The sequence below is a fragment of the Perna viridis genome, chromosome 9, assembly GCF_037379345.1.
Source record: "Perna viridis isolate PV_CMFRI_1.1 ecotype Kerala chromosome 9, ASM3737934v1, whole genome shotgun sequence".
NCBI classification, from domain to species: domain Eukaryota; kingdom Metazoa; phylum Mollusca; class Bivalvia; order Mytilida; family Mytilidae; genus Perna; species Perna viridis.
The window spans coordinates 10256042-10368396 of NC_142453.1; the positions used below are offsets into that span (position 1 = coordinate 10256042).

The window sequence follows — 112355 nt, forward strand, 5'->3', positions numbered from 1 at the left end:
TAGAGTGTATAACCATGTAAATATTTCACATATAACATTTAACATATCTACTCAGCAACTTCATTTACATTGTATTATTTTAGAGAGTCATACAATATCCAACCTCATTATAAGTTTTTGTGTTCTTTGTTGTGTTTGTCAGTTTCAATGTCTGGTCTTTGTCCCTGAATTACATTATCTTGATTTCCGCTAGAATCTTGGTTCCTTTGATTACTCTTTTTTTTACTTTTGTTGTTAGAAATGACAAACTTTATTCCGATGTGAATAATTAACGATAGTGTAGAACTTTTATCACTGATGATATGAGTTTTCCAGTTGCTATAGTCCTAACACAAAATGACAATTCGGTGAATCATCAAGTTTGATTTTGTTTTGTTTGCTTGTTTGTTTGTTTTTCCCTACACAAATAACCCCGTGCCTTTTAGATAAGGATTGAAATCAAACCAGCAACGTTAACAAGCTATTTGGCGTATATTGTGACTTCACTGTAAAGTCAGCACAATTTTTAAACTAAAGTTGTACGACAATGACACTTAAATACTGTAGAAACCGTTGGATTTTAAATGTGAATTATTTCCTAAGATCAGACAGAATGGAATGAATGATTATGCATTTCATCATAATAGAGACTTATAAAGAAACATAAAAAATGTGTAGCCTAGCCTTTTTTAAAGTGTATCACAAATTACAAAATTTACATGATTCTTGGTGGAGTACTACTTAAAACAATGTCAAGTTTATAAAACTTGTATTGAGTAAACAGTCTATAGAAATGGTAAATGGAACACGGGAAAAAGACATAGAAAATAGGGATAGTATAAGAGGAGTTGGGAATTTCAATGGAGAGGATGGTGAAATCAATGTCCAAAGTCTTCATTTATATGAAAAAAAAATGTATTACATTTAATTACAAATAAAAGTTTAAACATTGAAGAATTCAAAAATATAAAATTTACTTTGACAATGTAAATACTTAATAGAGACAACATAAAGAGGGATTTTATGGGGGATGGAGATTTGTCTTTGGAGAATAGGGTGGTTTATTGTGTGAATGTGAAGTTCATATCAATTGCTGTAAAATATAATTAATACTTGGAGCTATAAACTGCAAAAGAGTCCTTTAGCCTGTATGCATTAAAATAATGCATGGCATATATAATAATTTGATTTTTTAGTGTTTGTGGATGAATTAAATTGTTAAATTGAAAGATTTTAAATTGCGTTTTAGAGACCTGGTGTATGCCCAAAAGTACCAAAGTACGATTTGGAATATTGTTTGCAACACCCAGGCTTCCTTACAAAATGTAAAACTGACAGCGATTGCCATGGAGGTAAAATATTTAACTTGCAGATCATTAGGCAAATATGAGAAAAGTACTTTTCCTTTGAGTCATATATTAATCTCATCTCTTGTTTATTGTTTTTTACTAATCATGTCATTGAAAGCCAATGAGATAATTTTCGCAAAATTTCGCAAAACTTTGCTGTATATATAAGTACTATCTATAGGCTTCCATGCCCTTTGCACCGACATTAAATGGTTGTTCCTCAGGCTATATAGATTCTCCGGAATTAAAGGTCCACATAAATGGACCTGAATACACTTGTGACAGTCTACTTAAAATATCGGGGGCGAGCTTGAATCTCTTGCTTCACTATTTTTTAACCCCAATGTAAAACCTAAAGGTACTCCACGACATCAAATTTATCCTTGTAACTAGTACTTGGTTTACTGTTAAAAACCTCTTGAGTTTACATTTTGTTTGTTTGTTTGTTTGTTGGGGTTTAACGTCCGAGCAGCAATATTTCAGCTATATTCAGACGATGAACATGAAAATGATGATAAAATGAACATAAAATGATGATGACATGAAAATGGGATGGGACACAAGGACAATGGGATCGATAAATTTTGATTGCCACTGGAAATAGGGAGAGGTGGGCAGGGTCGGGCAATTTAGCCTCCTGTGGCGGAGCCCTATGGTTCCTACTCCGGGAGAATACCACAGTAGGGTTCTTTAACGTAGGAGGAACGTGGCATCTTTCCCAACACGGTGCACCACTATGGTTTGCGGTCAGGTTTTCCGTATTATAGCCTGACAACCCCAGCATGTGACACGCCAGGGGTTCCCTATTCCACCACCTTGGGCACACATCCCAGTTGCTATGTGGGCAGAGCGCCCTAGCCCCCGGCTAGGGTTCTGAGCACTATTTAGTCGCCTTTTACGACAAGCTTATCGCTGCTGCAGGCTTATTCTTTTAACACCCGGACCTGCACGGGGCTACATTTTGTTCTGTCCATTCTTAATGTTAAGCATTCGCAGTATTTCATGCCTTCTACTCCGTGTTATTAATTGAAATAATGTAAACATTCTTGCGCTACATCGACTACCAGTTTGGTTTTCTTGTCTATTCGGTATTCAATTCCGTCTTAACTCAATGTTCGTCGTTGGAATATTTAGCCAGAAGATTTGCATTGTGATTAGGTCACATATCCAGTTGATAAATAATAAGCTATTTGTTTATGTTGTATTATAAGGCAAAGTTGCAATGAGAGATAAAAAATCATAATAATGAATGATATAAAAAAAAGTTTTTCTTCACATTTCTACAAGAAAATACAATAAACACGGCAAAAAAGGGGGAATGTGGTTTCATTTGTTTGTTTTTCATTTTGAGATAATGTAGAAGTGTTTAATTGACCCTTGATATAAATCATGCAATGGTAGCTCATTAAAGAAGGATGTATAATATGCGAATAAAATTGACGGATTAAAGTATAAAAGTGAATAGATATTTTGAAGGGAGATTTTTTCCATCATTTTCCGTAGTTTATTTTAAAATTTGGTTTTATGTAACTATCATATTTCACCCTTGTCGATATTATCCATGTTGATTAATTTGTTTCGTTTTCTTTCTGAATGGTTTCCACTGTAGATTATTTAATTGTAGGTAAAGATTGTACATAAATCAACAGATTTCTGTTGTTGTTTCGTCGTTTAACGTTTAACTGCTAAATATCAGAGACTGATTAAATAAAAGCATAAACTACATGCAGAACAATACTTTTGTATGTTATTGAAAAAGAAGGCAGTATAAAAGAAATAATATTTTGTGCTATTATGTGTAATTTATGTAACGTAAATCTTACGAAAAAATATTCAAATAATGTTACACCATACTGCCTAAGATATATTTTAATTTGACCGGTGTTGAAAACTTTCTCAAGTATGCGTTTTCTTACCACGTCAAAGAAAGAAAACTTGATGATATATATTTTTTTACAGAGTCCATGATATGTTGTGAAACAGGACGGTGTCACATCAATGACTGTGTTCACGCAGTACGTATGAGTAATTACCAATAGACAATTAAGCAAGTATATACATATCATGTGAAAAGATAAAAATGTACAATTAGGAAACACATATCGATAGAACTAGTATGAAGTTATATAATTTGAAGTCTCACCTCCTGCCTTTGGATTTCTTTTCTACCAGTTATTTATAATTCTCAGCTAAAAATAAATATTAGATATGCATTTAGTTGTTACATTTTTGCGAGAAAAAAAACATATTGGGGTAAACATTAAAAATGATCAAAGAAGGAAAGTTTGAGATCAGTAGCTTGGCTAGATCCTTCAATCTCAGTTTCCGCTATATAGATGACGTGTTATCTTTAAACAATCCTAATTTCGGGGATTTGATACATCGCATCTACCCGAAAGAACTTGCGATAAAAGATACTACAGACATTGTGAAGTCAGGCTCATATCTTGACCTACACTTAGAAGTCGATGGTAAAGGAAAACTATTGACCAAACTTTACGACAAACGTGATGACTTTTCATTCAGAATTGTCAACTTTCCTTTCATCTGTGGCAACATCCCTTCGGCTCCTGCGTATGGAGTGTTCATATCACAACTCATACGTTATGCCAGAGCTTGCCGAAACTACGCAGACTTTTTGTATCGCGCTAGAACTCTAACAAATAGGCTTCTGTTGCTACAAGATAGAAGTCATCACTACAGCAGTTTTATGGTCGTCATCATGAGCTCGTGGATCGTTATGGTGTATCCATCAGCACCATGAAAACTGATTTATTCAACGGGTCATAGTTTTCCTTTCCTCGTTTGTCTACCCCGGACTTGACTTTTTATGAGCAACTCGGCGGGTGTTTCTAGAAAAGCGGAGGACGCTTACCCTACCGGTACACCTAGTCCATGCTCCTAGTTTTTAGTGGAGTCCGAGTTGCTCATTTACTTTTGTTATTTTGTATGTATGATTTTAATTACTTTATGTTCTTTGTTGTGTATGTCTGTTTTCCATGTCTGGTCTTTGTCCCTGGATTACATTCTTTTCATTACCGCTATAACCTTGGTTCCCCTGATTTCTTTTCCATTTAATTTGGAATTTTGGCATGAATTTCTTTTTTTCGTAAAGGGTCGCTTAAGGGGTTCGTATTAAACAATAAACTCAACAAAAATGTTTAACGGTATAATGACAATAAAATCATATACAAATACATATGTGTCTACCCCGGACATAACTTTTTATGAGCGACCCTGCGGGTGTTTCTAGAAAAGCGGAGGACGTTTACCCTACCGGTACACCTAGTCCATGCTCCTAGTTTTTAGTGGAGTCCGAGTTGCTCATTTACTTTTGTTACTTTGTATGTATGATTTTAATTACTTTATGTTCTTTGGTGTGTATGTCTGTTTTCCATGTCTGGTCTTTGTCCCTGGATTACATTCTTTTCATTACCGCTATAACCTTGGTTCCCCTGATTTCTTTTCCATTCAATTTGGATTTTTGGCATGAATTTCTTTTTTTCGTAAAGGGTCGCTTAAGGGGTTCGTATTAAACAATAAACTCAACAAAAATGTTTAACGGTATAATGACAATAAAATCATATACAAATACATATGTGTCTACCCCGGACATAACTTTTTATGAGCGACCCTGCGGGTGTTTCTAGAAAAGCAGAGGACGCTTACCCTACCGGAGCACCTGGTCCATTCTCCCAGTTTTTAGTGGAGTCCAAGTTGCTCATTTGCTTTTGTTACCTTGTATGTATGATTTTAGTTACTTTATGTTCTTTGTTGTGTATGTCTGTTTTCAAATGACCATCCCTTGATTACACTTGCACGAGTTGAGAATATCGCTCAGCGTAACCTTGCATTTTACCTTTCTTCTATGACTCATTTTATATTGTCAAGTAAATAGACTACTTGTCCATGTAAAAAATCCTCCAACAGTACATGAATCTCTGTATATAGTCCTAACTTTGTTTTGTAATTTTACAGGTCAATCCTCATGGCTGATATACAAGTTTCAGAATAATGAACCTGTTGATATACCTGAACCAGGTTTATATAATTAATAAAGTATGAAACTGAATACTCGACTGATTATTTTCATTTTCCCATCATTTCATGTTCACTCTATCATCCATTTTATGTTCATAGGCCGGATAAAGCTGAATTTTTGATGCTTGGACATTAAACACCAATCAATCAATCAGTCAATCAGTATAGATAATCAAATGATTTAAAATTAAGATTTGAGATATAATTGCAAAATGTTCCTAACAATTGATACATTAATGATGCGTTTTGCTAAATCAAATTCACTTGCGATGTACATTTTAACTCAATTCTATTCATTTGCTATATTCATTTACGTTTAACACAGCTTACAGAAGTATAACTCTTCATGTGAAAAAAAATATTTTATCGTTTATTCGTTTTGTTTGTTTGTTTTGGTTTTTATGTATTTTGTGTTTTTTTAGTCGCTTGAAGTCGGTTTACATCCCAGTTCTGCCACATAATTGAACTATAGGTCTCAATTCACCGTTTACTTTGTGTGGGATAAATGTTATGCATGTGTTTGTTTGGTAGGGAAAGTTCTCATATTTGTTATTTCAGATTTAGTTAACGGTTTTTAATTTTACTGTTTTTGTGTTAGCTACACATTCTATGATGAAATTGTCATGATAAAATGTCACCAATATAACAGTTTAGGCCTTTTTTGGACATTTTTCATTTTTTTTTTGTTTTATGTAATTTCATCTGACATCTTCTGTGAAGCAAACTACTGTACAGAATTCAATGTAATTTGGTAAAGTATTTCCTTGGGATTGATCGTAGGGATTTGTTTATTAATATAGAAACATGACGGCTGTGGTTTTCTCTGTATCATATTTAATTGGGCTACTATTTGGAAATTTCATCTAAATTTATACAGATTCTGAAATACCAACTAAGTGAAATTTTTGTCCGAGGCATCGTGGTTTTCTTTTCCCCCACTAAGATTAAGCTTCAAATATTCTATCGTGTATATATTATGTGTTTGTTTTAAGAATCCGATGTGTATGAGTACTGGGCTATTACTATGCATTATATGTTCGATATAGCAAACTTTCTAGTAAAGCGGAAGACGGCCATGATATTTAACCACACTAAATCGACCAATGAATCAAATCTGATTTTGTTTCCATTCTACACATAAATTTGAGTTGCATTAATTTGCTAAGTGTTAAATTGCATTATTGATGGCCCTGAATTTCCCTAATTATATGTAATAATTGATATTAAAACCTATAAATTATAAACAAAAACAATTTTTTCGTTTATTCATGTCAGCCGTCAGAAGAAACATTATCATTTCAAATATATCCAGTTTCTTTTCGAACATTATCGTGAAATGAACATGTTAAAACATAAAATATATCATTCTAAAATTCAATATTTAAGTACAATTCTGTAAGACTCAGGCAATGGTGTGCATACCATTTTTCTCAATTTGGTCTGTTTCGTCTAAATATAATCAATGCATCTAGAAAATAACTGCAAAGCTTTTCTAATTTATCTCGAAACACCTGTGATGTAGAATTTCTTTTTACTTCTGATACAGGGAAAAGTGTTGAAAATTTTCTCTCCATTTTCCCCTAGTGCATTTTAACTAAAATTTACCTATCAGTAACTTGAAAATACAAACTTTACAGACATTTTGATGGTTATTTATGGAGGTTATAAGGAGTAAATACTTAAATGACCTTAAATGACTCAGATAAATCCCAGTTTTTTTTCTCCGTCATTTGCCACACCTTATTACATTATTCCTTATTCTAAGACATAGAAGTATTTGATGATGACTGTAGTAAAATAAGACGTTGTGGTAGGAACCTGTATTAGGTTGAGCTGTCGATACTCGCTTATTTGCTGAAAGGATGCATTAATCTATGTGAATGCAATATTTAAATTAGCAAGTTATTCTTCTGATGTTCCTCCACATTGACAAAAGTATATGTTAGATAAAAGATGAAACGGACTTTTCACTTTATGGGCTTTTAAGTGTTAATGGATATGGTAGACGGATTTAATCAAGGATGTGAAGTAAATGAAGAATGTGTTACGGAATTAAACCAATTTAAATGTACAAACAGAGGGCCTGCAGACATTCCAAATGATGTTCCTCTGTCTATTGTTTGCTTTTATGTACTGAATAGGCGTTTCATGTTTTACAATTAAATGTTTTTTGTTTTTTTGTTTTTGTTTTTTTGTTTTTTTTTATCATTGCGTAAATGAACAGTTTAAAACGAATTTAATGTTAAATTTAGTCTTTAATCAATTAGGAATTGAATTATAATAAATGTTGTTGTTGTAAAAACTGTCTGTTTGTAATAAACTTTTGACCAGGATCTGCGAAATAACTTTATGACAGTTCATGCGTGTACATAAACAGCTTCGCTGTTTCTGCCCTTAGGTTGGTTATTCGAGCATATCTTAATAAAAAAATTAAAAACAACTATCAAAAAAAAAAAATAAAATAACTATTTGATATTTAATCAATTAAATGCAAAATTAAGATTGGTTCCATTATTTAGCCTTATTTAGTCGGGAATAATTTGAATTGTCGACGACTGCGGAGCGTTAATGACATCACAATACAAAGTTAGTTTATGGAAAATAACCTGTCGTGCCTAGACGAGAATTCAAAATTCGAATTATATTACTTGCACGTAGCTCTAGAGTTTACATAGAATTTGTAACGAAATTAAATTAATTTAAATGCATATTAGACCAAATCAAACAAGATATGAAAATGTATGAAGACAAATCATTTGCATTCCAATCTAAGTTCGGGATTAAAAATTAAAGTGTGCACAAAAACTACTCTTAACTGAAATTATCACATTCAGGTAACATTCAGTACAGAAAAGTTCTATAAGAAATGCATTTGCTTTCAAATGTTGGCCTACATCAAATTTGGTAAATGCTATGTTATATATAAATATACTATACTATATTTTCAGGGAAATCATAGTATGGGGGCTTATGGTTCATTAGCAGTGGCATGCATTGATCCAGTGATATGCAACAGAACAAATACATGTAGTATTTTGTTAATATTATTCCATGAAGGTATTATTATTATTGTTATTTTTCGAAATTAAGTTGACAGAAATGGGTTTCATTAGTGCATTTATGATTTTTCATTTAACTTTTTTCTTTTCATTCGGAATTATAGTTGACGAACAATGAAAACAAACAACAAAACTTGGTATCAAAAGAATGACAGTTATTGTGGCAGTATTTAACAAATGAATGTATTTCCTCGTCAGTCTGTTAGGGAAATTTAGCAATTTGAACGAATAAAATGCTAAAGGATTTACTTTTCGTATATATTTCAGGATTTGCGATTGAACAACCTTGATACATTTTATATATATATATATATATAAATATATATAAATATATTTTGATTTTTGGGCCCATCTTTGAATAATTGTAAAATGGGACCGAATGCAACTTTCTAATTTAAATGAAAATAAAACTCGCATAGGGCTGTCATTGGTACTTATAAATAGATTGAAGTGTTTATTTTTTATTTTTCATTTTATAATTTGTTGGACATAGAAAGGGACAAAAATCGACAAAAATCATGAAGGCATACAAATTGATGGTAAACGAGGAATCATGGAGGAGTTCCAGAAAGATCTGTTACGCTGTTATCTTGTAATTTGTTCAATGACATGAAATATGTTTGCTTCATTAATGAATGCTTCATTTTTTTGAACATGTTATATGAAGAAAAGCATGGTTTGCTGGAATTAACACTCACACTTATAAAAAAATTACATTGGCTGAAACAAGGTTATTGAGAACAATCGTTCGAAACATTCCTTATAATTTAATGTTTTATTTGAGTAAAATCCAAATGTAAAGATTTCATTCAGTATCAGAACTATATTTTGTTTGGGATTATTTGACGTCAAGTTACCAAACCAAGTTGGTTTACTCCATCAGCCAATCAGAAAACTTGTTACAAATACAAATAAAATAATTTTTGATAATTTATTCGTCTTTTGAGTCTCCTATACCGTCAAACAGTTGTTTAGAATGTTCTTAAAATATGGACATACAATAAAAACTATTTTTAAAGAAATACTACATTTTTGCGTACATAAACTTACCTTCAGCAAAATAATTGATTTTACACTACTAAAAATGAATGGAGGTCTTTTAAAATTAAAGTTTCTTCATTATGTATAACTGTGAACGCTGAATTAAGATTTTCCTCGAAGGCTTCTTGTTGTGGTTAAAACAATAAACTTGTTGTTTTTCTTGTACTTTTCACTCTCTTTGAAAATAATTAATACATGTATTCATTTAACTACATTTCAAGTTTATTTTTAGATTTTTGAATAACAACAAAATTGAGCATTTACCATCTGAGTTGTTCACTGACCTTAATTAAAAGATATTGTAAATATTGCTTGTAATAATTTTATAGAACTTTTGGGGCTAACTTCTCAATTTTTGGTTGTTTGGGATTAGTAAAGAAAAGTTGCTAAGAAATGTGTGGATAGTGTGTCGGCATTCTATTTAATTTATTGACACATCAAGTGTCTGGAACTCAAAGGTGTTGAATCTATGTTGATAATTTAATTTTTGAAACGTTAAAAATGTTTTGGAAATTGAATGGAAATTTGTTTTATCGGGAATGGGATATTTCCTATGCAGAGAGGTAATAGGAACAGTAGGAATAAAGGAGAGTATATGACATGAAAGTGAAGATGATGCCATTTAAAAAAAGAAAAAATGACAAAGAGCTTCGATGCTGGATTTGAATTTGACTTTAACAGGTGGAGAGGTCTATTATGTAAAGACAGTGTATACATCTCCTTAAACGTGTTACATTCCCATTCTTGCGTACTTCATGTGCATGTTTTATGGGATCGTTTAACGTGTGGCGTGGGATTCGCGTGCGTGTGCCTTTCGTGTGCGCATGTGCGAGAATGATGAACAAACAAGGAGGAGATAACTCTAACTGATCTTTTCGATTCGTTGGTAATATAATGCGAAGAGTGGGGTCCTATTGCTAAATTGACCATAGTTGCAGATAACATGCTAATAGTCTCACAACAGGAAATTTCAAATAAATAGATAACAATGGAGTCTAGGGTAAAACTCGTTAGCAGATAAAAGAAGGAGCATATATCGAAGAAAGCTTTGCCAATGTTCTATTAGGTTGAAGAAATGATTCTTAATTACAAAGATTATTCCTAAGATGCGTGTTGTACTGTAGATCTGGAATTAAGTTAAATTAATAATATTCAGAGAAATATTTAGGTTTATTTTACTCATGGATTGTATGAAAAAAGTATTCATTTACTAGTTTCAAAATTAATTGTAGTAGGCATTTTCATAATTTATTGTACTTTTCCCCTTTTTCAGTGATGGCATAAATTGTTACCATACAAAGATATAAATATATAAATATGCCTTTTTACTCCATATTTTTATTTAAAAAAAAGATTTTTGTTTCCCGTAGATATTTACGTAGAATATACGTATGTAGTATAAAGCCCCTGGTGCAATTTTTCTCGAGTATTTGTAATGTTGCGTATAAAGACATCAAAGGGATCATATATCCACGTTTTCTGTAGTGATGTGAAGACATCTACAACTAGTTATTATTTTACATTGTATTATAATATTAACATATTAGGGAACCTATGTTTACCTTATGGCTGCGAATCACATCCATCAATTAATGTCAGCCAGTAATGCCAGTCAAAATTATTATAAAGGATTTTTATAGTACATGTAATGTTGGGCGGATATTTAGAAATATCAATTAAAAGTCATAAACATGCAGTGACATATCTATTCATTTACCAATTACTTAGGCTTCTATTGGTTCAACTGAAGTTTCAAAAAATAAAATCTGAAATTATGTTATCCAAGATAAATAAAAAATTTAGAATATTTGTAGCTAACTTAAAAACGGTCATGAGATCAGTGTATGAGAGAGAGAGTGATCAAGGGAACCATGGTTATAGCGGTAATCAAAAGAATGTAATCCAGGGACAAAGACCAGACATGAAAAACAGACATACACAACAAAGAACATAAAGTAACTAAAATTATACATACAAAATAACAAAAGTAAATGAGCAACTCGGACTCCACTAAAAACTGGAAGCAAGGACCAGGTGCACCGGTAGGGTAAGCGTCCTCTGCTTTTCTAGAAACACCCGCCGAGTTGCTCATAAAAAGTCAAGTCCGGGGTAGACAAACGAGGAAAGGAAAACTATGGCCCGTTGAATAAATCAGTTTTCATGGTGCTGATGGATACACTATAACGATCCACGAGTTCGTGATGACGACCATAAAATTCTGTAGTGATGACTTCTATCTTGTAGCAACATAACCCTGTTCCGGAAGCCTATTTGTTAGAGTTCTAGCGCGATAAGAAAAGTCTGCGTAGTTTCGGCAAGCTCTGGCATAACGTATGAGTTGTGATATGAACACTCCATACGCACGAGCCGAAGGGATGTTGCCACAGATTAAAGGAAAGTTGACAATGCTGAATGACAAGTCATCACGTTTGTCGTAAAGTTTGGTCAATAGTTTTCCTTTACAATCGATTTCTAAGTGTAGGTCAATATATGAGGCTGACTTCACAGTGTCTGTAGTATCCTTTATCTCAAGTTCTTTCGGGTAGATGCGATGGATCAAATTCCCGAAATTAGGATAACCTTGGTTCTCTTGATTACTCTTTAAAATATGCAATAGTTTTTCAATTGTCAAGATTTTCAAAATTTAAAATTAAATCACCAATGATACATTTAACTTTAGATTTTAGGCATTTGAGAAATAATAAGATTACAGAGCTGCCAAACTATCATGGTATTCATGAATTGTGAGTATAAACCCGCACGTGTCAAACTGATTGAATATCCTATCTATTATATAGATTTTATAGATTTTCTCCCTTATTCGTTGGTATTCATAACATAACATTCAATTTTTTTAAACGGCAGATCGATATACATTATTATGATGTTTTGTGACGTTTTGGTGGGGGAAAGTTCGAGAGTAAAATGACCGAATTTATTACAGAGTGTGAATCATCGAAATTCAGGGAACATTTGGTAAATCACTGCTACTTATATAATGATATCATTTTTTCAATAAAATACCTCGTGATTGTCTCCCTTTTACCACTGAAATCAACTTCAATAAAAACACATAACGATACATATTTTAAGGCCAAACATGCACAGTTGTAAAAAAAAACGTGCGTTTTATTTCTTTCTGCTTTTACTAATTCATACTTAATGTATGTTTAATGTTGCCATGTTTGCCTGAATATTAACGTCATTCTTGTAATAATTTAATTTGATTGTTCATTCTAATCTAGGTACGGTTATTGTCCATGCACCAACTTGATTTTTGATACCATAACATTGTAACTACGTTCGGTCCACAATCTGCAATGAAAATAATTAGAAACTATAATGGACAAATCCTAATGTTGACTTTGATTGATTAGAAATTAAATTATAAGGACTGCTTTTAATTTGGTAGTAAGTCTTATTCCCATAACCTGGTCAAAAAGTAAATACAATCCTTCATTAAAATACATTTTGGGGATTTTTTGTTGTTGTTTTTGTTTACACATTTTAATTTTTTTCATTATACGAGAACATTTTTTCCAATATTAGAGAATGTTTTTCAGACTTCTGGATAACAATAAAATATATAGATATGCAAATGCAGATAGTCTAAAACAACTGGTTGGTTGAATAGATTGTAAGAAATATTTTAAACTAACTTAATTATAATAATTTCGTCTTTCTGAAATGTTGGAAAGTTAATGAGTAATCAATGAAACCAATGATTCAAGCACAAATCAAAATAATGCAATCCATGGACAAAGACCACATATAGAAAACTGACACACACAACAAAAACATTAAATAACCAAAATAATAAATACAAAGTACCGAAAGTAAATGAGCAGCCCAGTCTCTACTACAGACTGGGAGCATGCGTGACATACACTTCCCATGTGTCTTTTCGAACAACAAAAGCATTTTCACTTTTTTGAGTCACAGTAACTGGTATTTTTATTGGTTTATTTTAAATAAGTTTATCTGGAATATCCATTTGTCTTTAAAACGGAGAAAAAGATCAATGAGCAAGCTTTTGAATGTGTGTAAGGTATACAGTTTTTGTTTCAAAAGGTGAATATAAAAATATTGACTTCCCGAAACGCCCTCATTGAGCGAAGCGAAAGAGTCGCCAATATTATCTTGATTTTACAAGTTTTACAAGGTTGTGTCCTGGAATTAATCCTTCGTTCTTGATATCCTCAACCGGTAGACTCAATGTAATGATAACAACAATTATGAGTAAATTATAACCAAAACACCACTTCGTTCAGTTCAATGTAGTGTTTATATATTTTTTCATGGTTGCAACATTATTGTCACTTAATGACAAAATGTCTACTAAACTAGATAAACTTGTATATTTTGTCGATTTCATGGTCAGTTGAAAGCAAACCGATCACTTATCACCATTCATTAAAAATCCTTGAACTACCTTTTGATCTTTTTTGGTCTAGTAGGGTTGGTCTATCTTTAATAACCATATTTCTTGCAATGGGTTTTTGGTATTTTTGCCTCAAATATAATTTTACAGAAATCAACTATATAAACTTATCCTGAAGCATCTGTGACGTAGATAACATTTTATCGCATTATCCAAGTTTATACACCTCATAACCCCACGAAATTACTGTCAAATTGGATGAAAAGTTTACTTTTTTTTAAATATTGGTAGGTCAAATTTACTTGAAATGCAGTGGAAAAATGGCGGGAAAATTTTCCCCAAATTTTTTTCCTATATAAGAGCCCCGTGCAGATCCAGGTGTTAAAAGAATAGGCCTGCAGCAGCGCTAAGCTTGTCGTAAAAGGTGACTAAATAGCGCTCAGAACCCTAGTCGGGGGCTAGGCGCTCTGCCCACAGAGCACTGGGATGTGTACCCCAGGTGGTGGAATGGGGTACCCCTGGCGTGTTACATTCTGGAGTTGTCAGGCTATAATACGGAAAACCTGACTGCAAACCATAGTGGTGCACCGTGTTGGGAAAGATGTCACGTTCATTGCACGTTAAAGAACCCTGCTGTGGTATTCGATAGGAGTAGGAACCTTTGCGCTCCGCCACAGGAGGTTAAATTGCCCGACCTTACCCATCCCTCCCTTTTTCTAGTGGCAATCAAAATTTGTCGACCCTATTATCCTTGTGTCCCATCCTTTTGTTCATTTCATCATCATTCATGTTCATTTTATCATCCATTTCATGTCAGTCATCAGTAGAAACATGATCATTTCAAATATATCCAGTTTCTTTTTAAACATTATTGTGAAGTGTACATGTTAAAACATAAAATATATCATTCTTAAATTCAAGTTTTAAATACCATTATGTAAGAATCAGGCAATGGTATGAACACCGTTTGACTCAAATATAATCAATTCATTTAGAAAATAACTGGAAAGATTTTTAAATTTATCTCGAAGCACCTGTGATATATTATATCTTTTTACTTCTGATACAGGGAAAAATGCGGGAAAATTTTCCCCAATTTCCCATAGTGCATTGTAACTACAGTTTACCTATCAATAATTTGAAAATACAAACTTTACAAACATTTTGATGGTTATTCATGGAGGGTATAAGGATTAAATACTTAAATAACGCAGTTAAATCCCAGCGTTTTTCTTCTTCATATACCGCACCTTATTTACATTTTGCCTTATTCTAAGACATAGAAGTATTTGATGATGACTTTTTGTAAAACCAAACGTTGTGGTAGGAACCTGTATTAAGTTCAGCTATAGCTAATCGCTGTCTTGCTGAAATGCTACATTAGTCTATATGAATTTATAATTCAAATTATTAAATTATTCTTCTGGTGTACTTCCACATTGACAGAAGTATACGTTACATAAAAAATGAGACGGACTTTTCACTTTATGGGCATTTTAATGTTAGTGGATATGGTTGATGGATTTAATCATGGGTGTGAAGTAAATGAAGAATGTGTAACGGAATTAAACAAGTTTAAATGTACATACAGAGGACTGGCAAACATTCCAACTGATATTCCTCAGTCTATTACTTGCTTGTACGTACTGAATAGGCGTTTTGTATTTAGCAATGGGATGTTTCGTTATCAGGCTAAAAACCACTATTTCCACTTTCCATAGGCTTCTATGCTAATTTCACAATATTCAATGGCTTCTCTGGACTTTACCTTAACTTTAACCTGCAGATGACTATATATCCGCATGATTCTACATATGTCAGCTCACAATCCTCAGAATGGCATGTGGGGTTAGCAGACTTGCAGTGCAGTACTAGTCACCGGAAGTGAAGGGTCTATAAATAGCATGGGAAATCCCAGTGTTTTCACAAGATAGGGGTATATTTAAAAATCATTATGGAGATTAGGCTTCACATCACAAGAAGCAAAATGCACCTATAAAATGTACAGAAATGTTTTTCCTTTCAGAAACTGTTTAAATTTTTAAATAAGATGAGAACTTTTTTCACAGCACTATGAGGAACAGGGGTAATTTCTGCGTAGGACTATTTTTGCGTACGTTCCAAATGCTCATTGGTTGAATTGGTGGTCTGTAACCTATCATTGCGTAACCAAAAAGTATAAACAGATTCTGACGTTTAAGTTTATCTTTAATCAATAAAAAATTGAATTGTAATGATTGTTTTTAATTTTTGACCGGGATCTGTAAAATGGCCAACTCCGGGACAGTATACCCGTGTTCATAAACCGCTTCGCTGTCCAAAAATTAAATACAATCATCATAATTTAATTTTTGATTGATGAAATACAAAATTAAGAGTTTTCCCTTTATCAAAGCCTAATTTAGTTGGGAATAATTTGAATTGCTGACTGCGGAGCGATCAACGTTAATGACGTCACTGTACCAACTTATAGAAAAAGTTTATAGAAAATAACCTTACATGCTTAGACGAGAAATGAATAATCGAATTAAATTATTTAGAAATAGATGTACGGTTACAAAGAAATTGTAACTAAATAAACTTAATTAATGACAGTATTGAAACAAAGGTATTTCATACTAAATCAAACACAATATGAAAATGTATGAAGACAAATCATTTGCATTCCAATCTAAATTATGCTTGCTGAAGGGCTTATAGTTGTCCAAATTTTATTACGATAACACAACAAAACAATATAACATTTACAAAGGTCAGTAGGCAGTACATGTGTTTCAAGGAGTAATTTCACATCAGCAGTACTAGCACCAAATACTTTGTAAGTTCGGGATTCAAAAATAAATTGTATGCAAAAAGTACTCTTAGACTGAAATTATCACAACAGGATGCCACAGTCAGTACCGAGAATTTCCATATGTAATGTATGAAACTTCAGTTTTTATTTGCTTTCAAATATTTGCCTACAGCAAATTTGGTAAATGCTGTATCATATATCTCGAATCAGGGAAGTATGAGTGCTTGGCTGGGTGATACTCTCGGGAACCTATGATCCATCAGCACTGGCATGCATTGATCCAGTGATATGCAACAAAACATGTAATATTTTGTTAATATTAATTCCTGAAGGTACAATGTACTATTATTCGTGATATTTCAAAATTTAGTTGACAGAGGCTGGATTTCGTTAGTGCAATTTTATTTTTTAATTCAACTTATCGATCCATTCGGAATAATGATTGACCGAACAGTGAAAATCCCAAAAAAAAACTATACAATAATAGTTTTTGTTTCATTATTTAACATATGAATGTATTTTCTCGACAGTCTATTAGGCAAAGTAACAATTTGAACGAAAACAATTATAATAAAGGAGTTATTATTTCTATGTATTTTAGGGATTTGAGCTTTAACAACCTTGATACATCATTCCTGGCAAATTTGTGAGTAATTTTTCTCTTCATGTGTAAATCTCACATATATGTAAGACTCGGAAGTGCGATGGGGACGCCAAAGTGCGATGGTCAACGCTGAAGTACGTTGGTTGTTTAACGGAAATGCGCTGAAGTGCGTTGGTATCCAATGCAACGTTGCCACGAAATTTTATGTGCATAAGCGCGTACAATGTTACAGAGAAAACCACCAAAAATGAAAGGAAATTAAGTCACGAAAGTACCTAGTATATTGTTGCCTGTATAAACATACGTTGCATGCATCATTACTAATTTTGAGTGCTAACAGTACATGTATTGAATGCAGTATCAAAATATAAAAGATACACTACGATCCTTGGGGTAATAAGAGAAACATAAACTATAGCTACAAGTAGCAAAATATAGCGGATACCGAAAGTCGTATTGCATGCATTATGAAAATTATATCAGATATAATAAAACGTTTACCGGGACCACTTTGTCATTGTTGTATTAAAAATCTGAAAAAAAGTTATAAATTTGATATCACGGATTTTTACCTTTTGATATAGTAAAACATGCTTTCGCAACGATTCATGGAGCGTATTCTATAGTTAAAAGACGAAATAGAAAATACAATATATGAGTTCAAAGAGTGTATCAGAATGTCGAAGACACATAGTAAGTTCCGGTGGACCAGACTGGCACGTTTCTCTTCATACTAGGTACAGTCAGAAAAAAAACGAAGTAAAATTATTAATTTTATTTTTATAATTTCCTCAATAGTGGGAAGTATGAACGAAATGAAAGCAAAGTTTTTTTTTTCTGATTGCCTGTTTACTAATATCATATCTGTCGAATTTTATGATAACCGTTTGTTTACGGTTTCAACGGAAAGAATATACATGATAGTCAAAACATTTCAGCGTCAGGCACAAAAAAAAAAGAACCTCCTCGTAGTGGCCAATGCATTATTTCTGCGTTACTATTGGCAGTCAACAATCATGTCTAACCATCGCAGTTCAGTGTGACCATAAACTCACTTCGGCGTACTACTATCGCACTTCCGTGCGATCATCGTACCTCCGCGTCCGATCGCGGTTCCGAGTCACATATTATTACATATTAAAATCTAAAATTTTTATTTTCATTTAGAAATGTTATCACACCGTGTTTGCTTATGAAAAAAATCCAAACGCACAGTAGTTCCCGACTACTCTAGTATGGCATAGATATTGCATCTCAAATGTGGTAACATACGAGAGGTTGGTTCTAGTTAGGGTTTGGTATTGATTAAGAAATGAATACGGAATTTAAACTCCATGTTATCATTGCTTTACCACGAACGGCCATTTATGTCGCATAATTTTATCCCGTTAAATAACGACATTAATGGCAAGCCTGGGGTAGAACAATGATGAAATTGAGTTTTCGTGTTTTATTAATTTCGAATCTAATAGGTCTAGTTTCTTCATATTTCACCATGGCTGTAAAAGAGCCTTGAACCATGTCAAATTAGAAAAGTATTTAAACAAAGTGTAAACATTAAAGTTGTATTGTAATTATGGATAACTTTGATAAGAGATACGAAATCCCGAGCTCCTGGTATCCTCTATTAAACGTGTTTGAAGTGGTGTGCTGATTTTTCCGAGGGTGACAAGTCAAATCGAGGTTCTATTTATCTTGTCAGTTGCAAGCTTCCTTACGTTATTAATGTTCCCCAAATTTATTTTGATTTTTGGGCCTATTTTTGAATGGCTGTAAAATTGGATCGAATGCAACTTTCTAATTCAAATGAAAAAAAAAATCACCTAGGGCTTACATTGGCACTTATAAATAGATTGAAGTGTTTATTTTTTATTTTTCTTTTCATACTTTTTTAGTCATAAAAAGGGGCAAAAATCGACAAAAATCATGGATTGTTAAACGAGGAATCATGAGAGAGTTCGGGAAACATCTGTTTCGATGTCATCCTGCAATTTGTGGAATGACATGAAGTATATTTGCTTCATTAAGTAATATTTCTAATTTTTGAACATGTTATATGAAAAAAAACATGGTTTGCTGGAATAAACACTTACACCTATAAAATCTGTACACTGGCTAAAACAAGGTTATTAGGTTATTGAGAACAATCTGTTCGAACATTTCTTATAATTTAATGTTGTAATTGAGTAAAGTCCAAATATAAAATTTGATTCAGTATCAAAACTATATTTTGTTTGGGATTATTTGACGTCATGGTACCAAAGCAAGTTTCCTTACTCAATCAGCCAATCAGAAAACTTGATACAAATACAATTAAAAAATTTATGATAATTTATTCCGGTCAGGGAGTGAATGTTTGTGACACTATTAGTCAAAGTAATTAAAGACCCATCAAGGGAACCAAGGTTATAGCGGTAATCAAAAGAATGTAATCCAGGGACGAAGACCAGACATGGAAAACAAACACACACAACAAAGAACACAAAGTTACTAAAATCATACATGCAAAGCAACCAAAGTAAATGAGCAACTCGGACTCCACCAAAAACTTGGAGCATGGACCAGGTGCACCGGTAGGGTAAGCGTCCTTTGCTTTTTTAGAAACACCCGCCGAAATGCTCATAAAAAGTCAAGTCCGGGGTAGACAAACGAGGGAAGGAAAACTATGACCCGTTGAACAAATCAGTCCTCATGGTGCTGATGGATACACCATAACGATCCACGAGTTTATGATAACGATCATAAAACTTCTGTAGTGATGACTTCAATCTTGTAGCAACATAGCGCGATACGAAAAGTCTGCGTAGTTTTGGCAAGCTCTGGTATAACGTATGAGTTGTGATATGAACACTCCATACGCAGGAGCCGAAGGGAAGTTGCCACAGATGAAAGGAAAGTTGACAATTCTGCATGAAAAGTCATCACGTTTGTCATAAAGTTTGGTCAATAGTTTTCCTTTACCATCGATTTCTAAGTGTAGGTCAAGATATGAGCCTGACTTCACAATGTCTGTAGTATCCTTTATCTTAAGTTCTTTTGGGTAGATGCGATGTATCAAATCCCCGAAGGGATGAGTTACTCAATTTTGTGAAACTTTTGTCCGATTTGCATGGAAAATAAAAATCGTGATCGAAGAAAATTAGAAAAAAAAACAAATGTCGGTGATACAATCCTGTTGTATATTGAAACAAAGTATTTGTCGCAAAAATGTTTCTTTTTTCTTTTGTCTTCCATGTTTAATAGTGCATTATAAAACCAATGGGAGTCAGTTTAACAGACGATATTTTCAAATATCCGAGAATGATGATCACGGTTTCGATGTTTTGGTTTCTTTTAAATATAATGACATGTAACATATTATATACATAGTTATTGTGTCATGTTTTAATTCAAGATATGTCAGAGGGAACAGTTTATCAGAATTACCTCATAGTGTATTCACACAACATATAAATATTCTGTAAGTAATTGATTTAGTTCATTGGTCGAATAAAGGTAATAAAACAATTATAACATTGCTAAAAAACAAAAAAGACAAAAACAAAAAAACAAAAAAAACAAAAAAAAAACCAAACAAAATCAACTAGTTCTTGAACTAAGACTAAAACAATGTGAAGTGACTGATCCGAACGTTTTGTAAAATTACGGATGATTGATTGTATGATTTAATAGCTGATCTGATCCAACGTTTAGCCAGATCCTTTAATCTCAGTTTTTGCTGTATAGATGTCGTGATATCTATGGCAATCCAAGTTTTAGGAATTTTATATATCGCATTTACCCTACGAAAAAATAATCAAGGGAACAAAGGCATATGGATACACCATAACGATCCATAAAACTTCTGCGGTGATGACTTCAATCTTGTAGCAACATAACCCTGTTCCAGAGTCATGAGATAATAGATACTACAGACACTGCAAAATCAGCCTCGTGTCTTGACTTACAGATCGATTCTAAAGGAAAATTATTGACCTAACTTAACGGCAAACGCGATAACTTTTCATTCCGTATTGGCAACTTAACTTTCATCTGTAGCAATATCCCTTCAACATCTGCGTATTGAGTTTTCATACCACAACTCATGCGTTATGCAAGGGCTTTCCGTAAATACGCAAACTTTTTGTACCGCTCTAGACTGACTTCTTACAATTAGGCTTCTGGAACGGGGTGGGGTTGCTAAAAGATTGAAGTAATCCCTACAGAAGTTTTATCGCCTCCATCATTAACTCATGGATCGTTACGGTGTATCCGTATGTGTAGTAAAATTATCAGAGTTAATATCAATTAGTCAAATATCCAATAGACAAATTTGCCTAAATTTACAAACTTTAAAAATGAACATCCAAGATTAAATGCAATGAAAAAATTCTCATATTTGATTCTATCAAGTGTATACCAAAATATTTGTTTTAAAAATCATGATGTAGAAAAACTCGCTCACTGGGAAATTTTCTACAGAGAAATGTAATGATACAATGATGTCAGCTTGGTGCATGCAATATCATGTTTTATTTTTCAGGTTTTCATAAAACATAATATCGCATGCGCTCAGCTGTCATAATTGCATAATACCGCATACATGTATTATATACCAAGTGTGGTATAGTATCAATTTCTGTTTGTTCAAGCTACGTAAACATAACTTTCATGAAGTATATGAAAAATCAGAGGAACATTGATTCAAATGTAATCCAAAGGAAATCAGAATCAACGGAAAATATTTATATAACAACTAGATAAGGAAAAAGGATACACACAACGAAGAACTTCAAATACTGGGAGCACTGACCACGTGCACAGATAGGTTTAGCGTCCTCTGCTTTTCCACTAACATCCACCGAAGTATCACGTCCGGGGTAGACGACACACATATATATATATAACATCTTTTTTGTGTACTTTTTAAGTGATTTTTCCTATAATGAGATACGGGAGGTATTTCCGGCGTTTTTTAGAGGGGCTGTAAATCTTGAATATATGTAAGTATGTACAAAGATAGGCCTTTAAAAATGCTATTCATTATCACATGAGAATACAAAATTAAAACTTGCTTATTAATATAATTTACTTGTTTCGTATTGTTTGTATCAGTTCACTCATTTTAATCCCAAAACAACCTTGTTTAGTTTCAAATCAGTAGTTTTCTTGTCTTTTGAGTCTCCCCTACTGTGAAACATTTGCTCTAAAAATATAGGGCATACAATGAAAACTATCATTATTTTAATACTACATTTTTTGCGTACATAAAAATTACCTTCAGCAAAATAATTGATTTTACACTACTCAAAATGGATGGTGGTCTTTTAAATGTAAGGTTTTCCTTGAAGGCTTGTACTTGTAGTGTAAAATAAACTTGGTTTACTTGTACTTTTCACTCTCATTGAGAATAACCAATACATGTATTCATTTAACTGCAAATCAAGTTCAATTTTAGATTTTTAAATAACAACAAAATTGAGCATTTACCAGCTGAGTTGTTCACTGACCTTAATTTAAAGATATTGTAAGTATTGCTTGTAATAATTTTATGGTACTTTTGGGGCTAACTTCTCAATATTTGGTTGTTTGGGATTAGTAAAGGAAAGTCGGTAAGAAATGTGTGGATAGTGTGTTGGACATATGGGTTTTAACTTTGTTACACTGGGCATTATGCTTGTAAATATTCATTTAAAAATTGTATTTGATTTATTGACACATCAAGTGTTTGTGAACTCAAAGGTGTTGAATCTATATTGATAATGTAATTTTTGAAACGAAAATGTGTTTGAAATTAAATGGAGATTTATTTTTAAAATCGGGAATGAGATATTTCCCACGGAGAGGGGTAATAGTAACAATAGAAATAAAGAAGTGTAAATTGCATAAAAGAAAATACGATGCCAGTCAAGATAAGTAAAAGTGATAAAGAGCGTCAATGTTGGATTTGAATTTGACTTTAACAGGTCGAGAGTTCTACTATGTAAGGACAGTGTATACATCTCCTGAAACGTGTTGCATTCCCAATTCAGCGCGCTTGGTGTGGGTGTTTTGTGGGATCGTGTAAATAGCGGCGTGGGATTCGCGCGTGTGTGTGTGTGTCTTTCGTGTGTGCACTTCTTGCTTCATTCTTGGCATGTACAAGAATAATGGACAAAAAAAGGAGATAACTCAAACTGGTCTTTTTTATTGATTGGTAATATAATGCAAAGAGTGAAGTCCAATTGCTAAATTGACCATAGTTGCAGATAACATGATAATTGTCTCATAGCAGAAATTTTTAAATAAATAGATAACGATGGAGTCGAGGGTAAAAATCGTTAGTAGATAAAAGAAGGAGAAGATATCGAAGAAACCTGTATATACCCACGTTTTCTGTAGTGTTGTGGATACATCTCCAACTGGTTATGATTTTACATTGTACCGTTACATTTAATTATTGAGGAAACTATGTTTACTTTATGGCTAGCATCCAGCAATTAATTTCACCCAGTAATGTCAATTAAAATGATTATCAAGGATTTTTATAGTACATGTTATGTTGTGCGGACATGTAGAAAAGTCAATTAAAAGTCATACACATTCAGAGACATATGTATTGATTTGATTTTACTTAGGCTTCTATTGGTTCAAAAATAAAATCTGAAATTATTTTTATATATCAAAGATAAATAAGAACATAAGAATAATTACAGCTGCCTTAAAAAACGAACATGAGATAAGAGTATGAGATACACACATGCATACATTTAGTATTTTTGTATTTAGGTAAGGAAAAAACTTGATCAATATAATTGATATTTAAAAAACTAACTCTTTTTTTCCAAACATTTGCAGACTGTTTTTATCGCACTATAATTCTAACAAATAGGCTTCTGTAACAAGGTTATGTTGCTACAAGATTGAAGTCATCACTACAGAATTTTTTATGAACTCGTGGATCGTTACGGTGTATCCATCTTCGCCATGATAACTGATTTGTTCAAGTGTCATAGTTTTCCTTTCGTCTACCCCGGACTTGACTTTTTATGAGTAACTCGACGGGTGTTTAGCCCCGTGCGGGTCCGGGTGTCGAAAGAATACACCCGAAGTAGCGCTAATAGTGCTCAGAAACCTAGAGCCACTGGTTTGTGTGCCCCAGATGGTAGAATGGGGTACCCCCTGGCGTGTTACATGCTGGGGTTGTTAGGCTATAATACGGAAAACCTGACCGCAAACCATAGTAATGCACAATGTTGGAAAAGATGCCACGTTCCTCACACGTTAAATAGCCCTGTTGTGGTAATCGATAGGAGTAGGAAATTTTGCGCTCCGCCACAGGAGGCTAAATTGCCCAACCCTACACATCTTTCCCCTTTTCTTATGGCAATCAAATTTTGTCGCCCTATTGTCCTTGTGTCCCATCCAGTTTTCCATTTCATCATCACCATTACATGTTCATTTTGTCATCCCATTTCATGTTCATCGCCTAAATATAGCTGAAATATTGCTGCTCGGGCGTTAAGCCCCAATAATCAATCAGTCTAGAATCGCAGAGTACTCTTAACCTTTTGCTTTTGTTACTTTGTATGTATGATTTTAGTTACTGTATGCTCTTTGTTGCGTACGTCTGTTTTCAATGTCTGGTCTTTGTCCCTGGATTACATTTTTTAATTACCGCTATAACCTTGGTTCTCTTCATTACTCTTTAAAGGCTTAACAAAAATATGGACTTCAGGATACTTGGAAATTTATTATACTTGAGTTGCAAATGAACACAGCTGGTATTTCCTGGTATACTAGTCTAGAACAACAAGTGTTGTTTTTTACAAGTTTTTGTGGCAAATGAACAAGAGATTTAAGTATTTCTTATATTACATAAGTATGTGAAACAAATATATGATAAAAGAAAAATATTAACACAAAACGACACCCAAGAGAGATCAATTAGACACATGTGGTGAGATATGACAGGAACTCCATAATAAAGAAAAATAACGAAAATCATTAATGTTCAAACGTCCGTAGCCATCAAAATTATCAACTTTAAAATGAATATTTTTTACATAAACAAAGATTAATGGATGGGGATTTTTTTTTGTATCAGACTATATCTCGTTCAGTTTTCAGCTACCATCACTCATGTCTTAATGTTTAATGTTAGGAAAACTCTCAGATAAATCACTAATTTTCAAGATATAAGAGACAGAAAAATTCAATATTTCATTTTAATTTTGAAAACATCATTTTAAAGAAAAAATGTGCAAAATAATGAGATATCAGGTAATAAGCGTTAAATAAAATGATATTAAGGAATTGGTAAGGACACAATCACTTTCTCCATTACTGTCTATAGTAATCTACGCTCAATTAAAATTTAGCACTGCTGGTGAGAAATGATAATTGTTGTCATAATTTTGTCCATTATTCTTGAGTATGTGTATCGTGCAACGTTTTTCGTGCAACGATTCTATATTCTGATTTGATGCTAAAAATAGTTCCTTTGTAAAAAAAAACAATTACGGAATACCATTGTAATTTGGTTTTCAATGAAAATCATTGTTCCTTTTACACTGAAAAGAGAACATATTATCAGGAATTAATACATAAAGGAAAAAATCGTTTTCAAACATTCGTTCATCATTTGTACATATAACCGAATACTGTAAATTTTGAAATACCTTCCAAAATTGCCGGGGACAATTTTTCCTATCTGTACATATAGCGATTTATCTGTCGTTTGAGAACAAATATTTCCATATTTATTCGAATTGTTTTTAAAAGATTAAATTAAATACTTAAAAAGAGTAATCAAGGGAACCAAGGTTATAGCGGTAATCAAAAGAATGTAATCCAGAGACAAAGACCAGACATGGAAAACAGACATACACAACAAAGAACATAAAGTAACGAAAATCATACATACAAAGTAACGAAAGTAAATGAGCAACTCGGACTCCATTAAAACTGGGGGCATGGACCAGGTGCACCGGTAGGGTAAGCGTCCTCTGTTTTTTTAAAAACACCCGCCGAGTTGCTCATAAAAAGTCAAGTCCGGGGTAGACAAACGAGGAAAGGTAAACTATGACCCGTTGAACAAATCAGTTTTTATGGTGCTGATGGATACACCATAACGATCCACGAGTTCATGATGACGACCACAAAACTTCTGTAGTGATGACTTCAATCTTGTAGCAACATAACCTTGTCCAGAAGCCTATTTGTCATAACGTATGAGTTGTGATATGAACACTCCATACGCAGGAGCCGAAGGAATGTTGTCACAGATGAAAGGAAAGTTGACATTTCTAAATGAAAAGTCATCACGTTTGTCGTAAAATTTGGTCAATAGTTTTCTTTACCATCGATGTCTAAGTGTCGGTCAAGATATGAGGCTGACTTCACAGTGTCTGTAGTATCTTTTATCTCAAGTTCTTTTAGGTAGATGCGATGTGTCAAATTCCCGAAATTAGGATTGTTGAAAGATAACACGTCATCTATATAGCGGAAACTGAGATTGAATGATCTAGCCAAACAATATTCTTTCTTTCTGATTAGAACAGCTATAAAGTCAGCCTCATAAGAGTGAAGGAATAGGTCAGCTAGTAAAGGAGCACAATTTGTTCCGATTGGAATGCCGACCGTCTGTTGAAAAATACGTCCACCACACTGGACAAATATGTTGTCGATTAAAAATTCCAGCATTTTGTAAACATCTTTCTCTGTATATTTGGAAGATGATTTGGAATTATTTCTTACAAAGTATGAGGAATCTCTACCAAGAACTATATATTTATATCTAGGTGTACCATCTTTTTTGGAAAAAAACAACGATGTATAATGTTTTTTAAGTCGGGATTTTAACTGAGTATGTGGAATAGAAGTATACAGTGTTGAACAATCATAGGTTTTAATGCTATTATATTCAGATAATAGTCTTGAACTGATTGTCTCCAAAAGATCTTTTCAGGATCCACATTGACTTAATACCACTACGGGAGTAACAAGTGTTGTGGTAGGACTGTAGACCCTTTTTGACATTGTGAGTATAGAAATTAAAAGTTTTGAAAGAGGTTTGGTGGTACATTTTGCAGATCCAGCTATGAAACGAATTACACGATTCTGTACATTAAATTGTCAGATAAAAATCAATTCTGTCTACCATCCTTAAACATAATGTACATGTGACGTGTATGGTTCTATAACATGTTGATTCCCAAAATGTTCCCTGTAACCAGTGTATACGTACAATATTGGCATTTACATTTAAAACACATTATGTTTTATCTTTAAACCAATCAAAAGGTATTACATCCAAAATTTCATATAGTTCGTAAATACAGTTTATTTCATACCAACAGTATGAAATTTGATATTTTTATTCTCCTGGAACAAGGAAAATGTGTTCGAAATGACCCATATACAACAATATGGACATTTTTAAAAATGTAAATAGAATTCCTTTCATATTTAGAGCAATTAAATGGTATCGCATTAGTCAACACACTTTATTATTAATTAAAATTGAGTAACAAGTTCCCATCATTATGAATTTCAATATTTTCATACTAAAAGACCAGTGACATGTTTTCGCAATTTACCATGTTTATTGGAAACGGACATTTTTCTAAATATAAAAAATGCAATATTTTTTTTTCAGACAAATAATATGATATCGCATTAGATAAAATAAATATATTACATGTACTTCAAAATAGAGTATGTTTTACCAATACTTTATGAAATTTGGCCATTTTTTATTCTCCTGGAATAAGGAAAATGTGCTCCCAATTATCCATGTTGAACAAATATGCACAATTTTGCAATGTACCACGTATGATAAAAATGAATATTTGTCATATTAAATATGCAATATTTACTATTTAAGACAAATAAGATGGTATCACATTATAATTAGTTACAATAGCTTAATTACTTCAAAATGGAATTTTGATGTTTGTATTCTCCTTGAACAAGAAAAAATGCGTTCAGAATGATGCAAAGTCAATAATTGTGGACACATTTTTTTTCACATAAAAAATGCATTTATTTCATATTAAAGCTATTTGATGGTATGGTAAAATCTTTATTAACTAAACATTTGAAATTTTACCCCGATTTTATGAATTTTCAATATTTTCATACCCCAAGACTAATGAAAATATCTTCGCAATGTACCATGAATAATGAAAATGAACGTGATTTTATATCAAGACATATATTGACATTTTAAAAATGTATATATATCGAATGTGTTATTTTAAAGCACAATGCACATTAAGGTAAACACTACATGTAAAATGTTGTCAATCGACATAATACGACGAACAGACGTACACTCTATACGTATTAGATATGACTCGGGATGACCTACCAATCAGGTCAATGAGATACCTAAATACCTCATCATTGCATGTTTATTATAAATTATTCTCATGTGTTTGAAAAGAATATAAAGGTACAATTTTAATTGACATATTCCCATAAAAACTATCAATATTGTATTTTTTCCGAAATGGGGCGTTAAATGTACAATTTAAAGCGGTATTTCCATGAACTGATTGGTAGTTTGTATATTTTATAGTTAATAATAAGCATTAGAAATTAGCGTATTCCTCCACAGAAAACGCGTGATTGGATATTACATGAAGATAAAACCCAAGAATTGTGATATCAAATTTTCTCATTTTCCCTATGGGTGCATGGAATCGATCAAACATAATATAAACCATCAATAACTTTGAAAAAAGTAGGATAGGAACTAAAACATAACCAAACATTACTTATGAACTTTGACCTGAACCAGACCGAAAGGAGTCTGATCAGGCACTTTTCAAAGTATATTTAGACATATTATTCAAATCGTATCAGCAGTTTTTAGCATTTTCTTATTTGAAATTTCTGCTCAAAACTGATTGCAAAAATCTAAATGTCCTTACATTTGTTTAAGTTATTACTATATGAAGAATGTGTCTGACTGCATTTAACTATTAACTTCATGCATATTCGTTAACGGGATTCAAATGCGACCACAAAATATAGCTGATTGCCCGGGAAGTTTAGCAACTTCACATAATGATGATAGGGGCATATATTGTTGAAATATATAGTCCTTTTTCTATTGTCACGATTTTTAAAATTTAGAATTGAATCACAATGATAATACATTTAATTTTATCGATTTTAGGGATTTGAGAAATAATAAAATTGAAGTGCTGCCAAACTATCAAGTTATTCAGGCTCTTGAAATGTGAGTGTAAAAACTAAATAAGGCTTTGATAAAGGGACACTGTCTGTTATTGACTTTGATTGATTAGAAATTGAATTATAATGACGGCTTTTAATTTTTAAAAAGTTATATTCCCATAACGTGGTCAAAAATTATCAACAATCCATCAATAAAAACATTTTTTGGGTTTTTTTTGTTGTTGTTGTTTTCGTTTACACTTTTTTAATTTTTTTTTTATTATACAAGAACATTTTCTTCTAATTTTAATAGTAACGAATAGCCCCGTGCAGGTCCGGGTGTTGAAAGAATAGACTTGCAGTAGCGCTAAGCTTGTCGTAAAAGCCGACTAAATAGTGCTAAGAAACCTAGCCGGGGGCTAGGCGCTCTGCCCACAGAGCAGCTGGGTTGTGTGCCCCAGGTGGTGTAATGGGGTACACCTGGTATGTTATATGCTGGAGTTGTCAGGCTATAATACGGAATACCTGACCGCAAACCATAGTGGTGCACCGTGTTGGGAAAGATGTCACGTTCCTCGCACGTTAAAGAATCTTGCTGTGGTATTCGATAGGAGTAGGAACCTTTGCGCTCCGCCACAGGAGGCTAAATTGCCCGACCTAACCCATCCCCCTTTTTCTAGTGGCAATCAAAATTTGTCGACCCTCTTATCCTTGTTTCCCATCCTTTTTTTCATTTCATGTTCATTTTATCATCCATTGCATGGGTCATCGTCTGAATATAGCTGAAATACTGCTGCTCGGACGTTAAACCCCAACAAACAAACAAACAGACAATAGTAGCGAATATTTTTCAGACTTCTGGACAACAATAATATATATGGATCTGAAAATGCAGATTGGTCTAACCTTATCTGGAGATTGTATAGATTGTAAGAAATAATTTAAACCAACTTAAATATAATAATTTCACTTTTTGGAGTCACAGTGGCTGTACGATTTATTATGCCTTACGATTCAGCAAAATAGCGATAAACAGATTATTAAATATTTTTGCAAGTATCGCGGCACGACCAGGTATCTACCTGTTTCAATTTTTATCGGCGGTACACCGTACCGAAATTTGGAGTAAGAACTTCTATATTTACCAAGCATATTTCTTATCAAATAATTATCTTTACCATAAGTGTTTTCAAATTTTCTGTTTTGCTTGTTTGCTTGTATAATTTTACATACGTTTACAATACCATTCTTGTTTGAACGCTTCTAAAGAATTATTCTCAATATATTTTATAACAGATTTTAACATAACATATTCGTATCACACATAGTATCCATATTAATACTCTTACATTTTGTATTAACTTTATATTGTTTTTAAATTTCTCATTAAATTACCCCATTAAAAACCTTCTTATTAACACTCTCATTACCCAGTTTTATAACTGTAGACCAATTTCTTAAAACACAAGTCCATTGTTTTACATTACATGGCATCCAGCCCATATCACCACACAGAGTCAAATTTGATGTGTATGTGCCGACACCCAAGAAAGAGTAATCAAGAGAACCAAGGTTATAGCGGTAATCAAAAGAATGCAATCCAGGAACAAAGACCAGACATGGAAAACAGACATACACAACAAAGAACATAAAGTAACTAAAATCAATCATACAAAGTAACAAAAGCAAATGAGCAACACAGACTCCACTAAAACTTGGAGCGTGGACCAGGTACACCGGTAGGGTAAGCGTCCTCTGCTCTTCTAGAAACGCATGAAAAAACGCATTGCTCGGTTTTTAACATTGTTTATTCACGAAAACTCCTTTGTACCCCATATTGCAGCACCATGCTCAATTAAAGACATTACAGGAGAATCAAAAAGTGTTGTAAATACAGAGTATTGAAATCCACCATTAGCTTTACATTTAGATATCTATAACCCTAATGCTCTACTAGCTGATTTTGAAATAGCATTAGCCATATAGTCATAGCTTAGAAATTCGGTTAGCAGTAGACCAAGATAATTATAATTATAAACAGTGGCAACTATTTTATCATTAAGCATAAATTGATCAGAGGTTCTTGACACTGATCGTGTTCTGAAGTAAATAACCTTTGATACATCACAAGTAACAATAAAGGCATTTTTCAAATACCAACTATAATAAATCTTGTTCATTTTCAGCTAAAAATACAACATCATCAGCATTTAATAAAAATATAACTTTTTCATTATTTATATCAATTCCAATATTCAGCTTTTCAATGTCGTCAACAAGATCATTGATGAACATATTAAAAAGTAAGGGAGACAGTATACTCCCTTGTTTCAACCCACTATTGACATTAAACATATCTGTACAATGCCCATTAGGTTTAACCCACGACTGAACATTATAATATAAAGCCGTAATTGCTTATAACATTTTGGAGCTAATATGAAGTGACTGTAATTTACAAAATAACAAATCTCTATCCAGTCATTCGCATTCTTAAAATCAATAAAGGTAGCTAATGCACGAAGTTTTTTTAATTTCCTTGTCTCAATTATAGTTGTTGTCTTGCGTCCTTTTCTGAATCCATTTTGTTCATCAAGTAAAAGTTAATATCATCAAGTTTGTTGGTAGGCGTGCATTTAACACACTACAAATAAATTTATATGAAACAGCCAATGTTATACCATGATATTACATGTATATTGGGTCAATTTTCTCTGATGTCCAACTTTTAGGGATCGGAGCAATAATACCTTTTGACCATATACGACACACTTTTCCAGAATTAAAACAGACATAAAAAAACTTTTAGTTAATGTTATTAGCGAAGTCTGGTTTTTATACAGCTCAACCGGAACTCCATCATACCCTGGACTTTTTCTATTTTTGAAATTTTTTTAAACACTGTACACCTCTAAAATAAAAATTTCACAATCAAGCAAATTATCATCTACATGTATTGATTCATTATTATTATTATTTCGATTGAACATATTTTAATAATCAGATTTCCACTTATTTAAAACTTCTACTCTATTACGTGATACCGAGTTATCTACTAGATTAACTTCCACCGGAATACCATTTCATACAATACCCATTTCCACCAAATCTTTTTATTTTTCTCCAGAATTCTTTCGGAATTTCACATGATTTACTTAATGGACCATGTAGAAAAAAAAGTAGCGTCGTGTCAATTGTTGCACGGCTTTATCAAAATCTTTTCGCTTATTAACATATGGACGCCGAAATTCTTTTCTTTTGCCTCCGAATTGAACATTTTAACCACAATTTGTCGAATTTACATCCTTCATTCCACAATATCGTTTACTAATTATTCCACAAAGGCTTTTTACACCGTCTGTTAACACTTTAGTGTGGACAAATTCTTCATACGTGATGTCTAGATTGTTTAGTAGCTTCCGAATTTTCTAAATTTCCAATTATTCGTGTACTTTCAGAGACAGACGATTACGTGCAAAGCCAATCGTCGGGTATGACTGGTTTACGGAATATTGTTGGCCAATAAATCATACCGAAAATTTAGTGTTAAATCCTATACTAAGAAAGTATGGTCGGGAACAATTCTGGATAGGTCATATTTACCGAGAGCATTAGTGTTCTCGATTAGCACACTAGTTGTTACCACATTAAAAGTTGTCAAAATAGTCTAGTGCTTCATATGGTCTTAAACACCGCGACTATATGTAAACGTAAAATTATTGTGCACTGTATTCAGCCCATTTAAGATACAGCCATTTTTATTGCTCAAGAAGTCGCAAAAAATACTACCATAGTTATTATGGCAATTACATGTCTCTCCTGCGATATAATATGAAAAGTCAGAGCAACGGCTGTTCTAGTCCCCACATAAATAAAAGGGTGAATCTTTCGGGATCATGTAAACTTTTGTCACTAAAGTTTCAAAGAAATCGTTAATATTAACTGCTCGAGTCGAACTTTTGGGTAGTACGTATATTACACAAACAAGTGCAAATGTTTTATCCTCCAGTTTAACCTAGAAAATTCTATCTGTATCATTATCAACTATATCGATGTTAAAGTGTCTGCAAACATTATCTCGTATCAAAAGACCGACGCTACCGCACCCATACTTTGCAGGGACATGAAAATGTTTCCGGTTGAAACCCTACCAACTATACCCATGAACGTCGACAATAGTATCATTAATCAGATGACTTTCGGCAATTCCCACCACTAAGCAGACCGTAATGTTTAATACATGATACAGAAACATTAGTTTTATCACTATTTAAACTTGATTTCAACCCGTCGGCTTCCAAAATCAGCATGAAACCTAGAATCTAGAATATATGGACATAACATCATGTTGTTCAACCAAAAATGATTTCCCAACCTTACAAAATTGGCACTATGTTAGAGACAAGCGATTTTGCCTCGACACGTGACCGCAAAAGACTAGGCTAACTCCGACTCGACTTGGGATAAAAACAGACGACTGAGAACACTAGCGTCGACTCGGTCAATGTAATTGTCCTTGCCATAACGCTTGGGTTTATTTACAAAAAAGTATGGCAGACAAACGGAAAGGTACAAAAAAATCAAAATATATGCTTGTAATTTTATAAAGGTAGTATATTTTTTTTTCATTCAGCACTTGTCTTTACTGTTTTGACTGCCAATGTTTGCATCGAGATGTATATAAGGCGTTGATGTCGGCGGTCAATTCCTCTCATATGTACAAACATTCAGCAGATAATGTAAGCTTCGTGGCATTTTCATGTAAAGATGGATCTGAAATACACCACAGTCATAGGACAAATCACTGTTCAGGTATTGTATATTGTGTCTTGTCTTGTAAACTAATGCTTGGCACATTCTTCAACATGGAAGAAAAATAGTATATGTTTTCTATAATATCATCAACTGAGATTTAACAACAATTCCATTCTGATAAGAATTTTGTTTCCTTCAAATACCAAACACTAGATCTGACATTGTCTAATGATATTGACCAATGGTCCAAAAACTTCCTATTACTATACAGCCTCTTATGTGTACTTCTTAATTATTTTTAAATAGGAAAATTCACATTACTAAATACCATTAACAAGATTTTTTATATGTTGAACATTTGTTTCGGACACAAAACTAAATGAATTTAATGATACCATACAACCTGCAGAACATTCCATGTGTATCTAATTTACCACATTATTGTGGGGAAAGGCAGAATCAAATAACTTCACTATATGCGTTTTCCGATTATCACTAGCAGAATTTCTTAGGTATATTCAAAATCCTAGGACATAACCGAAGCCAACCGCTTGACAATCAGTCCATGTCGCATAAAATCATCACTTTTCCTGATATTTGCAAGACGTTTGTATTGTCTGAAAAGACTGTCTGTAAAATTTATAAAATCTACTTCAAACGTAAGCCATTGTTGAAACCTTGAAGAATCGATTTAAATATCGAAAGAAAGATACAATGTTTTGCGGAAGGTTACAAATTTTGACTTGATAATAATTGATTTTATTCGTTCATCGATATATTTTGTCATTTTGTGTCTTGATTTTTAAGATACTAATTTCTTGACGTTGGTTGCTAAAGATGAAACGAAAGACAATCTTAAATGTCTTTGTCCTGGTGATGATGCCAATACTCAAGGTACCTTTTGTTTTTCTTAAATATTATCATAACAGTAATGCTTTTACTAACTGCTTCTTTATAGTTCCATAAAATATTCAGTCTTCTGGCCGTGATCAAGGTAATTCATAATAAAGAAAAACCCACCGAGCAAACGATGCTTTATCGGTCAATAAATGCCATACTTTTAGACGAATATTTTCATTATATACTTTGGAGAATACCATTCATTTATCTCTTAAAACCAAAGGAAGAACAATAACTGTTTAAAGTGCCAATTACATACATAATATTTATCAATTCGTATCTTACAAGAGCAACAAACGAAAAGCAAACTTAGACTATAATGTATTATGTAACTGCTGCCGAATTGAAAAAAAATATTGGTTGGTTTTTGATCTTACTTGTCAGAACCATCTTTGTATATATACAAAATATCTGTCACACGTACTTTAGGACGTAGACCTAGGCTAAGGGATGTTACTTAGTGGACCGCAATATGTTTGTACAAATTCAATTTTGCAAATCATTCATTGAAAGAGAATGAAATAAATCCAAGTAAATAATGCTTATATTACATGAGATATATGTAATAGATTGCATCTTTATTTACACAAGAGATCAATGTCTTGAAAGGATTGTGAAGTAAGATTAGAACAACAATGAATTAGTGAATCTTTGACGTTGAAGTTTACTTATCGTCAATGTATATCTTTTTTTTTTCGTTTGTTGTCTGTCGAAAAAGATATTTTTCTTTATTTTTTTGTGGCATTAATGGTTTGTTAATTGATTTAAGAATTAAACTGTCAGTCTCTGTAAGAATCAGGTAGTCTATGAAAGAGTACCCAACGGAGCTTAGAGACACATAACGAAATACATAAAATAACCAAAGTGATAAGCAAAAATTAAAACAAAAGTCAATGAGGAACTCGGTCTCCACTAAAAAAATAGGAGTATGGACCAATTGCTCCGGTAGGATAAGCGTCCATTTGAAAAGTTTAATTTGACTATTTGCATTATTATAATCATGGTTAAAAGACCAGATTGTCCATTCCAATTTAGAAAAATTGAGATACACTTACATTGGAATGCACTGAAAATAAATATTTCGAGAGCAGATGACTTTGTCCGAAACCTAATTTTTCCAGTACAAATCCATTAATGTAGAGATCAAATCGAGAAAGCATCTTTAGGTGAAATTATCTTGTCAGATCGGTGGGTTTTGACATGCTAGTTTCTGATTTTTCCTATTTTGCTTGATTCTTTCTTGATATAAACTGTACATATCATTTAAAAAAAAACTTGAGATTTATCCGAACCACCTGTACGAATACCACGCATATTGGTACCCAACAATAAAAGGTCTTCTATAATATATAGATGTTTCCTCGTTTATCTACCCCGTACTTTACTTTATATGAGCATTTCGGCGGGTGTTTCTAGAAAAGTAGAGGACGCTTACCCTACCGGTGCACTTGGTTCATGCTCCCAGTTTTTAGTGGAGTCCGAGTTTGCTTTTGTTACTTATGATTTTGGTTACTTTATGTTCTTTCTTGTGTATGTCTGTTTTCCATGTCTGGTCTTTGTCCTTGGATTACATTTTTTTGATTACCGCTATAACCTTGGTTCCCTTGATTACTGTTTTAAAAATAATTAGGTATAATGATGAGACTAATTCATAATTTTACAGCCACCAATGCAAGCAACAGTCACTATAGTGTCACAAGTACAAGCCGCAGTGTTATCGTTGATAAAACAAAGAATACAGTTAAATATGGTATTAACGCCGGGCCACAAAATACAATTAGCAGTGCTTCCGAGAATGAAACGGAAGGAACAGTTACCAAAAGTACCAGTTATGAGGATAGCATCCTAGGCGATGGATATTATGAAGCCGTTACAAGTATATTAAGCAGCAATATACAATATACCAAAGAAAGTTCAAATACAAATAGTATTCACGAGGCAAAGGCGAGCATATTTGTTGATGGGACTCAAGCAGCAGCGACAAATACACTAGGAACAAACATTGCATCTAGGAGTGTACTTTCAAGTACAATTAAGATAGAAATTGTAACTATTGGATATAATGTGGAACCACGAAGTACAGTCAAAGATCGAACTGAAAATGGAGATCCAAATACCGGAAAAATAAACATTAATGGGTTTGTCACAACCATCTCCATGGCATTATGTGCCGTAATTATTGGATCGACTACGGTTGGAGTATTTTTACAGACGATTAAAAGAAATCTACATTATATCAGGGTAAGGGGTGACATTGTACCATTATTTGGCTACAAAGGTTGTTTTGAAGTATCGACAGAGGTTCACCTAAACTTTGTATAGAACAAAAAACAGCATATTGACTTGAAATAAAAACAATGTACGGATGAGGCTTAGAATCGGGGTAAAATCAAAGATCGGCTGATCGATATTTTTTTCGATTCGTGCCAAATTTGTACTTCGGTATATCGGCATTATTTAAAATCAATACACTGTTATTGTCTTTAAACTATGTTAAATATTTATACGACAACATTTTTGCCCAGAGTGGTGAACGCAATTTCAACAAACGGTCAGTATTCCAATAAGAACACATTGTGCTCCGTTACTCACTGACTTGCTCTTTTATTCTTATAACTCTGCTATTGGTTTTAGAAAATTAGATGACGGTGTAATTGGTACATGCTCCAAGTTTGGGGTGGAGTTGCTCATTTTTTTCTTCGTGTTATGTTCGATATATCATGTCCTTTGTTGCATGCGTATCTTTTTTATCTTTATATTATATTCTTTTGATTTCTGCTCGAATCTTTGTCTACTTGATTACTATTTCATATACAACAATTTGTGGCATCCTCCACGATTTTCTTTTTTCTTGAAGTATTATTTTTCAAGAATTTATAATGACTATCTGTTTCAAACATACTGAAATTACAGTTACTAAAGAATAATGGCATAAGTGAAGTTTCGATAACAAACAAAAACTTGTTTTCTTTTGTTTTGATGGAATGCGTTATGTAAACATTGTTTTTATACACTAAATACATGTATGTGTACAATGTACCTCCTGCGTTAAGACTTTGCTTAAACCATGCGATTAGCTATCATTTGAGTTTCTTTTAACATAAACATTTATTAACTTATTGTTTCGACATTTGTTCGCTATTTTTATTGCTATTAAAAATCGTCTCCTCTGACACTACCAAACTAATTAGAACCAAACATGGTATGAATGTTATCTAGGGTATCCTTAATAGAACTGATTTTGATATTTTTGATTCGCTAAAAACACGACCGCCGTTTCTAAAAATAAAAATAAAATGGGGTCGAACTGCAGAATTTTGCAAATAACTCAGTAACTTATGATCCTGAAATGGAGTTTTCCCCAGTTTTACGTTTCAAACTTTGAAAATCTTTTTTTTTTAATTACTGTAAGGATTTAAACAAAACTTAGCATAAGAATTAATAAATGCTCCTCAGAACAAACCTAACATTGTGTGCGTAATTAGGGTCTTTGATTTTGTTGTTTGGCTCAGGTTGTTCATTGAGGCTTTCCAAAGTTGCGATTGAAACCCTATGAAGAGACTTCCTTGAAGTGTATTTAATCATCAGTTAATTTTGTATGCATGTTTCAGATTTTTTTTTCATTTTGCCTGATTCCTCCAAAGACTTTTACTTAAAACAAAAATTTCTACACCAATTACCTATACTCGTAATTTGTCTAGATGACGTATAACAATATTCATTTTCAATTCCGTTTTTGTTTCAGAAACCAATAATAGACTCGAATTTGCATGACGAAATTATTGTGAAAGGCATCGATACCATTTTTGAAATGGAGATAGAAAATTTTCTAGAGACTAGACAGTATATCAACATGCCACCAAATAATCATGAAATACGAGAAGATTGTTTGGAAAGACCGACATTTCTTGAAACTGGACAATGTATCAACATACCACTAAATAAGCATGAAACCCAAGAGGGTTGTTTGTAATGACAGCGATTAAAGGCATTCATCATCGGACATAGGTAGCAACGAAGATCGTCAGTAATGGACGATTTAATGACTTTGAAGCAATAGTTATATCTTCTGTATTTAGTATAACCAAAATAATATCGATGATTCTACTTCTTCTTATGTATGGATAACTAAATATAAATGCACATTTTGATTTGTAAATTACTAATTTATTATTCCTGTGTCCAGGCAAGCAAAGAATAACTATTTTTACTTTGTATGCTAGAGATTTTATTATATTTTCATATTTTCAAGTCATTTAAAGTCTTCCGTTGAGGTTTATTTCCCCTATTTCCACTCAAGCCAATACGTCATCATTATTCCTTTTCCCTGAAAAAAATAAAATGAAATAATTTAATTTCCAGAAGTAACATGCTTTCTGATTGGATAATAAATTTCATACATCATCCCATAGACCAAATTTTGTTTTGTGACTGTTACGTCATCGGACTTTTTTTGATAATTTATCCGTTAAATTCTGATACTAAAATCAAAATATAGGGAATTTAATTTGAATAAATATTGCTATATTTACTTATTTGAACAAGAACTTAGAAAGTCTTTTTTCAGTTTGTTATAAATGATGTTTATATCTCTATTTGCCGTCGAAATTTTTTTTATTTGTGTCATACAATTTCAGTTCAGAAAGAGATAGAAAATCATTTGTTCATTATGAGTTTTACATGTTGAGATAGTTAAAGTATACTGTCAATATTACACCATTTACGCAACACCTACCGGAAATAACTCTGTAAAATCAGCAAAACGTTTTTTTTTGTGACATTCTGATATCAAATTTCATGCATCTTAGTGATTAAAAGTTTTGTTTGTTACTGAAGCTATTTTATGTTCATTGAAATTGTTGCAATGAAACATGTAATAAAAATTTCTTGAAACTGATAAAGTTTGCTTCTTTTATCTAAGTGAACCACATAATGAAATTTCAAAAAAAATTAAACTAGCCGAATAAATTTGAAAGATGTTATGCACCCGCTAAAAGACCCGTACTGAGACAGCATTACCTTTACTACAATTTCCCCCCTTGGTGATAATGACAATATTGGATCTTTTTTGAGCAATGCGGCAGTTGTACTACTTATCTGTATTCTAGAAGCTAAAATAAAAAATGACATACATCATTATGATATTGACTACATAGATATAACATTATAAAAACGATAATAATTTCAAAAACGTTTTACAAAAGAATATTTTACAGAATGTTTTATCAAAAGAACACGATGTAATTGACAAAATAAAAAAAAATCATAAAGTACCAGCTTGGAATCGAGCTTTGGAACCCTGACACTGAAAACCATTGCTCTGCCAGTTGAGCTATATATAGGAGTACTCTATTAGCCACGCTAATGTAGCGTATAATTTTAATAATCATCCTGTGAGAGCAAGCGAATGTTACACATAACTTGCATAAGTATCAGTTGTATAAATAACATGTCTGATAGAAAAGGTTACAGAACATAATATATGAATATGAAATATCACAACATATTATTCCGCATGTTTTCATCTGTGGCAACATCCCTTCAGCAACAGCGTATGGAGTGTTCTTATCACAACTCATACGTTATGCTAGACCTTGCCGAAACTACACAGACTTTTTGTATCGCACAATACTTCTAACAAATAAGCTTCTGGAACAGGGTTATGTTGCTACAAGATCATCTGAAAACTGATTTGTTCAACTTGTCATAGATTTGCTTTCCTCTTTCAACTAGCCCGGACATGACTTTTTTATGAACAACTCGGCGGGTGTTTCTAGAAAAGCAGAGAACGCTTACCCAACCGGTGCTTCTGGTCCATGCTCCCAGGTTGTAGTGGAGTCCGAGATTCTTATTTGCTTTTGTTACTTTTTATGTGTGATTTTAGTTACTTTATGTTATTTGTTGTGTTTGTCTGTTTTCCATATTTGGTCTTTGTCCCTGGATTACATTCTTTTGATTACCGCTATAATCTTGGTTCCCTTGATTACTCTTAGATATGACAACATGTAATAGTCACATGAACCGTAGTCCTTGCATTTCACATTTTGTTTCCCATTCTAATGTGGCTTGTTAACAATCAGATTTTTTTTCTACCTGTAAAATGTTTAAGTTAAGTTACGAAACCCGTTGGTGGTCATAGGGGATTTCCACTCTTAAAAAAAAACAATTTTTGCTCAATTGGTTAAAAATGAGAAAACTTATATCTTCAAAGCTTGTCTTCTTTTATACATTTTTGTATCGGAACTCACTCTCCTTAATTTTGTTTGTTTTCTGCCCCCATTGCCACTTTGGGTGATTATTACATATGCTAGTTACAATGTAACTATTATCAACATACATGTAAATTGTTGAGTACAATTAAAGTAGAGATTTATAGCTGTCACCTATATACCTTCTCCAGAGCTTTCCATTCTTGAAGCAGTATTGACGGTATCCCCAAATAAACAGTAACGGGGCATCTTAACACCAATCACACCAGCGACACAAGATCCTTACAATACAAAGGACCAATATCGTAAACAAAATAGTCAATTTTCCAAATGTCAAATTTCTGTCAATGAGAAACAAATTGATTCGAATCGAAAATAATACAATCAAGTGGTAAATTTATGTTCATCTAAGAAGTTTTTTTTTCAAGTAAACGAAACACCATATTGTTTATCACGAAAATTATAAAAGCGTTAGTGATAGATATCATTACCAAAATTTATTAACCTTAAGGAAATGGTATAATAAATAGTTTTTTTGAAATCGAAAGGCTTTACAAGTTTATTGCTAATTTGACCTTTGATACAGATTTTTAATCAGTCGAATGTGAAATTTATTGAAAAATAAAAACACATTTCATGTAGTGTATATACAGTGTAACAATAATGTAACAACAGTGTAATAAACAGTCAAAATTGTGAAGTTCTTCAATTTTTTACAGATTTGCTCAAATTTGTTTTTTTTTCTAAAAGTTGTAGTTTGGCGCCGATATGAATTACTGGACGCATATTGCATGTCCATTAAGTGGTATTATCTCTTCAGCAAATCATGAGCTTTAAAATGTAAGTATTTGTAAGGCGATATTGGAAAAATCAGAAACATGCGAGTTAATAACTTACCGGACAATGTAATATCACTTAATACTTTCTCTATTTGAAAAGATCGATTTGAATTCTGTATCACTAGCTTTGCACAGCATTTTTTTAATAGACTATATCTTAGAAAAAAGGTTATTGACAGAGTTATCTGCCCTTGAATTGTTCATTTTGCATTGAATTTCAATGAAATTGTAACTCAATGGTCCAGCATAGGAAAATATCGTCTGTTTTTGATTCTGATGATGCAAATAGTCAAATTACTTTATAAAAATGATGTTTTTTTTTATACCATATTTCTCCCTGATTCTTACAAAGACTGACATTTAAGGATGTAAACCTAGGGTAAGGGACACAACTCTTAAAAATCATTGGAACGTTTGTATTCAGCATTTTACATCAATGTCATGTGAGCATTAAACAAACTTAGACTGATTTCATTCTGTGTCAAATGAAAGCTTGATAGGCTTTGGTGAAATTGAATATGATGCAAACATATCACTGACTTCATGAGTTATGTCCCTTACCCTAGGTCTACATCCTTAAGTACATGATATGAAAAAAAATGAGATTAACCTCAGGTCACGAGTATTGTATAAAAGTTAAAAAAAGCAATTTTATACCTCTTCGAAGGAGAATGACAATAATCATGTATTGCTTCCCTATTCTGTATTTTTTCTTACCTGAGTGAACACCTGCCCTAAGTTCTAGCGTCCTGCCAGGTTTATGCTGGATTTCAAATGTACTGACGTATCGCATTATGGTAATCAACATTTTGGATATTTCTAAAGAGTGGTATGTGTTTCGTTGAGGTAACCCTGATACACACATATAGGCATCACCAATCGTTTCGACCTGGAACACCATACAGAAACAGTAAAACCTGTCTGAACAAGGTGTACATGATTTTTCTCATCAATTGAAATGAATTTGGAAACCGAATACCAGATTAAACGAACCCAATTTTAAGTAAAAAGAGAATTCGGTTTAGACAAGTGTCACTATAAAACGGAAAATTGTTATTTACCTCAATAATATACAGGTGTTACTGGACAAACAATATAAATATGTCAAATGGCTTACTATCACTTTTTTCTCTTCAAGTATTTTCATTGTTTCGGGAAGACGTGATTTCACGAACAATACATCACTACAAGAACTTCGCTTTTTTGCAAATTCACTAAAAGTCACAATAAACAATGCTATAATAAAATTATTTATAAAAATACATACACTTTTGAAACAATTCCTTTCTGTTCAATTTAGTTCTTATCTACAATATTGTATACGGTTATAAAAGCCAGAGCCAAGTTTTGTGATTTGCTCAATGAATATTGGAATTGAATTTTCACCGTCGTTATTTTTTCTCGTCTTCTTCGCAAACTTAAATTCCCGCTATACGATTTAATTTCATGTAATCTTACCTTATACACATCATATTCATTGATGATTTCATCAAATCCCGAATATAGAGTATTCAACATATCTATTATCTAGAACAAAATAAAAAAGAGTAGCTGATGTATTTCATTCAAAGCCTCCATTTTTTTTATAACTATATCTCCTTGGATTGATTTTGTTTCTTTTTCGTTTGTTTTGTTGATAAAAGAATCAATTTAAACTTACTAAAACTAATCTTCGTTTTAACCAACGAATTGTTATTAAGATTTAAAGTCTTTAAGTTTAAAAATACTCTTATTTATTATTTTATTACTAAAAATTTTATAAGATTGTGTTATTTCAAATATTGTACTTATACCAAAAACAAAACCCTTCTTGATATGATAAAATGATACGACATTCTACGACTTGTATTGTTTTGGTTTTTGTTTCGTTGTTTTTTTTTTATTTGCTTTTGTTTGTTTGTTTGTTTTTTTTTTGTTTTTGTTTGTTTATTTTTTTTGTGTGTGTGTGTAACTGTATGATAGGTGAGTAAACATTCCTTAATGTTGAAATTTTAAAGACACTTACCTCCAAAGGAGATGATTCAGCAGATAGCGTTGTGAACTGTACAATATCAGTAAACATTATGGTAACATTATCGAATAATTCTGGTTCTGCAGTACCTTGGGCTTGAATTTGATGAGCTATTGGCCTGTGTAATTTGAGAAGTGTTTGTTAATGAAGAAACACCAGATTTGTTTTCACAACATTATATGTCAACAACAATGGCTGATGAAACAATATCGCCTTTTTTATATTAGAAAGTTATAAAAGAAGCTAATAACTGAAGGAATGTGTTCTGCTGTTTTGTTTGTAATAGACGTGCAGGCACCAAAAACACTTACTGTGGTAATAACCTATACAAAAGACTTTCTGCTCTTTGTTTTTCTTGGAGATACTTTGTTGTCCTTTCTTCGACTATCCCTTCAAGATTGTTAGCGTAAAGTTCCATCCGTTTAAGCAAGTTGTCTAAAAGGTTTTTAGCCTTTAACCTAGAATTAAAAAAACAATATCTGAATTTCACAAATGAAATATACAGACAAAACTATTTCATATGATTTACACATGAGTTTCGCGTGATTTATACCGATATTTAGCAATTAAAATTTGTGACAAATATCATGTGATATTCGTATAATTTGAGTCTTCACATGCATTTCATGTAAATTTCGTAAAAAAATTATGTTAGATGAATTGCGGGTGAAAGTTACATAAGTTTCAGGTGAGTTCACGTTATTTTTAAATGACCTATATTTGTCAGCGTATCATCCTATCAGTCTTTTGTCGCTTAGTTCTGAAGAATATAAGTCAAACGCAAAGGGAATGTTTAAAATTATTTAATTCTAAACTCAAAGTTATTTTTAAAAAGAAAAATAAATTGATAGTGCAACCGCTCAGTCAAAGTGAACCAATCATGACACACAATGACCATTAGAATCGTGTGTTTTTCTTTTGACGTAAAAACATTTTATTTCTAAGTTGCCGAAATGTCATACGTTTTTAATAAAAACGTTTATCTTTTTTTAATTATAATTATAGCATAAAAAGCAGTAACAATGTACAAAAAATATCTTATACAAATTTGACACTGGTTGCTTTTTTTGCACCATTCTAAGCCTTAGGTCTCACTAACCACTTCCGGGTCAAATGGCCACCCCCCTATGTAGTACCAAAAACACACTGAACCTAGACATATGCATTGTAAGTGCATTATTTGTGTGTATTATGATTAAAAGTAGTCAAAATGAAGCTGCGAATGTGTACTTTAAAATCATATATGTAATTAACTACAAAAGTGTATGAATATTGTTTACATGTGTGAGTAATTTGCCTCCATGCTGTCAGTTAGCAGAACAGGTAAATATGTGGATTTTCAGCATTATTTATTCAAGTAAATTTTGTGAAGAATTTCTACTATCATCGTACCATTAGCATAATGATTTTGGAAGCCTTATTTTCCAAGCTTCGCAACAGTGTGCAACTTTAAGATGTCATTTGTCCTGGGAATTCACAGTGAGACTTTGAAAATTACTTTTTTAACATGTAAAGTAATGGAAACGTTAGAAGTGGTTAGTGAGATCTTATTTGTATGTTCGTTTTATTTCAAGTCAGTTAACTATTATTGTCTATATACAAATCGACAACAACGCTTATAAAAAAGAAATCAAGGGAAACCAAATTCTAGCGTAAATCAAAATAATGTAATCCAGTGACAAATCAGACATGGAAAACAGACTCACAAAATAAGCACATAAAATAACCGAAATAATACATACAAAATACAAAATAACAACAGTAAATGAGCAACTCGCACTTCACTACGAAAGGGAGCATGGACCAAGTGCACAGGTAGGGTATGCGTCATCTGCATGTCTAGAAAACACCGCTGTGGAAACGTGGAAAAGGAATAATACCAGGATAATGTACTAGAAATGAACAATTAAAAAACTGTCCATATAAGACCATGCCTTTGAAAGGTATGATTTATATGGTAAATAAACCCACCGAACAAACAAATTTGCTTTATTTCAGATCTGTACTTTTTTCAGAAGACTATACAAATAGACCGGTCCAGTCAAGAAATAGACCTAAGGTAAGGGACATAACTCATGAAATCAGTGATATGTTTGTATTCAATTTCACCAAAGCCTCTCAAGCTTTCGTTTGAGGCAGAATAAAATGAATCCAAGTTAATTAGAGGCTTACATACGATTGATGTAAAATGCTGAATACAAACGTTCCAATGATTTTTAAAAATTGTGTCCCTCAAACATCAGTTGCTTTTGTACAGTAAATATATGTTATTAACTCACTTTGAGCCAGTCATGTCATCAATGGCTTTAGAGACATCTTTTAAAGGTGGTCTCTCAAACGGATTAGAGACCCAACATTTAGTGATAACGCTTTTCAAATTAATTGGACACAATGAAGGATCAAATACTGGTCTGAATGGCGGGATCGAGTCCATTTTTATCCGTTTAACTATATCTGAAAACATAAATACGATCAATGCCTATACCTGGGGTGTTAATTGTTATATAACGAAATGAACTAATACTACCTACGTCGCATTGTTTTAATATTTATGTTATGTGGTTTTGGAGAGATTAAAAATTTTCATATTGATTACAAATATTTGTTGTGACCGAGACTGCTTTTCAAATACTGGTGTGTCTTTAGTTTGACATAGAAGCAAAATAAATTACGTAGGACAGTTAAGGACGTTTGTTTGGAATTGTTTTTGAAAGTTGTTCAAAACCATCAGAAATTGCTTTCAAATGTTTTCTATGAGGAATCGTTTGTTAATTTTTTTTAATTATTTTTATTTATTTGGGTATTCCCTTGACAGAAACGTGATCATTTGTCAGACCTATCCCCTCGATAATGAAATACAAAGTATGATTTAATATAATATATAACATAACAAGCTATTTTCAGATTAGTATTCGTCCAGGATTTCGCTAGGGAAGTTGTAAATAGTCTGAATGATATTAATAAACAAATTTTGTTGTGTCGTAAAACTTCTTCATCTGTCAAGGTCAGCATAAGATTGTTATTGTAGTACGTCTCTATGCTTTCTATATTAATCATTTTGTTCCGAATAAATTGTGACCAAGAAAATCGGTTGCTTGGAAAAGTTCGAACGATTTAAAAAAAAAAAAAAAAAGCAACGTTGGCCATATCTCCTTTGTTTACACACGATGTGATATATAATTTAAATATCCGATTTTTCGTTCACTATTTGCCTAAATGTTGTTTGTGGTTTGTTCTATCTACTGCCAATATTACACACTAAATTTTCAATAAATGAGTGTTTAATTGAAAATCGTAATCGTCCGCAAACACTGGCTTGTACTTGTACACGTTTAAACTAATAACAATAACTCTGAGTACATTTTCTTAGATTGTAAATTTCCAAAAGTATTAGTATTTATATTTTGTTTGCTTGTGTTTGAGATAGAATAGATGACAAATAACAGTATTCGTACACTTTATATTATATATAGACAGAACTTCACTGAACATATTATGTGTCACTTACCAAACGTCGACATTTCTAAACATTCAACACCAAATGGTCCATTACGGTGTAAAATTTCGTGAAATATAATGCCAACAGAATAAATATCTGCCGCCTGGTTGGCAGCTGACGACTCTAATTGGAAACCGTTTATTACCTCAGGACCTGACCATAATTTGTCTGGAACGAATACAAATCATTACCCTATAAATTATCCATTCCATTTCAAAGTCAGACAAAAGACGTGTAATTTGCAGTTCACGTCAAAATGATATCTTATGAATCAACCCGATATTCTTTCAAGAGATAAAAAATATGTTAACAGACCAATTAAGTATGTCTAGTATTGCACCATGATCGTGAGATTGTGAACAACAGTTTTGCTTCTTGATTGACAATCAGCAAAGCTGTAACTTTTTAAACAAATCAAGGATGACGGTCTAAATGGATAGGGAGTTATATAGTTTTTATATTGGTAGACTATTTTGCCGTAAAATGCAAAAGTAAACATTTCACAACCTTACACGATATCAGATGTTTTAGATGAAATATGACTATTTACTTTCTGCTTAGTTTTTACTATCTTATATGATATTAATTGATAAAATCCGTTGATTTCTATTTACTATATAACTGAAGAGCAGTTTGATATATGTTTGTCTTCTGAACTTAAGTAAAGAATTATGTATTTGTAATAAAAAAATCACTTGAACATTAAAACGTTTACAATATATTATACAAAGAACGATGCTAACCTCTGTCCGATTTTTCTTTTACTTGCAACCACCCACGTGGTCCGTAATCTCCTAACTTTAAAACAAATCTTCCATCAACTAAACAATTAGAACTTTTCAAATTTCCATGGTAACGTAAATTACTTCTAAACAAATATTCAAGACCCTGTAAATTAAGTGATAGTTTAAACCTTAAACTATAGCGAAAGTGCAATCAGATAATGTTGAAAGTATCTATTTGTTATGTATGGAACATTGTATTGTGAGCTGATTTTTATGTGATTTCCATTTTATTGCTAGAGGAAAGCTTGAATTTCTACCCTTTGTTTTGATTAGTTGGTTGCAGAGTGCAACTATCTAATAGGATTATTGCAATTAAAACATTGAATACCCGACGATATTATATTGAATTATGTTCGGAACGTACAGTAGTACTCTGTGGGTAACTGTATTAACCAATAAGAATGCAATAACATTATATGGTAATGATTGTTCCAATGCCATTTTTAAATTCAACTATTTCTAATATCGATAAAAACTTCATATTTGAGCATATATATATATACATCTCGACTTATTTTTTCCCACTAAGTCATTGATTCTATCATGTATTCTAATAAACATTAACCTCACTATCCTTTAACCCATGTAACAGTTGAAAATAAATGCATTTTGAAACACTTGGCATCCACCTTTTTGTGTTAACACTTGACGCCAAAAAAATATAAACACAGTAATTTTTAACGCTTCGATATTTCCCGAAAATCATATTTTATTTGGCTCGTGCATACAAGAATACATTGCATGGTCATTTTCGTGCGCTTCTCTATTGTATCATAAGATATACAAATATTAGCACATATGTTTCTCTATAAAATAATACACAAAAAAAAAACTTTAGAAAGGCTCTGTTATAGTTTTTATATATTCGTTCATTAATATTGTTTTGAAAGGGCCTTCCCAACAACTGTCATTATTGGAATGGAAATTGCGTCTTCAAATAGAACAATAAGATGCTCAAACGTACCTCCAATATATCCCACATTAAGCAATATTTAAAATCCCAATCCAGAGTGATGTCGTCGTTTTCAAGAATATCCTGAAATAAGGTACCATTATTTGATATACAAGATCATTTTAAACTTAATTTACTCCTACGTTTAAACATACTGTATATAACATACTGTTACAAATTCTGTCAAAGTTTGATGTATAGTAGACAGGAAGAAAATCAGTGACGAAATGGGAAATGAGAGATACGATACCAGTATACATGCAAAAAAAGCAATATTCCAAATATCTCACTTCAATAAAAGCTGAATAATCCATAAATGAAAAGTATTATGGGCGCAAGGACAAGGAAAATGCAATATAACCCAATAATTGGGGTGTAACTTGTTATCAGAATGGAAAACAAGTACTATCTTAGATAGCCAACGCTGTAAAAGTTTCTTTTCTTTATTTCTAAGTTTCTACATTTCTTTCAAGAAAATAATACATGGCACTCAATTACAAAGTTTCGATACATTTTTTTTTCAAACGCCACTACGTTATCAGTATATGGCCAATCGGGAAACAGAATTGCGATCAGGTGACTTGCGTGTCCATAGAAGAGCGTCCTTAAGGTCAAAGGGTAAAAAGCGTAATTATAACGACTGCGTCGGAAAAAAAAACATTTGTATAGGACGTTAGTTATGACATGTTTCAGATATGACGAAAATAGGCCCTAACTGTTGAAAATATTTGTTCTTGATTGAGTCGTTGCAAGAAAAAGTCCATAGGCAAAACTTAAGTACATTGTTTTGTTTTGATTTGTTTTGTTTTGTTTTGCTTTGCTTTCCTTTTCTTTTTAAATAGAAAGATTCAATGTACAACTAACCATTAGACTACCTTTGTTACAATATTCAGATACATATAAAAGTTCTGGTGGATCAATTACAAAACCAATAGTCTTAACAACGTTATTGTGATCCAGCTCCCTCATCTGCAAGAACAAATAAAATATTAGTAAATATGATCCGAGTTTCACATTTATAATTACAAATTTATTGGCTGGACAGGATAAAGTGATCGATATAGATAATGATTACAAATAAAATGACGCCAGAGTCCGGGTAAATGGGCAGACGTAACTGTTAAGGAGGTAGACCTGAGGTAAGGGACATAACTCTTGAAATCAGTGGCAAACGAACAAACAAACATATAACAATCAAATAAACAAATGGTTCATAATTTATTTTGACGTTTTTGGTGTGACATACCTAACATTCATTTTTGCCTTCACCCTGTGTATAAAATCAAGTGATTAAGGGCTGAAAGAAATACATGCCGTTTTATGCATATTTAAAGATGTATTCTTAATTCAAAATATTAACCACTTGAACTCTGAAAAGCTGCAGAAAGTTATTAAATGAACATTTTCCACGGATTTATTTATCATCTAACTACGCTTTTTACATGTATCATTTAAGGTTTTAGAACAAACACATAAAGTGCAAATTTGGAACAAAAAAAAAAAAAAAATAAAATAAAATAACACCTTCATGGTTCAGTGTATTCGTTTGCCATTATTTGTTCACTATCCTATTTTTAAGGATTTACTACTATGTAATCTTACCTGCCTGAATTCCTTTACATTGACAAGTTTCTCTGATGCTAATTTTGGAAAGATTCTAACTGCAACCAGAGCTCCCTGTGGGAAAAAGGGCTATTAGTAGATGTATATTTAAGATTTTGTAATATTCTAAGTATATGTCACTCAGTTCCTGTGTTAGAAGAATCGCGAATTTAACCAAAAACCTGATGCATTGGCTCTATATTGTGTACATAGAATTATTTTTACCCAATAAACTCATAACAGAAAATATTGATTTTGTTATACAAGCTAATCACATGAGGTTACATTTGACAGATGTCAGGTAGTTGTCAATCGACATTTTTCTAAACCCAAATTCGTAGCTTACTTTCATAGAAAGGGATCTCCAATTACCTTAAAAGTTAACAACTACCTATACAAAACCAAATCTGATACCAGTTTAAATAACCCATTCTTTTAATGTTACCTATCATTAATCAGGTGTTTTAGGTCTGTCACTTTCTTTATGAATTATCTTTTCTTTCTTACTTATTTGTCTTTATCATCAAGTTTTTTGATAAGTGGAATTAAGCAAAATTACTTTATTGTTCGTAACTTGTTGCTTTGTTGGTTTCAAAAACACGTGTCCTATTTTGTAATTCACAAAGTCCATAGCGGGTATGACCTCTGTTTACGTCAATATATGCATAAAAGTGACGTCTCGTGGATGACACCATATTGATGAGAAAGGTTTTGGGTATGTTTTTCCAAATGCTTACTAATTCCAGACGTTTTTCCGGTGCGCAACTTGTGGATTTGTACGTAGACGCAATTTACGGTTCATTTCGTCCGATAAATGTATTCTAGGATTCAAATCGGTTGATACGGCAGGCAAATCAAGCAAATTGAAATGTGTTGCTGAAGAAAGGTTCTGGCAACACATACAAGCAATATCATGTTGAAATGTCAAATGGTGCCCCTGATTCTGAATGAAGAGAATGAAAGGTCGTAAATAAATGTAGTTTTTTATAGCCAACAGCCGTTAGATTTCCATACAACTATATTTGAAATGCGGTACACACGATTACTGATATGCCTCCACACATCATTATACAACCTCTATTTAGGGTCTGACTTGACTGTCACAAAGGATTGGCGTAAGGTTCGATTGGCGTGGATAAGCGAGTCTTCGTCGTTCCCGTTGTCTAAGTAAAAACTGGACGGGACTCATCGGAAAACATAACGCTATTCAAGCCTTGTAATCGGTAACATAAATTGCGCTTAGCCCATCCAAGTATTTTTGTTGTTCTTTCACTGAGGTTACAACTAGACGTCTTGAGCAGATGTGGTGTTATCGGAGGCGGTTACGCACAGTCCAGGTACTTATTGATGTTAAACTAGGAATTGTCCTTGCGGTCAAACTTGACGTTATCAAGTTATTTAGAAAATAAATGATATGGATATGACTATATAGAAGACATTTTAATGCGCAAAGATCCATATTATGAGAGGTATGGTACTTGGTGGTTTCAACAACGAACGTTTGGTGGTTTAAAGGTGTGAGAGGTACTAAGAGGTGTGATCAACCTAAAACAGGCTAGCGTGTACAGTGTGTGAATATCAGTTTTAATTCATTAAATTACAAAATATTTCATTTAAGAACACAATTAAGCAGACGCTTTATCTACATATTAGACAGAAACCGTTCTTAACAAACTGAAATGCGTGGCAAAATGTCATCTTCAAAGTGTTTGAAACTGTCTGAAATTCTTTACTATTATAGAAAGTGTGATGCACAATTAAATTCTCAAAACATTTCATATGTTTTAACAATTGTCTCCAAAAAAAATCAGCCGAATGTGATTTTCACCGTTTTATTAGGCCTGTAATGTTAAGAAATTAACCTTATCTGTTAATACGCAAGTTTTTGTTTCATTTCTTATGGTTCTTATTACTTGTTTGTAGTAATACTGTTAATGTAACCATTTTACGAAAGATTTTAGCATGTATAAGGGAAAACAAATTGAAAAAAAAAGAGATTTCATATAGGCAGATAAGGATATTCGTTAAGTTCTTAATAAGAATATACGAATGCAAATGTCTGAAAATTCTGACCAATTAATCGCTTTCTTTGAGGTAATTTAGTGCAAATTAATACTAAAATCAAACAAAATAAGTCTTTTAATGAGATAATATCAAGTGCAAAGGTATTGGCGTCAGTGTTAAAAAGTGACCAGTCTCCAGTTTACAATAATTTTTGTTCTAATTTGTTTTGTTTTTGTTTTTGTTTTGTTTTGTTTTGTTTTGTTTTGTTTTGTTTTTTGTTTTTTGGTATTCTTCAATTAAAACCACATTTGTTTTCAAACTATTCATTGATACTGCCTGAAAGTTGGTAAAACATTAAAATGGTTGAACACAATGAATGCTGTTTTTTTATTGTAAGTTGTAAGAAAAAAATATCTCTTTAGGTTACACACCACTAATTCAACTATTGAGCTTTCAGAACACACGCAAAAAGAATCCTACGCAAATTCTAGTGCAATTATGCTTTGCAACTACGGAAAAAGTGTACATCAAATCTGCACAAGTGCGCGCGTTTTTAGCAGAGAATTATATTCACTTTATTTGTATATAAATAGTCGCTGTAACTTACTGAATTTAAATCTTTCAAATAATCTCTGTTTTAAGACCTCTTTTTGTAAAATTAAGAGGAATTCCCATTCTATGTTTAGCTCACTGACTTCTAGAAGCCGGTATTTCATTGCAGGGTAGTATACCTCCTATGATATTTCTGAGCTACTAGTGTAAACATACAGCATTTCGGTGATATATAGTTTCTTCAGGTTAAGGCTAAGATAGAAAGTTCATATAACATTGAACTAAGAGAAATTAATATTGGACCCCATGGAAAGTAAAATGAGTTTTCTGTAGTCTTAATAGTTCATCAATGAACATTTACATCGATTTGAACATTTATCTAATTACCAACCTTTAGGAACACCTGGGTAATATCAAGACTAAACAAATATTAATTCAAAATTCAATAATGTAGGAAGTATTTTACTAGTAGACATTGATAGTTATTGGTTGTTTAGATAGTATATGCCTACAAGAATCAATGCTGTTAAACAGGCACTCTAATTGATTAAACCAACCGAATAACACCCATGAAAGCTAGTATTCCTCATTACAATATTCTATGTGTATAACTGCATTTCTAAATCTGGTCTCATTTGCCGTAAGAGATACTTATTATTGAGTTAAAAGAAACAAAATGCGGTAATATCAAGTATCACTGTGTGTAAAGAGAAGAATAAACATGTTTGACAAACCAAGACCCCTGTTAATGAACTGATTGATTCATTCATTGATTGATTAATCATGGTTTAGTGTCCTATGACAGATATTCCATGCAATTCAGGACACGAATGATTGACTAATCGAAATGACCTTTGATTTGTGTTAGTCTGCCTCCTTGAGTTTGGTAGTTACTGTGTAGCTTACAGAAGCAACAACCAAATTTGATAATTATTTTCTTTTTTTTTCGATAATGAATGATTCATTTAAAGTTTGTAGCAATCAACAATGTAAAAAATACTCTCATGACAATTGAAAGTGATTTGAAATTTTTTTTCGTGATAAAGTGAGCAAAATGCATAATTATGTGCTATTATACACGAAAACTGGCGTACATGTATAACGCATCACAACTTTGTATATGTACATCTTATCTATATAATATATTGTTTGAGATAAAGTTGTAACTAGAGGCTCCATAGAGCATGATCTGTTCACCTGATACAAAATGGTACCTTTTTTCATGGGCAATAGATTGTCATACGATTTGAAATGTTAGAGACTACAGTCGATGTATTATTTCTGTTTAGATTTATAAGTTATAAGATAAATACCCTAAATATACAATTACAATCCACACACAAATTGTCATTTCCAACATTATAAACAGCTCAGCAGGTTTTTTTTTTACTTTTACTCTACCGGTGCACCTAATCCATACTCCCAAATTTCAGTGGAGTCCAGGTTGCTAATTTACTTTTGTTGCTTTGTATGTATTATTGTGGTTATTTCATATTCGTTGTTGTCTGTTTGCCATATCTGGTCTTTTTCCGGGATTACCACTAGATTTGTTCCTTGATTACTCTCAATGCAAATAATTTCCTTAAGGAGTCGTGAGATGGTAAAAGGATTGTATCATTTAAATATTGTCTAAGTTAAGGTATATTGATGGTAATGATTGTAGTACGGCTACAGCTGTAATGCTATTTATCATATGTACTAGAGAAGTAAACGTTATATAGTTTACCTTCACATATCAGAAAAATTTTATTATATTAAACACTGTTTTGTCGAGAATTTATCGATATGTGAAATCGGACTTTTCAACACAAACGCAAATAAAAGTTAGTAGAACTTTTATATCAGGTTTGTAAGTGGATGGTCGGATTTTACACATGCATAAATTCCGGGAAAACAGGGTTTAATGTCTTATAATTCCATTCCTAACTTGTAGGCTCTCATTCAGCAAAATTGACATTGCAAATGACGCCAATTTTAATATTCAGTTTTTTTTTTACGGTCTACTGATTCCGTTTTCTTTTTAAAAATAATTTTGAGTATACAATGACGAAAATAAATGGATAAAGCAGACCGTACCGTTTTAAGCCCCTACCTTGTAATAAGCCGATTGTGTGGGTTTGTTATCAAATGTTTCTATTGTATGATCTGAACGAATGGAAATCTGAAAAAAAAATGGTAAGAAAATTAAACTCTAAATGTTAATGCACTTCATACGTGTACTAAGTTTGACTCTCCTACTTAGAAGGATCAATTTGAAACTATCAAATTAACCTTAGAATAACCTTAAAACATCAATGAAATACATAACAATATTTTGTTCACATTAATAATCGTCTAATAATTAAATAATATATCAGACAAATGTTTAAACGTTTAAAACAATTATTAGGAGTAGCAATAAATGTATGGTACTTGTTGGATTTACAAATACTAAAATAAAAATAGGTTCCATTATAATCTATACAATTATTATATTTTATTTACCCGAGACATTGACCACAGCGAACGTTCATTCATTGATAAATCTGCTCGTTTTATTCTCCATAGATATTCCGACGCTCTTGCTTTTATTCTCCTGTATTAATACAAACTAGTAAGTAAATACGGAGGCATTTTGGTTAACTCAACTAAATTAGCAAACCTGTTATAACACCTTATCTTACTTGTTACACTGACTTAGCTGAATTGTTATATCAACTTAATTGTTATTATTAATATATTAGACATCTTGATAACTTAGTTTACTTGCTGTGTTAATTATTCAGCTCAACTTGGATATCAACTGTTTGGTTTAAAATAAGTCAAGAGTTCTTCTAAAGAAAGTGAAAGTGTTTCGTAGATGTATTTCAGCAATAGAACTGTCATAGCGAGTATCAATCGAATTTTGTCGGCCCATCCCGGGCTCGTTGATTCCAGGCATTGCCGGGATTGCCCGATGTAGCGAGCATTAGTTGTATCACCAACTGATTGGTTCTTGACTGGATCTGTAGTGGATATTTTACAATAATTTTATTTTAGAAGTAACATGGTTTCTGATTGGATACATTATTTCGCCCACCATCTCAAAGACCAATTTTGGAATGAATGTGACGCCATGAAACTTTTTTAATACGTTACTCGTTGAACATTGATACTTAAATTAAAGTCTAAGCAATGATTGTTATATTTTTCGGTCTATTTGAAAAAAAAACAACGTCCCTGGTGCACACTTGACAGTAACCTGTTATGCTAATCACGTAAAGACCTACCTTGCGACAAATCTCTGTATGATTACACTTATACATATAACTAGCAAGATCGCAGTGATAAAACAACCAGTAATTATCTGTATTATAGCCTCTTGAGATAGGCCTGAAATATTTGGACCAAATGTCATTAGAAGAACACTATGAAATAATTATAAAACGACTTACAATATTACGTACAAACTAGACAGATTAACACGTGTACCGTGACCGTAAATAAACTGCATTGGCTTACATGCACATGGATAACAATGCGATTGTATCTCATTAAATAAGTACTGTAATCTGTGGGAATCTGGATTGTAAGAAAAATAATTAATCATGCTCAGAAGAAATACACGAACTAAAAAATATTCGGCATATATATATATCTATTAAGTACCATTCTACCAGGAATAAGGCAATCGGTGGCACATCATAATTCTCAATTTGGTATTGCCTCAGATATTTTCAATATATCTAGAAAACAACTGAAAGAGTAATCAAGGGAACCAAGGTTATAGCGGCAATCAAAAGAATGTATTCCAGGGACAAAGACCAGACATGGAAAACAGACATACACAACAAAGAACATAAAGTAACTAAAATCATTCATACAAAATAACAAAAGTAAATGAGCAATTCGGACTCCACTAAAAACTAGGAGCATGGACCAGGTGCACCGGTAGGGTAAGCGTCCTCTGAAAAGCTATCTAAATTCATCGTGAAACACATTTGACGACGTAGATATGTTTTGATAGCTTATGTAACAAAAATGTGCGGGATAATTTTCCCGCCATTTTTCCATGGTGCATTTCAACCAAATTTGACCTATCAATATTTTAAAAAGACAAACTTTACAAAAACTTTGATGGCTATTTCTGGAGGTTATTGAGTATTAATACTTGGATAATGCAGTAACGTTTCTATGTTTTTTTTTCACTCATGTGCCACACCTTATACACATTTTGCCTGATTCTTAGATGGAGAAGTATTGAAAGGACGAACGGACACTTTATTCGTCTTAAAAGTGTCAAAAATGCGGAAAAGCGAGTTTTAATTTACAACAGAATGAAAGGGAAATTAAAGTATCTTCTATAAATCATGAAATTGCAATGTCTTCCATTTAATTTAAACCTTGAATTACTGACATCTTTCCTGCATTTCAGGTAATATTTTGAAAAATAATTCATGGATAGACTTGTGTGTGTTTTTTTTCACCCAGACTCACCCACTGCCTGTTCTTGCAAAAAAAAATAATAACATTGAAATATATATATAAAGTTAAAGTTTTGAAAGTGTGATCAATGGACCTAAGATTCTAGCGGAACTCAAAAGGATGTAATCCAGGCACAAAGGCTAGGCATGGAAAACAGACAAACACAACAAAAAACATAAACCAACCAAAAATAATACATGCAAAATAGCAAAAAAGGTAAATGAGAAACTCGGACTCCACTAAAAACTTGAAGCATGGTCCAGGTGCACCGGTAGGGTATATATATATATATATATATATATATATATATGCAAGTTCACTGATAATTCTGACCTATTATTAATGAAATTAATAACCAACATCATATGTCTCGACCATATAAAGGAAAATACATATGTACATAAATACCAGTATATTCATTCAATGCAAGACAATTAGTAGTAATTCTTCGAAATGATAAGCTGCCTAAAACGCATGCATAAATGACTCTTCTTACATGATTGATAACGGTATACTATGTCATGACGTTAGAGTCTGTACATTGATCCTCTAACTGATCGATGAAATCGATTGGTTATATTTTTTGTTAATGGCTTATTTTTATATTCTTTTTGTTTTTGTTTTTTGTTTTTGTTTGTGTTTGTTTTTGTGTTTTTTGTGTGTTTGTTTTTAATTGGTGTTTGTGATCACCGAAACTTCTTTTGTACGACAACCTATTCAAATGCATAAATTTAATGACTCAGAATAGTACAGTAAACTAGTTCTTAATATATATACCATTTCCTAGATCTTTTTGTGCTTTTTTGCATTGTTGTTTTTTTGTTTTTGTTTTTGTTTTTGTTTGTTTTGTAAATATTATTGTTATATCCTAATACATATTTTTGTCTTCTATTTTTGTTTTGTAAATAAATTAAATACGTGGGATCTATATTAGAAATAAAGCAAATGTATTGGAAATATAGTCTGTGTAACTTTGTTTTTCATCATAAAACTGAGTAATAATCATCAGGCCGGTTAACTTGTTCATTTATTTTTTCTCATTAAATATCTATAATTTCTTCGTTTATTGCAATTTATCTTCATAAAACTCTTGTATATTAGTGCAAAAACGTCAAAAGTTAATTAATTTCTAAAAGATGTGTAATGTAACAAATTACAAATAATTTAATCAAACCTTGCAACGCAAAAAAAGTTGCATTCGTAGGAAGTATGGTCATTAGGACAGACGGGTAGTAGGGTAACAGTATAGTATGGTAATACATACATGTAAATATTCATTAAATAGCAGTCTTTGTATGAATCATGCAAATTCTGTAATATGTGATACACCCCAAAGAAGGCTTTACATTTTTATTTTTTTGGAATTAGGTTGGTTTGTGGGACTATATGATGAAATATATAACTGTCCATTCTAATCTGTTTTCAGGAGATAATTCATACTGGAAATTCATTAGTTTTATTGTGTTTTATTGCCATTTACAGAGTTGTCTCCCTTACTGTTCAATTCTAAAGTACATTCCTTGTAACTTAAATCTCCTATGTACAGGGATTATATGAAAAGCAACATGTTAATTTCTGTTTATTATAACATTTTAAATAAAATATCAGTAAAAAAGATATTAAGTCTTTCCAACAATACATCACATTTGCATGATTTTAAGCTTGAGTACTGGTTAAAAGGTGAGCTTATAAAATCGATGTCAGTATGGAGCCTTCAACGTTATGTTTTTTTTTTTTTTTTTTTTTGTATTCGTTTGTTTGTTTTTTTTTATTCTGTACATGCAGCGTTATAGATAGTTAACCGATCTTCTTCTTAATTACATGCCTCCTCCACAATGTTCCCCGTAAAATCCACACTTAGGATAATCAACTGGTGGACCATTTCCAACCCATGATATCATATCTGTTGGACTCATTTCATAGACTCCGACCTCACTGAAATAGTAACCTACAACCTACAAAAGACAAATTTAAATATTTACGATAACAGCTATTTAGTATTAACATGAAAGCCTTAGAGGAATGATGCTAAGTTTTCTTTGATATTATATCTAACATGGACAAATGTCTTTTTCCTTTATAATTTCTTCTAATCTTACGAGTAAAACTTGGTATAAGAATTGATTTTTCCGTTTTTGATCATTACTCGGAGTATGAAAGCGTTGGTCGTACCATTTTATCAATAAAACATGCTAGCGTGGTATATCCATACTGTGCGACCGGTCAGCTCTTTTGTACACCAATAAAACACCAGGAACTAAAGATTCACTGTATTTGTTTCCTAGTTATTCAATCTGTATCAAAGAGTTCGTGATGGTTTATAACGTACGTTTAAGAACAACTCAGAGTGAATAATAAACATTGTTATGGTGATTGTGGCTTTGGCCTATATAAATAGCTAGGAATGAGGCTAATTATCCAATGTGATAAGCATATTCAAGTTTCTGCACGGTTAATGTAAATATAAAAAAAATAAGTGTGGTTAAATGGCTTGCTTGAATGTAATGTAAAAAAGCTAAAACTGCAATCATCAACCAACCTAATTATTATAACTCTCAAGAGATGAAATGTAGATGATGTTAAATTCACCTTAAATTCAAAAGAATCGCTTTCCGTTATTTGTTCAAATTTATACCCTTGCTGTCTGTCGCCGTTGCTGTTTAGAGTAACATTACCCGTAACAACTGAAAACAAATATACCTAATTAGACAAAATTTTTAGAAGCATTTTCATAGATAACAGGAAGAAGGTGATACATGCATGTCAAAAACCCACCGAATTATCTTTTATTTCTTATTCAGGAACAGTTAATGAGGTAGACCTAGGGTAAAGGACATAATTCATGAAATCAGTGAAATGTTTGTATCATATTCAATTTCACCAAAGCCTCTCAAGCTTTCGTTTGAAGCAGAATAAAATGAATCCAAGTTAATGAGATGCTTAAATAAGATTGAGGTAAAATGCTGAATACAAACGTTCCAATATTTTTAAGTGTTGTGTCCCGTACCCTAGGTCTACCTCCTTAAATACCCCACAACCAGCTTTAGTTATCATTCGCTTGTTGCACTTTGAGATCAAATTATAAATAATTTATATTAAATTGGCAGTTAACAAGTTATCGATCTTGACTTGGTTTAATTAAGTATGGACGTATGAACGATTTTCACTAAATCTATATTCATCATGACTACAGTAACCTTGCAGAGTTGTCAGGACTTTTTAGACTCGCCTGCCTCCGCGAGGTTCATATGGCTGAATTCTAATTGTATGTAGAACATTAACGATTGAAAACAATGTTAAAAATAATTCAGCAAAGAACTTGAACGAATCGTAAATTTCTCCGAATATACTTAGTATAAGTGATACTACAAATGTATTTTCGTCATTTAAATTTTAAAAAGTACATATTTTAACTTTAAGGAACCATTATTTAAAAAAAATGAATATTTAAGTACACATTATTAATCATTCCCATGTTAAAGTTAATTATTACATATGAACTTGGCTTGGTAAAAAGACAGAATAAGCTTTCGGAGCTTCTTCAGATACAGGTGTACGCATATTAACATACTAATCAACAGACAATATAATGCCGTTAATATAATGACCTTATTGACGATGAATGTTGTTAAAAGCAACTTCAGAAGAGGTGGGCCATACCTAGTACAAATCGGAAATTGATTTCCTTCTTTTGGCAAAAAGAAAATGCTCTGCATCAGAATTGTTTTCAAATTGTATACAAATATGTTGATAATTGGGATATTTTATACAAGTGTAATACAAGTAACTTTTACTATATTGTTAAGAGTAAACTAGGATAAAGACCAAACTGACATACCATATTTTGGTTTGTAATACGCATTTATGTATTGCACGCAGTTCAATTTTGAAGGTCAAAACGTGAGACAATTGTCTTAGACTTGGATTCCAGAAAAAAATTTGTAAGACAAAATATCTATATTTTGGACTTGATCTGTCAAATTATTTACCTTGTTGCGGTATTTCCTACAGAAATGTGAAGGAAACAAACTTTTATTCAGATTAAAACACCATGTACATATCAGTAGCTACATAAATTTGAAAAATTTAATTTCAAAGCCTTATAAAATAGACACGTGGTTTGTATGAAATGGCTTATAAAACAACACCAAAAGTCGGGCAAATTGGATATTTTGGGTTTTGGTTTCAACTCAAATTCCGCAATTTTTCATTTTAAAGCATACTTTCAAGGAAGAACTTTTCGAGAAACAATCAACATAAGTTTCAAAATAATCATTTTCAAATGCAAAAAGCAGAAAAGGACTTTGTTACTTTTTTTTAGTTGTTTCATTTTATTCTCTAATCATGTTTTATAACAAAGAGATATTGAATAATCTTTGTCTGTAACATGTTATTAAGACATTTGTACATGATTTGAAGAAAATATCATTGACAATTCAATACTTATAGATGTATTTGATGATAGGATAAACATTCTTTCAGTAACATTTTCTTCAGTTCTGTTTGTTTACATCACAATGTATTTTCTCTTACCAAAATCTTTCATTTCGTGGCCAGTTCTTATAAATTGATGCATAATACGTATGATCAGAAAATGATTTCTATGTAAAAAATGTGCGCATAATACACACTAAAAAGATAAAATAACCATATAAACGTACAAAAAAACAAAAGCAAACGCGCTACATAGACTCTACCCAAAACTAGGACATGGACCAGGTTCACTGGATGAGCATCCTCTGTTTTTTTTTTTTTTTTTTTTTTTCTTTTTTCTAAAACACTTGCTGAGTGTTAATTTTTTATTTAATGATTCCTTACCTGTATACTTGTTATTCCACAGCCGTTTTGCTACCGCTTCCCCATCATTGGTGTCACTGCCATTAGCAAGCGTCAGGTTTATTGACAAAGCATATCCGTACATTGCTTCATAGAGGTTCGCTGCGGGATATGGTACCTTAGATATATTTTCTCAGATTATAATATACATTTGTTGCAATTGCCGTTTGATTTACGAATTTTATGATTAAGATGAAACTAACTGAATATCATGTAATGCGGAGTAAAAATGAAAAAAAAGAACAGTAAATTATCCATCAAGGAGTAGCACACAATATGCTAAATAGTAAGAACTTGAAATATCCTGTAATAGATTTACAGTAACACTGAAATAAAAAAAATGAAAAATGTGAAAGTGATTTTCATTCACCCGTTTCAATTTTTATAAATGGTGTTTCGTCCCCCTTTTTTGTTTCCTATCTTTTCGTTTTCTTTCGTTTCTTCTTGTTCATTGTTTTGTTTTCTGTTCAGTTTGAAGGATTTACACAAACATTGAATATGCATATGTAATGTACAAACAATGATTCGTTGATGTGATTCATAACAAATGTATATTGATCTGTTTCCAAAATTGTAGACACACCTCTTCATCGACAGCATATTTGTATCCAAATAGTTGAAGGGATCGTTCTTTTACTTTGTCAATAAAGTGTTGGTACTCAATGGTCCTTGGTGTAAAGTATGATACAAAAATAACACTTCTGTATGCTTCTTTTGCTATATCATCATATTCATCATTCTGTAATTAAAGTGTCTTGACAACAGTTTCAAGAATAATCAAGGAACCAGAGTTCGAGCAAGGAAGTCAAAATAATATATTCCAAGGATAAAGACTAGACAGGTAAAATCAACGCATGTAACAAAGAACATGAAATAAACAAAATAGCATGCACAAAGAAACACCAGTAGATGCCCGGGTTCTACTAAAACCAAGGAGCACGGTCGAGGCGTCCTCTATATTTTCGTGTGTTTTATTTATATGCTTTAAATTTCTTTTAATTTTTTTTATAATAGTATTACATCTTAAAAAGATATGCAATCGCTTATACAAAATCAATTTACAAAATCAATTTGGAAAAAAATGTATTTACAACTGGACAATAGGCACAATGTGAATAGATTAATTTTTCCACTTAATAAAAATCAATCTAAAAGAGAACAATAAGTGGGACTAGAAGTTTAAATTTGGTATTTTGCCTGCTGTTTGCTGTATATGATTAAATATTGTTCATTCAAATACCAAGCGCTTTCCCATTTTCTTCATCTATTCAGTTTAAGTATATATCACACCTGCTTCCAAGATATATCTCCAAATATATTAGGTTGTGAATAATAGTATATACAAATAAACTGATAGCTTCCTGATGTTATTCCCATTTGATGCGCCAACAGCATGATTGAACGAAGTACTTCACCCCTCACGGCCAGCACTATAACTGAAAAATATCAATTGGATAGACATTGCAAATTTTAGTACGAGGTACAATTTTTTCAAGGAGTAACTTTTCATCAGCAACATATTCATATTCAATATTTTATTAAAGTCTCACCACGTGTACAACATAAGACATATCAATACTATAACAAATCATAGTATATCCAATAATTAAAGATTATCATATATTAAAAGTACATGTGCCGTTCTATAAAGAATTATGAAAGACTATACAACATAAATAGTTGAATAAGACATAATATAAACGCATTTGTAAAAGGTAACTAAGCTTAAAAGATAAAATGAGAACCAAGTTTTCGGTTATATGAATTCATTAATGGAATTCTTGATATATTCACGAAACAGAATAACGTTATTAAGATATTCAGAGAGGATGGTATAATTCTATACAACCCTAATCCTTAAGATATATCTGAATTGTTTCAAATTGCAAACAATGCACATGAACTATAAAAGTTTTCTGTCTCTGACAAATCTATTGATTTCCTTGACATCACTATCTTTGATGGGAACACATTTTACTTCTCTAGTATATGGATACCAAATCATTAATAAAAAGAACTGAAGCATATCAATATTTGCATAGATCCAGTAACCATCCCACTAGCGTTTTTAAAGGGTTTATAAAAGGGGAAAGTTTGAGTCACTTCACAGTTAACAGTGATCACTTTATTCTTGAATCCATGCTTAAGCTATTTGAGACAATACTGATTGACAGAGGGTATTCCACTAAGGAAATACAAAAATCGATTAATGATTCAACAAAACGTCTAGAAAAGAACCGATCAAAAAAATGACACAAAAGATCCAAAGGAACTGAAATTCTTTAACCATAGTTACATCATTAAGATCATCTGTTAAAGAATTATCCTTTGTACTGAAGAAACACTGGTCAGCCATAATGAATGACCCAGACGCCAATCAATTACTAACAAGACCACCCATCATGGCCTTTAGACACGGTAGAAGCATATCGAATATCGTTACCCCATTAATTGTTAAACCTATCTCATATTATTGTAATAGTTGAATCATGAAGGTTCTGCTGCTTTCTATAAACAGCATTAACATTCCAATATAGATTTTAATAATCTTGAAACAAATAATAATAAATTTCATATACTATATTTTTATACAATAAAAATATACTTTGGCTTCTATAAGCAGATAGCATAGGAATCACATGTATATACTGTACTTGATGCACATACAATCTATTGATGATAACAAACATTATATTCTAAATAAATTTGGCAGGACAGCTGATCATTGGAGACCACTGACCCAATATTCATGCAATGTACATGTTTAAGAATAATTTTTAAATACCTGCCATTAGAAAGGTCAAGTATTAAATATGAATTAACTGAAAAGCTTCTATAGTATTCTTGTTTAATTATTTACTGCCACTACGAATTACAACAAGGACACTAGTGATTCCTATTATATGATTTAACAATTGTGGCGCGGGGCCTGTATCTTTATACAAAATGGGAAGCCATAACAAGCACCGGTAAGTTCAGAGAGGGATATCAAATTTTAAGTGTCAATGAAGAGTTAATATTTGTACTATTGATGATTGTTTTTTTTCTGTTCACCGACCATCTATTTTTTTTAAGAAATGTAAACTTGAACTGCAACTCATGTAGGTAGACTCACATATCACAATATCTGTAAACGTTTAGAAAAATAATGCGGAAAACTGAAATTGCGGTAAATTTTTCAAAGTTCAAGGGCCAGAACTCGGACAAAAATGTTCTGTCATGTATTTAAACTATATACTTGTAAAATAAACCTTTTATAAGAAAGGTATCATTCTAATTTTACTAACTTTGGCCCGTGGTTATTCTGTGCTTTCTAGTTGTATTGCAATATACCAGAAACAGTTAACCTTTGAAGCAAGAAGTAGATTTAAGGAGACAAACCTAGGGTAAGGGACATAACTCTTGAAAACAGTGATATGATTGTATCATATTCCATTTCACCAGAGTCTTTCAAGCTTTCCTTTGATACAGAATAAAATCAGTCCAATTACTTTGATGCTGATGTAAAATGTTGAATACAAACATTCCAATGATTTGTAATAGTTGTGTATTTTACCTTAGGTCTACCTCCTTAACCCAACATTACCATCTGATATGCCTGTACCTAGTCAGGATCTTTCCAGATGGTTCCAACTTCTTTGTCTTTGAGTTGATATTGCCAATTGTTACATTGAGTGTCCTTTCTTTTGACTTTTGTTCCGAGTTTTTTTGCCTATCAGTTCGGCAATTTGTTATAAACCTTAGTTGACAATACTTACTTCTGGACACATCGGCGACTTTTTTCAATACGTCTGATAGCGGGGTATCGCTTTCATTTATATATGTCTGTACAGAGGCAACTGTCATATTTTTCTTCTTTCCAATAAAATCCAAAGCTCCGGAAGTCAACATCCATATTCCATCAACGTGATATTGTGATAAAATGCTGAATCGTTTCCAATCGTGGGTCTCCATCAACACACTGACAGCTAAACCGACTTTATCAAAAGTGCCTAGAAATCGGGTAAGAGTCTGAAATATTGGAAGAATTGTTTTTATTAAGTTTAGAACAATATTAAAGGTGATGGATCTGGACGACTACTTTATTTATTGACAGAAAGCGCAAAGACAGCTTTTGAAATTGGTCATACCCTGTAAATTATCTGCTTCTATTAAAATGGCAAAAAGTATTAGAAGCGTTACGAGTAAGATGTACGAGTACGTGACAGGATGGAGTAGATTCTAAAGAATATAAACAACAAACCTTACTTTACAACATTACTGTAATGAATATACCACAGGCCAGAAATGATTAAAACGAAATCAGGATGTATGATTCTAACAAATGACCATCCTCACTCGCAGTAGGCGAGTTTGCTACCATAAGAATACGAGGTATTCCATGTAATTAGAAAAAACAGGGGTTGTTTAAACTAGGATGTAATACATAAACTATTTTTTTACTATTTCATACTGTTACATGTATCATTATAGCACTATATTAAGTAAGTTAATGTGCAAATTAGCGATTTTATGTCTTTAATAAGGAAGTCATTATATGTTAAAACTATACTAAATTTTTCTGATAAATATAAACTATGATGAGTAAAGCGGAAAGCAATTTTAATTATAAACAAAGATTATTAGACGCTCTGTAAGTTTATGAGTGGACAAACGAAAGATAATTTGACAGATCAAATAAAGAGTTAATTATACGTTTCATTCTTTGACACCAGATATTAATGTCGTATCAACTATGCTTTTTAGCACAACAAAATGTGGTTGTACATGCTAAAAGTTTACGATTACACAGTTCCAGCCGACCAAGCCAAAAAAAATAATGTGAAATGATAAAGAAACTGGTCATTTCGATTATTTATAGACAAAACACTAGGTAGTTGCAAGCTGCTATTTATAGATAAATTTAATAACGATAGTAAATGCATGAAGGTTATATTATGATTGGGGGACATATTGTTTTTTTTTCTGACCGTTCGTCCACCCGCACGCATATATTCCCGTCACAAAGTTTGTCATCGCTAGTCCTCTATTAGAGTGCATTCGAGCAGAAACCAAAAGAAAATAATCCAGACCAGACAGGAAAACAGACACTCACAACAAAGGTCATGAAATAACCAGTATAACATGTACGAAGAAACAAAAGCAGATTAGTAACTCGGACTCCACTAAACACTAGCAGCATGAACCAGGTGCACCGGTAGGATAAGAGTCCGCTGAACTTTTCAAACATTCGACGAATTGATTATAAAATGTCAAGTGTGCATATTTCTTTAGAAATAACTATTGCGCAGATTAAATACTCTTTTAACTTAGAACTCTCCCAAAATATACCACTTTTAAAAGCTGTTTGTTAGCGCAACTCGTCTTGCACTACTCAACCTTTTGATCATTAACCTAGGTAACAAGGACAGGAATACCACAAATTTTGTGGAAGTTTTCTCCTTTACAGTTTGGAAATTTGAAATATATATATGAGACAGGAACACACATTTTTAAGTTCAAATCAAACTAAAACTTCAGTTTATTATTCTCACTTTGAATATATTCTTGTTCAACATTTCAGTATCCTGACAAACTCCAGAGAAGCAAGGGATATTGTGATATGCTGCGAGTCGACATACATGGCGGCAAACTCCAGAACATTGTGGTCCAATAATCACGTTGTACTTGGAAGACACGAGGAGGTCACTAACCTGACCTACAAATTTAAAAAAGAGATACATAAAGTATAGTATGCAAACACCTCCTCATTTTACTTTTAATGAAAATAAAATAATATAAATCAGATACGTTACAACGTCGCTTTCGACCAATCAGGTTTTATAGAAATCAAAACTGCGAATTATTCATATCACGAAATCGTATTCTCTAACAGTCCAAGTAGAGATAAAACTAGCAAATCACAGAGAAACCATTTTATCATCATGGAGATGATCATTTGTTTACATTACAGTCGACTCTCGTTGTCTCGAACTCGGATGACTCGAAATTTCGGTTAAGTCGAAATTTTGTCGAAGTCCGGAAAAAAATGCCTATTTGTCTATGTTATTCTACTTCTTTTTAGTCGAAACTGGATGAGTCGAAATTTCGGTTTTCTCGAAGTAAAAATTAAGTCCCTTCAATGAATTTCCTTGTAAAAGTCAATGGTTATCTCGAACTAATTAGGGTAAATTACATGTCAAAGTGTCAAATCATTTTACCTGTCGAGGCCCTGTGTCACCATTAATTAGTTTATTACACCTTTCGATGATGATTTTGATTTGATGACTTGTTACCTGTATTTCTATAATTAATAAAACTATGAAATATTTTATTAATGCAATTAGATTTCTTTTATTTAATGATCAAAGACCATTGTCGGCATTTGTGTTTTTGACAAGATGTCTACGCTTGGGTGTGTATAAAATAATTACCGTTATCCGAACTCAATGGGTCGTTAAAATAAGATTGTTGTTATTAAAATCTTGATGTTTTATTAATTACAATTTTAAACAAACATATACGCTTATGGATGAATAGCAATTGGCCAAGCGGATCTTGAACATTTTCGGCGTTTCTGTGAAAGCAAAGGATTTAATGTTTTTACTTGATTTGAGAAAATTAATGAGATTTCATATAAAAATGGTATCAATGTGGCTTTTGGTATGCCTTTCAGAATGTCTTCTGATGATACTGTTACACGTGATCTTGGTGAAGGACCCGGGCCTAGTCTCGGGGGGATAGCCAATATTACAAATGCTGATCAAACCAGTGAAGGACCCGGGGTAAAACCCGGGGGGGATAGCTGGTTCGGCAGTAGCAGGTAAAGGTATAAAAAGAAAGTTAGATGCTAAGTCTTATGAAACCAAGTATGACGCATTTATGACAACTACGCAGGATTGGCCTTTCCTCCGATGTGAACTTTGACGCCTATGCAACAGTAGATGACAACGTGTCAACATCAACTCAGATGACCGACAACGATATTATCGAAGACATTATTTCATCTAGAAATGCCGCAGAATCAGTCACTAGCGACGAAGAAGATGAACCAGCACCAAAACGACCACCAGTTGCCGCTGTTATGTCCGCATTAGACATTATCACCGCACAACTAGAATTTCTGAATAACTCCAGTGTTGCAACAAAGAAATTTAATGATGTGTCAAATTTCATAATGAAAGAACATTTACTAAGTTTATGTGTAAAACAAAGTGACATTTCAGAGTTTATGACACCCAGTACGTCTGCAGAATAGTGCTTTTATGTAGTGACTTTAAATTGTGAAATTGTTTTCTCACCCACAAATGTTATTGTTATTGTTCATATAGTGCTTGATCATTTAAAATTGTAATAAATTTTGTAATCGTTTATTATCTTTATTTTATGCAGTATCTTAGTCTTTAACACATTTGAAACAAGTTTATATTCTTCTGACAACTTAAAATTACGCTTTGAATTTGAACTTAAAAAGCGTAATTTTCAGTCGTCATTAGAAAAAAATAACTATGACAATAAAAAAACTATTTTATTCAACATTATTCAAACAACATAGAAACATAGAAAAACAAGAATTCATCAAAGTACAAACAATAACAAAAATAATTTACGACAACCCAGTATACACAGAATATGTAACCGGATCCAGTTGTACTTATTTTGTCATTCTCGTCCATGGTTATCTCCCCTTTCTGCTGCTCGAACTTCATTGATCTCGTTAAGTCGAACTTCGGTTGAGTCGAACTTTTCTCCTGGTCCCTCCAATTTCGATATAACGAGAGTCAACTGTACATTCATACTAAATATGAGTAATATTTTGTCTGAATAATAATACATATTCCTTCCATTGACATATTATATAGCCATACACCATCTAGGCCCATTAAAGTACCTAAATCCTAAATCGTCTGCTGTACTAAAATCAAGGGAACGAAGATTCTAGCAGAAATCAAAAGTATGTAATCCAGGGACAAAGACCAGACAAGGAAAACAGACAAACACGACAAAGAACATAAAGTTGTTAAAATAATACAAATAAAGTACCAAAGTAAATGAGCAACTCGAGCTCAACAAAAAACTGGGAGCATGGACTAGATGCACCGATAGTTTACATTTTATCTGTGCAACGGTGATTTCACAGTCAATAAGGCGCAACAATTTTCTTAGTATTCCACAGTATTGTTAACATGATGACAGAAATCCGAGATAAAAATATCAGATACTAAAATTGTGAAAACGATACTACATAAAGTTGTCAATTGAATTACTTGTAATACAGGCTTTATCAAATAATGAGTGAACATGTATAATTAGTAAACTTTACGTATTTTTAAAAGTTCGAAACTACCCGTCAATCGAATAAAAATATCTTTAAAACCGTGTTAAAATTCCACTTATTTCAAATAAGTCATTAGACTTTTACTAATTAATGATGCCATGAACAAACGTATTTTTTCTCCATTAAACTCTCTAATACAATCACTAATGACTGGCTTACCTATTTCCTGCAACAATAAGTACAAATATAATCGGAAAAATCACATTTCAAGGAAATATATAAAGTTAATATAGATTTTTTAGCTTTTTAAAGATTGAATAGCCGCAAGGTTACGAACTCGTTCAATTTGTTAATAGATTATATAAAACATATTAGATCCAAACTGTGACCCTTTAGTTGTCGTTCGTTCCAAACACAAAAAAAAATATCATTAAGAAATAATATGATTTTTCTTTACTTTTTTTTTACAAAAACAGTCTGGCGTTAAACCATTGTAAGTAGCACGTAGTCTCTTGATTGTCAACTCTTCTGGACATAATTACTTAGTACAATAGAATACATTTACATACGTTCACAAAAACTTAAACTTATAATATAAGATTATTTACAAAACGTGTGAAGTAGACACTTTTTTTTTCTTCGTTTTTTTTTCTAGATAAATTATATTTACCAATTTAAGCTTCAAAACATTCAAGAACTGGTAGACCGATTTTAATAACAATGAAAGCAAACAGAAAATAAAACGTCTGTACCACCTTATTATACTTATATTAAAACAAATGTTCACATTGACCTACATGTATTTGTCCGTACAACTGTATGAAAGCTTTTCAGTACTCATTCATTTCATGCATCTTATAAACAGCTTGGGACTAAGCAGGAAATGACACGTTTTTTTCAAAGGTTGCAAAACCGCATAGTAATCTGTTTTCCTTGCAGTACATCTTGTTGGGTTTAGATATTTGTTTATGTTAGCAGATTTCAAGTTTGCTTGATCACATTGTGTTAAATTCTTGGTCTTTTTATTTCTTTTTTATTGGTGGTGGGGAAGATATCTTATATTGTACACTTTTCTTTACTTTGATCTTTAACTTTGTGAATTAAACTTATTGGTTATGACATAAGAAAGAATCCACTCCAATTTTTAGGACTTATAATAGTAAATAATCTTCATGTATGACAGTCTTTTTTTCCTAATTAGTGAATACTTGGCGCGAGTATAGTGTGACTAAATTATTTTTCAATATCATATTTTTTTAGATGAGAAAATGTTCCGTGCGATAGATTTAAACTTTGTGTGAACTCTTGAGAATATTTTATCAAAAAGGCTCCAAAGGAAAAAGCAAGAAATGAAAGGAAAATGAAAATATCTAATAAAAGGAAACGACGTGTTTGAAAAAGAACAAAAAAGGTTTTTTTTCCTTGTGTTATATGAACCCTCTGAAGCGCCACAGTCATCTTCACGTACACTCTTGTGACGTCAATTCCATTATTGTTGAAAAATAGTACAGAAAGTCGATATGTAGCATAGTAAGGACTAATATATTATACGTGAGGTTCACATAATCTTATTAACTGGTAATTAATATATGTTTGTATGCTCACATACTCAAATAATTGTTTTGAAAATATTCTTTCAAGTGGACGCGCTTAGAATAATTCCGATAACTAATGTTCCTATATGATGATACAATTGAAACCTGTAGCGACCACCTGTATTCAGCAATAACCAGTCTTAAAAGAACATTATCAACATTTGAACGTTTGTATTCAGCATTCTACATAAATCTCATGTAAGCATCAAAGTAACTTTTACTGATTTCAATCTGTTTCAAATGAAAGTTTGATAGACTTTGGTGAAATTGAATGTGATACAAATCACTTATTTCAATAGTTATGTTCCTTACCCTAGGTCTACCTCCTTAACAAATACTTCGATTTTCTTATAGGTTATTAAACAGAAAATGTATTTTCTTGATATGCATAACCCACTCATTGTTTTTGTGGTTCTGATTTTAAACATGAGTTATTTGGTGTGGTATCTCTATTTTTAATACAACTGATCAGTTATAAACATACAAGATTCACTCTTGGCTATTTTGATATAAACTCTTTCTTTTTAATAGACATTTTTTTTTAAATTCTACATCAAAACATACAGATAAATTCAAGAACAAAAGTAATTGGAGCAAGAGAAAAAAGGACGCATTTAGTTAAAGAAAAAGAAATGCATCGGCTTATAACCTAAATCCAAAAAAATAAACATTTTAAAAGATCATCAAAACAAAAAGGTGTCAGCAAGTGTAAATACACCACTTAGTAAGCTCTGAAAAGTCTCGACAACAAAAGTAATAAAATCCTGGGTTACAGATCGATTCTTCAAAATCAAATTAAAAAGTGATATATCGACACAAATACACATTCATGACCTATATGTCCTGACTGTGGATAGGCGCATGAAATCTTCGGTGCTGTTAAACTAGTTTTTAAAGCCTTAACCATTTCACTTTAAGGTAATGTTAAAAAAGAAATGACATAAAATGAAACAAACATGTCATTGAATTATTGCAAATTTACACCAAATTATCTCGATGAAATACCTCAACAGTTTACAAAATGAAGATGATATTCCAAGATTGATTGATTGTCAGTTTTCACTAGATTTTCATTTAGACTAAAAGTTTGAAATTTTAAAACTGACGTCGTTATTTATTAATGTAAAGTAGTTCCATGATAAAAAATAGAAATATTTCGTTTATTTTCAAAAACCTCTTTTAACTACTATACAGGGACTTTATTTATATCCTAATTGTAATTAGACTGCGTAAGATCATTTAAAAAAATATTCCAATATCATCATAGTACTTGTTCCATTATATTGGAAACAAAAGCATTACAATATACTTAGAAGATCAAAGAATGGCCTCACTAATGCAGTTATTTGATAATATGGAATTATTTCTATTACATATTTTTGGAAGATAATTGATATGTTATTAGAGACGAAAGAATCAAAGACAAGTAGAACTAAACCGAATGAGAAATGAAGATATTATTGTCTTCGATGTTTTTTTTCCTTTGTTTCTAAAAACAAATATAGAGCAAAACAACAAGGGTTATGAAGATGTTTTGACTTATGCTAGACGTCAGGCTGTCAATAATCAATGGTTTAAAAGGTAAAAAAAATATTTCCAGGCTAGGTACATTGCGATCAAATGGTTAATGGGTATCTTTAAGGAGGTAGCTCTTGGGTAAGGGAAATAACCCTTGAAATCAGTGATATGTTTGCATTGTAATTAATTGACCAAAACCTGAAGCATTTTTAAATGCTATACCCTAACCCTAGGTCAACTTTCTAAAGTTATATTACATATATAAAGGTAAAAGTGGTTACATTGAGAAAAAAACATGTACATATAGGTTACAATGCAATAAATTTCACTTTTTCATTTATCTTTTTCTCAGAAAGGAAATTATTACATATCAGCTTTTATTTTTTATCTCTCTTGCTAATACTGTTGGGAAAAAAGTCCGCGAGGGAAATCACCAGCAAAGCAGTAAGACTTGTCGAAACAAATTTAATCACAGATTATTATTTACCGAACTTTATTACGAAATTTAAAAAAAAACCTAAAGCACTGATGCATTATTCCTTGCACTAGTTGCTGACTTTAGTTTCCCATTTAAGGAGATTTGTTTTGGGAGAGGGGATTTAGACATTCCTATGTAATTGGTTCTGATTCTGCTAATGAGGGAACTCCTTAAAATGTGTACAGCATACCGAAATTTGCAGCATCAGGATGAGTAATTAAACATTAAAATTAATGTTTCTACAAGACAAAGACAAAACCTCATTCTCTTAGACAGTTTACAACTTTACAAGAGCCAGACAACTAACATATTTATGTAATAATGGCTAACAGAACAGGGTGATACACACAAAATAAATCTACATGTTACCTATATAAACATGAGTCAACATGTGAGAGGTGAACCTCAATACACGTATGGTATTACTTTATGACATACTCTAAAACTATATTTGATTTTTACCTCTTTGTTTCTGTTTAGCCAGATTATCTAGTAGCTTTACATTACATAACAACCACTTCCTCTTATCATCTCTTGGATTTGATCGATAATAATTTGATACATTTCTACTCCAAAGTTGATAAAGTAAAGTAAAAAAATATATACGCAAATATGCACTGTAAATTTCTCTTCATATTTATGTTTTTAAGTATATGTATTACTACACTAAAATAAGAGGAAAAAATATTTTAAAGATGTGATCTATCTCATTTCTTTGTAAGAAGTTTATCAATGTCGTCTTTAAAAATATATACCATCACTATTTTGTTTAAATTCCCCTTGATCTTGCTATACGATTATTTTCAATCTCACGCCGGTCGAACGAGAATGAAAATTATCGTATAGCTGCAAAACATACATGTACGTGACGTCACATAGCACTCCGCCGAATAATAGTCCCTAACTGAAACTTTGCAACGCTTATAAAACTTATTTAGGTTAGGAAAACTGAAAATGAAACAAATATAATACCTTACACTTCAGCAAAACGGCGATAAACATTTTTTTTTCAACTGGCAGGAGTTTCTCATGCTCATCTCGTTTCGCGGCGGAGCCGTTCGATGAGATAAGCATGAGAAACTCACTCTCGTTTAAAAAAATAATCTTGTATAAACGCGCAACTATGATAAAAAAGACTGAAAGAAAAAATAATATCAATAATTTAAAATGAAATAAAACTTTTATTACCAGACATGTAAAGTATTTTGTATGTATGTGTTTTGATTTGTTTTAGTTCGGATTCATTCTTCATATTTAGAAGTAATATCTTTTCATTATGAAATATGTTAACTTGTTACAGTGTTCCGTATTATAGAAATCAGAAATATATAGTGGAATTTATTAATATGGTTACATATTTTAGTACAAACAAATAATGGAATTCATCACCGATGATGCCAGTGCTACATATTCAATATAATCTTTCCTCTTTTGGAATATTGGACCATCGCCCAGTTTCAGTAGGAAATTTTACATAGCAACATCTCTATCTTGCGATATGCAGTCGTTTTTTTTTTTTTTTTTGTTTTTTGTTTTTTGTTTTTTTTTTTTGTTTACTCACCTGTAATATATTTTGGGTACAAAAGCTAGAGTTATAGAAAATAGGCTTATGGAACAGGGTTATATTGCTACAAGATTGCTACCCTGGACTTTTTATGAGCAACTCGGTGGGTGTTTCTAGAAAAGCAGAGGACGCTTACCCTACCGGTACGTCTAGTCCATGCTCCTAGTTTTTTATTGGAGTCCGAGTTGCTCATTTGTTTTTGTTACTTTGTATGTATGATTTTAGTTACTTCATGTTCTTTGTTGTGTATGTCTGTTTTCCATGTCTGGTCTTCGTCCCTGGATAACATTCGTTTGATTACCGCTATAAACTTGTTTCTCTTGATTATTCTTTAACCATACTTTACAAGCATGTTAAGTTTAATGCTACGTGAGGTTAATTTGCATAAGAATATTTTTGCTTTGTGTCTTTTTTATTTTTGTGGATACGTTTTACTAGTTTAATTTTACAAGTATGATGCATTTCCACAATTATTGCCAATATTTGAGGTTAACAGCATTCATACAAAAGAAAGTATTTTGATTATGTTGTATTTCTGTGAAGTGAAAAATCAAAAGCTAGTAGATTGATTGGTTGTTTGGGTTTAACGTCCGAGCATCAATGTTCAGCTATATTCAGACGATAAAGCTAGTAGATTGATTGGTTGTTGGGGTTGTCCGAGCAGCAATGTTCAGCTATATTCAGACGATAAAGCTAGTACAACTATAAACTTGCTAAACAGGATTTTAAAATATTTCTTAGTTTGTCTCGACACAATATTTTTAAACATTGTTCTGAGACAGTTTAGTCTCCTGGTGTTGTTCCAAGCTTCATTCCGTCTTTCTGTTTTGTTTTATTAATTACTATATCATTTGAAGATTATATACAGAAATAAAAGATATTTCCCTTGTTGGTTTAATACTATTGTAGGCGTTTTATATAAGTAATAAAATGATTCTTATCTAAAAGTTCATATGATGCCTTTCCTGTCTTCTTAATGTAATATTGAATTACTAGGTTCTGTATTTTATCTAGGGACCCATGTCGTTGTATTTTAAAAAAAAATCTTCAAACAGCAATTACTAGAAGAAATTGTTGATCAAAAAGCTAATCAAAACTAACGAAACTGTCCATTTAAATAGACGTTGACGTCTGAGAATACGATTTTCTTGATATTGTGATATAAAAGAAAACACCAGTTCTTGTTTTGAACACAATATGAATAACTTAAAAGTAGCATTGTTCGGCATAATTTAATATGTTTATTTACAATATAAATAAAAATACCATTCATTTTCGATATGATGTACACGTGTTTTGAGTGGTAACATCTGATAAGCAGCATGAATTAGAACTATATAGAAAGAGTTCAAGATCCAAATGCAAGGTGCACCAACGATACAAAGTATGTCAAAGGAGCTAGCTGCAATATTTAAGCTCTCATGCTTATATCAAAAATAAATTAATAAGTTTCCAAGCAAAAATTTAGTTTCTATGTGACATTTCTCAAATCTCTATTTGCTCAAGTTGTAACTGTATTTTTGTTGCATTCAAAGATATGTTTTATGGGTAAGTGGAAATTTTTGTTCATTACTTAACGTGTTTGATCATTATTTTATAATCACGTCGATAATCAAATGATCGCCAACCCCAAAACAATAACTAAATCAAAGACTTTTAAATCATTTATCGTGAAGTTTGTCAATGGCATTTCAAAAACAAGACATAAAATTATATACGTCAAATACTTCAAACGTCAAGTAGTATTAATTTATTTTGAAACGGGTTGACCGAAAAATTTTATTATTCAGTACGGAATAATTACGAAATAATTCGCGTAGACTGCTTTTTATCACTTTTTAGCATGGACTGGTCTTTAATATTGTCTTGTTATACCCAAAAAGATTATAATAAACTAATTTCTTTAGGTTTCATATGGTCTTTGTTTAATAAAGCAACGTATGCGTTGTACGAAATGGTTCTGATTTACAGTGTATGACGTCTGTTAAATATGTATATGACGTTGGCCACATGTTTATCACCGTTTTACCACGTCGTTTGGTCTACAGACCTTCGAAGCACTTCGACTTATTGGTGTTGTACTGCCCCTCGTTCGTTTGGAGATCATTTTTTATCCACGATTTTACGATTTTTGTCTTGTCCTGATAATGTATATACTATTTTGTATAGACATCGTTTCCTTTACCGGGGCGAATCAAGGACTAAAGAACAGAAAGGGTGACAGTAGGAACACATGTCGACTACAGCTAGCAGAGTAAAGCGTGACATTTTAATTTCTATGGTGGCATACCGTAATTTATACATTGCAAAATCATGACTAAATGCAAAAAGCTTCCTTGAATCTCTGCGTGTGGACCGTTTAGCATTTGACACTGTCATATTCAAGCAGATATGTGACTGTTAATTTAAAAACAAAATCACTAGATTCTTGTCAATAATCGCTCCATGAATCGTGCATGTGAATACCACTCAGCATGATGTCAGTAAGCTGGTGTGTTATATTGATGTTGACACCGCTATTATCTAGACTGACAAGAAACTGTAAAAGGTGTGTGGTGCAAATATGGCACGCGAAATTAACCCAACCCAAATTTTCTACAGGATAACACCGTTATCTATGGGTTCCTGGACCTTTATATGTAGGTTAACTGGCCGAAACGCACAGTATCACCTGTGTACAGCAAACCATTAAGGATTTGTTCGTCAATGAAATAAACATAATAGTTGTTGACAAAATGGTCAAAATCGTGAAATAGACTACAAATCTACAAATGTATATAACACGATATTGACTAGTTTATTACTATTATATACTCATCCTTCACAAGACGTGGCAGATCCAGATATTTTTTTTAATGTCCTGCAAAACGAGGATTCGGAGTATTATTTGTTCAATTTTGCCGAAATTTTTGCCGAAACTAACGGCATTTTTTTACAAAAAGGGATCCGCCCTGTACTCCCCTCTTTGGATTTCCCACTGGTAAGTTTGTAATACTTTTGCCAATATCATTAAAAATAGATATCTGCTTGGGAAAGAAATGCTTCGTGACCAAATAATGATACATCTTTTGTAACCGACTCTCTATTTCTCTTGTTATTACTGCTTATTTTTACATTTACTTGAAATGTATCAATCTATGCAGAGAGTAATCAAGAGAACCAAGGTTATAGCGGTAATCAAAAGAATGTAATCCACGAATAAAGACATGGAAAACAGACATACACAGCAAAGAACATAAAGTAACTAAAATCATACATACAAAGTAACAAAAGCAAATGAGCAACTCGGACTCCACTAAAAAACTGGATATAATTGTTCGCTTTTTTTTCAAAGCTTTACACCTTTGCCTCACTCACTGCTGAACCCGGTCCCAAACTAGTACAGTATACCGTATATGAAATGTGTAGTGCTCATGCCTTGTGATTTTTTCACATCCTGAACAGGGGTTATAAGCTAGCGGATTGATATGTAATAAAAAAGGAAGCGGTTATAGGTCTGCGGAGGGGATTGGAGTTGTGAAACTATAATGTGTATATGTGTTTAAATTCAATAGAAATTGACCGTTTTATAGAGAATCATCTATCAACTGTTGTATTTGCGAAAAAATACTGGTAATCAAACAGAATATACTGGTCTTAATATAAGTTTCAGTCGTCTTTATGTACAATTAACTGGTTTTAATATAAATATCAGTGGTTTTTATGCACAATTTACTAGTCTTAATATGAATTTCAGTGGTCTTCATGCAGAGTTTACTGGTCTTAATATGAATTTTAGTGGTCTTTATACAAAATTTCAACTTCCGGTATACCAATTAAAATCCATATCAAGATCAGTAAATATGAATATGAAAATACACATTTAATGACACTATGTAGGACACATGCTCATTAGAGCTGTTTTTTTTAAACTAATTGCTTCAAATTTCTATAGCTAAAAAAATAGAAAAAAAATAATTACCTAATGCGAAAACATCGTTGCATTTTGTGTCTTGATACTGAATTACAAGGTTGTGCCCTGGAAGTAATCCTTCATTCTTGATATCTTCAACGGCTAGACTCACTATAATGATAACAACAATTCTTAGCAAATTATAATCAAAACACCATTTTCTCAGTTGAATATCGTGTATATAATTCTTTTTTCATAGTTGCCTCATTATTTTCAGTTAACGACAAAATGTCTACTATACTTGTTGAACTTGTATAATTTGTCGATTTAATGTCAGTTGAAAGCAAACTCGAGTCATGAGAACTTTCATAGTCTGGTAGGGTTCATCTCTCTTTAATAACCATATTTCATGCAATGGATATTTGGTATTTTCGCCTCCAATATATTATACATACAGAAATTAACCGAAGAGCTATTTAAACGTATCCAGAAGCATCTCTGGCGTAGATATTTTTGACTGTTTATATATAGAAAAAGTGCAGGAATTTCGATAATACATGTCAACTAAATTTGACTTTTCAATATCCTTAAAAGGCAAAAACTTTACCAACACTTTGATGGTCATTACTGTCTGGATCTTATGAGGTATAAATACAAATAAATATAATGAGTAATTAGCATATTTTCCCGTTTCTACTTTCATCTCTGTCGATTCTAACAGGTTCTCTAAACAAACACAAACTACTAAACGGATACGCTAAGACATATTTCGCTTTAAGTACTTCTTCGTCTAAGAATCAGGCAAAATGTGTCTAAGGTGTGGCACATGAAAAAAAAATACGCAGAGATTTTGTTGCATTATAAATAGCTATTTGTATTTATACCTCATAACCTCAAGAAATTTCTATCAAATAGTTTGTAAAGTTTTCCTTTTTAAGATATTGATAGTTCAAATTTAGTTAAAATGCGCTATGGAAAAATGGCGGGAAAATTGTTCTTATATAAGCAGTAAAAAAACATATACGTCACTAATGCTTTAGGATAAATTTAAATAGCTTTTCAGTTGTTTTCTAGATGTATTTGAATATGTTAGAGTAAAAAAAAAAAGACCAACGTGAGAAAAACTAATTGCCACTCATTGCCTGATTCTTACACAGAATGGTACTTAAAACATCGTTTTGGCGGGTCCAGGAAGGGGTGTCCAGAAAAAAATATTGCTCAAGGCTATTATGGGTCAATATATGCCAAATAAATGCACGAATTTAAAAAGAAAATACTGTTCAAAAGAAGGGGGTTTCAACCCACAGAACCTTAAAGCTAACTATTTCTTTTTAATTTTGATCGAGCAAAAAATAATAAATTAATAGTGAATGAGTTACAGTTTCATGTCTGCTATTCGATTATATATCTATTATATAGATACTGGCTAAAAAGGGGTGTTTTTGTTTTGAAAAATTAAGAGACACAGAATGTACAGCTTTAGTTCGTTGTAAATTTTATATGTACATGCATTAGGGACAGGCCATTTGGATTTCAGAGACGGGAAGGAGAAAAGGTGCGCTGTGATATATATCTAGAATTCTGTTTTCTTCATTTTTGTGAGAAAAAAATATTTGGCTTGCATCTAGGGGACATTTTTATTTCATTTTTTTTTCTTGGAGGAAAATAAATTCACAAATATGTTTGTATAAATTATATTGATAAATAAAATAATTTATTCCCCGCATGAAAACCACAGTCTTACCATTCAGGAAATTCAAAATATTTGACTAACACAAAGAACGTTATGACAGATTTTCGGCCCATGCATGCACAGTTGTTACTTCCGAAAGGTAAGTGTACAATTTGCTTTAAAAACTCTGAACATTTGTTTTCTGGAAAGTGTTGCACCTACCTGTCGGGAAGTACCAGCAAATTAGCACGAAAGGATCTTTATAAAGCACTTGCTTTTGGAGAGAGTAGTGCTGCCCAAAATTACCTGTTCCCCTCCCCCGTCTCATTAATGCTACATATAAAAATGATTACGTCTTACATGCAGTTTTTGTTACGTTTTAGTTTGGTTTGATATAATAAATGTTTGTTCTGTTATTTTTGTTCTTTTTTGTTTTATTTGGTTTTGGCTTTTTCGGGGTTTTTTTCTTGTTTGTTTGTTTTGTTTTGTTTTGTTTTATTAAATGTTTGTTTGTTTGTAAGTCCTTTTTTTTTGTTTTTTGTTTTGTTTTCGTTTTGTTTTTGTTTTTGTTTTGTCTTTTTTGTTTTGCTTTGCATATTTTTTCCTATAGCCTGGTTTCCCTAGATCATTGGATGATATTTCAATTTTTTTTTTTTCATTCTCACACTACTTCATATTGTAGTACTAGATATCATTGATACGGGGAATAAAAAATGATTGTTTTAATGCAATTACTAGTACATCCATTGTCTATTGGACAATTAATATTGAACTAGATAGGTGCAAATATAGAAAAGTATTAATTTATTAAGGCAAACTATGATTAATCCGACCACTATAATCATGCAATTTTCCTTGTTTTCCACGCTTACCTATCAAATTAAAAAAAACTGGCATTACATGTAGCATTGTTAATCATATTTTTCACTTATGTATATATGTCACTTAATATACCATGTTCTCTTGCAATAAAGTGAAGTTAGGAACATGACATAACATCTCGGTCAAAAGAGAACACTGTAATAGTTTGTTATTGATGGAGACGAACGAAAACAACAGTCATGAGGTGCCGGTATTCCTAATATTTGAGAGGGTGAAGGCTCGTGACGGGGCAAAGTATTCAAACCTTTACCAATCTCCTACGCAAATTCGCTATTTCAAAGCATTACACCTCTGCCACAGTAGGTGCTAAACCCCACCCGTTTATGCAAATACGTACAATACATCGGAAACAGTAATGAGTAGCGCTCTTGCCACGTGAATTTTTTTTTACATCCAGTATAGCAGAGCCTATAAGCTAGTGGAGTGATAAGTAGTAAAACCAGGGAGCGGCTATAGGTCTGCGGAGGAGATTTTTCTACTATTTTGCTGTCGATGAAGACAACTGAAAACACAATCTCCGAAACGGAGGTTGGTAGCTCCTTCGTCCCTGTGTTTGACGTGTGAGATACAAGGACCTTTGTTTCGGAGATTGCCGAAAACAGTGAAACATGTCTCAACCGAATACTTAATGAACTTTAAACTTGTCTAAATTAATCCAAAGACAGTGAAACCTGTCCAAATCGAACCCCGAATAATAAAAAAAACTGCCTAAACCAGATATTGTTTAATATTCTTTCATATCAGTTTCAATGAATTTTGAACTTTGGACATTGTGATCTGTACACGTGTCTAAACCGAATCAATTTTAAGTGCAAAATGGGTTTTAAATTGGTTTAGACAGGTTTGATTGTACTCCTTCATGTAAGTTTAAACATAGAAAAACGAAAACCTGACTAATTCAAACAAAAAGGAGTTCGGTTAATTTAGGTTGCACTGTATTTTTTTTTCTTGTCATAATTTTCTCTCAATTTTTTAATCTGTTATGTTGTGAATTTGCTGGTTTTTTTTTTTTTTCGTTTTCGTTTTTTTTTTTGTGTTTTTTTTTTGTGTTTTTAACTAATACATGATTGCTGGTACATGTATTATACTATGTTATCTATTTTTTTATATTTTACGATATACAATTTTATATGAAACCTGAAGGCTTGCTTATATTGTAATGGCTTAAGCAAAATGGAATCTCGAAAACAGTCTCGGCCAATTACGATTAAAATTTATATATATGTGCATGTACTAGTTACTATTCGGTATAACCACAAAATGATTCTATATGGGTAAATATGTCACATTATTCAAAATTAAATATCAAATGTTAAATATAAATACGGTTAATTAATCTCACTTTTAGATGATGCCATCATTGCTGTAATATTCCTCATTCCGCACGCTACAGACACTTCTAAGGGAGAGTCCATTTTATTTCTAGGGGAAGGCTAGGATCAAGTTTTCTCTCCAGCCTATCTTTAATTAAGTGTATAGTTTATTTTTAATTTTTGTTTACTCTATCCTGTCCTCTATTTACCAAAAAGTTCATTCAGTTTTTTTTCCAAACAATAATACGGATCATCGTCCTGCCTTTTCATTTTAAATTTGTTCCTTCCGCCTCACCCCCCCCCCCCCAAAAAAAAAAAAATAAATAAATAAATAAATAAACAAACAAACAAACAAACTTATCTTGGTTAACTTTCGAGCATATAAAGTATTTTGAAAGAAAAAAAATCATAAATGTTGAAATCTTTGTAATAATTATTAGAGTAGTGTTGGTAGTAGAACATTGTCAACTTATTAAGTATGCATCGTTAAACTTTAATTAACTCATTTCAAAGATTTCTTGATTATCACAATTTCTGGTATTCTAATGGAAAATTACATCTATATACATTAGTGTTTGATTATGAAAGACCCATTATAACAACATGGTAGGATAATGATGAAATCGATGCCTTCATTCTGACTGTTGTTTGTTTAAAAAAAGAGAATTAGACAAAGTCTTAATTCCGTATCCATCTGGAAGTTCAACAATACTTTATATATATTTTTATGATAAGTGACCTACATATTTCATCTACTACGCATGTAGGTGCATTGGAAAATTAATAGGGTCTTTTTCCGGCGCAGTCGGTATAGTTTCGCTTTTTACCCTTTGACCTTAAAAACGCTCTTCTCTGGAAACGCAAGTCACCTGATCGCAATTCTGTTTCTCGTTAGGCCAAATGCTGATAACTTAATGTCGTTCGATAAAACTGTATCGAAATTGAAATTGCGTACCATGTGTTATTTTCTTTCATGAACTGTAGAAAATGTTAAGTAAAAAACAAAATTTTACTGCGTCAGCTATGTTTTTTTTTTAAAGATAATACTTGTTTTGCTATAAGGTATGTGGACTAAAACATGTACTTTAAAAGAGTTAGAATGAAATAAAGTGTCTTTATTTTGCCTGATGGTGTAAAGGCTGCGAAGTTGAAAGTTCTATTGCTTCATTGTTTTAAAGTTTTAAAAGGGTTTATTTACTACATGTAACAGAGTAAAAGGGTTTGACACCGATTTTTTCCTATTCCATTTCCAGTACTGACTGTTATCAATAAATGAAAAGTTAGAAATTATTTGTTGAGATTTCTTTTCTACAGATATATATATACATATACATATCTTTGTTATTTTGCGAAAAATCACGCCACTGCTTTAATAAAAGTTTTAGTTATTGAATTGCTCGTATTAGTTTTGGAGTATCATTCATTTGTGCGTTTTATACACCAACCGAAGCTCTATAATGTAAGTAGAGATGTGATAGACATGACGCATGTTAGGGGTGCAAATAGGAATTTAACGGGCCGAAATATCACATGGCTGACTTTGGTATAATTTGAAAGGTATTTCAAAGGCTCTTCTGATAATGACTGTCATAGAAATTTTACTGTGGTGTAATTTTCGAAAATTAGAGATCAAAGTTAACACTATGGATTCTTTAGAGTTTTAAAATTTATGCAATCTTGTCATTTTCTTTGAAACTGTTTGACTTTATTTAACGAAATTTGCGCATAGTTTTATCTAGTCATATCAACGAAGTTTAAATTTGTCAAATATAATATTTCGATTGTTTTTATTGTCAAAATTTGCCCCGGATGGAAGACCCAAGTAATTCAGAAATTTGAAAAAAAGCAAATGCCGTAACTATCGACAAAAACCATGATACTTCATTTGCGTACAAAAAATAATTTTCGCAATTTACAGGTGACTTTGATATACATGTAATGTATAGTGACGGTCGTACTTTCTAGGAGTTCGCCATCATCGGTAGTATCTATTTCAAAATAATGTATCTATGCTCACCACGGGGAAACGCAGGTTTGATTTGGGGCATTATAAGTCATCTAATGTTGAAAGTTAAGTAGCTGTCTTTGTAAGAATCATGCAAAATCTGAAAAATGTGATACACCCCAAAAAAGGCTACATATTTCTGTTTATGTAATTAAGTTGTTTTATGGGTCTATAGTATGAAATATTTAATTATTCATTCAGATCTGCCTGCTCGGAGGGGATAATCAACATTGAAAATCCAATAGATTCTATTGTATTTGAATGTCATTTACATAGTTATCTCCCTTAATTTCGAAATCTACAGTGCATTCTATATAATTTTTATCTCTTAAGAACACGGGTTATATGAAAAACTGAATATTAATTTCTGTTTACTATGGCAATTCAAACAAAATATCAAACATAAAAATATATAGGCTTTTACCCATGAATCACGTTTTGTATGATTCTTAGCTGGAATGCTACTTAAAACACTGAAAATGCATTACCACATAAAGCGGAGTATTTAGTCATCTTAAAATCGCCCTGAAAGTACTATACATGTTTATCAACTATAAATCAGCAATGTCTTAAAATGTCTGTTCAACGACAAGGAACTTTTTGATATTACTCAGAGGCGGATCCAGGTGGAGGCTGCAAGGGACTGGCACCCCTCCTTTTTATTGGAAAATTTGTCATTTTCATGTGTAAAATTGACAAAATAAACGGCAAAAAATTCTTCGCACCCCATTTTCAGGGGAACTCCGGCTGGCACTCCTCCTTTTCAAAGTGTCTGGACCCACCCCTGTAACTAGTACGAAAACAAGTTCCTAGTTCGACATATGTATTAAGTAGTCAGATTGCTTATTGCAAGTGTATTATGATGGAGTTTGACACCCCCCCCCCCCCACAACCTTCAAGGCATGTTGTTTTTTATGATACTATTAACCTGAAACTTTGTTTACCTACCTTTACCTAACGGTTACTCAGAAATAACGAAATAACGCAAATGAGATAAGTTGTCCTTGGCGCAAATGAACTGCACGCTTGAGGCACAAATGAAATATTTCATAAACTGGCGCAAAAGCACGACGCCCGTCCTTCAATATACTGTATACTCTCACCCAAGAAAATAGTTTTTAACTCGGATATTGAACTCTTAACCACGAATTAAATAATACTCTTATCATAGAAAACACAATAGCTCGCTTCTTTTCTCCAATTTATTTTGCTTAAGCTAGATTTGGAACAATCAGATACTAGACACTCGACGTACAAATAAAACGAATTAGTTTTCGTGTTAAAATCCCTGTCTAAATATCCTTAATTAAAGGATAGATAATGTATACAGTGAAATCTGTCTATACGCGAAACCCATACACAAGCAAAGTTATTTCACATGATTTTCATATGAATTTCACATGATTTTTACCCGAATTGAGCAAATAAACTTTGTAACAGAGTTCACGAGAAATTCGGGTGAATCAAACCTTCACATAAAATCCACGTGCATTGTTCTCATGCAATTAGTGTAAAGTGATCAAATTAATTTCATGTGAAGTTCACGCAAATTTCATGTGAAGCTCGATTACATTGTAACACGAATTTCACTTGAAAAAAAATTGCCTCTCTGTAGAATTCGTACGGTTTAGACAGATGTTTGTTTTACGCAGGTTAAAATTACTATTTTAACAAATGTATACGAAAGGACTTCAAAAAGTGTCTTGTTTAGACAAGTTTTTGGTTTATTCAGATTTCGGTTCACTGTGCTTGCTTGTTTAATTACATGAACTAAATTTCAATATTAAAAATGTTTATTTACAGAATCGTACTGGATATGACCTGTTCAGTATTCCAAGATTGAGATCAGGCTTTGCGTATTTCGGGGCAATCTCCTCTGCAGACCTATTTATTACGTATCTCCCCATTACCTTAAATGATACTGAAAAAATACGAAGCAAGAGATCTACTCATTGGGGAGCAACCATTTGATTTTTATGGGGGCTAGGATCAAATTTTTATCCTGCCTTAATATTTTTTCTTATGGTCTGTCCTGGCTTTTTATATCTTGAACATTCCAATCATGCCCTTTTATTTCAAATTTGATCGGTGTCTTCCTCGAATGCCAACATTTTATATGTTACCTATTCCTTGAATGCCAACGAAAATATTACAATAGATGTTTATATTATAACAATAGGTGTTTTTATAACAATTAAAATGTTTTACAAGTATTTAACTGTTGAGATTAATATACGTTTTTTATATGGGAAACAGTAGATTTTTATAAATATGTAAGAATATAATAAAATTGGATTATTAAAATTTGTAAAAATATAATAAAATTTTAACATTTTTTTTTACTTTTATTTAAGAAATATATAAATTATATACAGAGATATTAAAGAAATTCAGCATCAATAAACATTATTTCGAACTCTGAACTTTATATTATTGATTTATTTCATTCTTTATCATTCTAACGTTTTAACTAATTAATATGAATACATTGATTTTCTACATTATATGCCTCATGTGATATCAATTTATAGTAATAAGAGTATAGTCCTTAAACCACTTACTGCAAAAAAGGATCTTCTACATTGTGTTATTACACTGAATAACTAAACAAAAACTTCATACTTAGTAACTATTCCAGTACTAGTATTTCTACATAACTTGAATGATCGATTAAAATATCTTCAAGTTATTGGACTACAAAAATAATTCAAAAGTCTATTGTGCTACACATGTACATGTATGATTTTATGAAGAAATGCATGAGTAGTAACAGCAAAAAAAAAAAAAAAAAAGATTTTTACAACTGGAATAACTATCTGAAATATGAACTGAAATAAGTCACCTGTAATTTACCTATCTGTTAATTAGTATGAATGTTTTGATAAGCATGCACTTTTGTTGTGATAACCACTAAAACCTATTCCTTGAACGCCAACAAAATTTTACAGGTAAATTGCCGGTAGATCAAAGGATGTTGGCATTCGAGGAATAAACCATTTGATCACCCCCCCCCCCAAAAAAAAAAAAAAAAACAAAAAAAAACAAAAACAAAAACAAAAACAAAAAAAACAGAAAAAAAAACAACAACAACAACAAACAAACAAACAAATGGTTCGGCGAAGGTGTTTGTGGTGTATTGTACTAGTAGGGATGATGTTTTGCACTGAGTGTGACAGAGGTGTAAAGCTGTGAATAACGAACATATAAATTATACATGTATACTATGCGCGGAGTACTGATTTATAAATAAAATTAAATGTGTCTGCGGTAAGAGTGTAACAAACGCAAACAAATCATAAGACATTATGTCAGCCCATTTTTTTTTCTTACACTTGGGAAAGTCGGGAACTTGTATAGTGGTCCTCACATTTCTTTTTATTTGAACGTGTTGTTTTGTTGTATTTCAGTTTCGTTTCCTATTGTTTTATTTACCATATGTTTATATAGTTTTTTTGTTTTGTTTTTGTTTTGTTTGTTTACTTGTTTGTTTGCTGTTTTATTTTCTTTTTTTTTTTTTTTTTTGCTTTGTTTTTTCTTTTCATTTCTCTTTGATTGTCTTATCATTTTTTTTTATTAAAAATGACATGAACGTTTTGTTTCAGTTATATCGACTATTGAATATTGTGTGATACGTACATGTACATGCATTTGTAATAAATACATTGTTTCTTCATACAAGTTAAACATTTATTTTCATCCATAAGATGTTTATGACACTATATTTCACTAAGCATAATATAAATTTAAAACATCTAGGCATTTATACAAAATTTGCAGAATTAATACATTTGAGGGGATTCTGGGGCTATTTATTGTGGTTACCATGTAGAATGGACGCACCGAAATTATATCGTGTATATTGTCCCATTGGTTATTTTCTTTTCAAAAATACTTTAGCATTAAGAAATTCAAATATGGAATTCAGAATTATTTCAGAATTATTACTGACCCCTAAACAACATGTTCGTCTCAATGAACCTACACTAACGAGTTAAGACTTCGGTTTATTTTTTCTTCGGAATAAAACATGTGTATGTATACACACCATAAGGGTTCCATACAGATTTACGGAAAATGACGTTATGTGTACGTTATCAAAAATCTCCAATTCTTATGAACAATTATAAACATCGTGAAAGCTTATTAATATGTATTTAAATAAAAACGATATCTATCTTGTCTTCATTCCATTTAGCAGAACTACAGTATGATAGGAACTTCAAGACAATCATCAAGATTTTTCTATGGGGTACAAAGAAACTATTTATGTTGCCCCCTCCCCCATCCCCGCGAAACTGTAGTACCTAATAAATCCCATTGTTATTATTCAAGTGAAATTCTACATTCTTACCTGCAGCGCCCGCTCGTTCCATCCCGAAAGGAAAATAAAAATTCCCTTTATGTTCTGGAAGTAAGACCAGCACGTGAGTTTCATTAGTAGAACAGACTCCATAAAAACACAGACAAAAGACAAAGACTATATGATGAAACATATTTGTTTCCATAATTCTTTTGCGGATTACTTTTATACTGATTATTGGTTGCCATGACAACGGATTTGACTATATTTAATTATCAGGTACATTAGTTCAGATTAAATGAAAAAAGCTGTTACAATTTAGGTCAATATCTTATTAGCTGTTTTGTTAACTGTAACCATATTGAGCTCACTTCCTACTCCTGAAAGCATTTCCACTTCTTTCTGTCTGTCTGCAAGTGATTAAATGACTTGCATTTTTAGTACCAAATCAAATGTGTTCTATTTTGCATGACAAAAATCTGCATGTGAAATGTTTTTTTTTTATAGATAAAAAAAAACAGCAATCGCGAAATTTACAGCCATGATTTTTAAAATACCTGATTGTGCTACGTTTGTATATAAAATTTTATTAAGTTAGCCGTTTGTGGCCTAGATTTGTTTAATTCGTTACTGCAAGGTGAAAGAAAAAAAATGTATTCTTGTACATGTATCAAACTCAAGTGTTTGCGGAAACAAATGTTGCTCAGAGAATGATAAAATATATGTAGTTATATATTGTATTTTCATTTTTCTGTATACAGCAAAACTGCGTAAAACGACCTCTTTTCGGTTTTAAAATGGTTCCGTTTTACCCAGGTTTTAAATACGTTTAAACTGATCTGAAAGGACTTTGAAATGTGTCTGATTTGGCGAGGTTTTCAGTTGCCTCGGAGCTTGCATGGTTTGACGACAAGTTATTTTATATAATGTATTACATGCATGCGTAAATACAGGTGTCGTGTTCTCTCTGTGTAAAACATCTATATTATCATTCTACTGTGTGTGATCTGTGTTCTATCCATTGGCTCATAGTTTTGGGCAAAATAGTCAATAAATGATAAATATTTCAATGGCAGCAGAACCAGGGATTCTAATGTACACTTAGTCTACTTGTCGGCACTAACAAAATTTGCAAGTTGAGTTTGTAAGACATGGTTTTTAGGCACGCTATGTTTGATTCTCTGGAAAGCTTGGGTTTTCATGCGCGCATAGACTCTGCGGACTAGTACATTTTTCCATATAATGAAAACATTTGTTTTTTTTTTTTCAAATGGAAAAAATTGTAGGCAAATTTGTCATTCGTGAAGACGACCAAATGTTTGGGCAAACTTATTTCTTCTCTCAAAAATCCCCGCCAATCGGCCATTTCCGCTACTGTAACACTAAAAACTATTTTTTTTTTGTGTGTAACGAGAAAGTTTGAGTTGTTACGATTGAACAAAAATAAAGAAATTCCAAATCAATGGTCAATGAAATCAGGGGTGGGATTCTCGAAGCTATCCTAAGATATGTTCTTAGTCACGTCCTAAAACCATCTTTAGGATCGAGTTAGGATCATCTTATGACAATGTTAGGTTGTGTCTTGAAGCTATCTTAGACATGTCTCAAGTTAAGACGTCATAAAGACAGAAGAGTCCGAAAATTTGAAAAAAAAATGTCTGAAAATAACCAGCAAACATCCTTAATTTAGTATAAGCCATTTTTTTTTGGTAAATTGAAGAATAAAAAGAGTGATTTTTTTTTAAATTTTGTTTCAATGGAGTACATTTGTAAACAACGCAAAAAAAGTTACAAAAATGCATGCTTCAGTGTATTTTTGGAAACAAATTTATTTGAAAATTATAAGTGTTCGGGTACCTGAAAATTATAATGAGGTTGATGAGTGAGAAGGGGTTCACGGGGTTTTTCTCAGCCCAGTTACTTACAGTAGATGGATGGTCGAATGCAGGACGGAAAGGCCATGACATATCAAAGCCTTTGATTAGGGATCAAACAAAGTCTGAATAAAAAAAAATGCCATCAATTCAATAAAATGGAGTTGGTTATCATGCAGTGCTAAAAAATAAACAGAAATTGCAACGATAATTAAAACCCATGCAGGATAAAACATTGGTCAAGCATCCTATAAAAAAGTAGTTTGTCCTCGAATATAAATGTTGTTAACTGCATGTCGTTAAAACATGTAACTTGTTACATAGGATCTGTTGCCAAAAAGTCCATTAAATCATGTACGCAATTGTGTACAATATTATTGGGCATATATTAGGTCAATAAAAATAATATATCGCCACAGTTCGTCAGTTCCATCGATATCGATTGAAACACATGACTTCCTTTGATCTGCCGATACGGGAAGAGGCGATGCGGTTTTCGTTTAAACACGCGCACTTGTTTGATTTGTCAAGACAGTCAATTACAAAGCCTAAACCAACCGGGTAAACGTTACCACCGTAACTGCATGTACCTGAAAAAAAATCATAATTCTCGTTAAGATCTTAATATAATAATTTTGTGTTTCCAGTACTATCTACTACTAACTTAATTAGGGTCGATATGTACGGTTTTGTTTTGTTTCGTTCTATGTAGTAAACATGTTTTTTTTTGTTGTTAATTTATTAAAGATGTCTTGTGACCACCCCGGCACTTACACAATGGAGACCAGAAGTCGATCGTATGAAAGTCAAATTAATAAGTCGTCTCATGTCAATTGGCACAAAACTATGTACATAAAGGCATCACAAGAAGTAGAGACTGTAAAAAGAACAAATTGATTTGTTCGGGGACAGATAAAAAGAGTATTTTGCATAAAATTAATAAGTTATACCAACAAATTCGGTGCATGATTTATTTCCGTAAAATCCCCTCCATTGTATCCGCGACTGTTGTTCTCCACATATTAACCACTAGATGTCTATAACACGAAAATGTGAATAAGCCTACTAACCCCGGTGCTAACCATAACCATATTCTAGAATTATGTTTCCCAGGCCGTCGGTCCGTTAGTAAAATGACAAGTCTACCATAATTACATAGTGTCTTACCACACTCCTCCAAAAGCTGGTATAAGATAGGTGCATTCACATGGTAAACCTTTATAATACACGGGCTACTAACGAAGTTACTCTGTTGCGTTACAACAGATGAAAATGGAATGCAGACATTTGTGATTGATTGAAAATCAACATTTACAGAGACAATTGTGTGTTGATATATATTTACAGTTCACGCCGAAACCGCCTTTTGGTTACTCCACCGATAAAGCAATCAACCACTTCCACTTCACGATTCAATATTTTACGTGACTTCACGAAAAGAAAATCCCGGAATGAGTTGCTAAAAAAGGGACGGTTTACCTGGGCAATATTTGCAAACACCTTCATCTGGAATTTTCGGGTCTTCACATGCAGTATCTGGACATGAGTATCTTTGACAATATTCATATGAGTCTTCCTTTAAACAAAACCATTCCCCATTATTTTCATCGGGCTTGGTTTCACCGGTGGCAAATTTTGTGCAAATGTCTCCGTAACGTTCTGATCCTGAAAGAACCAGACAGCCAATAATATGCTTAAACATTTTTGAACTTGTAATGCTTAGAAACAAGAAACGGGACGAAATATAAAAAAAAGGCAATGAAAGCGACCCCCCCCCCCCAAAAAAAAAAAGAAAGAAAGAAAGAAAGAAAGAAAAAGAAAAGAAATATATGTCTCCATGCTTTTATAGTCCTAGCTATAGCTTTCAATCCTTAAAAATGAAAATTGATAAGCTATAGAGTGTGCAGATTTCAAATTATACATCATTTTCATACACACAATTAGCTGTAGTAGCTGTAAAACTATTCATACATGACGTACCTTGTGCTACATGTACTAGCAGCAACAACTGGATCAAGAGAATCAAAAGGATGCTAGTCACCATCATCGTCATCTGTGAACAAATAATCATTTCATTTTCGCAATGTATTAATTGGATATTTTTTAATTATTAGTAATTTAATTCAAATACTTTTAGACGAGTTAACCAGAAATTGATACATGTGTGAAATAATATGTCAGCAATGTGTCACGGGGTTCGAATTCTATGATTTTTCTGACCAACAAGCACTCTGTGATTATATATGGAATTGTGTACTTTGAACTTTATATATACACTTAGAGTATATTTCAATGGTGCATCCAGAAATTTTAAGAAGAGGTTAGGGACTTTTGGATGAAAAAAAAAAAAACATTGATAATTATACTTGAAATTGGATTGAGTTATTGATACAATGCTAAATAAAATAAATTTGTTTGACTATTCAATTGAACGATATTGCTTTACATGTGTTTTAAATGTCAACATAAAAAGTACATTTAAAATAATGTTTCTTTTTTCAAAATGGGAGCCGGCTCATTCGATACGCCCCCGTCCCCATCCCTTGCGTCCGCCTAAAGACTCAAGGCCAATGTAATTACAGTGAATCCTGTCTAGACCGAATCCTGAATAAACCGAACACCTGTCTAAACCAAACGTATTTCACTGTCTAAAACAAGTTCGATTAAGACAGATATCACTATAATTAAATTTGTACTACAGTGATTTATAAATACATGAATTACATAAGCATTAACATGGCTTTAAGGTAGTACATGCACATGTTGTTTACATATGTATTACACTGTATCAGTATTGAAAAAAATTGCAAGAATATGTAAACTGTGTAATTTTAATGTGATAGAAATAGGGTATCACTCCATGTAAATATGTTCAAAATGTTTATCTATTCGTCTTAAATATATTAAGCTATATTATCATAGAAACCGATCAGCATATAAATTAGTTCAGTTGTTGCCTTAGGTAACGTTAAGAAATTGAACAACTTATTTGTACCAAGCAGAGGAAGTTTGAAGTTCACGTTTATAAATAAAATATAATGTTGTCATGCTCCGCATGTTTGATGTAGCATTTGATATATTAAATTAATTGTAAACATGATACCAAGTGATGCAATAATTACTGTACTTTTTATTAGATATTGTAAATCCTATAAAGTGCAGGACTTTATTTGCTACACTGCACCGTGGGATATTGATACGGAAAAGATAACGTAAGCATAGAAGGCTCTGAAAAATTCCCAACGATGTAAGAACTGTCAAATATGCGATGCAAATTTTCGGTCGTTTCCTACGCTGGACTCGAACACGTACCGCTGTGACATCTATGGCAACACCGCCTGCACAAAGTCTAGCTCCCTAGACCTCTCGGCCAGTTAGAATATATAAGGGTCTAATAATATTACCTAGATGAACTGTCCCGTACTACCATACATCGTGTACTAAGTTACAGCCCTAGATTAATCCTACGAGGAGGAATGACCCGGCCAGCGAAAGCTATATTTTTTATATAGCCTAGCTTGCCGAGTGGTCTAGGGCGCTGGACTTTGTGCAGGCGGTGTTGCCATAGATGTCAAAGCGGTACGCGTTCGAGTCCCGCGGAGGGAACGACCAAAATTTGCATCGCAGATTTGACAGTTCTAAAAACGTTGGGAATTTTTCAGAGCCTTCTATAAGTTAACATTATCTTCCCTGTATCAATTTGATCCGATGGAGCAGTGTAGAGAATAGAGGCGTCACATTCTGAGACGTGTGTGTGTATATATATATTTCTGTATTCTGAATTATGAACAGATCAAAGAGTTATTTTCCTTTATTTGGAAGTATCTAGATATTTCATTTTTACCGTTTAAACAAAATACACCCGCGGACATTCATTTCTTAAAAAAAGCATTAATTTGTCATCTTTGACAATGAGTATCGAATCATATATTTTCTGTCCACGGCTGAGCAAAAAACATTTTGTTCAAATATGAATTTTTTTTTCAAAATAATTTATCACAGCATCCCCCCGTATAATATTATTAATTCTCATAAAGCACTAACACCATTATTACGCGAACATAACATTAAACTTATGTATCAATTGGAAAATAAGTGAAATGAAAATTTAACAGTTTCAGAATTATACACCGGCTGTTGGAACGGTATTCATTGCTGAAATTATTCAAATGAAAAAATAGATAAAGAATATAATGATAACAATATAAAAACCTATATCAAATAACGCATTTTCAATTTCGGTCACAAAAAAAAAAAAAATGACTCGCCTACAAGATTCCCCATTAGTTTAGAATAAGTTAAAAATCTCACCTGTGCTTGGCAGTATCGTTATGCAAGCATAGATCGAGGCAGAACGTTTTGAATAATAATACCTCGATGACGACTTTTATATTTCATTTATTTTATCTAAATTTTATAATGCGAGTAACAGCTGAGCCTTAATGAGATAAAAAAAAAAAAAAAAAAAAAAAAAATTCGTCATGTATCATTATCTGCTGTACGTACTATATCCTTAGGACTTTCGTCAAAATTAGAAGCACGGTTTCGTTTAGGTGTATACGAGTCAATCGTTTCACAGGAATTAAAAATTTACACGAGTTTTTCTTTGGGAAACTGAAAATGAACATTTGAAATGATATTTATGTCTGCACTGTTGAAACAGCTTTTGTTAATATAACACAGTTGATTTACAGAAATTCCGTTCGTTTAATGTTACCGCGTTGTACTTAATACGCGTTCCTCATTAACGTCAATAGATGCATGCATTTTACCCCGCTCAATATAAAAAGGTTTTGCGTTCCAAAGCTTGATATCGCAGGTTTGGGCTTGGTTTTTATATATTCATTATAATTTTAAGACTAATAGTATAGTTGCAATACTTGATTATCTGTCAGAGTGGATAAGAGCTGTGAGGTCTTTACTTTTGAAATGTATGAACATTACAAGTAGGACAATGAGTGTAAATGTTACATCAGTTTTCAAAGACTTCAATGCAGCAAAAAACATTTTCTACTATACATGACAAATATATTGTCGTACTAGCTAGCAGACAAAGCCCAAAACAACATTGTTTTAGTCTGCAAAACGTTACATTCAATGTTTATTATGATATTTACACGTAAAAAAACAATGGCAGTAATAAGAAATAGTGCCACTACACTCTCTAAAGAAAAAAAAATGTCGAAAACCATTTTTCTGTGCTATCCTCTTTTGGTCTCTACCAATGACGATGATAATGATCTACCGCCTATGTACTGAATTCCTAAGCTCCATAAGGATCCATAAAATGCTACAAAGTGTACCACCAGACTTCTTTTAATACTTTTAACTTCAGTATTCACAGCTGTCAAAGGGGGTCTCTAATCATACCATGACACTAGTCACTCCCGTAGTGGTATTAATTCCATGTGGATCCTAAAAAATTCGAAAGATCTTCTGGAAACCACCAATTCAAGGTCATTATCAGAATATAATAGCATTAAAACCAAATATTTTTTTTTCAACTTTTTATACTTCTATTCCCCATATTCAGATAAAGTCCCGAAGAGATTTCTCATACTTTGTAAAAAAAAATCATTTTCCAGATATACCGTAGATGTTTTAAAAATGCTCGATTTTTTTTACAGATAACATATTTGTCCAGTATGAGGGGGGGGGGGGGGGTGTTTTTCAACAAACGGTCGGAATTCCAATAGGAACAAATTGTATTCCTCTACTTGATTATATATTCCTTCACTCTTACGAGGCTGATTTTATAGCTGATCTGATCCAAAAGAAGGAACTACGTTTATATAGCTAGATACATTATCCTGCATTCCAGTGGTTGTTCGTTTTTTTTTGTTTTTGTTTCGTTGTTCATTCGTTTTACGTTTATTTAATAGATTATGTTGATTCGTCTTCAAATTATGTACAGTTTCTCTTCTTTTGTTTTAGGTCCATTTACAGCTTGCATTATGTAATGGGATATGCCCATCGTTGTAGACCGTGTGGTGACCTGTAGATGTTAAAACAGTTCGTTGCTTGACTTTTGATGGGCAACTGTCTCATTGGCAATCATACATGTACCACATCTCCTATGTTAGTATTCCACTTTATATTTGTGCTACACAGCTATATCCGACATCAATGACCGGGCACGTCCTTCAAACCCATATTTAAATTGAAAAATATAAATAAGAGAAAATGATGATAAACATTTCTGTCCTAAAGCTATTTGAATTGCTACCGTAACGGCTCAATAAAAAATGAAAACAAGATTAGAGGAAGTAACAAGAACTTTTATTAGAAGAAAGAGTAGGTAATTTAGCCTATTTTCATTTTCAAATAAATCAAAATTATAGTTCTAGGCTTTTAGTGGATTGTTCAACAATGGAGCTACATTAATTCATGTAATGTTTTCTTTAAAGGGCAATATTTAAATATCATCATGAAATTTCGATTTCATTCGTTACCACAGAAATAATGTGCTAATATAAATAAAACACAAGTGTAAACGTTTTTTACTTAGTATATTCGAGGGATGAAATGCATGGATGGAGCAGAGATCATTTGGGTGGATGTTTTTTTGTGAGTTTTGCTCGACTTTTGTATTTCATTTATCAACCAATTAGTGTACTATTTTTCTTTGTTCTCCCGCACCCGCTGGGCCGGTGTGTATTTACCTCTGATGTGGGGTGACTGGAGGTGGTGTGTTAGAATCTTGATTATTTACGTAAGAGGTGTGTAATAATATATGTTAATAAATATGTAATTTCATACTGGCCCTGTTATAGGTTTGAGGTCGGTCATATTGTTCGAGGCGGTTGTACAGGTCCCGAGTCATCGCCAATGGCCAATACGGCTGTCGAGGCCAACATGATTGACCGAAACCTATAACAGGGCGATATGAAATTACATATTTATTGACTATTTTATTAACCAACTCAACTAGATGATTTGTAGAACAGTTAACGTTGTTTTCGTGTTTTACCAAAAGCATGTAGGTTTATTTGCATTAATCAGTCTTAAATATCCTTTGTGTATAAAATGGAAGATTTTTTTGAGTTTCTGCAGCTTTTAATCCAATTCTAACTCAAAATGGCGGTGTCGAACGACCGGAAGTTATGAAGCCGTAAGGCTAAAAACCACTAATTCCACTTCCCATAGGCTTCTATGCTAATTTCACAATATTCAATGGCTTCTCTGGACTTTACCTTAACTTTAACCTGCAGATGACTATATATCAGCATGATTCTACATATGTCAGCTCACAATCCTCAGAATGGCATGTGGGGTTAGCAGACTTGCAGTGCAGTACTGGTCACCGGAAGTGAAGGGTCTATAAATAGCATGGGAAATCCCAGTGTTTTCACAAGATAGGGGTATATTTAAAAATCATTATGGAGATTAGGCTTCACATCACAAGAAGCAAAATGCACCTATAAAATGTACAGAAATGTTTTTCCTTTCAGAAACTCTTTAAATTTTTAAAATAAGATGAGAACTTTTTTCACAGCACTAAGAGGAACAGGGGTAATTTCTGCGTAGGACTATTTTTGCGTACGTTCCAAATGCTCATTGGTTGAATTGGTGGTCTGTAACCTAAAGAGTCACTTTTTGTCTTAGAAAAAATAAATAACTATACAGGTATCTTCCTACACACATACTGAATGCATTTGCAAAGTTTCAGTGAAATGTGACAAGCACTTTTTTAAATATTTGATTTTTAAATATAGGGTAACCAAGTTGTGCGAGCAAAAAAGTGAAAATATTCTACCATACTGAAATGCATTAAATATTTGCAAAGAACTTTTTCTGACTTTTCAAATAAAAAATATCAATCACAACTTGTTTTTTAACAATATTAATGAAGAAATAGTTTTAAAAGTAATCATTTTCTGAGAAATTGGTCTATTTTTAAAAATTTATTTCTGACATGCCTCCCCCTTTTTCTTGATCACATGTCAAAAATCCTAAATCTTTAAATTTTCACAAAAGGTGATATATTTGGCATTAAATTTGTAAATACAGTGTTTTCACATTAAAACATGACCAGTAAAGGGCACCTAAAGCAAAAAAAGTGCTCAATAATGGATTTTCCATGTTGCCATAGGGGAATGCTTATATGGCCTTAACCGCAGTAATGAAAGTGAGTTTTTCCTCATTTCTAACCTAATTTTTGCTCAAATCTACACAAAACTTGATTTCAAGTGCTTATTACTACCATATTTAGGTAAATATAGCCCTCAAAGTTTAATATTTGATATTTTTACTAAATTTTCTACACTTTTTACAAGATAGGACATAAAAATCAGCCAAAAAGACCAATTTTCCATAATTTGGACCTATAACTTAAAAAAATGCATATTTTGAAGGATTTTTGTAGTGTATTCCTCTCATGGCAAAGTTAACAAGATCTTCAAGTAGTTTAAAGCTATTTCAAGAAACTTTTCATTTTGCCATGGCTTCAGCTTAAGGCTAAAAACCACTAATTCCACTTCCCATAGGCTTCTATGCTAATTTCACAATATTCAATGGCTTCTCTGGACTTTACCTTAACTTTAACCTGCAGATGACTATATATCAGCATGATTCTACATATGTCAGCTCACAATCCTCAGAATGGCATGTGGGGTTAGCAGACTTGCAGTGCAGTACTGGTCACCGGAAGTGAAGGGTCTATAAATAGCATGGGAAATCCCAGTGTTTTCACAAGATAGGGGTATATTTAAAAATCATTATGGAGATTAGGCTTCACATCACAAGAAGCAAAATGCACCTATAAAATGTACAGAAATGTTTTTCCTTTCAGAAACTCTTTAAATTTTTAAAATAAGATGAGAACTTTTTTCACAGCACTAAGAGGAACAGGGGTAATTTCTGCGTAGGACTATTTTTGCGTACGTTCCAAATGCTCATTGGTTGAATTGGTGGTCTGTAACCTAAAGAGTCACTTTTTGTCTTAGAAAAAATAAATAACTATACAGGTATCTTCCTACACACATACTGAATGCATTTGCAAAGTTTCAGTGAAATGTGACAAGCACTTTTTTAAATATTTGATTTTTAAATATAGGGTAACCAAGTTGTGCGAGCAAAAAAGTGAAAATATTCTACCATACTGAAATGCATTAAATATTTGCAAAGAACTTTTTCTGACTTTTCAAATAAAAAATATCAATCACAACTTGTTTTTTAACAATATTAATGAAGAAATAGTTTTAAAAGTAATCATTTTCTGAGAAATTGGTCTATTTTTAAAAATTTATTTCTGACATGCCTCCCCCTTTTTCTTGATCACATGTCAAAAATCCTAAATCTTTAAATTTTCACAAAAGGTGATATATTTGGCATTAAATTTGTAAATACAGTGTTTTCACATTAAAACATGACCAGTAAAGGGCACCTAAAGCAAAAAAAGTGCTCAATAATGGATTTTCCATGTTGCCATAGGGGAATGCTTATATGGCCTTAACCGCAGTAATGAAAGTGAGTTTTTCCTCATTTCTAACCTAATTTTTGCTCAAATCTACACAAAACTTGATTTCAAGTGCTTATTACTACCATATTTAGGTAAATATAGCCCTCAAAGTTTAATATTTGATATTTTTACTAAATTTTCTACACTTTTTACAAGATAGGACATAAAAATCAGCCAAAAAGACCAATTTTCCATAATTTGGACCTATAACTTAAAAAAATGCATATTTTGAAGGATTTTTGTAGTGTATTCCTCTCATGGCAAAGTTAACAAGATCTTCAAGTAGTTTAAAGCTATTTCAAGAAACTTTTCATTTTGCCATGGCTTCAGCTTAAGGCTAAAAACCACTAATTCCACTTCCCATAGGCTTCTATGCTAATTTCACAATATTCAATGGCTTCTCTGGACTTTACCTTAACTTTAACCTGCAGATGACTATATATCAGCATGATTCTACATATGTCAGCTCACAATCCTCAGAATGGCATGTGGGGTTAGCAGACTTGCAGTGCAGTACTGGTCACCGGAAGTGAAGGGTCTATAAATAGCATGGGAAATCCCAGTGTTTTCACAAGATAGGGGTATATTTAAAAATCATTATGGAGATTAGGCTTCACATCACAAGAAGCAAAATGCACCTATAAAATGTACAGAAATGTTTTTCCTTTCAGAAACTCTTTAAATTTTTAAAATAAGATGAGAACTTTTTTCACAGCACTAAGAGGAACAGGGGTAATTTCTGCGTAGGACTATTTTTGCGTACGTTCCAAATGCTCATTGGTTGAATTGGTGGTCTGTAACCTAAAGAGTCACTTTTTGTCTTAGAAAAAATAAATAACTATACAGGTATCTTCCTACACACATACTGAATGCATTTGCAAAGTTTCAGTGAAATGTGACAAGCACTTTTTTAAATATTTGATTTTTAAATATAGGGTAACCAAGTTGTGCGAGCAAAAAAGTGAAAATATTCTACCATACTGAAATGCATTAAATATTTGCAAAGAACTTTTTCTGACTTTTCAAATAAAAAATATCAATCACAACTTGTTTTTTAACAATATTAATGAAGAAATAGTTTTAAAAGTAATCATTTTCTGAGAAATTGGTCTATTTTTAAAAATTTATTTCTGACATGCCTCCCCCTTTTTCTTGATCACATGTCAAAAATCCTAAATCTTTAAATTTTCACAAAAGGTGATATATTTGGCATTAAATTTGTAAATACAGTGTTTTCACATTAAAACATGACCAGTAAAGGGCACCTAAAGCAAAAAAAGTGCTCAATAATGGATTTTCCATGTTGCCATAGGGGAATGCTTATATGGCCTTAACCGCAGTAATGAAAGTGAGTTTTTCCTCATTTCTAACCTAATTTTTGCTCAAATCTACACAAAACTTGATTTCAAGTGCTTATTACTACCATATTTAGGTAAATATAGCCCTCAAAGTTTAATATTTGATATTTTTACTAAATTTTCTACACTTTTTACAAGATAGGACATAAAAATCAGCCAAAAAGACCAATTTTCCATAATTTGGACCTATAACTTAAAAAAATGCATATTTTGAAGGATTTTTGTAGTGTATTCCTCTCATGGCAAAGTTAACAAGATCTTCAAGTAGTTTAAAGCTATTTCAAGAAACTTTTCATTTTGCCATGGCTTCAGCTTAAGGCTAAAAACCACTAATTCCACTTCCCATAGGCTTCTATGCTAATTTCACAATATTCAATGGCTTCTCTGGACTTTACCTTAACTTTAACCTGCAGATGACTATATATCAGCATGATTCTACATATGTCAGCTCACAATCCTCAGAATGGCATGTGGGGTTAGCAGACTTGCAGTGCAGTACTGGTCACCGGAAGTGAAGGGTCTATAAATAGCATGGGAAATCCCAGTGTTTTCACAAGATAGGGGTATATTTAAAAATCATTATGGAGATTAGGCTTCACATCACAAGAAGCAAAATGCACCTATAAAATGTACAGAAATGTTTTTCCTTTCAGAAACTCTTTAAATTTTTAAAATAAGATGAGAACTTTTTTCACAGCACTAAGAGGAACAGGGGTAATTTCTGCGTAGGACTATTTTTGCGTACGTTCCAAATGCTCATTGGTTGAATTGGTGGTCTGTAACCTAAAGAGTCACTTTTTGTCTTAGAAAAAATAAATAACTATACAGGTATCTTCCTACACACATACTGAATGCATTTGCAAAGTTTCAGTGAAATGTGACAAGCACTTTTTTAAATATTTGATTTTTAAATATAGGGTAACCAAGTTGTGCGAGCAAAAAAGTGAAAATATTCTACCATACTGAAATGCATTAAATATTTGCAAAGAACTTTTTCTGACTTTTCAAATAAAAAATATCAATCACAACTTGTTTTTTAACAATATTAATGAAGAAATAGTTTTAAAAGTAATCATTTTCTGAGAAATTGGTCTATTTTTAAAAATTTATTTCTGACATGCCTCCCCCTTTTTCTTGATCACATGTCAAAAATCCTAAATCTTTAAATTTTCACAAAAGGTGATATATTTGGCATTAAATTTGTAAATACAGTGTTTTCACATTAAAACATGACCAGTAAAGGGCACCTAAAGCAAAAAAAGTGCTCAATAATGGATTTTCCATGTTGCCATAGGGGAATGCTTATATGGCCTTAACCGCAGTAATGAAAGTGAGTTTTTCCTCATTTCTAACCTAATTTTTGCTCAAATCTACACAAAACTTGATTTCAAGTGCTTATTACTACCATATTTAGGTAAATATAGCCCTCAAAGTTTAATATTTGATATTTTTACTAAATTTTCTACACTTTTTACAAGATAGGACATAAAAATCAGCCAAAAAGACCAATTTTCCATAATTTGGACCTATAACTTAAAAAAATGCATATTTTGAAGGATTTTTGTAGTGTATTCCTCTCATGGCAAAGTTAACAAGATCTTCAAGTAGTTTAAAGCTATTTCAAGAAACTTTTCATTTTGCCATGGCTTCAGCTTAAGGCTAAAAACCACTAATTCCACTTCCCATAGGCTTCTATGCTAATTTCACAATATTCAATGGCTTCTCTGGACTTTACCTTAACTTTAACCTGCAGATGACTATATATCAGCATGATTCTACATATGTCAGCTCACAATCCTCAGAATGGCATGTGGGGTTAGCAGACTTGCAGTGCAGTACTGGTCACCGGAAGTGAAGGGTCTATAAATAGCATGGGAAATCCCAGTGTTTTCACAAGATAGGGGTATATTTAAAAATCATTATGGAGATTAGGCTTCACATCACAAGAAGCAAAATGCACCTATAAAATGTACAGAAATGTTTTTCCTTTCAGAAACTCTTTAAATTTTTAAAATAAGATGAGAACTTTTTTCACAGCACTAAGAGGAACAGGGGTAATTTCTGCGTAGGACTATTTTTGCGTACGTTCCAAATGCTCATTGGTTGAATTGGTGGTCTGTAACCTAAAGAGTCACTTTTTGTCTTAGAAAAAATAAATAACTATACAGGTATCTTCCTACACACATACTGAATGCATTTGCAAAGTTTCAGTGAAATGTGACAAGCACTTTTTTAAATATTTGATTTTTAAATATAGGGTAACCAAGTTGTGCGAGCAAAAAAGTGAAAATATTCTACCATACTGAAATGCATTAAATATTTGCAAAGAACTTTTTCTGACTTTTCAAATAAAAAATATCAATCACAACTTGTTTTTTAACAATATTAATGAAGAAATAGTTTTAAAAGTAATCATTTTCTGAGAAATTGGTCTATTTTTAAAAATTTATTTCTGACATGCCTCCCCCTTTTTCTTGATCACATGTCAAAAATCCTAAATCTTTAAATTTTCACAAAAGGTGATATATTTGGCATTAAATTTGTAAATACAGTGTTTTCACATTAAAACATGACCAGTAAAGGGCACCTAAAGCAAAAAAAGTGCTCAATAATGGATTTTCCATGTTGCCATAGGGGAATGCTTATATGGCCTTAACCGCAGTAATGAAAGTGAGTTTTTCCTCATTTCTAACCTAATTTTTGCTCAAATCTACACAAAACTTGATTTCAAGTGCTTATTACTACCATATTTAGGTAAATATAGCCCTCAAAGTTTAATATTTGATATTTTTACTAAATTTTCTACACTTTTTACAAGATAGGACATAAAAATCAGCCAAAAAGACCAATTTTCCATAATTTGGACCTATAACTTAAAAAAATGCATATTTTGAAGGATTTTTGTAGTGTATTCCTCTCATGGCAAAGTTAACAAGATCTTCAAGTAGTTTAAAGCTATTTCAAGAAACTTTTCATTTTGCCATGGCTTCAGCTTAAGGCTAAAAACCACTAATTCCACTTCCCATAGGCTTCTATGCTAATTTCACAATATTCAATGGCTTCTCTGGACTTTACCTTAACTTTAACCTGCAGATGACTATATATCAGCATGATTCTACATATGTCAGCTCACAATCCTCAGAATGGCATGTGGGGTTAGCAGACTTGCAGTGCAGTACTGGTCACCGGAAGTGAAGGGTCTATAAATAGCATGGGAAATCCCAGTGTTTTCACAAGATAGGGGTATATTTAAAAATCATTATGGAGATTAGGCTTCACATCACAAGAAGCAAAATGCACCTATAAAATGTACAGAAATGTTTTTCCTTTCAGAAACTCTTTAAATTTTTAAAATAAGATGAGAACTTTTTTCACAGCACTAAGAGGAACAGGGGTAATTTCTGCGTAGGACTATTTTTGCGTACGTTCCAAATGCTCATTGGTTGAATTGGTGGTCTGTAACCTAAAGAGTCACTTTTTGTCTTAGAAAAAATAAATAACTATACAGGTATCTTCCTACACACATACTGAATGCATTTGCAAAGTTTCAGTGAAATGTGACAAGCACTTTTTTAAATATTTGATTTTTAAATATAGGGTAACCAAGTTGTGCGAGCAAAAAAGTGAAAATATTCTACCATACTGAAATGCATTAAATATTTGCAAAGAACTTTTTCTGACTTTTCAAATAAAAAATATCAATCACAACTTGTTTTTTAACAATATTAATGAAGAAATAGTTTTAAAAGTAATCATTTTCTGAGAAATTGGTCTATTTTTAAAAATTTATTTCTGACATGCCTCCCCCTTTTTCTTGATCACATGTCAAAAATCCTAAATCTTTAAATTTTCACAAAAGGTGATATATTTGGCATTAAATTTGTAAATACAGTGTTTTCACATTAAAACATGACCAGTAAAGGGCACCTAAAGCAAAAAAAGTGCTCAATAATGGATTTTCCATGTTGCCATAGGGGAATGCTTATATGGCCTTAACCGCAGTAATGAAAGTGAGTTTTTCCTCATTTCTAACCTAATTTTTGCTCAAATCTACACAAAACTTGATTTCAAGTGCTTATTACTACCATATTTAGGTAAATATAGCCCTCAAAGTTTAATATTTGATATTTTTACTAAATTTTCTACACTTTTTACAAGATAGGACATAAAAATCAGCCAAAAAGACCAATTTTCCATAATTTGGACCTATAACTTAAAAAAATGCATATTTTGAAGGATTTTTGTAGTGTATTCCTCTCATGGCAAAGTTAACAAGATCTTCAAGTAGTTTAAAGCTATTTCAAGAAACTTTTCATTTTGCCATGGCTTCAGCTTAAGGCTAAAAACCACTAATTCCACTTCCCATAGGCTTCTATGCTAATTTCACAATATTCAATGGCTTCTCTGGACTTTACCTTAACTTTAACCTGCAGATGACTATATATCAGCATGATTCTACATATGTCAGCTCACAATCCTCAGAATGGCATGTGGGGTTAGCAGACTTGCAGTGCAGTACTGGTCACCGGAAGTGAAGGGTCTATAAATAGCATGGGAAATCCCAGTGTTTTCACAAGATAGGGGTATATTTAAAAATCATTATGGAGATTAGGCTTCACATCACAAGAAGCAAAATGCACCTATAAAATGTACAGAAATGTTTTTCCTTTCAGAAACTCTTTAAATTTTTAAAATAAGATGAGAACTTTTTTCACAGCACTAAGAGGAACAGGGGTAATTTCTGCGTAGGACTATTTTTGCGTACGTTCCAAATGCTCATTGGTTGAATTGGTGGTCTGTAACCTAAAGAGTCACTTTTTGTCTTAGAAAAAATAAATAACTATACAGGTATCTTCCTACACACATACTGAATGCATTTGCAAAGTTTCAGTGAAATGTGACAAGCACTTTTTTAAATATTTGATTTTTAAATATAGGGTAACCAAGTTGTGCGAGCAAAAAAGTGAAAATATTCTACCATACTGAAATGCATTAAATATTTGCAAAGAACTTTTTCTGACTTTTCAAATAAAAAATATCAATCACAACTTGTTTTTTAACAATATTAATGAAGAAATAGTTTTAAAAGTAATCATTTTCTGAGAAATTGGTCTATTTTTAAAAATTTATTTCTGACATGCCTCCCCCTTTTTCTTGATCACATGTCAAAAATCCTAAATCTTTAAATTTTCACAAAAGGTGATATATTTGGCATTAAATTTGTAAATACAGTGTTTTCACATTAAAACATGACCAGTAAAGGGCACCTAAAGCAAAAAAAGTGCTCAATAATGGATTTTCCATGTTGCCATAGGGGAATGCTTATATGGCCTTAACCGCAGTAATGAAAGTGAGTTTTTCCTCATTTCTAACCTAATTTTTGCTCAAATCTACACAAAACTTGATTTCAAGTGCTTATTACTACCATATTTAGGTAAATATAGCCCTCAAAGTTTAATATTTGATATTTTTACTAAATTTTCTACACTTTTTACAAGATAGGACATAAAAATCAGCCAAAAAGACCAATTTTCCATAATTTGGACCTATAACTTAAAAAAATGCATATTTTGAAGGATTTTTGTAGTGTATTCCTCTCATGGCAAAGTTAACAAGATCTTCAAGTAGTTTAAAGCTATTTCAAGAAACTTTTCATTTTGCCATGGCTTCAGCTTAAGGCTAAAAACCACTAATTCCACTTCCCATAGGCTTCTATGCTAATTTCACAATATTCAATGGCTTCTCTGGACTTTACCTTAACTTTAACCTGCAGATGACTATATATCAGCATGATTCTACATATGTCAGCTCACAATCCTCAGAATGGCATGTGGGGTTAGCAGACTTGCAGTGCAGTACTGGTCACCGGAAGTGAAGGGTCTATAAATAGCATGGGAAATCCCAGTGTTTTCACAAGATAGGGGTATATTTAAAAATCATTATGGAGATTAGGCTTCACATCACAAGAAGCAAAATGCACCTATAAAATGTACAGAAATGTTTTTCCTTTCAGAAACTCTTTAAATTTTTAAAATAAGATGAGAACTTTTTTCACAGCACTAAGAGGAACAGGGGTAATTTCTGCGTAGGACTATTTTTGCGTACGTTCCAAATGCTCATTGGTTGAATTGGTGGTCTGTAACCTAAAGAGTCACTTTTTGTCTTAGAAAAAATAAATAACTATACAGGTATCTTCCTACACACATACTGAATGCATTTGCAAAGTTTCAGTGAAATGTGACAAGCACTTTTTTAAATATTTGATTTTTAAATATAGGGTAACCAAGTTGTGCGAGCAAAAAAGTGAAAATATTCTACCATACTGAAATGCATTAAATATTTGCAAAGAACTTTTTCTGACTTTTCAAATAAAAAATATCAATCACAACTTGTTTTTTAACAATATTAATGAAGAAATAGTTTTAAAAGTAATCATTTTCTGAGAAATTGGTCTATTTTTAAAAATTTATTTCTGACATGCCTCCCCCTTTTTCTTGATCACATGTCAAAAATCCTAAATCTTTAAATTTTCACAAAAGGTGATATATTTGGCATTAAATTTGTAAATACAGTGTTTTCACATTAAAACATGACCAGTAAAGGGCACCTAAAGCAAAAAAAGTGCTCAATAATGGATTTTCCATGTTGCCATAGGGGAATGCTTATATGGCCTTAACCGCAGTAATGAAAGTGAGTTTTTCCTCATTTCTAACCTAATTTTTGCTCAAATCTACACAAAACTTGATTTCAAGTGCTTATTACTACCATATTTAGGTAAATATAGCCCTCAAAGTTTAATATTTGATATTTTTACTAAATTTTCTACACTTTTTACAAGATAGGACATAAAAATCAGCCAAAAAGACCAATTTTCCATAATTTGGACCTATAACTTAAAAAAATGCATATTTTGAAGGATTTTTGTAGTGTATTCCTCTCATGGCAAAGTTAACAAGATCTTCAAGTAGTTTAAAGCTATTTCAAGAAACTTTTCATTTTGCCATGGCTTCAGCTTAAGGCTAAAAACCACTAATTCCACTTCCCATAGGCTTCTATGCTAATTTCACAATATTCAATGGCTTCTCTGGACTTTACCTTAACTTTAACCTGCAGATGACTATATATCAGCATGATTCTACATATGTCAGCTCACAATCCTCAGAATGGCATGTGGGGTTAGCAGACTTGCAGTGCAGTACTGGTCACCGGAAGTGAAGGGTCTATAAATAGCATGGGAAATCCCAGTGTTTTCACAAGATAGGGGTATATTTAAAAATCATTATGGAGATTAGGCTTCACATCACAAGAAGCAAAATGCACCTATAAAATGTACAGAAATGTTTTTCCTTTCAGAAACTCTTTAAATTTTTAAAATAAGATGAGAACTTTTTTCACAGCACTAAGAGGAACAGGGGTAATTTCTGCGTAGGACTATTTTTGCGTACGTTCCAAATGCTCATTGGTTGAATTGGTGGTCTGTAACCTAAAGAGTCACTTTTTGTCTTAGAAAAAATAAATAACTATACAGGTATCTTCCTACACACATACTGAATGCATTTGCAAAGTTTCAGTGAAATGTGACAAGCACTTTTTTAAATATTTGATTTTTAAATATAGGGTAACCAAGTTGTGCGAGCAAAAAAGTGAAAATATTCTACCATACTGAAATGCATTAAATATTTGCAAAGAACTTTTTCTGACTTTTCAAATAAAAAATATCAATCACAACTTGTTTTTTAACAATATTAATGAAGAAATAGTTTTAAAAGTAATCATTTTCTGAGAAATTGGTCTATTTTTAAAAATTTATTTCTGACATGCCTCCCCCTTTTTCTTGATCACATGTCAAAAATCCTAAATCTTTAAATTTTCACAAAAGGTGATATATTTGGCATTAAATTTGTAAATACAGTGTTTTCACATTAAAACATGACCAGTAAAGGGCACCTAAAGCAAAAAAAGTGCTCAATAATGGATTTTCCATGTTGCCATAGGGGAATGCTTATATGGCCTTAACCGCAGTAATGAAAGTGAGTTTTTCCTCATTTCTAACCTAATTTTTGCTCAAATCTACACAAAACTTGATTTCAAGTGCTTATTACTACCATATTTAGGTAAATATAGCCCTCAAAGTTTAATATTTGATATTTTTACTAAATTTTCTACACTTTTTACAAGATAGGACATAAAAATCAGCCAAAAAGACCAATTTTCCATAATTTGGACCTATAACTTAAAAAAATGCATATTTTGAAGGATTTTTGTAGTGTATTCCTCTCATGGCAAAGTTAACAAGATCTTCAAGTAGTTTAAAGCTATTTCAAGAAACTTTTCATTTTGCCATGGCTTCAGCTTAAGGCTAAAAACCACTAATTCCACTTCCCATAGGCTTCTATGCTAATTTCACAATATTCAATGGCTTCTCTGGACTTTACCTTAACTTTAACCTGCAGATGACTATATATCAGCATGATTCTACATATGTCAGCTCACAATCCTCAGAATGGCATGTGGGGTTAGCAGACTTGCAGTGCAGTACTGGTCACCGGAAGTGAAGGGTCTATAAATAGCATGGGAAATCCCAGTGTTTTCACAAGATAGGGGTATATTTAAAAATCATTATGGAGATTAGGCTTCACATCACAAGAAGCAAAATGCACCTATAAAATGTACAGAAATGTTTTTCCTTTCAGAAACTCTTTAAATTTTTAAAATAAGATGAGAACTTTTTTCACAGCACTAAGAGGAACAGGGGTAATTTCTGCGTAGGACTATTTTTGCGTACGTTCCAAATGCTCATTGGTTGAATTGGTGGTCTGTAACCTAAATTTACTTAGTATATTCGAGGGATGAAATGCATGGATGGAGCAGAGATCATTTGGGTGGATGTTTTTTTGTGAGTTTTGCTCGACTTTTGTATTTCATTTATCAACCAATTAGTGTACTATTTTTCTTTGTTCTCCCGCACCCGCTGGGCCGGTGTGTATTTACCTCTGATGTGGGGTGACTGGAGGTGGTGTGTTAGAATCTTGATTATTTACGTAAGAGGTGTGTAATAATATATGTTAATAAATATGTAATTTCATACTGGCCCTGTTATAGGTTTGAGGTCGGTCATATTGTTCGAGGCGGTTGTACAGGTCCCGAGTCATCGCCAATGGCCAATACGGCTGTCGAGGCCAACATGATTGACCGAAACCTATAACAGGGCGATATGAAATTACATATTTATTGACTATTTTATTAACCAACTCAACTAGATGATTTGTAGAACAGTTAACGTTGTTTTCGTGTTTTACCAAAAGCATGTAGGTTTATTTGCATTAATCAGTCTTAAATATCCTTTGTGTATAAAATGGAAGATTTTTTTGAGTTTCTGCAGCTTTTAATCCAATTCTAACTCAAAAT

At 32.2% G+C, this 112355-nt stretch overlaps 3 protein-coding genes across 3 annotated transcripts in view; 1 reads left to right on the forward strand and 2 right to left on the reverse strand.

Annotated features, from left to right (window-relative positions):
* The window catches only part of LOC148606638 (uncharacterized), a 14963-nt gene extending 9565 nt beyond the window's left edge, over nt 1–5398 (forward strand). Inside the window, exons 6-8 of the mRNA XM_088546662.1 lie at nt 1229–1331; nt 3288–3343; nt 5307–5398. Of these exons, the coding sequence (XP_088402788.1) occupies nt 1229–1331; nt 3288–3343; nt 5307–5324 (177 nt within the window). The 3' untranslated portion in view covers nt 5325–5398. The remainder of the gene's footprint in view (nt 1–1228; nt 1332–3287; nt 3344–5306) is intronic.
* Nucleotides 5399–39332: 33934 nt separating this feature from the next.
* LOC148606639 (atrial natriuretic peptide receptor 1-like) lies at nt 39333–90460 on the reverse strand. Its single transcript, XM_088546139.1, has 25 exons — nt 90307–90460; nt 80153–80254; nt 68314–68477; nt 66538–66790; nt 64070–64215; nt 63363–63518; nt 62762–62897; nt 60533–60627; nt 59769–59898; nt 56749–56851; nt 55985–56075; nt 55593–55661; nt 50945–51019; nt 50207–50311; nt 49355–49426; nt 48349–48493; nt 47615–47773; nt 46386–46560; nt 44418–44564; nt 44101–44224; nt 43554–43622; nt 42813–42984; nt 41439–41537; nt 40067–40158; nt 39333–39374 (listed from the first exon to the last, which is right to left on the reverse strand). Exons 1-25 carry the CDS (start codon nt 90458–90460, stop codon nt 39333–39335), a joined length of 3075 nt encoding a protein of 1024 aa, XP_088402265.1.
* A 1648-nt stretch (nt 90461–92108) lies between these two features.
* LOC148606640 (uncharacterized) lies at nt 92109–94170 on the reverse strand. Its single transcript, XM_088546016.1, has 2 exons — nt 93609–94170; nt 92109–92719 (listed from the first exon to the last, which is right to left on the reverse strand). Exons 1-2 carry the CDS (start codon nt 93829–93831, stop codon nt 92553–92555), a joined length of 390 nt encoding a protein of 129 aa, XP_088402142.1. The 5' UTR covers nt 93832–94170; the 3' UTR covers nt 92109–92552.
* Nucleotides 94171–112355: the final 18185 nt, after the last annotated feature.

What these genes read in the sequence shown, in the direction of transcription:
- LOC148606640 (XM_088546016.1), bottom strand. Translation starts at nt 93,831, where the DNA reads ATGTTTAAGCATATTATTGGCTGTCTGGTTCTTTCAGGATCAGAACGT. An exon ending in TGTTTGCAAATATTGCCCAG is followed by an intron (nt 92,720 to 93,608) that starts GTAAACCGTCCC and finishes ATTTTTTTTCAG; the next exon opens with GTACATGCAGTTACGGTGGT.
- LOC148606639 (XM_088546139.1), bottom strand. Translation starts at nt 90,460, where the DNA reads ATGGAAACAAATATGTTTCATCATATAGTCTTTGTCTTTTGTCTGTGT. An exon ending in GGAACGAGCGGGCGCTGCAG is followed by an intron (nt 80,255 to 90,306) that starts GTAAGAATGTAG and finishes TTATCATTATAG; the next exon opens with TGAGTCTAGCCGTTGAAGAT. An exon ending in TTGTATAGGTTATTACCACA is followed by an intron (nt 44,225 to 44,417) that starts GTAAGTGTTTTT and finishes CAAATTACACAG; the next exon opens with GCCAATAGCTCATCAAATTC.